At 41.7% G+C, this 144,179-nt stretch overlaps 3 protein-coding genes across 8 annotated transcripts; all 3 read left to right on the forward strand.

Annotated features, from left to right (window-relative positions):
* Positions 1-19,970: 19,970 nt before the first annotated feature.
* On the forward strand, positions 19,971-82,666 carry bahcc1a (BAH domain and coiled-coil containing 1a). 6 transcript variants are annotated; one of them, XM_079366050.1, is made up of 29 exons: positions 19,971-20,355; positions 23,463-23,789; positions 49,990-50,172; positions 56,235-56,360; positions 56,569-58,920; positions 59,359-59,473; positions 59,584-59,783; positions 60,477-60,638; positions 62,094-62,392; positions 62,687-63,032; positions 63,740-64,684; positions 66,035-66,204; positions 66,360-66,496; positions 66,694-66,807; positions 69,497-69,614; positions 69,931-70,165; positions 70,304-70,498; positions 71,668-71,841; positions 71,977-72,260; positions 72,408-72,488; positions 72,904-73,033; positions 73,691-73,805; positions 74,434-74,509; positions 77,261-77,369; positions 77,507-77,623; positions 77,729-77,893; positions 78,595-79,841; positions 80,015-80,251; positions 80,476-82,666. In XM_079366050.1, the coding sequence occupies exons 2-29, from the start codon at positions 23,618-23,620 to the stop codon at positions 80,683-80,685; spliced, it is 8,814 nt and encodes a 2,937-aa protein (XP_079222176.1). In that variant the 5' UTR covers positions 19,971-20,355; positions 23,463-23,617; the 3' UTR covers positions 80,686-82,666. The 6 variants fall into 6 exon arrangements, with proteins under 6 accessions (XP_079222176.1, XP_079222181.1, XP_079222179.1 ...); XM_079366055.1 differs by having other exon boundaries at positions 70,307-70,498; XM_079366053.1 differs by having other exon boundaries at positions 69,934-70,165.
* Positions 82,667-101,858: 19,192 nt separating this feature from the next.
* Positions 101,859-107,898, forward strand: fscn2a (fascin actin-bundling protein 2a, retinal). The gene is made up of 5 exons (XM_079365686.1): positions 101,859-102,898; positions 105,084-105,240; positions 105,326-105,447; positions 105,543-105,710; positions 105,838-107,898. Exons 1-5 carry the CDS (start codon positions 102,076-102,078, stop codon positions 106,041-106,043), a joined length of 1,476 nt encoding a protein of 491 aa, XP_079221812.1. The 5' UTR covers positions 101,859-102,075; the 3' UTR covers positions 106,044-107,898.
* Positions 107,899-116,133: 8,235 nt separating this feature from the next.
* LOC306838732 (transmembrane protein 235) lies at positions 116,134-124,595 on the forward strand. The gene is made up of 4 exons (XM_079367077.1): positions 116,134-116,587; positions 117,809-117,886; positions 118,142-118,279; positions 122,038-124,595. Exons 1-4 carry the CDS (start codon positions 116,416-116,418, stop codon positions 122,280-122,282), a joined length of 633 nt encoding a protein of 210 aa, XP_079223203.1. The 5' UTR covers positions 116,134-116,415; the 3' UTR covers positions 122,283-124,595.
* Positions 124,596-144,179: the final 19,584 nt, after the last annotated feature.

Raw genomic sequence — 144,179 nt, forward strand, 5'->3', positions numbered from 1 at the left:
TCCTCATCTGTGTGTGGCCACAGTTTACAGCCAACCTGCAGATGGGATACGCCATCTAAGAGTGTTTTTAGCTGCTAATGTCAATACAGCTACCTCTTTTTAGAGTTCTTACACTGCCTTATACTGCCTTTTTAAGGTGGTATATTTACACCCATGTAATAGATAGATAGGTAGATAGGTAGATTCACAGAACTATTTTCCTGCATTCAGCCAACCAACTAAATACTTTGGACAATTATACTGGAATGACAATTGGAAATCAAAATGCTTCTAATAGCCCAAATTGCCTACTTATTGTTAATTTACAAAGAATCACCAAAAAAGAGATCCCTTTCCATTCTATATTCTTACAATATCATCATAAATTACAATATATTGACTGACTACTTGATACTGATGCATTGAAAAGTCATAGCACCCTACTTTTGAGAATTCCGACTCACAATGCCTGACATTCGTAAAACAACACGTGTTATTGGTCAGTTTTCCCTCTTCAGCTGTCAACACTCGCTGGCTTTCAACCCAGAGAGTGCCAGAGAGAAGAAGTGCAATAGTTTAGAGAGAGAGTTGTGCTAAGTGGGACTGTTTAGGCTTGGCTGGGTAGAGCATGCACTCAGCGCACCACCATATAAACCGCTGTTGTCTAAATGGCTCTTATTAGCTGAATGGGAAAGGGCTGCACTCAAGTCTGTGTTGTTAGCTCAGGGAGAGCAGGCTGCATGGCTCACACAGCCTGGTGTCGTCTCCACACGGCTGACCTGCCACACAGGCATGTTTCATCTCTGCAGGACTGATATGGCGCCGCTCAGAGCCACCAAGGTGCAATTTGTTGCATTTGGACTATAACTGTCAGGAAGAGATATACCCTCACTTAAATAGCCGCCCATAATCTGCCCCTCTCCCTGTATTATCCTAATTGAACCCATGGGCGGCCAACGCCATCAATAGCTGAGCTCATCTGCAAATTAATAAAACATGGCCCTCACCAAATATATGCTTGTGATAGAGCTTGGAGCTACTTAGACACACTAAAGGACTGAGTGTTTGTGATTGTTATTTTCAACAGGAATGGGAGTACAATAAAATTGTTCTCATTTTCTTTTTCAGCACTGCCATTGATGGGTGTTGGTCCTTATTGCCCTCGCAGCCCACGCAGGGAATGTGTATTCCCAATGAGCTCTTCTTGCTCCTTCCTCTTCTTAATGGAAATGCTTATTAAAACCATCAAATGCTATTTACCTGAACATGCTTTGCAAACCACTTTGTAATGTGCCGATTTTAGATCAGCGGCCTGCAGGGCTCTGAGCCGCAGATTCACAATGATTCAACAGGTGATCGCCAAGCAGGATGGGTTTTTTTTTTCTCCTCACTGCTGACTATTGTAAAGCCTCTGACTCCTTGCTCTGAACTGAGACATGCTGGCACCTTCAACAAGTGCCACATCAGCACATAGAGAGGGGGGCTTTTGACTTTGTGTTTATTTTGACTGTCTGGACTGACGCCCAGCCCGATGTGGGAGACGTTGAAAGAGGTGGTCATCATAATAAGACCTGGATCTTATTAACAACAAATCCTAGAGGGCACTAAAAAAAGCAGCCAGAGGTTATTAAAGACATCTATCATGTCTGTTGGGCTTGGAGTCACCATCCCTCTCTCCTCCTCTCAACGCAGATGATCGCTCCTCTGTCGAACGTGAAACCAAGGCTGGGTTAAGAAAACCTCCTTTATTTTGCTTCTCCTTTTCTTTCGCACAAAGCTTTTTATCTTTTCTTTCACACACACACACACACACACACACACACACACACACACACACACACACACACACACAATACTACACTGGAAGGCAGACGCTTAAAAGTGGCATTATGGCCAAAGTGGCATCGCACTCTGATGAGGGCAGAACTTGTCCAGTGTCAAAACAACGTACCTGGCCTTGAACGCACCTCAAAGCTTTTGCTTGACTCCTGGGCTTATTTTACAGCTCAGTCAGACAGCACTGATGGAAACAAATGCCTCTTGGGACATAAAGAAAGGAATGTTGTAAAAGCTGGAAGGCCATGACAACTTGATGAGCCATCAAGTCTGACTGTGAACAGGCAGAAACATAGAGAGAGAAGGCTGACAACACACAGCTCGGGTATATGGAGTCATGGATATAAGGACAAAAAAAGAAAAAAAAAAACAAACAGACTCTCCAAAGCAAACACTGAGTAATCCTTGGACAGAGTATTGTTTGGGCATGCATATGATTGTTAAAACACATCGATGCCACAGTGAACGACGGTGCACACTTGTAAATGCTTAGCCTGTTAGAAAGTGGAGGGAGTAAAAACACAAGGAATCATCAAACCAGAAAGGAAACAAGTTCCCATGAACAGAATACACACAGAAAAGCATTTCCATCCACAAAGCCCTCATGTTTAAACCTTAATAACCCACAAAGAAAGATGTGAATTTCAAACATTGCAGTTGTTTGACAGGACTTTTATACTTTGCCTGTATGAGGCCCAACGATGATAAAGGCTTTGTAAAAAGTACAGAGCACACTTGGAACAAGTGAATTTATATTTAATGTTACATTTTTTATTTCTGAGCTTCTAAAGAATAACAACGACTGGACATTTGAGTTTTTCTAGCGACGTCCACACTTTGGATTAAGACGTTAGGATATTTAAGCCTATCCTATTCACCTTTATAATTAAAATATGTCTCCTATAAGCGTCCCATCATTTTATTGAAGTGGAATATTTAATAACTTTTGCTTTAAAGTAGTAGTTAGACACTTGGGAAATACTCTTTTAGTGTTTCCCAAATGTCTAACTATCAGCAGTGAAAGTTGGATTAGCAACTAATACCACTATCAAATCTGTCCTTTTAAAATTACAGCATGCAGTCACTAGTCATCTGCCTAACTTAGCATACAGAAAACAAGAGGAAACAGACTTACCCAACAGTTGAAAATCTTCCCCTGGGATGTTTAAAAGCCTTTAAAAAATCCCAACTCAACCTGTTATATCTTGGATGTCCACACTGTACAGCAGCTATTTTATGAAAACAGATATACAGACAGAAAGACAAACTATTCCCTAAAAGTGAAGATTAAAACCTTAAGATTTATACTTCCAGTCCTGCAGTAATTTCATTGACTTGTGTGGGCTTGTTTTGTGCTACAGATCTTCTCAGTCTTGGGTGCAGCTGTGAGACTGACACTCATTATTAATGTTCAGTGTTCAGCCCTGATCAGTATTTTGTGTTGATTGAGGTGACTGCAGAAAAACACTTTCACTGGGTGGATGTGGCAAAAGAAGTGAGTGTGGCTCACTTCATTACCGACCGTTTTACAGGTAACGCTGAGGGCGGGATACCACTAGTCAAATCTTCTTGTTGTTGTTTTAATAGTGACGTCTGGTGTTTAGATTCATTTTCAGCCTTACGTTTAGTTCTCTAAAAGACTTTGGCATGCTTTGCAGGCCAAGGAAGCATGACAGATCTCACTTTGGAAATCACTGTACATTGCTGAGCCTTACAGCTTCTGCCCATAGCTTCTTATTGAACAAATAGATATGGGATTGACAATGACTCATCTGAAATTTGATTGCAATTGTGCAACAGCGCCATGATGTAGGTCTGCGTCAGTTTTTTTCCCACTTTATTAGGATAGGAAAGCTGGAGAGTTACAGCAAATGAAGGAAGGAAGAGTGAGGGATGCCAACTGAGCTTAGTGTCGTGCTCCATGTCTTTGTACTTAAATACTGCAGCCGTGTAATAATGGTTTTCTCTAGTCTTATTTCACGTTAATGAATCACAAGTGCGACTCCACATACACGACGGTCTGCCGTGTACACACACAGCGCCGTTCTACAACATCTGCTCCATGCTGACTGTAGCGCCCCGCTTACCACATCTGATGCTGGCCCAGTGTTGGAACAATTTAGTCCCACCATTACACCTCTGTTTCAATCATAAATGTAAGTATTGTGCCTTGAACTGGAAATACGAAAAGGGCTTTGGTCTACACCAGCGAGTAAAGTCACTTAAGATGTGGATTTTTTTTCCATTCAGCTCACTAATTTAATCAAACAAACATGTAGTAACTGTGGTTAAAATAACTAGAAAAATATGATGCATTGTTTGAAGGGTGTGAATCGCTTTAAACGTCCATATTGAACTAAACGACCCTGAACGCGAACAATCCCAACAAAGAGTGCTGTCACTTGTAAGTGGCAGTTAACTCTGTAACCCAAATAAAACGTCTCGTGTCATGTTTACCTGCATTATCAGTGCGAGGTCTACGAATCAAGCCAAAAAGAAACCAAAGCCAAAAGAATCAAAAGAGTGTTTCATCGAGTGTGGTCATCCTCGCAGCACGGTTTCATGTATTGGGAATGTCCGCCTTCTTTGTAATGATTTACTCTCTCCAAACATCGGTGGAAACATAATGTTTTACATCCCTTTGAATGTCTTGGGCAGTGCAACAGAGCATGATGTCGGCTTTCATTACTGGAATGGCTTTTTTTTTTTTTTTTTTTTCAGAGTAAGCCTTGGAGTTTGCCCAGACAGCCTTCTTAAATTTTTCTATGTTGATTAACATTTTTTGTAAAAGAACTCACTCACTGTCATTGTAACCACTCCCCATAAAAAAGTGGAGCCCATAGGACATTAAGTGGGGGATTTATGACCCCCATATATTTGAGTGGAGGGCTGCTAAACCTTACGAAGTCTCTCTTGGCACTGTGAGGTTTTGCTTTCCTTGTCTCGCTCTGTTGGTTTTTTCCCTGTTGCTTCAGAGTGCCTACAATTTCCCTCTCTTTATTTTCATTGGCATTTTAAGAGCTCCGTGCTCTGTTGAACGCACTCATTCAATAGTGCACTTTTTCAACACACACACACACACACACACACAAACACATTAGAACACACACGAATGAACACACACAATGAAAGCAGCGGTGAACATGCAGAGAGTAGACCCTGACTCCCCTGTTCAATGCCACAGGATGCTAGAACCCAGCAAGTTTCAGACGTATACCAGGTCTGAAAGCATTTCTCAACGTCCATGCTTGTCATTGTTGGGGGGGAGGAGGGGGATATAATTGATTGGCTTAGTTTCTATTCCCTTTTGTGGAGTGGCTTTAGTCCTGGCTTTATGAAGGTTGCTGAAATCCATTCAGACCATTCTCTTTGCCTGGTGGAGCAGAGCACAGCGGTGGAGCAGCCGCTGTCTCCACCTTTATTGGCGGAAATCGCCCTTGCACATTTTAATCTACCATCTCCTGGGGTCTCATAACACTTTATGGCTTTATATGTCTCATCAGCTTTTATATTCTAGGATTACACAAAAAAAGACTTTTTTTTACTCTTTCAATCTTCCTTTTCACTTTCAGCCGCCATCTTAGTCCTTGAATATGTTCAGCCGATGAAACCTGTGTGCTTAGAGAACAGTCAAACAACTAAGACTCACATTAAATAGTGTATTAAGTGTAAGTATATATATATATATATATATATATATATATATATAGTTAGCATTCTAAGTTCCTCTAATGCAAGTGCTGCTTGTGTGTCATATTTTCGAACAGAGGCAGTCTTTGGGATATGATTGACCACACATGACATCAAAGTGTGTTTGTGCAGGAACATTTTATGATCTGCTTTTTAATGCAGAAATGTGACAAGATGCTGAAAGTGTATGAACTCCCTCCAAAGTCTGTTCCAGTAATTAAATGTGGGTTTTTTTTCCCCTCATAAAAGTGCCAACATTCTTCTTGAGGGTAGCAGAATCTAATCTGGACAGGGAGGTAAATGGAGAAGAAGGTGTCAGAATCTAATCATCAAAAATAGTGACATTACTCAATTTGACTCATGTGGGCTGCAGCTTTCAGTGCCTGCTTTCTTTAACTGCACGCACGCACACAAACACACACACACACACACACACACACACACACACTCTAACAACTCATGCAGATGGCCTTGCATCCACATCTGGTAACAGCTGGAGTAGTGAGCACATCTGTTCCGTCCAAGGTGGAAAACAGAGAGTGTTGCTGATGCTTGAACACTGACCTTCTCTTGAATATTTTCACTTTTTTTTCTGTGCGCTGCATAGTGCCACAGCAGCCAAAATCCAACACCAGCGGGGTTCTCTTGTGTTCCCCTGATTTTCAGACTGAATGGCCTATCAAGCTCACCCAAGGGGAACAAATGTCTGCCCAAATCACATCGTTTACACTCTCATACACATCGTTTCCCCCGCCTTCGTTGTGTTCTTGCGTCTGTGACTCCCCTGACATTCGTCCTTTGTTCTTGTACTTCTTTTTCTCCTCCTTTTACTGCTTTCCTTCTCATTATTACATGTTGTTAAGGTAGCTCATTGCTACTTTTAAGCCAGCTAAATAAATGTGGCATTTGAGTCAATGGAAAATTGATCGGCCAATGGGGATCATGAAGTGTAAATAGTGTGTTATAGTATCATATCTAATAGTATGGCGTCACATCATATCCTATTGTATTGGATGGTTTGGTACAATACAGTACATAGCATAGCATGTATTGTACCTTATTGCATCATATCGTATCCTATGGTGTGGTGTCATATCGTAATGTATCTTATCGTTGAACTTTTACTGTGTTCTCTGCATACGATGCCTCCTATGCAATTTTTGCAACATTAGAAGTTTGTTGCAAGCCGTACTGTGCAAAACAGATCTTATGTCCAGTGCATGCATAAGCACTGCCTGGCAAGTCAACACGTAGCGTCATTAACCTCATCAGTGTGCGTCATCCTAATTGAGCTGAGGCTGCCATGGCGGTCAGCTGAAAGCAGCTATTGTCGAAGAAGAGAAGAAATAGAAAAATGTGGACACGTTGTTGCTCAGGAAAAGATTCCAAAATAGGAATGTCAGTGTTGCAAAATGAGCTTGACTAAAGTTACGTTATTGTAAGCAAATGCTTTTGACAGCCCTGGTGCGTGTGTGGTTGCGCTGATTAGTGTGTCGTTTCATGCTGCATTTCTATTGGTTGGTAGTTGATGCTTAATGTCTGACAATGTCGCAGATATTTGTCTTGGGTCAGAAGACCAGGAGATCAGTCATCTTTTGAGCCTCTCTCATGATGTGTCTCAAGACCATCGTTTTGGAACCACAAGCACAGATTTTGCCACAAAAGATCAGCTTATTGTCTGGGAAAGCCCAAAATCGTTCAGTCTGTAACCTGGTATAAGAGAAAGCTAAGATTCAGCCTGTGCAGTCGAAAAACAAGTCAAGCCAGTTGTGATTTCCATAGCCCTTTGACACCGTCTTGCCTTCATAATCTTAGTTAAATACATCTGTAAGGCCTGTGCAGGTGAGGAAATCGATTTTTCATAATTGTTGAAAAAAATCTGAATTTGAAATTCAGCTCTGAGACACATGGCCTGTCTCTGGTTTAATTTCATTCTCCCATTCTTCTTCTATCTGGAGATCCATGAGACCTATTTCCTTTCTCCTCCATCACCTTCTACATCTCTACATCTTACTTTTTACTTGCCCCATTTTGCAATCAATCTGCTGTTCATCTTATCTAATGAGCTCATTAGGGTGTCTTAAGCAATGATGATTGATAATAATGGCTTAGAAACGTCCCATTGATTCACTTCTATATCAGGCTTGTAAAGTCAAAGCTCTCTGCATTAAAACCATTGGTCAACTCGCCATCTCCTTCACCTATATCAAATCCTTTTTGTTCAACTCAACTGCCCCTCCCCCGCCTCAATTCTCGATGAGTGAAACTGTTATTTCGTCAACACATCTGCTTGTTCTGGTAATAAAAGTTCTGTAAAGTGTCCTTATCAAATTAAGTGAAAATGTGTTACAGCTTAGACTTTTTATTTATGAAAGACTCCTTTGCGGGGATTTTTTTCCTTCAACAGGGTTCAATTCCACCATATTTTACATGTTTACAGAGACCTGTGATTGAAACCGAATGTTAACAGTAGACTTCATATTATTCCAGCCAATCAAAACAAAGGAGACGTGTTACAGTCGGTCAGTTTGCTGGAAGTCTTTAATTTTTATGGCTGGGCTTCTTAACAGCCATGACTGATGGAGCCATTTGCCTTTAAAGCTGTAAGAGCTACTGTGTGTAACACACCAGAGTGTTCTCGAGGCCAGTGGCAATACGTCTGAGGGTATACTACGGCTTTGTGTATGCCATTTGTGTGTTTGCATTTGCATGTGTGTGTGTACATGAAGGAAGGAGAGAAAGAGACGGAAAAGGAGAAGGGGGGGGGGGGGGGGGGGGGGGGGTTGGGGGGGTGCTAATGATGATTTGGGAGTGTGTGTGTGTGTGACAGAATTTGTGCCTACATGAATAGCGCACAGTCAGCATGCAGGCATCAAATCACTTCAATAGTTTCACATCAACCAATTTAATGGCACAATCCCGGCCAGTGAAGTTTTTATTCCAAATCCTGTCCATAATCTAATGGCCTTTGAAAGTCGGCCACTTCCCCCTGGCTGACAGGTTGTGCATTTGGATCTAATTGAATCCATTTACATCCTGCACAAATGGAAAGCACATGGAGGCCGACCCACCTGGTTCTGATCAGCTACTGAGTTGGGAGAAGCACACTCTTCGGCGGACGCCCAGCGCCAGCAGGGGATACACTTCACAGCGATGAGGGGAGAGAGAGGCAGAGAGGGGAGAGAGAAAACACCTTTTGATATTACACTTGGCTCTAATTGAATTCAGTTCGAGTTCAGTTACCCCTCCACATCTTGGTGTATTCCTATCTGTCTGGCAGACTGGGGTCTTCTACAGTTGTGTAAAATTTTACCACAAGGGGGAGTCCAGCAGCACACATTCAAGAAGTAACACTGTGGCTGCTAGTGTGAGCATTAAGCTGCAGCACAACAGAGAATAGGCGACTTTGGCTTCACATTTTAAAACAAGCGAAACACTTCAAGGTACAGTGGCGTATTAGGCAATGGCAAAATACTGTAACTATAAAACAACCAACTGAATGACTCTTGATTACATTAACATGACTCTACAATGGTGCTGATTAGCCTTCTTCTCAGGCTAATAAGCAGCTTGTTTGTGATTTTTTTTTTTTTACGTTTGAACATCACCACTTGAGTTAACAGAGTGATGCGAGGATAACTGACACTGAACACAAATTCAAAGAGGCCAAATCATCTGGACCACAAGTGCACAAACTGGATCATTAAAACGGACCAGAGAAGTAAAAACTACCAGCATGGACAAAATATGAATATCCACAATACATAAGCAGCGATGACTTTTATTTTATTTATTTTTCCAACTGATTTTCATAGTTCTAATTCAAAATAATTGAACACATTATACAGTATGTCTGTAAAGGAACAGGGAGAAGAGACATTATTTTCCCGGCTCTTACTGAAAAAACAAAAAACAAAAAAAAAACAAGTAAAAAATAGAAATGGATGATATGTCAGAATACAATACTTAACAACCAATATTACAACAACATGACGGAAAAAAAACAAAAATAAATGTAAAGTCTTTGGCTTCATTTCTCCATTCATTATAAAAAGCACACCTACCTGCCAATTTTATGCAGTCTATTAAGTTCTCTTTATACATTTCCTTGAACTGCCATTGATTCTTTCAGCCTTAAATGGTCCTCTACACAATTCCACAACTGACTCCCAACAACAGAAATACCCAGCTCCTTTAAAGTCGTCCCTGCGGATGCTTTAAATGAAATGTCCTCCTATGTTCTTTATCCTATAAGCTAAAAACGATTTTTGGCTAACGCTCTGCTTTTAATGACAGTGAGGACGAGTATGATGACAATTTTGCTGTTGTAATTTTTCAAAATGTCAATGTTTAAAGTTGTTTCTTCAGTTAATTGGATGTTTATATCCCTTTACATAAACACAACAGTTTGACTTAACGGTAAGAGCTCCTTCGCTTCCAATAAAAAAAAGATCAGTAACATCTATAAAAAAAAAAAAAATGAGACAATAGATGTGAAGCTTTAGCTCAAGTTGGCGAGTGGAAAGTTTGAAACCACAACCAAATCATCCTTTTCTGTATGAGATAAAGAGAGAAGATATAATGTTTGGTGAGCTTAAAGGTGCTGACAGGAAGATTTATTACCTTTCCACCCAGCTTGCTTGTTTCCACTGGTTTTGTGCTAAACTAAGCTAAGCTAATCCACTGTCCTCAAATTTGACATATGTACATTAGGAGGGTTTCAATCTTTTCACGTAAAATCCAGCAGTGTACAAACCAACAGAATTCTTATTTTGACTCTTTTAAATGTTATTGTTGTGTATGTTATTTGTGCTTTAGTTGCAGAGTAGTGCATGTCCAAAAAAATGGGTTTATTTTTTTCTGCTAATGACAAGTGACATTTTTGAGGATTTATTTAATTATGCACTAAAATGCAGTCCAGGCCTCACACATGACCTACATTCATGTGTCTGCAAATGGATTACAGCTAATGGGGGAAAACGGGTAACACTATGACCTTCATCAGGTCCCCCTCGTAGCCCCACCTCACACCACATCTGGTTTGACCATCCACACCCCAAACCCCTGCTAGCCAGCCCCGCCTGCACCTCATCAATCCTCAGTGTCATCATTGCCACACTTCTGGCTATAGCCAAAGTAAGCCATGACACCAAGACGTGAAAATGATGAATGAACTTTTCCGGACAGGAAACAGTCGACGGTTGAATAGACACCCCACCCTCGCTCATCTTTCCAATCTATTTTTCACTTTCTTTCCTCTGCCACGTCTCCTCTGTTGTCAAGCCTTCCTCTTGAGTCAATAGGAACCAAACGATCATATTCTACAAACATAGCCATCAAAAATATGTGGTCCCATTTTCTGAGAAAGTTGAGTCACCACAATGGCTAAAAATCACGAAGCTTAGCAAAGCTGAAGAAAATCAAAAGTTCCATTTCATTTTTTTTTCTTAAAGTACATTAAACTCACATGCATGTATTGTATCCATGTGTCCGACTCTTTCAGGTGGACAATCAAAAACATTGTAGTTTTCTCCGTGCTTATACAACTCGATCTGCGGCGACTTTAGTCCTCACATCCCAGACCACAAGAGTAACAGTGAACCTCTGTATGCTATCCATTGTTGTTTCTGCTTACACATAACATGTCCTTTCACTGCTGGACAATACTGTCCATTAACTATTATATGAATTGCTGTAGTTTTATTGGTTGCTGATGTGAATAGAAGCCCCACTGTGTTCCAGGAAAGACATCATCCTAGATCACCATAACTATCGGCTTGGACTTGTTTTGTTCCTGAATGCTATAGAGTTTCTCATGCCTGAGATATTCATCCTAAACTTTAGTCAGACGTGGTTATTACTGTGATAAATTGTAGTAATTTTCTCTGTCAAATGTCATATGATTTTAATGTTTGTGTCAGGGTGGATTTGAAAGCTTTAGGTACATGTTTTCCAACAGAGCCAGATCTTAAAAATCCTTCCTTCCATAGTCATCGCCTGCATTTTGCCTTTCTGAACTCTAGCTTCCAATATCAGACCAAAGAAACACTCCCTTGTTTCTGTGCTCCCTCGGGGCGTAGTGGCACTGGTAGATATTTAAGAGATTTAAGCCTCCTTTGTTTAGGAGACTGAAGCCACTCCTTCCCATATAGCCCGCCTAAAGCATAGTATAGCAGCAAGATCACTGAGCTTCATAACATCCTCATCATTCAAACATCTCATTTAAAAACGGCAAAAGAGTTTTATTTCCATCAAAGACGTAATGAATAAAACATCCACTGAAGTTAAATACAAGTTTTCTTGAGATCATTTGTTTTCCAGGCCTTCCAAAACATAATTCTCCATGGATTTGCACAGTTTGTTTGACATCAATTATTTTGAATATGACAAACTGCTCTCGTTAAAGCCGCTGTACACAGCAGGACAGATGTGAATATTCAATAAAAGGCATTAAACCGCAGGTTAAACACTCCCAAAAGTAGAAGTTTGGGCTATGTTAAATAAATATATAGCCATTTGTTCCTCAACAGTATTTTTAAGAGATTCTCTGAACCTGTAATTTGATTAGTGAGCCAGGATTACAGCCAGTCCTCCCTCATTTACTATTACTGAGGAGAAAACAATTAAGCTATACATGCTAGCTATCAAGGAGACAACGCACCCATGCTCAAGCACACCGATGGATAAAACATACACACTCTCACAAAAGAACACATGCACACAACTCTCATTTAATCCTTTATGATGCGCCTGGAATTTGTAATGATTTTAATTAGGAAAGGTGCAATAGGAGTCTACTCCGTGGCAATGCTGACACTCCAGGGTGCCCGGAGCCAATTAAAAATATGTGCTGATCAAACAGCCTGCCCTCGCCATGCTTCGACTATCCCCAGAGCCTGTGCTGCTGCTGAGGGACGTCCAAGCTCGGGGCCTCTAGCTCCCACCGAACAGGCTGGTAGAGCTACAGGCCCGGCACCCTCCACCCTGAGATCTGGTTCTGCTACTCCCATTAGCTGCAAACTACGCTGTGCGAATGACGGCAAAGCAGCCCCATAAGAGGAATTCATCAGTTCACAATCAAACGTCTGTGAGAAAATGTCACACACCCCATTTGATCCCCTACAGAGATCCTTTTTTTTCCACAAGGGAACGAGCTCAGCCCAATTTTCCCTCGCACTCGGAGTGAGAACACCACATTAAATTAGAATTATATGACGATTTAGAGTGACAATTAAGCCTGGTATTAATTACACTGTTCCGTTTTGTTTCCAGCAATCCCTGCGATGTTTCCAGTCCCAGGAGAGCCAAAAATAGATCCATTTAAATGAATCTAGAAAGCAACTTTTATTTTCCAAATGTTAATATTCTTGAGGAATCCTTTATCTCTGTCATATCCCCTCCCCTCCTTCCTCTACAAAGACCCTCCTCCCTCTATCATTAGGCATCTCTGTCCCCAGTGATTAATGATACTAATGAGCATGTGCAGCCATTCACTCTGCCACACATTATTCTATCCTCTGGCCGAGGCCATGTGTCACGTCCTCCTGAGAGCAGAGAACATGACTCCCTGGTCATATTCAGCCAAAACAATAATATTAACTTATATCTTCTGTAATATCTGTGTCAGAGGGGCAGCGTTGCGTTGGCACATGTGTACAGTGTGTGCACGGGCTTGTGCAGAAACATGAATACAGCTTCATTCTAAACAACTGCAAAGATATTACATTTCTGACAAAATAAAAAAAGACACAGGAAAGGATATTTATATGCACAGGAGACACAGACGAAAGCACTTGAATTGAATGTGACAACCCACTGCTACGTCTGACCTGCTAAAACATATTGTATTTATGGTTTACCATCAAAAAGATGAAACATCTTTGGCTGCAACTCAAGAATTTTTTTATTTGTTGTAGATATTTTGTGGGGCAAATCAGAAACCAGAATTACTTCCTGTAGAGGTGCATTTGGTGTTTTGGAGCACATGTATCGAAGTGACCGTTCAAGCAGCTGTTTCTTCTTCTCGCCGCTCTGGCATCGCAGTGATGGTGCATTGTCAAACTTTCATCTTCGCTAAGTGTTGCAGGTCTGTCAGGCAGGCAGAAAGATGCATGATAACTGCAAAATTCAAAGATCAATAAAAAGTCCCCCCCATATCTTTTGGAGTCACATCAGCCGGGACACTGAAATACAGCTCTCATCACTTTTATGTCCGAACCACAATCAGCTATTGGGATGTGAAATTAATATGACAGAGGGGCCATCTGCTATAGAGGGGTCACAATGGGAACCAATAATGCTGGTTTAGGCGTTGCAAAGGAAATTTTTAATTGGACGCTTGATGCATAAAAGCATATACATGTCATATAAAACTATTTGTTGGTATGATGTCCGCGCTGGATTTATAACTGCATGCAAAGAGACATAAAGAGAGAGAGATGATTAGAAGAAAACAATAGTAGTGAATGGAGGAAGAGAGCTGTACATTTCAGTTGTTACATCGCAATCAATGCACCAAACGACTTTGAGGGAATGCTCTCGTTTTGCTTTGATTGTTCAAAAGTTGCCCGTTATAATCAGGAGCTATTTGTTGTTGTTGTTTTTGGTACATAAGGCCTTTAACTACCTTTTGACTGAACCTTGAATTCTTAGTTAGAGCTGCAGTCTGCTGTGCGGCAAGGCCTGAACGACTCAACTGCTATTGATCATTTATCAGCAACTGGTGGCTCGGTCTGAGCACCTTCTTGATTTAGTTTACGGAACAGTTTACAGAGAGGTGGGTGATGGGAGGATGCTGCCACTGTTAGAGGTTTTTCCATTCTGAGCTGCACATTGGCACATTTTAGATTCCTGGGGAAAGCAACACAATAGTTTGATGAGTATAGTGTTGGCATGTTTTCAAGTTAGGTCTGCAGGATGTGAGATACATTTGCCATATGCAACTCCTCTGTCCAATAATAGCAATTCTGAAATGAAGCGAAATTAGTAAAAATGTACATGGTACCTGTACTTGCAATAAGCCCCTCCTGAAACCAAAACATTTTAAATAGCAGCACTCTTTCACCTACGAATGAATCAACATCAGTTCATCTGTGTCTGGTGGCTGTCTGCATAGAGCGTCATCTGATTGGCAAAATGATTTGCAAGCATAGCGAGAATATCCGGAGCTTAATCTTGGAGGTAACACTCATGCACACTGAGTGAGGAAACGTGCTTTGCATACATTATAATAATTTTTTGTATTTTTTAAAAATGTAAATCTTCAGTGGTGTGCCTGCTCATATCCAGATCATTCTAAGATTGTGATTTATTATGAAGCTTTAATTTAAACAAAGTTTTAGCGTTTCTTTTTCTTTTATTTGCAAGGATGTCCCGCTGTTATTCAGTCAGCTGTAATATTATGTATTATCTTTTTTACATTCTTCAGATCCAATATTCTGCCAAACCAGCATGATCACTTAAATGTCTGAACTTCAAGAAATTGACATTTCATGAAAATGTTTCCCTGAATCAGGCAGTCTTCTGCATGCAGAAGAATTTAGCAACCTGTTATGAGCCAACTTAAAGCGCACTCTGCTGCATGACTCACTAAACCTATTTTATGTCACTCTAAAACTAAATTAAAATAAAATGAAATAATAGACTTCATTTGCATGCATCATTTCCTTGTCACAACAAATCCTGAGTCATTTGTTGTCTCTATTGCAAGTAAAATCAGAGATTCCTAATAGATCCGCTCTCACGAGCTGAAAGAGTATAATCCCTGATTTGTGTAAAAATGAATGTAGGAGGTCTGTTGATGCAAGGATGCCCAAAGAACTGGACTAACTTACCGATGGAGAGATCGGGGTCTGGGAGGTGCCCAGCCTTCAACTGGGACCCTGAACTGGTCTACATTATCTCTGCCCAGTTCAGCCATGTGATGCTTATGTAATTGTCCTCCACCAACCTACAGCTGGGGGAGAAATCAATCCCACCACAAACCCCCTTTTCTTCTCTCAAACAAGAGCTTTTTAGTGACAACAGCCATCTTGGTCACCATGGGAGCATCATGCCCCCCAACCACCCATCCCCCCCTCTCCTAGCTCTCCCCCAGGACTCCACGCTGCAGATGTTGGGTACCAACATGGCTGATGAGTTTAACAACGGAGACACAATGTCACTGTTGCGTTGCAAAACCTTCAACAGCTGTGTTCGGCATTCACCATCACAAAACATGCAGTCTGAGGCGGTAATCTGAAGGCATTTTTGAATGAAACTAGTAATTCATCTTATATTATTCACATGTTCTATAACATAACATCACTATTCAAATGCTTAATCAAATAAATGCTGATGTCTCATTCTTTCATGGGTGAACCAAAAGGGTTAAATAAGATCCTTTTTTAATTTGACCCCTCACAATTGTATCACCCTGAGTCACAACACTGAGTTATGGGTTCAATGAAAAGCACATGGCCACAAAAACACAAAGTTCATCTTTGAAAACTTTCATTCATTTCTATTAGTGATACATTTTCCTAACACTGGCGATTAGCGAATGTTGTCATCTCTGTTCTGAGCCAACAGGGATGCAGAGGAAACCGTCCTGGTTTTCTGTGATTTTACAGTGAGGTATTGAAGGGGTTAAAAAGCGATGTTAGCCCCCATGGTTGTGTATGTGTGTACATACTAAGGTACCTGAGGAAGCTTCATAATTATATTTACATTGCCTAGACAAATATCCTGCAAAATCCAGAGCCAAAGTCTTTGAATGTCACGTTTAAATTAAAAAAATGTACATTTAATTTATTTTATTGATTTTTAGCAGTCAATTAATGTATTTTTGATTATTTATATACTTGTAGCAATTCTTTTTTTTAATGCATCTCCCAGTGTTCTTCATTCTTGTGTCCACCGTCTTCTGATTGGCATTTCAGATTTCTTCAATAATCATTTGTTTTCAGTCAGAGACGGTATGATGCAAATTAACAGGACCTGGTTTGGAACAGACTGTTGCTAAAACTGAAATGTGTTTGAGCTGCCCTTTAGCCAGAGTTACATCTCGGCGGGAATCATCTAAAAATAAAATGAAACCGTTTTTATTAGAGTAGTAAGATCAGGGTTCTCCCCTTGAAGTGAAGACAGATCCATGAAACAGAGCCAGCCTTCAGTAGGCTTCTGGTTATGCCATATGCCACTATAATTCAGGCTGTTCTTACAGAACACCCCCACCCCCCCTACACACACATACACACACGTTTTCACCTTGATTGCCAATCCATGCATTACACACACACAAAAAAAACATGTTTTTTTTTTTTCAGGAAAATGCAAAAAAAGCAAGGTGGTTTAATGTGCTTCCTGAATGCTATGTTTCTGATTTATGCATATGAATATACCTGTCAATACGTGATTCATTATGGTTTAATTAGTATATTGACAAATGTTCAATGAGATCATGCAAGCATGCATCAATGCACAAATACACACAAACACACAAGGACAAGGGTCAAAGGCCAACAGTTGTCAACTCAATTAAGCTGAAAGAGACTGCAGTTTCATGATTTGACTAAAATAAACATAAAAACCTAACACGACTGTATGAACTTATTTGTGAATATTTTGATTTAAATTATTTAAATATAATTGCAGTGGCATTTAAAGCATCCAACTGTCTAAATAATTAACGTCTTTGTATACTGCCTGATCTCGAATACAAAGCGTTTTTTGTTGTATTCCTAAAACAATGTTGTGATTTCTACATCACACTGAGATGTGTCAGGTGATCAGCCAGGCTTATGGTGTTCTTGAGTTTTTTACGTGTGGAAAAAAAAGCATAATACACAATGAGGTTGTGTATCCTTGCTATCCAAAGGCCTTTTCACCGTGTGTGGATGTGGGTGGGAGGTACAGACTGTCAATCATAGACGCTTCATTGATCAAGGACAATCCTCGTCGTAAAACTGGTCTTTTTCTTCTTTAAGAAATCACTCACTCCGCATTAATTATCACTCCAACTGTTTGGTGTGTCTGTGTGTGAGTGTGTAGGCCCTGTGTGTAGACAGCGCACGTATTAGTGTGCGTGCTCGTGTGTGCAAGCAGCTCTTTCACATTGCATGCGCTCACTCAAGAAGCCCATGATGAGATGAAATTCCAACACCCTCTGCTAAAATACACGTTAGTATTCAAGCAAAGCAACCGACCTTTAGTACGATCTCACACAGGAAGCTGCACAAAAAAAGCATCATTATGACCACAGTCTATATGGATGCAAAACAAATAAAATCCATTAAATTCAGTTATGCAAATACAGATAAGGCCATATTGTTGAGCTTAGTTCGGTTGATCTAAGATATCTGGCTGTTAGTTTGTGCCCCCCCCCCCAAAAAAAGGTAAAGGTAAATAGAAGAATATGCATAGCCTTTTAATTATTGCCATCTTGATCGCAATACAAAAAAACCCAAAAAACAATATATTGGTCAGGGGTTACTATGAACACAAAAAAATTAACTTTGATTATTTGTCGTCAATATCAATAAACTTCACGTGTTTTGTCTTTTCTTCAAACCTGGTAGTTAAAAAAACCAAGAGTACATGAGATTTTTATTTTAATTCACATTTTAGAAATAGGCTAAACAAATTAAAAGAAAAGTATTTTTTTAATTATTTAATTTAAAATAAATATTAACCAAAAATGTAGCCTTTTTTCATTCACTCCAAATTAAAGAGACCTTTAGTATAATGCTAACCTTTGTGGAAATAAATACTATAACAAACTATCTTAATAAGAGTTGCACTATATTTTTGATTATATCCATCCGCCCCAGAATTTAACAACGGGCCTATTTGAATTGACAAATAAATAAATGGAAGAGAAACAAAAACAGATCACAACTACACCAAACAGCATGCCACGCTTTTAAAGCAACATTTTACTTCCGATTACACTGTTTTTATTGATATATTCACAGCTCTAACTCCCACTACGACAAACCTCCTGCAGCCTGCAGCCACACTTTAAAATGGTGAAAGACTCCACGCAGATTTTCTCCATTAAACCGGACTTCGGCAGGACGATCCACCGCCGGAGCGGAGCATTTTGTGTGCCCCTCACGTGCAGCCTATAACATGAAATGTTTCGAGTTTCACTTGTTTTCATAACTTTTCATAATAATTAAGCATCCTTAGTCCGCATTATTCCGAAAACTAACCTCGATTATTCTGAATATCCAACATATAATTTCCCCCTGTCTGCAGTATTCCCTTTGATTCACGCTTGACTCATATGGCTTCAGGGCCAATGGGGGTCCGCCTTTGAGGCGCCTTGAAACCGTCTCTCTTATCCCCTTTCATCATCTAACCCGGGAAGCCTTGAAACCGCAGGGCCAGTTATTGCCTTTTTTTCAGACAGCCCATTGCGGACTGGCCAACAGCCAATCAGAGTCTTGTTTACATTCTGTGAGTGACAATGCTCTGGCGCTGTGCTGGCCAATCAAAACCCAGCACACAGGAGGGGATTCATTTGTAAACATTTAACATAATGTAATAACCAAAGTCCATTGTAATAACATGAGGGAAATGTAGGAATTACTGTCTTGTCTGCATCGTTCAGTGTAGAGTTTCAAGAAATTGGATTTGAAGCCATTTGTCAGAAAGCCGAGTGTGTCTCTTAAGCAGTAAAAAATATAGACACAAGCACAGTGAGTGTTTGATGTGCAGGCTAGTAAAAGTGTCCTGAATAGTTAGCCACATTCTTAAAAAAGAGAACTGTGCTGAAAGTTGAAAGATACATATTCAGCTTGATTTTTTTCCCACCCTGTAGACTTTAATCAGTCCATCTTTATTTGGGTTATAATTCCTTTTTTTTTTTTTTTTTTTTTATTATTATTCCTGGTATAAGAAAAAAATGTCATGGGTAGTTCTTTATACTTTATTTTTGGCAGGTTGACTCTCTGGGTCAAGTCAGAGAAAGAGATGTTGGCTATCCATTTTATCACACTTTTTAAAATGAAGCTTTATGAATGTAATTAAATCAGAGTTGTCATTGAATTTGATAACAAAAATGTTTTATTTTTCCTACGGTCCAATGTGATTTTAATTTTTTATGACACTGTATGTACCTAATTCTTTTTAATGTTTTATGTATTAAGGCTTTAAGCGCATGGTGAGTTTACTAAAGGCTAGTTAGATGAGATAGTCCTGAATCTCTTTCATCCACTCATTATTTCTATAGACCTATACATGGCTGGAGTTTACTGTAGCTTTGAAGTAGGCCTTTGCATAAATTCAATCACAATCTGGCAATGGAATTATTCCCTTTTTAATATGTAGATGACTATGACCTCCTCCTGTACTTTAACAACCTGCTCTGCATTCTAATGTGAGCTCAGGCTGTACTGAGCTTCATTGTGGTCGATTTGGACCATCCTGTGCTTTAAATCTGGCGCTTTTCACTCTGTTTAGCATTGCCAGTCACCACACCATTGGCCTCTCCTGACGGCCAATCAGAACCTCTCGGATCTTCGGGCGGGCGGCACGAGCTCATTAACATGCAGGTATCCGACCAATGGGAGGACGTGTTTACCCTGCCCCGAGACGCGAGGTACGCAGTTGCACCGGGAGAGAAACCGCTGCTCGGAGATCCGAGCCGCGATCCAGCCAGGCCGGAAGCCGTAGTCCCACAGCTTCTATAGACTGAAGCAGAAGGCTCATGCTCAGCCTCAGATGGAAATATTGTAGGATTTCACTCTAGCCACATGGTTTATTTCATATTTTGATTTTAAATGGGCGTCGCACTTGGCCTTACTCCTTCCCTCCCTGTGTTTTGTGATTTTATTATTTATTGTTATGCAAGGATTTAACATACCAGTAAGTAGTAATTTTATATACTTTATTTTCTATTGAATGAAACAATTTTAGGGCCTGTTAGTAGGTGTAAAAAGACAGAGTCTGAGATTTAGTACAAAATGTTATAGGCTATATGACATGCCTTTCATTATACACAGTATACTGCTATCATTTACAAATGAAAAATAAATGTAGGAAATAGAATATTCTATGTGGAATAAGTCGGAGTTTAAGCTCATGCATTGAACTGACAAAATATATATATTAGGCTCCGATATATGTATTTCTCTTATTTGTAATCAGCAGTAGCCGATTTATATTAGCTGGCTATGTAAGGCTTTTATTATTGATAAACATCATTCATTTGTAGGGAGAAAAGATAAGGTACGATTTTGACTTCTCGCGCCTTTCTGTGAGTAGATAAAATATTAAACTGTACATCGTTCACTTCATTTCTCCTGATTTTTTCTTTTCTAAAATTATCCGTCCTTACTTTTTCAAGAAAGTCCACATTAAGGCCTTTATTGAACAATTTTCTCAGATCAAGATGCATGTGATAAACTGTCCGAATTAATGTACATCGTTATTACATTGTGTTTAGGATGAAAAGTATGAATACAATCTGTTTGCACTAAAATTCAAGGGTAGAGTCAGCGTTTTTAGAGGGAGGGGAGAGATGTTGATTTTCGCCCCGGCCGAGGTGCACTCCCTGCCGGCCAGCTCAGTCACGTAGGACCGCCTGTAGTTGGATCCCGATCGGACCAACACAGCTTTATGTGAATTATCATCTGCGTTTCTGCTTTTGATTGGATCCTGCATATGAAATTGACGGCTGCTAAATGAATTGCACCATGGGCGTCGATTATTTGAAGGGTTTTAATAATTATAGCGTGTATTTGTTAAGGGGATCTGCACATTCTCGGCGTAAAGAAAACATCGATGGGTGTTTTACGCAGCTGCAATTTATTTCAAATTAATGAACATTTCGAACATTTACACGACAACGGTCTCTTCGGCCTCATGTAGCCTTTATGAGGATTTTTTAAATTATTATTCTGAGGATGAGTGGACGTAGAGTGAGCTGAATGCAACAGCATGGCGAGGGGGAAGGTAGGCTAATGGCTGCCTGCAAACCACTTTCTCAGTGTGGAGACAAAGGCAGTCCACCTCCTGACGGGCAGCCATTCACCTTGGATCCTCCACAGTCCCCAAATTGAAGGCTTTAGTTATAATGCCTGCTATAGCAAGGCTTCTTACACATTTCAACGTATTGAAGCCACATGCATGCACACACACTATATATTTTAAGAAGTCTGGGTTGAATTGATTTTGTTCCAGAGAGCTCCGTGGAAGGATTTTATTGTTGTGGATGAACTGAATTGGAGGCTATAGGCTGTTACAGGCTACATGTGGAGATAACTGAGCTGACAAAGAAGATAAATTGCCGGTGCATTCATCAACATTTATATAAAATATTGTTTTAATTTAATTTAATTTTTATGGAAATTATACTGTTATCCCCTTTTGAGAAAATCTTACCCCAAATAGAGAAGACATCATTCAAACTCGTACACATGGCCTGTAAGAAATTTCCATCATGCAGAATTTATTTATTTGGATCTATAAAAATTAAGCTGCCTTCTGTTTGCCTGCTGTATGTTTAATTACTCAGTCATCATCGACGCACAAGAATGGGCTGGCACGTTTAGATGACTGTTGTAAAGACAAAGGCATATTTTGTTTTACTGTGAAATTACGTTTTATTTTATTAATTGAAAAATAACTGTTGTATAGCAGGGGATGTAGCATATAATGTTTTTACTACTACATTTGATTACCTGACCTGAAATAGGTCAAGGTAGATGAAGACAGTGAGAGTGCAGTTATTCACGTGCACTCACACACTCAGAATAGTGTGCGCGCATGTGCGAGTACGCAAACACTATGACACTACACACATGCGCGCGTGCGTGCACAGACACACACATACACACACTCGGAAAAACGTAGAGGAGTCCATGTCTTTCTGGAGCTCATACATCCCTGTTTTAATTACATGATTATTTTAAACATCAAGCCTCCTGCTTTGTGGTTTAGTTAGTAACTTTAGAGATTAGAATTCCAGGTTAATTTTTCCCCAGGCTCCTCACATTGATGGATGCAAGGCGCATTTTCATTTATTTCGACATATTTATGGGATTTATAGGCTATTTTCGTGTCTGCAGTGGATGCAAAATAAAATATTTTAAGAATGTTTTGCTTACCCCCCCTGTATTAAGTCAATGAAGTGCAATTGGGGGAAAGAGTGAGGTGTTGCCTAATGAGAGCTGGATGAAGGTTGTGGAAGCAGAAACAACGCCTGTATCAATCGGAGACAATAGGACGAGCAGGAGAATGCAGGCAGCGTTGTTCACCTTGAGATGTAGGCTGAGCAGGCTTCCATCATGGCAACACACCCAAACAGGACAACACACTTGCTTCATGAACGGGAATTGTAGGATTTTTGCATGGTTGCAGCAATCACTATTTGATAAATATAGCCCTATTGATTGCATATTAATGTAATTACCGAGGTTTTGGGAGAGAGAAAGAGAATGACAGCTGGCAACTGCTGACGTGGTAGGCTACTTGAGTTAAATGTTTGGTTAAAATATGATACCAGTATTAAATAGAAATTGATATTTAGAGGGCTAAAATGTGCCATCTGCTGTTTGTGTAAGTGTGTGTGTGTGTGTGTGTGTGTGTGTGTGTGCAATATGAAGTGCTCCTCTCTATATGATGCATGCAGGCCTATATCCTAGGCTGATCAATAGAGCTGAATGTGAGCTGGGCTCAGTGGGCTTTCGGATGCCTCGCTGCCCGTACCTATACGGACTGACTTATTTTGCACCCTCAGTTTTGGCACAGGTAGGAAAATGAGATTTCAGCTCTGTGTAAATGACATTTTGGCATGACAAACGTGTCACAACAAAATATACTGGAGCTGCACTAATGATTTTTTTTTTTGATAGTCGACATATATATTCAGGCTACACCGCACTGTCAGTAATTTTGCTTCGTGTTATTTTTAATCGAGCTTTTTCATTTGTCTTGATAATGAACGTTGCTTTGGTTTTCTCCTCTGGCAGAAAAGATGATCGGGGGCTGCTACGTTTTTGGCTGGGGAAGCCTTCGACCGACTGAATGCAACACCTAGATCTGACGGAAAGGATTATTATATGGGTTGCATTTGATTTTCCTGACCTGCCCTATCCGGATTTCGGATTACTCAACATTCCTCGGAATGGAAGGACGGGATTTCGCTGCTCCGGCGCACCTCCTCTCAGAGCGGGGCGCCCTGGTGCACCGAGCCGCCTCTCGGATCGCTCCCTCGGGCCACAGCTCTGTGCAGCACGCCGGTCACTTCCCGCCGGGGAAATATTACCCCTCGCACATACCAATGGCTCCCCACTCAGGTTAGTCAAACATATACGAACGCTTTGTCACACAACAATGTAGAGCCAGCGATATGTTGTTTGTTCCAATAGCTACATACATTTATGTCAGTGCTGTCTGTTGTTTTAAACGCTCATGTCCTGATGTTGCGCCATAAAGCCTGTTCATTTATCAGCGTGAATTCACGCCTGCATTTCAAGTGAAGCACAAAGCTGATTATTTTTTTTGCACAAAAGGGAATTTACTTTGAATAAACGGTTGCTGAGCTCAGGTGTGGCTGTTGACATAGTTTCACTATTCAAATATCAGCTAATAAATCAGGTGAAATTTGATTTACACAACTCTTGCAGCAAGGAATTTTGATTAAGCTGAATCAACATAAAATATCTCAAAGGTAATAAAGGCTTCATAGTTAAACAAATAGCCAATTGATAAGTTAGGTAAATGCCATGGTATTTAAATATGGCATTTAAGATCTGTTTTAGTTTGCACATAGGGAGTTGGGCGCTGCATGGTTTCTTATTGGCTCATGGAGCTGAATCGGAAATAGGATCTCGTCACTCCACGTTAAATTGATAAGTGTCAAACTAGAGCCATTGCTTAACCAAAATCCTAGGGCCATTCAAAGCCATAAGCAAGAGAAGAAGGGAGCTGGATCAGCAGGTCTGAATGGTTTACATATGAACGTTGCACTACCAGCAATAGTAAATACTCCTTCTATATTGGGTTTTAAAGTGTCAGGGTGCAAATGTGTTCAGCACAGGCATCAGGTTTAGCAAGTGACTTGGGTGTCTTGTGTATCAAAATGTGCACATTTGAAAACATGAGAACACACATTTGTGCCAGTTACCTCATGGAGTACAGGGTCATCTTTGAACAGTTGAAATCTATGGAGTAAAATGTCACAAGACACCCTTGAAGAGTAGGAAACCATGGTGATGCGTTCAATGTTTGCAGACCCTTTGTCTAATTGTGTATTCATAGACGTTTTATACAAAATATTTGGTTTCTACTAATTGGTATTAAGGAAGATATATAAGAAAATATCCAGAACATTATAACAAACTGGATCATAACACACTGTTGTTGCTTCTTATTTTTGTCCACCCCTGTTAAACAAAAGAAATGTAAATAAGTCACAACAGAGGCGTATTGATTGCATCAAACAGTTACACTTCTGAGGCAGTTTGCTTTGAAAATATGGTAATGTTGCTTCTAAAAAACATGTTATGATGCAGCAGCGGTGGAATCTAGGGTCACTGCAAGGCAAGGAATATGTATGCCTTTAAAGTTATTTAACGTGACGCCTAAAAAAGAGCTCAAACTGAATTCTACTGTGGGCGCAGTGTAGGTGGTTGATGGAGGTTGTTAAATACAGTATCAAAGTTAAAATGTTTTTTTTTCCAATCAATTTGTTTATTTATTTATTTATATTTTTCTATATCAAATTAAGCCTTTTTACTTCAAGCTGTATTTTGGCTGTTTAATCAAATATTTCTTAATTTCTTTTGTTTATAACGATTCTGAATTCATTTGCAAAATCATGCTAAACATGAGGTATAATTAGCCATTCAGAAGAATTCATGGGCGCCGTTCACCATTCATCTCTCACCATTCATGTTTGCTTTTGGCAGTACTCACACACACACACACACACACACACACACACACACACACTCACACACTCACACAATGCCTGCGTCCACATGTTTTTTTTTTTTTCTTATAGATGTTTTGTAGAGAGCATGAAGGCTAATGCTGGCTACAGGGTACAGGTGCCCCCCCCCAACAGATTTGGTCTTTCTTTTGTAGTATTGTGCTGCACCAACAAGAAGACCTACCCTCCAAATGTCATCATCGTTCAATGTGCAGTACAGGTGGTGTATTGTTCTCCGTTGGCTTGTCAGTAACGTGTGTGTGTGCGGCTGGAGAGAAGTCGATCTAATATCCTCAAGATTTGGGAATTGACTTCATTCTTATGCATTTCAGGCATTTTATTAAATCAACACAGGAGAATAATTTCATATGAGTTTATGGTTTATCTAAATCCCCTCCAGGCACAGTTCAAATTATTTTGTTATTGTGTTCTGCTGATGTACAACCCTTGATTTATTATGTTAATAATATTTGAAAATGTCAAGCATGATATAATGCAAATAAATGGGCAAGATGTCAAGAAGAAGCCAACAATTATTCATGGTATACACACTGGAAGGTTTTTTTTATCAAAGCAGCACAATTTGAAAATGTATTTTCTATTTATAAAAAAAGAGAAGATTTTCTTCCTTTTAAAATACATAACCTGAATTTTCTGGAGCAAAAATAACTTTTTAATTTATGTATTTTTCTTCAGTAATTTTTGATGACAGGTAACTCTTAATGAATTCTTTCTCTTTATTCTCTTTTCAGTCAGTTCACCCGAATGAATACAGGCCAGTCACACCATGTAAGAACAGTCAAACGATTACGTCTTGTGTGACCAAACTGGTCCCAGACTGTTGTTCTCCCTGACAGGTCAGGTCATTAGTGTCCCCTCAAGTGTCCTCGTATGCTAGCAACATTAGCACAACTGAGAATGTTGTTTGCTGAGTGTGTTGGATCCCCTTCAGTTTCTCTGCGCTTTCCCCCTGGGGACTAACTTGCACACTGGTTCACATGAATACTTTACAAAGAGCATGAATATTTCAGGGTTGATGTAAAAATGCATTCAGAGGCAGGTTTCTGATGTGGCTCCTCTGACTTTGCAGAGGTATTTATTGGGAGTGCTCTCTTCACCCTCTTCTGCTTAAAAAAGGGTAACAGCGTTTGTGACACCCTCCCTTGGCATTGTTCCTCATCGGGGTTACAGAATTTCAGAGAACATTTCCTTTATTTTTCTTTCACATACTGGCGAGTTTGTTTCAATAAGGCAAGAACACACTCCTGCTTTCTTGCCCAGCGAACCATGTTAACATAGAACTGGTAGACATTCTGTCAGGGTGCATTTGCTGCTGTCCATCTTCACCTACTACAAGCAGTCATTTGTAATGCATGTCAGGTGGTCGATTTATAGTTTACACTGTGTTCAGGGAATGTGACATTGGGGCAACTTCTCTCTCTCTCTCTCTCTCTCTCTCTCTCTCTCTCTGTGCTTGCTGATACAGTGAGAAGCAGACCTGTTAACTCATCTAATGCAGCCTAATTCAGCCAATTCATTTACATGGTCTTTGAAATAGTAATTTTATGTTCTGCTGGCTCCGGCACAGTTGGGAGACAGACTCGACTTTGGCTGCGAGGCTGGGATTCAGATGTTGGATAGTGTCAAAGGAGGAGACGCTGTGGAGCTGTCTTTACTGCTGGCATTTATGGCTGGGGGCTCATCTTTCAGCCATATTGTTCTGATCAGTGTGCTTTTGCTGAGGTGTGGCTGTGTGAAAGCAGCAGGGGGCTTCAGAGGCTGTCCATGGCTGAGCTCTGCTCTAAACACCCCATGTAATCAAAGGTCATATTTGTGTCATCTCGCTCGCTCGCACTGCCTCCCCTTCCTTTACGTCTCCCTTTCCATTAGCTGTCCTCTCTCTCCTCCCCTCCGTTTCTCGGCCTCCTTTCTTTCCAGCAGGAAGACCCTTGTGTCTGGGAAGTGGTGGTCTTCCTGCCACCTCTGTTTTGGCTAACCCTCCCCTGCTCCGGGCCATTGTTGCAGACCCCAGCTTTGTGTGTTTTTTACGGCTGCTGTTAAAGATAAAAAACAGTCCCTTCCACCCCCTTTATTGTTTTCTGGTAGGATGTCCCTGTCATTCCCTTGGTTTTTATGTCCTTGCTGGATATCCGAGCAGCTTCCCCCTTCAAAGGTTAGCTCTGCTGTCTGCCTTCTCCCATTTTTTTCTCCAAAGGGGAATAAATAACTTTACTGAGACTTTTATTGAATGTCTCATTGCTGGAATATCCCATGGGTCTGTGGTTGTTAGGAAGACCCTTCAAAGACAAACACAGGTGTTCCGTGGATTTGGCAATGGGCTGCTTACAACCAGGGTCTTTAAAAGAATAAACCTCAGTGAGTGGATGGGGTTGTTTGTGGGAAGGGAGGCTTCTTCTTCTCCTCTGCCTTTTAACTCTCGTGTTGTGAGCACCCACTGTTTGTCCCCAGCTTCCCTTTGGCTTAACCTAACCCCCCCCCATCCTTGTTGACCCCAGACAAGAGCGGAGGCTGGAGTGTGTTGCGTGCTCAGTGTAATTATTTAGCAGAACAGCATCCAGCCATAACTGAAAGCCTGTGCCTGTCCTGTCTCTTTAAATTTGAACAAGTTTAGGGATTTGGTGAGAGAAATTCAAGACAGGAGCCTTGCCTGAGTGAAAAGAAAGCTGATATCTCAAATAACACATCTTAAATATTACATTAAAGGGCTGTTTGTATCCAGGAGCCACTGCTGTGGAAGTACAGTGACAGAATGTGGGTCTTAGGCCAAGTTGCATTTGGCTCGGGTCTTGTACACACTCTCCCTCTCTCTCTCTCTTTCTCTCTTTTGCTCCAGCTCTGCAAAACAGAGCAAGGACCTTGGTCTGCTGTCGGGCTCGTTTTGTGGACTGTTGTGAGATGACACGGTTCAGACCTGATGTCACAGGAGTTACCCTGAAGTGTGGAGGTGTCGCTTGGCATGGTACACCTGGCTGAAATAGCACCTTGCAGCATGCTGCCGCCATCTGTCACATGCCCCCCGACACTCCCACTGGAAACCAGAAAGACTTGCAAGGGCAGTAAACTGTCTCTAAAAGGATCAGTCCCCTGCATATTTTCAAACACCTTCCATACCTCTCGGTATGTTTCAAGTGGGTTCAGGCATCAGTATCATTAAAACTCTGGCAAACCCCAGACTTTCCCAGAAGGTTTCTTGTCACTGGTGGATCATCTTACAAGGTGTCCAATATCCAGACATAAAAAAAGACAAATAAAAAAAAACAACACTAAATAACAGCATCTGGAATTTTGTACTCTCAGGTAACTTTAGTGACAGTTCCTTTTTTATTTTTTCATTTTTTGCATTTCTTTATTCACCAGCAAAACTGTCCACATGAAGTGAAGGCTGAGAGTGAAAAAAAAAAGAGACAAAGAAAACAGGGTCTGACTACGCAAGAGGAATTCGACTATAGTTAGTGACCACGCTGCCTCAGAGACCGACTCTTCAAACAGACCGCCACCCACACTACAGTACTGTGTGGCATGGTGCCACAGAGCGCTTGCCTTGAGCATGGGGCGTGTACTCAGGACAAACACAAAAGAGACCCACGGGTGAGAGTGACGGCCAGGGTAATACCTTCCTGTATCGGATTTCAGGGCGCTGGATTTCAAAACCTCTTCATCTATTTTTACACCTAACTGTAGGAAGTGTGAAGTTGCATTACCAATCCAGCAATGCTATTAAAGTCTTTTGTTCACTTCCCATGACTGACTGACACACACACACACACACACACACACACACACACACACACACACACTGAAGCTAAACATACATAGTTGGACTGAAAATATATTGCTTTTAGATTGAATGGTCTGATACATTTGTCCAAAGTCAACTACTGCTGTTTTGTTTGTGATTTGTATCTTCTTCTTTTTTTGCTCTTTCTTTTTGTCTCTCTCTCTCTCCCCCTCGGTCTCCCTCCCTCTCCCAGTATCAGGCTGCCTCTCATCAGGCAGCCCCAGGCCCACCTAAGCGCATGGCAATATTGCATGTGACAGCTGTTAGACATTATTAACGGCTCAAGCAGAAAATCCAGATTACTTGTTTTTTAATTTAAATTTTATTATTGTAATCGGTCAGTGAAAAAGAACAAAAAAAGGGGCCGTTGCCCTATTGTTGTCAGCAGATTTGTGGTCAGTGACCATACTGCAGTGCACATGGGTGCGTATAAGAGTGCGGGGTTATGTTTGGGTGGGTGTTGGGGGTTTGCATGCATGTGTATGTGCGTGTGTGTGTGTGTGTGTGTGTGTGTGTGTGTGTGTGTGTGTGTGTGTGTGTGTGTGTGGTGATACTGGGCTTTTTTTTTTCCTCTCACCAGACACCCCCCTCTGGAGCCCAGGCACCCTGTGGTTGGCTGTGAGGCCTCGACAGGTGCACTGTTAACCCTCTAACGTCTGAGTCTGTCCCTGCTGAATCTGCGGAAAGTGATGAATTCATGCTGGTGATGCAGCTTGCCTCGCGGTGCCATTCCCCCCCCCCCTGCATTCTAACGCTTTGCTTATTCTAATGTTGTGCTTAAGTGCACATAAAACACAATTTTTCATCTGTCAGACCCGAGCTTTGCATTCTGGGTGAACGTCGGTTTCTTCAGAATTCTGCACAGAAGACTTTATAGGGTTAGTTAAAGCTCCAACATATTGTTAATGAATTATTTTTTTGTGTTATGTATCGTATATTGTGAGCTTCCCTTTTACAAATAGCTCACTATAATCCTGAGACATAGATATTAAAGAAAGGACTGAAACACATGAAAAAACACGGGCTGAGATTGAGTGACCGTCGGTTGAACACCGTCGGCATATACCAACAATAAGGTACTTTGCTTATTGTATGCAGAGATTTTCCATTAAATATGCATGCCTCTCAAAGATGTGTCAGCCTTTTTGTAAGGAAACAAAGATTAGCATCAGGAATTCCATTTTAATAAGTCTCTTGGGACCAACCAAACAGCTGCCTAGTCTTCAGTCCAAAGACTTGTTGCTCTCTCTCTCTCTCCCTTTCCCTTTTCTATCTCTCTCTCTATTTGCATGGATCTCTTGCGTTCCTTCTGACATTGATTACAACAAAATTCCTGCGTATTCCCTCCCCTCCTGGTTTTTGTCAAATCACTTGTTTTACACCATAAATTCTTCCGTGTCTTCACGTTCTCTCTTTGGTGATCCATGTCCATACTCTGATAGTTCCTCCCTTGCAGTCCCCTCTACTTTACATTTGCTGTCCCAGATGTGTCTTATTCTGCCCTTCGCCTACTTCTGCAGTTTCTGTGTCCCCTCTGCCTGCTGTGGCCACTAGGCTACACTGCATCCTCTCTCTCTCTCATACTGTATGTGTCCTGAGGATCTGGGGCAAATGACTGGCTCCTCAGCAACAGATGTGTGTTTGTCTGCTGGTGCTGCATGCATTAGCTTTCCCTGCTTGCCATGCACGGCCACTGACCTCCCCTCTGGTGAAGGGCAGGGGGGTAGGGAAGGGAGTGAGTTTGTGTGTAGCACCAGAGAGGGACAGCGATGGAGAGGAAGAAAAAGAGAGGAGAGCGACAGCGAGAGTAGATGCACACTGTCACATGCTGTCATACACTTACTGGTGCATTGCAAGCATGTGCACACAAAGGCACACACAGACACGTGCACACTAGCGCGCACGCTCGAGTCTTACGCACTCACACATCTCACTTCCCAGGAGGCCATGAGGCCAGTGGGACAGAGCAAGCTTGAGAGTCTGGTTCGTCTGTTTACATCTAATTATAGAAACAGGACTATTTCTGCAACCACTGCTCCAGCTTTTTTTATATTCGTACAAGAGGGGGAGAGGGAGGGAAGTGAGAGCGAGCAGAAAAACAAAGCTTTGACAGCCTTTTCTCACAATGGTGAGCGGTTATCTCATCCCCTCAGTGCAGCTACAGTCTGCAGGCACTCTGTACAGTACAACAGGAGACAGAGGGGGAGGGGGACGTGTCTTGTATCGTATAAGCCCTCTCATCCTCATCTAATGCATGAATGTGCAAATTTATGGGAAGCACGCAATAGCAAACATAACCCTGTACTTTCTCTGTAGCCTCACGGATACATTCAGTTGACAATCAACACGACAAACAGAGAATAATTTCTTCACCCCCGCCCTGTGGACCCTCACTTGGACCTGGCAGAAAAGGCTGTCCATCACAGCAGTCAAAACAAAAGAAAGAAAGAGTTCATATCGAGGATTAGTCTTGTTTAAAATGTATCTAGTAGCAAAGAGGCATGGCTAGTGCAGTAGTTAATCCTCAAGCTTGGTGGCTGATATCCAGCTGAGTGGCTGTCGTTAGCCAGGGGGGCCTGGAGGGGAGAAGCTGTCAGGGAGACGCAGTGCTGCCTGTCGGCTCGCCCGGGGTTGCCAGGTGAGAGCCAGATCAGGGCGGGGTTGGGCCTGTGGGTCTCGGCCAGACAGGTTGCAGCCTCTTGCAGGTGCTTTCATAAAGAGCCCCCAAGGCGGCTTGCATAGCCCGCTGGATGCAACCTGAGCCAGGTGTTCCCCATCCCCCAACCAAATACATAACCACTACATAATGGAAATGTGCGCTTGAATTCACCCCTACCGCCACCACCCACGCCACCTCTTTTATTCGGAGACATGGCAGGTAAATTAATTGGCTGTGAGTATGTAACTTATATGCCGAGATAAAGGTGCGCTGTCTGGCCAAGGCGTAGCGTAACGGCCGTAATGATAGCTCCATTGTGTTGATGTTGAGGGGGGTAGTTAGCGGCACAGTAAGCGGGGCCTTTGCTGGAGGGCTGGATAGTCTCTGATTAATAGTGGGGAATGCTTTGAAGTGACACCCAAGTGCACCGACTCATAGGCTAATAGCAGTACCATCAGTATAGAGTGCGCTCCCTCTCCCTCAGTCTTCATTAGCTAACGTTTCCCCAGCACTATCTTGCCATCATCCCCTTACACGCCCGCCTCATCTTCAGAGAGCTTTTAGGAGCTTTGTGTTTTTTTTTTTTTTTTGTGCTATTGTTTAATGATTTCACTGTCATTTCTTTCTGTCTTGGTCTGAAAAGAGGAGAATTCTTTTTTTTTTCTTGAAGGCAGCAGGAGAGGGAAGGCACAGAGTAGAGGCCTTTACTCTCGGAGCTCAGTCACATAGGTGAACTGTGGCACAGCCTAAAGACTCGTGGGATTGATGCTGCACAAGTGGGACATGGCTCGGGACTATTCCCAGGATCCATTTTGATTTCCCATACTGACAGACGAGCTACAGCTGTGAGTGTGTGTGTGTGTGTTGAGGAGGCAGAGAGGCAGGGTTGGGTCTGTCAGCTGTTGGAGTAAAGTAAACTATTAGCAGAGGGAGAAGGCTGTGTTTCCAGTTAAGAATTAGAACCACTTCTAATTGCAGTGAGGTTGGGCTATGATTACATGCTGGCTAATACACTGACAGACCTCTCACTTGGCTGGCTCTGAGAACGCTGCTGAAATGGCTGAATGCCTTTTGGTTATACAGCATAATGGGAGGGTGTGTGGACGCACGTGTGACTGTGTGTGTGTGTGTGTGTTTGCTATGTGTGGGCGGCTGCCTGTGTGTATCTGTGATTAATCCTGCTTTTCAGACTTTTTTTTTTCCCTCAGTGTTTGGCAAAAAAAAAAAATGTGAGTGATGCATTTTGCTTGCATCCTTGTGTGTGTTTTCTGTGTGATCTGCTTGTTTCTTCAGTGCCTGTCGTTGTTTGTAGTGGAAGCAACTTGTCTTTCCAAATCAAAACTCAGCTGGTGTAAGAAGTGTGTTTTTTGAGTTTTTGTGTGGGGAATACATGTGTTGTGTGTGTGTGTGTGTTTGTGTTTGTACACATGTGTTTTATTTGTGTGTGTGTGTGTGTGTGTGTGTGTGTGTGTGTGTGTGTGTTATGCCCACACAGAAGACCAATCAAAGGGGCTATGTGATGGAGAGATTGTATAAAAGGAGTGAGAGAGGAAACAGAGTGGCAGGCAGCTGAGAGGGCAGCATGTGGGGGTGGACGGGGGGCTGATGCAGGTGCCTAATTCTGCCTCAGCCCTGGGCGTTTTATATTCCATCCATCTCTCTCTCTCTCTGTACTCCACTTCTGCAAGGGGCTGTCGTGGTATGTAGTAAATCCACCTGCTTCAATTAAAACGCTGATCCGCCAATATATGTGATAGTTATCACAACTGTAACACACAGATGGATTTATACAGCATTATACTGTCAGTCTGTTACATCATTAATTGGTAGAGAATTTCAAGGAGCTGTGTACATTTTTCACCTCATCATTTTAATCACTTTTTTTTTTTGCAGAACAGCTTGTTCTCAGATTTGCAGGCGGCTACGTTTTCAAGAAGCTATGGTTTACTTTTTTTTTTTGCGAAAGTGCTGTTAATCACATTCCCAGCGAATCAGGTGACAGTTACGGGAGTGCATCTGTTGTTTCTCCATCAGGACCTCAGGCCGGTGTTATCTTGCTCTCTCTCTCTCTCTCTCTCTCTCTCTCTTTCTTTTTTTTTTTTTTTCCTTTTTTTTTTTTACTGGATAGAAACACTGCTGATAATATCTTTGGGGCTGTGTGTGTGTGTGTGGGGGGGGGGGGGGGGGGGGGGGTTGTGATGTCATGGAGAAATTCCAGCGCATTAACAGGAATACTGCTGTGTTCATCTCTGCTGATTAGTTAAGATGATTGTAATGGATCATATGTAAACTGGAATATTGACTGTTGAAACAATTACAACACACCTATATGAGGGATTTTTAGAGGTCAGTACAAGACTTAGGTTGCTGAGGGATCATAAATGGGCTTTGGGTGTGCACATGTGGATTCGTGGGCGGTTTATGCAGGAAATGTGCTCGATTTATTTAGTTCATGTGAACAATCTGTACTTCCCTTGCTTGATTGGGTGACTGACTGGTGAAGTATGTGGAGAGAACTGGTCATCTTCCTTATACGAGCGCTCCAGACCAGAGTCCTGTGTGGAAACTGGATGGATCAATACCACTGGCATGGCGGGGGTGGACTAAACTATGCAGCTGTGTGGGAAGGAGATGATGGTTTGTGTACTGGAACATGTGACGGTGTTGCAGATGTCTGTTATTTCAGTGGAAGAGTTGCGTTTAAGCTGTATGAGCTCTGCAATGTATGTAAATGTGTGTAACCCCGTTTGACAGATCTTCTTACAGTATGTGGAGCTGCTTTGAGGATCGATAGCGACACACTGTCTGCACAAGCACACACACGAACACATAACATACACACCCTTTTACGCTCACTGTCTCATCTGTCAGTTGACAGTCTTCTCCAGCTCTGTGGGCTCTCTTTCCAGCCAAGCAGATGGTGCACATTCAGAATGAAAGCAGATCCTAAGTCCTTTTGGATCTCCATCAATCCGACAGTCTCTGGGACCGTCCTGTGAGGGGCTCGAGTTTCTCAGCACTGACTGAGCCTTCCCAGCTCTTCAACCAGGGTGTAGTTGCCACCTTCCTGTCCAGTGCTTTTTAATCTCTCATTCAACAACAGTCTGCATTTACACAAACACACGCTGCAGCTGCAAAGGGGCTGCTGACAGTTGCTCCCATTGCTCACTCCCTTTGCTCCCTGGCAACTCAGCTGATACCTCCAGACTCAGACTCTCCCGGTCCTATACCTGCAGTGGCAGCTGTAACCCCCCCCCCCCCCCCCCCGCCCCCACTTCTACCCCTCCTCCCCCCGCCCCCCCCTTCTACCCCTCCTCCCCTAGCCCCTTCAGCCTGTGTGATTTTATGTGACAGAATGAGCAGGATTTATTTCAGCACGCATGTTTGGATCCTTTAACAGGGTTGGTTTGAAGGCTCCTAACTGTAAGTGATTTTATGAGACGTGTTTCTGTGCCAGTCAGCCAGGCCAACGTGCCACAACCAGATTTGTGGAGCGCAATGGGGATGCAATTTGAGCGCAAAGCATCTGGGAGCGGAGGAAGGGAGTAAGTTTAGGCTCTTGTGTATGTGACTCTGCACACATGTTTGCGTAGATGTTTTTTGTTGCGTGCATGTAAAGGAAGAGAGTTGGTTAGCTCTGGCTGTGAGTGGGGGGTGGGGGCGGGGGGGAAGAAAGTTTGGCTTCTCGAGGGAGGCCTCATACTGCCCCTGCCTGTGTCTACTGATTTATGAGCTTGTGAAGGAAATCTCTCATTTGTCACTTTTCATCTCTTTTCTCCACATCATCCTTTTTTCTCTCTCTCTCATGGAATTCAGCCTTTCCCTAAATCTTCCATTTCTCCCAGAGAAGAGAAACGTAGGGGTAATATGAGAAGAAAACAAAGACAGGGCATGTAGGGAACTGCTATATTTCTTTCTGGTTAAAGATTTGCCTGACAAATGGCTTGTCTTAGTGGTTCTGATTTAGTAAATATTCATAGGTGTTGACATGCTCGTGTAACGTCTTTTGTTTGTGGTTGCGATGCGTGACATTAGACAGTGTATACAGTCTACTTGTAAATAATTCAAAGCACTTGTTATAGTGCTGGTTCTGCTGCTCAGTGGTTTGAACATTATTGTTGGAAAAAAAGCCCAAAAACATTTGGTCTAAATATCCTGTTAACAATCTGTGTGTGTGTGTGTGTGTGTGTGTGTGTGTGTGTGTTTTAAGAGTGAGTGTGGAAAACATTTCTTGCCATGCAGACAAATACACACAAGTTTGTCACTAATATATGTCAGCCAGTGCATTACCACACTGGGGTCATTGTCAGGTCATCTGCAGACTGGAGTCTTCACATGTGTGTGTGTGTGTGTGTGTGTGTGTGTGTGTGTGTGTGTGTGTGTGTGTGTGTGTGTGTGTGTGTGTGTGTAAACACCAATGTGCACTCATCATGGGTTTATGTGCCTGTGGGCACCTTACTCACTCAGGTGCTACATAGAAATCCACCTCACCCTTTCCTGGCCCTCTGAGGACAAAACAAGGAGCGGCAGGGGCTTCACCCTTTTGCAAAACGTGGGAGGAGAGAGGAAAGGAAGGGAGAAGGTAAGGGGTTAGAGGGGAAGGGAGATAAATGAGGGAGGGGGCTTAATGAGAGCCCTGGCTCACATGATTACGGGACTGGCTGATAGAAATCAGGATCTTTTTCAAAGAAGTCAATTAACCCCCTTCCCCCTACTCTAATTATGCATGGACTGCTCCACTGGCTCTTAACTGATAGGGTTGCACAGTTCAGCTGAATATGCAGACTCACGCTGCCTGAGTCTACACAGGTCTGCGAGTACTGTGACACGCATTTGTGTCTGTTTGTAGTCTGTTTTAAACTCAGGGTTTTTCCAAAGCCATTAGTTATCTGCAGCCCCCCTCATCTTTCTTCCTGTATGACAGGTCGGGCCAGTACCTGGCAGATCCAGGAGGGGGCTCCACCCCAGGACGCCCTCTGGTCATTAGTGCATTAGAAGCTTGATGATGGCTGAACTCTGTGGTCAGAGTAAATAAGCAGTGTAGTAGAATGTCAACATGACCAGGCGGCTCCTTCACAGCACCCACTGTTGACATAACTGCTCTCTTATCTGAGAAGTGCGAAGCCAAGCCCCACAATAGAACGCTGTGCCAGAACAAATACAGTATGCAGATAGAAACCCCTCTATCCAACACACGCATTCACACACACACACACACACACACACTCTGTGAGGAAATGTGTGTGCATGGCACTCCGAGTGAAAGCTGCTCCAGCGGGGCATCAATATTGCACGGAACAATGCATAAATGAAGTTTTAGCCCTAGTGTGGCCTGCTTCTCAGAACCTGTAGTGTTTATGAGCTCATGAAAGTAATTGAAGGACTCTGCCTGCTGAGCTCCACACAGCAAAGACTGAAGGTCAGCATGACAATCACAAGACGAGTTCTGCCATCAGACTTAAGTGAGTGAGTGTTTTTTTTAGAAGATGCAGCTGCAGCAATTACCTCCCCCCCTCCCAGGAGTATGTCCAAGGAACAAGAGTGGGGTCTCAGAAAGAAATAAAAATGGTGTTTGCTTTTCAAACCCCTTGTTTAAGTACCTGTGTCACATTTGCTATTTTTCTGTGTCAAAACATTTCAATAAGCCCTCTTCCCCTCACTGCCTCACATCACCCTAATAACTCTACTTTATTCTTCTTCCCTGTCTCTCTCCGCCCCCCTCTGCCTCCTCCCTTCTATCCATTACGGCCTCTGCCAGGTCTACTCCAGACTGAGCTTGGCTCACACTGGCATTGTGATAACCTGCTGAAAGCTGTTGCCCCCCTGTGGATATGAGGACACCCAGCTGAGGTTTTTCTGTGCTACTTCTCGGGCTCTCCTCCTCTTAAACCATAAATGGCTGTCTTCCATTCACATATTCCCAAAATAATTCCCTGGCCAGGCCAGTCTTGAGGCTTTCTGGCCCAACGCATAGATGCTGACATGTTTTATGGCTAGCGGTGCTAAGCGTATATTACAGAAAAATAAGAAAAACCAATATGTGCCCTCATAGGCACACTGTTCAAAGCAGGTTTAATGGTTACTCTGGGATGTTGAGTTTTTATTTGAGACCCACAACAACTGCCAGCAGTTCTATTGAGCATGGCCAGTTGGAAAATATATGATCTTAATTTGCAGCCCGCTAACGTGTATGAAGGGGTGGTTTTGTGCGCATTCTCAGCCAGTGTGTATCCGCGTGTGTGGGATGTGTTTGAGGATGTGCAATGGCAAACAAAAAATGAGCAGCTGCAACACATCTGTTGACTTCGATCAGATACTGAAGGCCTCTAGTAACCCCTGAAGGCGTCCCTCCTCCTGTGTTGGATCTGAATACAACCTGCAGACAACGGCAGATTTAGAGGGGAATAAAACGTGACTGTCCTTCATGTCCACCTGAGCCGTGGACTCAAGATAGACGACACCAATGGTCGCTGAGCAGCCAACCAGCGAGACAGACAAGCCATGAGCGGCTGATGAAGATGATATCCCTCCCCCCCGTCTCCCTGCTTTGACCTTGGTTTGTGCCTTTTTCTACTCCTTGCTGTTAAAGCTTACATCAAGCTAACCAGCTGGAGAGGAAAGGCTTTTTATGGCTTGCCCTGCTCTATGTTACACTTCATTTGCTCATGTTCGGGTGAGGATGACCTTCTCTCCTCCGTACAGATTGCAGGAAATGCTCCTAATTTTGCTCATCTCTGCTCAAGTGTGTTCCTGCAGATGTTGTGCAGGCCCCCACAGCAGCATTCCATGGATGACCAGTGTCAGCAGTCAAGAGACATATCTCAACTTTAAAGCCTAGTTTGTCAGATGCATTTCATGAAAGAATTTACTGTGAGATTTGGCTGACCTTGTATGTATTTGAAAGTGCAGGCAGCTACAGAAGGGAAGAAAGTGTTTATCTGCATGTGCCAAGTGTTGTCCTCATGGCTAGGAAGCCTTGCAACAGCAAAAGTCGGGAAGCTGCACGCGTCTAACACAGTGTGTTCTTTTCAAGGTAATATTGTGTATCATTTGGCCTTGGCTGCAGGTTCCTGCCCTCTTCTTGCCTGTAGGTTATCAGAACAAAAAATACTTACATTTGTCTTGCACAACGCTACAAGAATTAAACATTTCTCCTTTGTTCCCCTTGTGAACCAGCGGCAAATTATATTCAGGGCTGCGGAAAGACCTTGGCTTGGCTCCGTTATCTGCACTGTTCTGTGTCTGAGCCCCTGACAGGCTACATCAGACGGAGAGAAGCCAGAGTAGGGAGCTGCCTTCTGTTTCTCTCACACACATCACTCCCAGACTTTATCATATTACAGGCCAATCCAAGAGAATTCAACCAGCGCTGCTCCCAATGACCTAAAGGAGGCGCTGGCCACAGGTGGAAGAGGGAGGGAAAGAGGAAGGGAGGACGTAGAGGACAGGAAATTCTGATTAGCCTTGGATGTTGGGATGCTGATTTATTTGTAATTTTGATAGAGGGAGGGGTGAACCTGTGTGTCCTGATACAACAAGTCATAATTTACCCTGTAAAAATGATGGACAAATAAGAGCAGAGCAACAGAGTGTAAGTGGGACAAGAGAGTAGGAGTGAAAGCAGTTAAAAACCCCCCAAAAATGAAGAAAAAGTGTTTCCATTTTAAGGCAGGCGGATGACTACAACCGAGGGAAGAGAGCGGGGCGATGAAGGAGGACAGAAATATGGAGCTGAGCAGCAGGGGGAAGGCGGCAGAGTGATGGAAGAATGATGGAGAGGGTGTGAGAACGGAAAGGGAAAACTGAGAAGGGAAATGAGTGATGGGGCTCGAAGGAGCAAAGGGAGAACAAGGGATGAAAGTGAAAAAAGGGAAGACAGCAGGCAGAATCCGCTCCGTGAATCGAGCTGCTTGCAGATTTATGTGGTGTTTTGGGTATCATTATACATCAACCAGAGGAGATGGAGAGACTCGAGCAATGTGATGCCTATGGGTTTGTGTGTGTGTTTATCTGTGTACCACACTTTTATTCTCCATCCTCACGCTGCTCATGTCTCCACCAAAGCAAACTGACTGCTGAAATTCGACAGAACACACTTGCCTGTGGTGAGGTAACATCCACCCACATCCACACTCCACTTTTCCAAAGCCTATCTATCCAGCACTGCTGTTTGAGAGAAGAGAGGTTTAGACCACCCAGGACTGGGTAGTCAAAGAGGTGCTTTGATGTGGCACAAGCATATGTGCAGCGCATGGGTACGATCTCTGCTAAAACACACTCGCAAAATACAGTTTTACTGCCTCCTGTGCGGCATCATTACTTCTCGTCACTGGTGTGCTGCGATGCTCAGAAGGAGAGAGAGTGAAAGAGAGGCAGCCTCCTCCTGTGCCAGGCAGTGCCAGGCTAAAACACTGGAGCCGGATGGTCACCCTGAGGGAGGGGAAACCTTCCCAGTCTAACCACCTCCCAATTAACCAATTACATTCAAAAGTTAACAGGGGACTGATGAAAGAGAATAGTGCTGAGTACTTGTTTTTAACTGCCCTTTTCCCTTTACCAAGCATGTTTGAGTCTGTGATCTGGTTGGCTGCGTCAACTGAAACATGGCACGCAAGCCGCCCTTAGTCATCCATCCCTCGGCCAGAAAACATGAAACCAGTGGATTCAGACTGATCAGTCATCCAGCTGTAAAACAAACCAGATCCAGAGCATTCCATGTCGCTGATTGCAGTGGAACAGGAGAAGCATGAAAATCCTGTATTTGAATCTGTTGATTGAGGCACCTGATTGAAAACGTTCACAATTGAAAGACACTTTGTTGTCGTTTGTCGCGTGGCTATTTCCTTTTCACCCCCTCGTATTTTCTTTGGTCCTGCAGATGGGTTTTAATGGATGCCAAATGGGAGGTTTAGTGCCTTGCCATTGGCTTGTTGGAGTGTCTTTTTAACACCATCATATTAAATGGCTTGTGTTTAGGACTCGGGGCTATGGCGTGCTCCACTCGTTTACAATATGCCTCAGGCGGACAATGTTTGTGACTTACCACTAAAAGTACAAATTTTATCCCTGTTTTCAAGAGGAGGAGGGGGGCTGCAACATTGGCTGCTGCCGCCAATAAAAGATACGTGGGTTCTGTGACACAATTGTAGTGGGGCTGCTTTGAGCCCTGGAGCCAAATGCAGTGTGTTTGGATTCAGTCTGACAGCTAGATAGAGAGAGAGAGAGGTGAGAAATCCCTCTTTGACTCTGCTCATTTTAAGCGGGGATATCTTTGTGCGCTGATTTTGCTGGTCTTATTTGAAGGCTGTGACTATTTAAAGCCCCGTTTCCACACAGCGGTCCGGTATGGATCATTACAGTTTGGTACAGTTTGGTTAAGTAAAGCCTGATCCTATTTGCATTCCCACAGACAACCGTGCCCTATTTGGTAGGCTGCGTGTAAGCCGGTATGGCGATAGCCGCGTCAGCTACGTAATAGTAGTATATGATAGAAGCTAATCACTAACAGCTAACCCGCTAACCTTTATGCTCATGTCTTTCTTTGCGTGTGTGAATGAGGACTAGCATAAAGGAAGTCTGTATGAAATTTGAGGGGTGAAGGACTCCCCGTTGTATGTGAGGCCCAGGAGGATTCCTCCCCCTTTCCTCTTTTCCTTCTCCTCCCTTCTTTAACCCCCTCCCCCCTTACAGTCATCTCTTCCTCTGTGAGATCTACAATGCTGGGAAGAAATGTGTCATTAACAGGGGAGACCAAAATAATGTTTATGGGCTCAAGCAGCACTGAAATCATTTTCCATATCAGTGCAACTGCATGGGCCCTGTGGGGGAGTAAATCTGATTTTCTCCTCCCTGTGCCAATGGGAAACATCATGGGAAAGAAAACAGATTGGATTGTTAGAGAGATGGCCTGACGCAGCTGTGGGCGGCTCTTTTTGTGTTCGGGTGTGTTGCTGTGTGTGTGTGTGTGTGCATGTCTGTGTCATGAGAGAGGAAGACAGAAACAACGAGAGAGGGGAAGAGAAAGAGAAAAATGAGAAATAAAATACGGATGTTTAGTGTGCATGTGCGGAGGAGAGAATGAGATTGATGATCCCCACTATGATAATCACAACTTTATGCCTCAGGAATGAAGAGCTAGAATGCAAAAACAGCACTAATATGCTCTCCTGTAACAATGGGTCAGTTAACAAGCACACAGTCACCAAAGTTTGGACAGATAATAAATGGTTCTCCTTGAAAAGCATGGAGATGCCCTGTATACCAAGAACAAAGTGCTTCTGGCTCTGTAAGCACTCAGCAAAATGTCAGGCCTTTATTGGCCATTCCATAAGAAACACTTGCATTTTATCTGAACCAAGAGACAAAAAGGCAGTCGCTTTAGTAGCAAGCATAAAGGAGGATTTAACAAAGTAAAATGCTGCTGGAGACAAGGTGGTTCTTGGAGAGGAAACCTATATTGGTGTGGTGTAATATGCACTGCCTGCACTGTGAATATTGAAGTTTTCAGAGAAAGAAAGCCTATAGTTAAGTGTTTTTTTGTTGTGACATCGCTTCCCTTGTGCTGTGTGCTATTAAATCTGTGTTGTGGGAGTTGGGAATGTGAGTGTTCATGTGTGGGTGGGTGTTAAAGGAAGGTAATGGGCCTTGAGCTCATTTGTCCTGGCTTGGTCCTGCTGCTGTTTCACATCTGTCCTCCCACCTCCAGTGTCCTGGTCTGGAATGTCTTCTTGTTCTCCACAGACGATGCCAGTGACTCTGTATATCACTTTCACATGGATCTCAGGAAGCTTACCCAAACAATGCTCCCGGTTGCTAGCCCAGACCTAATAGACTACCTTTATCTTGTGATTTTTTTTTTATTATTGTCCCGCAGACATCATTAATTCCTCAGCTTGTCTGTCTGTTGTGTTTTACTCACACACAAAGCTCTTGAAAGTTTCACCTCAACTTTACATGGACTTTTTTCAGACAGCCCTGTGGTAAAAGTTCCTCGTGAAGATGATGTGGAATCAGAGCTGTAATATTCAGGGTACGAACATTCACGTACATTTTATCGAATTAGCTGTGCGCTACCGATGCAATTGTCGGGCCACACATTAAAGCTGCTTCATACTCTTTTCGGCGTGCCAGTATATTCTTGTCCACTCCGTCTCTCTGTGCATATGTACAATAACTTGTAGCATTGCTATCAGGGCTACATGTTAGACTTAACTTGGATTGATGCGGCTCCTTTTTATCTTTTGTTTTGCCTCCTGTTATCCCCATCCAACAGGTAAAACCTCCTGTTGTGAGGGACGTGTGTGAATAACCCACTCAGGAAGACTTCAGGCTGTCCTGACATTTTCAAACCCTGCTCTTTGCTTTGGAACATCTTCACCTTTTTCCCCAGCTTCTCATTCCCTGTGGCCTTCGTCCACACTGCTAAACTCTTTAGCCAGCTCTTACTTTGCCAGTCAGAGGTCTTATTGTCTCTTAAACGACACACTTCCTGCACTTCCTGTCCTGCTCCTCTGCAAATAGCCGCTCTGGTGCTGTATGTCCAGCTCTTATTTACAGTGCCCATAAAACGCCTCTTCGACAGGAACCTTTCCAGACATTGCTATCTCTTCCTGTCTGCCAACCTCCTGCCCCCCCCCCCCCCCCCCCCCCCCCACCTGCCACCACAGTAGGTACAGGAGTAATGGGATGAGAGATGGACCCCCTTTTGAATATAATATCTCTGATAATAAAAGAAGGCTTTCTGAATGATTTATGCCTCAAGAAGAAAGGCCAGGTAGTGGTACAAGAAGGTGGGAAAGAGATGATTTCATCTGTCTATGTGTGAGGATGTGTGGATCCATTGTTGATTTTAAGGTGCCTGCCATGCCAGTTGGACTAATTTGTTTCAGATTGGAATCGCTTGTCCTTTTCGTATGATCGTTTGCATTGTATAAACAGTAGGGCAAAATGAGCAGGGCGCTTCAGTCAGAGTGTATTTGCATAGCAGTTTTGCAAAAAAAAAAAAAAATCCCACTCTTCCATTAACTTGAATCGCAAGCAAGTAGCTGACCACAAAGCCACTTTGCAAACACAGACTGTCAACTTCAGCGGGACGACCACCATATTCACACACACAGAGGCTCACATATGCTCGGGGGCTACACACTCCCACACACTCTCTGCTACTCTTTCGCCCTCAAAGTTTCTCACACCCTTATCTACACTTCAAGTTCAAACTCTCGCCCCTTACCCCTCCTCTGGATTTTTCTCTGTAGTACGGACAATCTTTCTCACTTTCTTCCTCCATCCATTCCTCCAACTGCTTCTCCCTCTCCCACCCCCGCACTGACCACATCCACTAAACTCACTCCACAGGCACGCAGTGTGGAGAGTGTCGGAGGCGTGCGCTGCTGGCACTTTCCCCCACCCCTGCACTGGGCCCAGCTCCAGGACTGGACCGCCTGTATGCTCTTCCCTCTCTCTCTCTCTCTCTCTCTCTCTCTCTCTCTCACACACACACACACACACACACACACACACACACACACACTTCAGTAGGCTTCTGATCACACAAGCCTCCCACTAGAGTCAGCCCCACCTTTCAACCACCCACTAACCTAAAAAGACAACGTCAGGAAAGGAGTATATGAAGCAGCTACAAAAACAACAACAACAACAACAAACAGCCTTGCAACAGTTTCGGAAATAAGAAGGAATTTGGCTACCAGTTGCACTAATGTTTTCAAGATGACTGACTGTTAGAAGGAAATCCCCCCTTCTTTAGAAGCCATTTGAAATTCTTGCTGTGTTTTATTGTGAGGAAGTAGGTGCTGGGTTAGTCAGCAGCCCTCCAGGGTTGCGTGTGTAGTCTGTCTCCGGCTGCTGGTGTGTACAGTTGCCCAATCCAATCCAGTTTCCCATATAACGAGAAGGGTCAGAAACGTTGCTGTGTGTAAATGAGGGAATACGTGTGTGGAAAGTCTGGCTGGCTTCTTTTTGGGCGTCTGGGAAGAACATGGAACTCCATCGGTAGGAAAGTCTGATGAAAGGACATTGCATTAGGAGTGATACTTCCACCGACAGACACCCTGCTTAACATGTTTTCACTTGGTAAGTTACCGTTGAACTGTCTGCATAGCTTCTGTATTCCTTTTTCGCTCGCTGCTTTTAAGTTTGTTCCATATGAGTCTGAGCCAAATGATTGACATTAACAGCTGAGGCCTTTCAAATTCAGATGTTTTATTGTAACCAGAAGAATAGACACATTTGATGTTATAAATGAATGTGCTGCTGTGTCAGAGTTAAAGCATAGCCAGAAACTTAAACATGCTGATAGATATTATGTAGCTATTTGAAAAAAGAAAAAAAAAAGCTGCTGCTTTCCTTATTGACAGCATAAGTAATGTTGATATTGATTTAATTCATCTGAAAAAATTATGTCAAATGTCAAGGCAGAAAAAGTGCATGTGAAATGTAATCCTTCAGGGTGTGTTGACCAGATACAAACCTGCCTGCCACATGGCACTGACTGCTGACTGCTCTCACAATCACTCACTTTCTGGGATAGGAGGCCTTATAAACGAGTCTTGTGGATGTGTTTTCCCTGCTACTTCTTCTTCTTCTTCTTCTTCTTCTGTCCCCCTCATCTTCTCTGGCGCTCCCCTGATCACTGAGCTGTGGAAACAGGTTGATGCAGTCACACCTGCAATTTTCTCTCTGTCTCGCTTCTTTTCTTGTCACCATCACTCTCATCAATGGCTGTCTGTCTGGTGTCCTTGTCTAGACGACGTGTCCGTCCGTCCCTTCAGGCTGCTGTCTGCAAATAAGACGGAGAGGAGCAGACTATCGTGGCTCATTTTTCAAGAGCAGACAGAGAAATATGATACACGAAGAAAATGTCATTTTGTCTTCTCTTATACAATGGACATAGTCGTAGATCTCAGCATGGGTGTATGTATTCCCTTGCATGCCAAAAGCATATAAGCGCTTGTGAAGAGGTGTAAATTTCTCAACAGGATATTTTGATCAGATTCCCAGCATTTAAAAGAACAACGTGTTGTGGGTGGGTGCTTGTTGTCTTCTCAGCTTTTTCTTTTTTTCCTTCTTCGTCACTGCTTTGCCAACTCTTAGATGAATCCCTTTGCATCCTATTAGATATAATTCCCTGTTAAGTCACCGAAATACCACTCAACAATGATTTGTATTAATGGCCAGGGATGCTCTGCGGATCAGATTAGCGGCCCAAACAGGACAAAGATTATGACACCTTCCTCCCTACAGCCTTACAATTGAAACCAGATTAGAGGACGGAGAAAGGTGTGCATATGTGTGTAAACAAGCTGAACAGGCTCTTGGGTGGGGTTTCAGGGTAGTTTAGGAGGGCTGCTGTTCCTGAGCAGCACAATGACCAACTGCATCTGGCCACGGCTGTAGTAATGGGCAGCATTCAGCCTCTCGCCTCGAGCACTGTTTCTCTATCGTTCCCATGACAACTGGGCCTTCATTCTCCCTGCTCCGCCTCCCCGCCTGCTGCTCACTCAGCGCCGTCCACAGGGGCCTCTGCCTGGGCCCACACATTACAGTGCGTGCATACATTTGTGCTTTTGTTGTTGTGCACAAGCTGGACTCCACACACCTACGCTGGAGTGTGGGTGGAGTAGCATTAGTTAACACCTCCACCTTCTGAGGATCTGGTTATAGTTGAGTTCTTTTTGTGTTAGAGGGTGTCAGGGTGGGTTGGGAGATGTCAGGAGAAGGTGGGGTTACTCCGTCCTAATGCTCCCCTCTCTTTCCCTTAATTCTCTAATAGGATTAATCTCCATCTCTTTTAAGGATCGGCAACGATTAGGATGAACAGGACCCTATTTTCTTGGGCAGCCAACACAAGCGCGCTGCTGGCACCACTTAAGAACTTGAGAAATAAATAAACAAGTTTTTTTTTTTTTTCCCGGAACGTAGGCAGAAAAACACTCAACTTTTGTAAGGATCTGGCCTGGCAGAGGCAGGCTCCTTTGGATCTTTGACACTATTTAATAAGCTGCTAAATAAACAGTGATGGTGAGTCCAGCATTGGTGTTGTCATGCCTCAGACTTTTTACGCAACTTGTTCTGCACTGCTTTGGTTACAGCCATGGCACACCAGCCCACTTCTATTACCTACGTGCTTTCTCACAGACGCCTCAGAGTCATTCGAGTTCACATGGATTTAAGGAGAGTTTCATATAAAACGAGTGTGTTACTTGTGTCCTTAAATGCAGCAGTGGATGCTCTGCTGTACCATGCATGCACAGTATAAGTCTCAGCAGGAGGCAGAGACCAGACACAACAGAGGGAGGGGTTGTTTTCTGAGTGACAGGCTGTGGAGTCAGCAGGATCCAATGTACAGTAACAGAGGTCAATGCACTTCAATAATTACTCTGCAGTAGTGTTCAGATTAGGCCTTCTCCGGTGCGGCCCTATGCCCAAACTAGATAAATCTGGTTGTGTCGAGGGACAGCTTTTCATGTTTAAGTTGTTTTGAGACCCTCCGAAGGTTTTTCTCAGCTTTAACTTCAAAGATCCCTTTGCCTGACATCGAGACTCACCCTTTGTATGTATTGTCCGGCTCCTCTCCTTGTCTTCCTGGCAGAGGCTCTCTCCTCACTTGGTGTGTGAAGAGGGGCTCCGCAGCCTCTCTCTGTCACTCTGTGTCTCTCTCACTCTCTCTCTCTGGGGCGAGGCTGTTAATAATGCAGGAGGATTAGCTGATTTATGTGAGCCGGAGGCACCGAGGAAAGCTGGGGTTCCTGGGGGCGACAGGCAGAAAGAGAGGGCCAAGGATTGTGCAATGTGGAGGGCGGTGCCATACAGGGGCCTTGGGTGTCTTGATGACGGTGGCTGGATGAGTGCCTACCAAGTGCGTGGGCCACAAATCCGCCCACTGCTGCCCCCAACACCCACCCTGCACTCCTCAGAGCTCTGCCAGGAGCACGGAAAGGGTCAGGGGTGATTTGAGGTGGCAGCATAGCAAAGAGAAGAAAGGCAAAGATAAGATACTGTAGGAGCCATCAGACTACCTCCAGCCAATGTAGTCTATGGTTGCTTTAGCGTGGCTTCCTCCTATGATCTATATGGTCCTTCCTCACTAATTGAGTTTCATTTTTGTCTGCTAATAAGGCCTATGGTTTTCTTTTTTGTTGTCTGTATTGGATCTGTTAGCGCTTTAAAAAAAGTTAAGTTCCACTTTAAATTAATATTCTGACTTTGACTATGAAATATTTACTCTCAATGAAAGGATTTTTTCTAACATCTGACAAGGCGTTTTAACCACAAACACCAAAAACAGCTGTTCATGAATCAACACTGAAACAAGGAACTTAACAGAAATTGCCTAATGTCTTTCCAGTGTCATGTATAAAGGGGATTAGTGTGTGTTAAAAGAACACATGTGCTTACTCAAAGGAGACTTTTGAGTTTCTGACTGACTACTAGTAAACACACACATACACACCCACACATACACACACATACAGCTGGTTTTAAGGTTGTTTTCGAGGAAGAGCTCTGCTAGGTTGAGGATTGTGGGGGATTTCCACCTGTCTGGCGCTCTGGTGTGAAGAGTGACAGAGCTGTGCCTGTATGTGTGCGAGAATGTGTGTTCAATGCCTATTTCAGTGTGGGAAGTACATTTGTGTGTGTGTGTGTGTGTGTGTGTGTGTGTGTGTGCACATTCTCCTGTGCTCTAGCCCATGAGCCATAGGCTTTCACGGTGCAGGGGCAAGCAGCAGACTGATGGGTTTATTCCTGCTGTCTGCCCAGAGGATGTGCTCACTCACTGCCTGGCTGATTAAGACTTCCACACAATTGTTCTCACACTCCCAGAAAAAAAAAAAAAAAAAAAAAGATCGATTCATGTTTGCACTGATTCACGTTTAAAGAAAATCAAATCACGCAGCGTTCCCTGTTATGTCAGCTCGTCACGAGGGGCTGTTAATGAATTTTTACCATATCGCTCCCCGTCTTTCGTTTTCGCAACTCGCGCACAATGTACGCTACCCCCAATGTGTGTGTGTGTGTGTGCATGTATGTGCAAGTGTGCTCTCTTCCAAGCATCCTCATACATATGCATGAGGCTTCACAGCGGTGTGACTTTGGGGAAATGAATGTGCAAAGAGCCGGGGACCCGGGCCCCTCACTCAAGTGCACTGGCGGGCGCGTAATGGGAATGTAATTTAAGCAGTGGTTAATCAGTGTGTTTTCTCCGACTTGCCCGGCAATGCATAATAGACAATCAGCCCCCAGTCACACGGGCGTTGCTACGAATGGTCAATTACTCATCATAGTCTTGTTAAACACACAGTTCAGCCAGCCAGGGACAGATTGCTCGGCTGGTGCCATCATTATGTTAAAGAACAAAGCAAAGCAAGGCTATGTGTCAGAGAGAAATAGAAGAGAGAGGAGCGACCGAGGGGAAAAGGATGGCATGTAGGGTATTTTTGCCCATCGAGATGGGATGGAGGGACAGAAGGGGCACTGTGACAAACGGAAAAAGAAGCCGAACATCAAAACGGAACCGCGGAAGAGCGTACGAGTGCACTGTCAGAGTCATAGAGCAGGAGGAAGAATGAAAGAAAGACAGAGAGGAGCTGAAATGGAGCAGAGCAATGAGAGAGATCGAGGGCATGAAAGTGAGAGATGGAGAGCATAGGATAATGGAGAGAGGGAGAGAAATTGAGAAAGGGACACTGGGGAGCAGGAGCAAAAAGTGTGTGAGAGCGAGAGGGAGAGAGCTTGAGAAAGTGTGTACTCAGCTGTGAGATGAGACCTCTGTCTGCCCATGGGGAGAGGCGGTGTGAGGGGAGCGAAACGAGGGGAGAGGACTCTGCTGTCAGTGAGGGGGAGGAGAGTCTCACACTCCTTCTCATCATGCACACACACACACACACACACACACACATACTGTACAGTCATTCACCCTCTCCCCACAGCAGTCATCAACCCTGCCTATCTTAATTCCACCTATAAGGCCGGCTGCATCCACCCTTTAAGATGTTTTTTTCCTGTTTTTGACCACGCACATTTTCGCCGTGTATCACTGTTATTCTAACCATGTTCTTTCTCCTTTACTTTGTCCCTGTGGGAATACAGGCAGTGGATTGATGGGCAATTCCTCCGCCTCCTTCATGGGGACTTTTCTGGCCAGTAGTCTGGGCACCCCTCCTTCCCACCCGTCTCACCCTTCCCGGCCGCCTTCCTCGCCCTCCTCACCCTCTTTCCGGGGTGGACCCCACTCCAGCGCCTCGCAAATCTGGTTCCCCCATTCGCATGAAGGTACCTCAAGTCACATATATACACACTTCGCACAGCCCCACACCCTCGTCTCACATTGTCTATGTGGCCATTTCATGTCTTGGCAGTATTGGGAACAGAGCTTTGCAGGGTGTATTGTTACTCAGATACTGTGTATTTTTAGGCTGTGTTAGGTTTCCAACAAAGCACAACTTGTAATCATCAAGCAAAAGACAGGCTCCCTCCCTTTTATTTATGCTCCAAAATAGGCCCAGGACCCACATGTCTAGGACTGAGCATGGTGCCATGGTTTCTGTATGGGGACACAGGGTCAAAAGTTCAGCCAAGGAATCTTGCGGTATTGGATTCATGTCAGCAGGAATGTCGCTCAGGATTCTGTGAAGCAACACACGCAAAACGCAAGCCTGTAAAAAGTTGCAGTGATTGCAGAGCTTTCAGCTGGTGTCTCCATCACAGTTTAATAGGCTGGTTCCCACCCAACGCCGAAGCATAAAACCAGCGCTATACACGCAGACACTCATGCACAGTCAGGAAAATGCAATGACACACTCGCATACAATTCAACACCTTACATTTCAGCTTAGATACAGCCAGGAAGTCAGACAAGGATCAAGAAGAGAGATTAGCCTGGTTGGGTATTTTGGGAATTCGAATGCTTAGGATGTCAGATAAACGTGAAACCTCCCACCCACTGATATATTAATTCAAGGTCTGCTATTTCTGTGACTTTACTTCCATCACATTTGGATTTAATGCTTTTAATCTTTGACTAATTACACAATGTGATGGCCATCTAATGCCAGAGTATATGAAGTTGACAAACTGCTGCCATTCTGTCTTCCTGTAATTGTTTATTTATTTTCTAAGAATAGCCCAGCTGTTGGGGGGTGGGGGGGTGGGGGGGGGATGCCAGTGGGGAGTATTTGTTATTTGTGGTCACTGATCAGCGGCGCCCCAGTTTCATGATTTGCAGCTGATTACGTGCAGAGCAGCTGACATGCTGTCTGTTTTGTTCAAATGTGTAAAAGCATTGGATGCCCCCCAGCTCCTTTCTCCCCTCTCCGCTCCCCACTTCGCTGTAATGTCCCGGCCACCAGGGGTTGTGTCAGGGACAGCTGTAACGGCGACGACAAAAGGTAAACCTCCAGACTTAGAAACTCCAAGATTTCCCCCCGGAAAAAAGTCTATTTTAGGCACCAGGTTTTCTTTTACCTTATACTATTAGGGTTTCATTGTCAAAGATTGTCCTCTTGTAGAAAAGTAGAATAATATTAATAAGAGTGATGATGATAATGCCAAGCCTAATAAAAGTAATGGAGGTGATTATGACTGGGATTATTACTCAGTTGGCAATGGAGGCCATTATCTCTATTGCAGTTTAATTGCATATAACGCACTAAGAGCATGATTGAATCCAGACTGTTCATCAACCACATTCAGCTGTTCCCTCCTCAAGATAATTGCATATTGTCTTTTTCCTGTTTTGCATAAAAAGCAAGTCATCAAAATGAGCGGCACAATTACCCAGACTCTCGCCTGCTCTCTCCGGGTGTCAGCAGAACCCCACCAGCAGCAGCAGCAGAGGCGGCGCTGAATTGTGCGTGTATGTGTCAGCGCATTAGTGTGTAACTTGTAACCGAAAAGATATTCTCTGGATATTTTCCCCCCTTTCTATTCCGGTAGCATTCTCAAAGAGGCTACATACAAATTGTGCATTCAAGGATCATTGTTTGATCCTCATGTCTCTGGCATATACCTGTCATGGTGCAGAAAGTCTTTGTCTCTGCTATTCTTCTGGCACATATTCCACAAAAGTTTAGCTTTTATCATTTAAGATATTATCTCCTCAGTCCTTTGTTATCATTTGGCCAATTCAATCTGTAACATGGATTTCAGAAACACCTAAACAGTAACATAAAAAGCGTTGTTTTTCAAATCTAAGGCAAATTTGGAGGCAGTTTGAAATACCAAACCTTTCGCAAGTGAACTCTGATATGAAGACACATTTGCACAATCCTCTCTGAATGTTTTCTGAAAATAATATTAAGGACAGAAGAATGTTTTATCCACACTTGGATCTTGATGAATACAAAATCAACATAGTGCAAAAACAAGCATTATTAGTTTAGCTGCATGTGGAATTTTATGTGGACAAAGCAACAAATATCCATTTCAGCATATTAAATTACATTTGTAGTTGGACCAAAAAACCAAAACAAAAATCAACCACAATTCACAAACCAACCAATCAAAATACAAAAAAGCATTCCAGGCTTCAATTGCTTGGGTTTGAAGGCCAGATTAGTGGGGGGGGAAGTGTTTTCAACTTAATCTGCAGTAGCAGACACTTATTTTGAAATGGTCCATTAAAGAGAGCCGGTCATGCAGACACTTATCTACTGGGAGCCTGTGTGACAAACCTTTAGCCAAGCGACTTGTTAAGCGAACCTATAAATGCCATTCCCACATAACAGGGGGGAGATTGTTCCTTTGGATCAAGATTACTTTGGGAGAGTACTTTTAGTCGATTAAATGTTGAGATTTCTTTGAAGACTGATTGTTTTCGGTAAAGATATTGTGCATTATTTTATCCCACAAAGGTCGTTACATTTGTGTAGAGCGATAGTGCCAAGAACCAAACCATTGGTGGCTAAGTTGATATCAGAGGAAAGCACAGATTCAAACTGCTTTTAAAGCTCTGGATTCTCTCATCTGGTTATTAACCAGATACAGATACATGGGATTGTCAGTGTATTCTTTGAGGGAAGCCCTGGACTTCCTTACAGAGTGTGTGTGTGTGTGTGTGTGTGGGGGGGGGGGCAGTTTATGACAGGAACTGATGCAGTGTTGTGACCGTTTGGATAAATGTAATATGAAATGTTTTCATAATACTTGGTGAAATGAATTAGGTGCTTTGAGCTTAGGAATGATTCATTTTCATGTTTGGAACCATTTGAATAAACCTCCCTGAATCAACTGAGTGGGAAAATTAAAGAAGAAAAATGGACCAGCTGGCCTCAGTCCAAATGACTTCTTATGTTACGGCAAAAACAATCAGACTCTCATATTTCTATCAACACGACATAGACACACATGCATGCACACACAGAACTGCCTGCACACACCTGTCTAATCCACTTCTGTTTGATACGCCTTTCCAAGCCTATCTTCAGTTGTCCATCTTTCCTTCTGTTAGCAGTTGCTGGCTTTTCCTTTGGTGGGATTTAAGCTGCACCCCCCCACCTCCCCCCCCCAGCTCTCCTCTCTTCCATACTCATGCCTCTTTCATTCTCTCTCTGCCTCTTATGCCAGCCTGCATCCCTTCCTTTCAATTAGTCAAACCTAAAGAGATCCAGCACAGTACTGCCCCTCCTCCGACAAACCCCACCTCCTCCTCTTCTGCGTCTTGATGGTTCTGTCACTTTTTCTCAATTAGTGGACCTGACAGGCAGCTAAGCCTGCTCCTCCTCTCCTCTTGGTCTTCCTCCGCCACGCTCTCTCTTTTTCCATCCATCTCGTCGGTGTCAGAGCAATTTTTTTCAGAGATATATGTTATTCTGCATTTTAGAAAACTTAAAGAAACCTCCATCAACAATTGTACATCGTGCTGGTATTTTTTATGGCAGGTTTTGGAGTCAATAGCACTGAAGGGCTCTCTTCTCATGCAAAATGAAACACTGTCATCTGCCTCTAATTCAGCAGGCTTAATTCTCCTCTGCCTCTAGGTGCTTTTCTATATCCAGACCCCTTCTTTGTCCTCCCTGTCGACTTGCTTCTTTTAACCTACCATGCTGTGAGAAATACCTCCAGAACTTCTAGAAATCCCTCCCTGGGATGCAGCTCTGTTTGTTCTGCCTCTCGCCCCTGCTCTGCCTGTGGAAAGGAGGGCATGCGCTGCGATCTCCCTTCTGCCATTCACTGCCAAAGCAGTCTTGTTTGTGTGTGTGTGTGTGTGTGTGTGTGTGTATATGTGTGTGAGTAGAAAGAGCAAAAGAGAGTGAGGCTGCTGTGCAGTCAGCAGACTGCACTAAGACCCTGCTCACGTCGCCTGCAGCAGGAGCAGCGGCAGCAGCTTCCTTGTCCTGGCCAGATTAATGGCTGAATGGGCTCTGCCGTGCCCAGCAGTCCCCCTCTTGCCGCACCAATGGAGGGCATGCTGAAACTGAGCAGGCTGGCATTATCGGGCACAGCCAGACCACGCTGTGAAAAGGGATTACGCCGTCAATCGTCACGCTCACAAACAACATGCTGCCGCAGAAAAAAAAGCCCCTCTACCAGCTTGGATAAAGACTGCCAAACAGCTCAGTGCTTTTTCTCACCCACAAAATCAGAGAAAAACGTCTTGCTTTAACAAAGAAACCCCCTCTTCCCACTGTCGATGAATTGGCATAAATAGGTGTGCTTATTAATCATGACAAAAAAGAAAGAGGTCGAAAAAAAAACTGGAGAGCGAAGAGAATAGAATTGGTTGAAAAATAGGTGAAACAAAGAAAAAGAGAAACGTGAGGGTATGTAATTATTACCCCATTGCCCTCAGAAAGCAGCACCTCCTGTGTTATTGCAGGGCTGTTTGCCCTTTCTGTGTATTTCATTAATTAAGATGGGAGCATGCGGAGGCCTCTTTGAGACGGGGTCGTTAATCCCACCACAACACTCCTACCTCCCCTGAACCGGCTCGCAGCACTAGCCCCATTGTTCCAACGGCAGAAAGTGAGATATTCGACACTCTGAGCTCCTGTTAAAAACCACGACGCTGTACGTGCAAAAACAATCCCCCCTCCGTACAGACACACACACACACACGGCCAAATGAATTGCATCTGCGCCTTTCCTGGATAAGGTCGCACACTTGCCAACACAAATACGTCTGTCTTTCATTTAGCTTGTAGGGCCATGTTTTCCTCTCTTTATCCCCCTCCTCCTTCCTTCACTCCGTCTGTGAGCTGCGTTTGAGGCTGGAGGGTGAGACAGGTGCAAAAGCAGAGAAAAGGAGACGTGAACCACCTGGACTCAGTTGATGACTTAGAGGTCACTGAAATGCTCGTATGTTGAGCGGTTGGACAGTAGACTTCCGTCTCTATTACACGTATTATAGAACCAAGTTGTTAACTATATGTTTATCTCTCCTCTTTATGTCTTTCTTTATTTCCTTTCGTCCCTGACTTTTGTTCATTCATGATTAAGGTGTCTGTATGTTAATTTTCTGTCATTAGTTTATTCACCTTGTATTGTCATTTAGTGTAGTTTGGAAGGTTTAATTTTGACTGTTAGATTAATTTTTTATCTTACTTTTGAGAATATAGTTAATATGGTCCTAGCATTTCATAATTTTAATTTTAATTTTCAGTGCTTTCACTTTATTATTAAATGTACGACAACAATGTCATACAACCATGCACAATTATGTATTGCACAGTTTAAGGGAGATTGTTTGGGCGTAACTTCTTGGATGTTACAACCCATATACAAGAAGTGGGTTGTCATCGTGATGCTATTTCGTGTCCTGATATTGCATTTGGTTTTCATCTCAATCCATGTTCTGTCTCCGCCCTCCGTCTTCAAAGTCCTTTGTTTTTTTTGTTGTTTTTTTTTATGTCCCCTCACAAAATGAGTTTTGTGTTTGGTTGTGGTGTAAATGATCTCCAGATGGGCCTGACTTAATAGGCCCAGGTGTATTGGCTTACAGGCACACCTTCAATATGACCTTTTTCCTTCGATGTAGGTCAGTCAAGGTCAGCTCTTTCTTCTCAGGGGTAAACAAGCTTCAGATCTATCCTTATCACCCCATTCAAAAGGGCAGAGGTGTTTCTGCCAATTGTGTGTGAGAGAGAAAGAACGAGCCATATGTTTCAAAGACAAATTTCATACATTAAAGCAATCCCCAGGCTTGTCTTGTATTGTGTGTATTCTTAACTCAGGCAGGAAAGGCAAACATGACAGGCACAGCCAGTACTTATTTGCGTATGAACACAACCAGCTGCACTGGACCTGAAGGATTATGCTGGGTTAGTCTGGATAACTGAATTTTGGTGATTATTGTCCTGTCTTATCAGTTATCTCCCTCTCTCTGCTTTCCATCTCAGCAGCTCCAGGGTATCCCAGATTCTCAGGGAGTTTGGCCCACACTTTCCTTCCCATGAGCCACTTGGATCACCATGCCAACAGTGGAGTTCTTTATGGACAGCACCGTTTCTATGACACCCAAAAAGGTAAGTCATGTGATGATTAAAATGGCATAGAGCAAGAATAAGAGATTTATACCCAGTATATGTAACTTAGTATAATTTAAATATGTTAAATTAATATAATTATACCCAGGAACACTATCAAATGAACTGAAAAATCAAAATCTGCCATAGCATTTATCTGTCTAGACTTATGTGTTTGTCTTTTTTTGCCTGTCTTTTTGTACATTAGAAAACTTCTATCTTCGAAGTCTGCCGTCCCAACCACCTCTCATCTCAGCTAATCACAGTCTGCCACCAATGTCCAGGGCAGGTTCAGGACACTCTCAGGGGTCCTGTAGCAGAGAAAGAGATCCAGGTGCAGGGACAGGACTTCATAAAGGTCTGAAAGAGGGATCTGTAGAGAGAGGAGTGGGACCTGTCAAGGACAAGGAGAGGTCCAGCAGCAAACAAGATACAAAGGAGAGACAGCAGCATCAACAGCACCACAGCCACCAGCCACCACAGCCCACACACCACCATCATCACCACCACCATTCTCACTCCCATCAACAGCATCAACATTATCCACAGCACACACTACCCTTGGAGGAGGTCAACAGTCGGGCAATGGAACGGCACAAGGCATCACTCCCAATGGAGTACAGCAAGGAACACCCTCAGACTATGGGCAAGCCCCTCAGTGCCTGCCTACACAATGGCAAGATGCAAAATGGAGATGCTGGAACTGGAGCAGGGAGCAAAGCTTCATTGTCCAGTTGTGGCGGGGAGGGCACAGCCCTTGGGGCTATGGGGGGTGGGGGGAGCAGCCAGGGCAGACATATGGCATCCAGTGGCAGTAGTAGATGCACCAAGGAGGGCGTTATTGGGGAGATGAGAATCAGTGAACAACCATCAGACTGTTTAGAAAGGGGTCAGGCACCACTTCACCATTCACTGTCCTACTCTGTACCGCCACCCTTACATATGGGTTCTGCTGCAGGAGGAGCACATCCCCATTCCCATTCTCACCCCCATACACATCCTCATCCGGGGAGCTTCCCTTGCCTTCAGCTCCACCCCAGTCACCCACATCACCCACATCATTCCCACCATACACACCACCACCCTGACTTCTTCTGCCCCCCTCCTCCTGCTCCTCTTGCCAACCCTGCCTCACATGACAGGGGGGCAGCCAATGTGGTGCAAGAGGGTAAAGTTACTGGAGCCACATTTGTGCCATCTGTGGCAGACCTTGGGGACAAATCTAGTGGGCCATTCCAGCTTGGTAACCCTGACTGCCAGGGTGTGGGAGGTGGAAATGCAAAGGATAAGGTAATAGAAAAGACTGGAGGTGGTGGGCACCATAGTAGTTGGCACAGAAAACAACAGCAGCAGCAGCAGCAGCAGCAACAGCAACAACAGCAGCAACAGCAACAGCAACAGCAGCACCCATACAGAAAGACTGAGAAGGCCCCAGATTGGATGCAGTCTCATCATCAACATCTTCAGTCTTCACAGCTTCCTCCACCTCCTCAACTACAACAGCCTCCACACCCACAACAGCAGCACCAAGTTGCAAGATCACGAAGTGCTGAGTGTATCAACAGTGGTGTAGATATGGATGTGTTTAGGTCCTCCCTGCCTCAGGGGCCAAAAGCTGGACACTCTGTTCCTCATTCTGTCAACACTTCACCTTACAGAGACTGTTCCCATCCAGGTCCTCCCCCAAACTCCTCCCCACTTGGAAGTAAAAGCATGGGTCAACATGGTGGGGCTGGAGCACCCCATGGACCTGGTCCTGGGGGCAGCTGCTCCTTACAGAGAGATGGCCAAAAGGTAGCCAGGATACGCCACCAGCAGCATGGACGACCTGGCCCAGATGCTCCTTCTCCGGCTGAATTGAATCAGGTGACAGGACAGGAGTTGAAAAGAAAGATAGACATGTCTCCATATAGTTTCAACAACAGTGGGCAACACCACCACCAGCAGCCTCCAGTGCCATCCTGGGCCATGAGGCCTCCACACCACATGTCACAAGCCGAAGAAGAGCAGAGGAAGTCTTACATGGAGTTGGGGAACACTGGAGGGCAACACTCTCAACAGCAACAACAGCAGCAGCAGCAGCAACAGCAGCAACAGAGAATGAGCCTGCCACCTCCCCAGCCTTCCCCTGTTCCACCACTCAATCAGCAACAGCAGCATCAACAACAGCAAACTGAGCCCCAGGGCCCAACTCAAGGTGAAAGCAGTGCCATGAAAAGCTTACTTAAGTATAGCAACCAGCAACAGCCACTGCTCCTCTCTCAGAAAAGCCCCTTTGGGGGGCTTGGGAGCCTCAAATCAGGTCCTGCTGGTGGGAGCTGTGCTTTGCAGGGCAACAAACAGACCCTACCTTCCAGAAAGGGCCCTACCAATGAAAACGAGCGGCCTGATTACAGTGGAAGAAGCAGGGATATTGGAGAAGCAGGACATGGAGAAATCGAGGTGCGTCAGCCACCAGTGGGAATTGCAGTGGCGGTGGCCAGACAACGGGAGCCACCTTGTCGTTCTGCAGACAGTCATTCCAACAACCGACAGGGAAGGGTTCATCCCTCAGTGAAAGGTAGGGCTCTAGGTCACTGTAAACTAAACAGAGTTGATGGGAACAGAATGAACAGAGACCAGTTTAAATTGCCTACTTTTTAATCTGAACAGAAATACAGAAAGAAAAGAGTCTAAAGCTGTTATAGTGTGTACTTTTCACTGGCCTTCACTCATAGTACATTTACATATGATTTGATATGATCTGCAACAGACAGAATCATTTCCTTCAAACATGACTACAGTACTTTACAGCATTAACATACATAAGTGTTTGGAATACATTTGTTTAACATTTGTTTTTTCCTGAGTCCCTGGAAGTTAAATCTGAGTCTCCTAATAAACTAGTCAGTCCCATGTGAATCAATGTAATGTTTAGCAAAATGGTGAGAGCCTTGGGAATCCTTGCCATTGAACACCAGAGTGAATGATAATTATTAAGCTAATCTTTGTCTCACAGGACTCCCCCGCTCCATCTATCCCTCAGACCCCACCACTGAAGAGGAGAGGAAGAGGATGAGTAGCGAACAGATGGGTCTGAATTGTTTGGACAGAGAGAGGGAAGTGTATATCAGGTAAGTGACTGAAAAGCCATTATGTAATACCCAGTGTAATTCTGTTTCTCTAATTAATGACCAATACCATGTTTTTGTTTTTCCTCATGTTTGTTGCTTTTTAATTCCAGGGATAATAAAGAAAGGGTCGAGTTTGCAAGAATCCATCCTTCCAACAGTTGTCATGGGGACCTCACCTCTCATCTTATGGTCCCAGGTGGGACTACCCTCCAGTCAGGCCAATTAGGAGATCCAACTGCACATTCAGCTCACCATCATTGGATGCCAAGAACTGGCAGCCCATCCCTCTGGATGACAGGACACTCCTACGGTGTGAAAACGCTCATATCTTTGGAAACTAAGAGGATGCATTTACTTGCCTACACAGACTGCCTTTATCAATTTCCATCCTATGAAAACACCTTTCACACATGCGCTGCGATCTAGAACATTTCCAGACAATGTATGGTTAAGGTCCATGTGTTCTTCCAATGGCTATCCATACGTTTCGATGCCAGCTCCCAAGTACATTTTCTCTGCTATGTCGGGTGAGCTTATGTGTGAACGCAGCAGGTAATAGTCAGGGAAATTACATTTTGTTCTTTAAACGGAGCATCTGACTGTTGCTATGATATTGTTTTCCACTGTTGCATTTGATTCGTGGAAATATCCTGAAACATGATGTAGTGATATAAACAAAGAAACAGTCTTCTCTATCGGAGCCACTGCCTCCTCTTTCACAAGCTACCCAGCCACCTCACCTAAACCAATCAGCATTTTAACTAGTGAGCGCATCCGACAAAGACAATCTCCTGTTGTGTGTGAAAGGCAGAGATTTCCAGGCATTTTTCTATATTGCTAAATTACGTGTATCATGAAGATTTAGCATGTTAATTTACTTCCTTGGAAAGTTCTTACTGAATAAATGAGTCAATGGCATTTGTCGTTGAAGTTTATTTTTGAGCAGTTTTTGAATAGAATGTGCCTGCTATATTTATCTTTAACTGAACTCTTTTCTCTATAGCAGGTATAGGTCATACAGCTTTGCACCAGAATCTACCGCCAGGTTTTTCTGCAGCCATGCCAGGCACTCTGCAGCCAGTTCTGCCTCTGCCCCAGGACCCCTCCACTCAGCTAGTGGTGCTGCCCACCGAGCCTTCCACCCATCCTGCAACTCATCACCTTGGTATGCCATGATCCTTCCTTTTCTTCTGTAAAACCAAGTGTATTTAGAAAGCACTTTTGAGAAATGAATTGGAAAAAAGACAAACTAACCACAGGTGTGTAAATTATGTAACATACACATTAGGCATTTAAGATCTTCCTTCTTATTCTTCCACACTTTCAATCCCAACACCTTAGAAATGCACAAAGGGTGCACTCTCACTCCTTCAGGAATTACTGGATCTAAGCTACCTCATATATGTAAGGTTGTGATACAACACATGCATGTCTTTACGTAGCCTTATTATGAAGTATGCTTAAATTACAAGACAGGCAGGCTCGAGGAAAAAAAAGAACAACAAAAGAAGATGTCTGTGATTGTTCAAACATAGGGCTATGAGTAAATTAAGTTCTGTAACAAATGTGTAGAGAATTTGCCTTTACTAGGCTCATTTACAGACCCACTTCCTCACGCACCACGATTCAAACTCATACCACCTGCAAGCTCCATCAAAAAAAGACAGAAGTATCAGAATCCAAAACTATACTGTATGTACAACTCCCCCTATACAGAGTTAAAGGTATGTACAGGAGTTAGGGGGTTACGGGAAAGATCACTCTGAGTAGAGACATTCACCGAAGAGGCTGTGACATTTAATTAGCTCACGATCTTCATCGGTACATTTCCTTCTGCGCTCCACAGGAGTTTCAGCTGAGAAAGGAAATGCATCCGCAAAATCTTTCCCACAGGAAACATTTTCGTATCCAAGTCTCCGTCTCTGAACAAGGACCTTTAATGTGTCTTTGAGAAAGGGGGTGGAAGGGCGAGTCAGGGGTGAGAGAATAGGTTACTTCTGTGTCGGCCCACTACTTCCCAAGTGAAACTTATCATTGCACCCACATGAAGTTGTAATACTCCTAAAAGGCACATATTGAGAAAGGTTGTTCACTCATAGGCATGAGAACTTAACCTCCTTGGTCCTGTTGCAGAGTTTTTTTTTCTCTGTGGTTTGGCTAAGCAGGTGGGAGTCCACATTGAGTGCATTTCCAGCCCAGTATTTTGACCTCTGATCAACCATCATCATCTGTTCACATTTCATCACTGTCATGATTTTTTTTCCAGCATTCCAGTAAACTCTCAAGGCAGTTCTTAAGAAACAGCTTTCTTTTTAGAAAGGGGGAGAGTGTGGGATTCTTGTGCCTGGGGAGATGTTGTTCAGTGAAGTCAAAAATATATATTTTTAAGAGATTTGTCTCTGTGTTTGCTGAAGAATGTAAATAGAAAGACTTTTAAATGATCCATAATTGTTTTATTATTTGAAATTGGTGTGTGGGAGGTAGATAATGAGAGATATGGATAATAAAATGCTGTGTTTTAGTGGGTTGTGCATGAATCCAAAGTGTGAACGCATATGCATGTCTGCACGTTTTCTAACATAGCCCCCTCCCTCACATTCCTCCTCCCTTTTCTCATTAGATGTGATGGAGCAGCCTGGGCTGTGGCCCCCTGTGTATGGCACCCGGGGCCCACCCTCCCATATGCAGCATCCTGCTGTGTACTCCCGCTCCCAGTTTCTACGGCAACAGGAGCTGTATGCTCTCCAGCAGCACCAACAACTTCAGCATCAGCATCAGCATCAACATCAGCACCAGAGCCACCAGTCACAAAAAACGCAACCACAGTCTCAAACCCAGCAGCAGCAGCAGCAGCAGCAGCAGCAGCACCGAGCTGCACATGACATGGAAATGCAGCATCATGCATCTCACAATTCCCAGGTAATTGTTGAGGCAACATATGCAAGGAAAGGGATTTGAGCTTAGTGTGAAGAGGGTTTGATCCAAGTAGATATCCACAGATCATGAGTCAGCATTAATCCTCACATTACCATTAAGTCTATTTTTAACTCTCCCACTTTTTTTCTTGGATATGCTGATTTTCTCACAGTGATGAAGTGCATCTCTGAATACAGACTGAGGAGCAAATAGCTTTTAGAATCAGTGACTAGTTTGAAAGGAATTTGTTATTTCATTGCTGATCTAATCAATATTTCTCTTTTTTTAATGCCACAGATGCAGAAGAGGCCAGATGAACCCTCGGTTGAACTAGAAGAACTCATTTCAGAACCAAGAACGCCGAAACCTGCCAAGCCTTACTCTTACAACCAACATCATAGGAACACTTCTCCCCCTGGGGCCTGCACTGCTCACCTGTCCCCTTGTTGCCAGTCACCCTCACTACGACCACATCCTAAAAGCACTCCCTCTACACCCTGCCCTGCCCCCAGCCCTGCGGCAGCAGCCCCCCACTCACCTGTCATCAGCCCATCCCCACCACAAATGCCCAAAGGGAATGAAGCCCAGGATAAGAGAGTAGAGGGACAGCCACCGCAGGATTACCCAGAGTCTCTGGAGCCAGGTAAGCATTACCCAAAAACAAAAATAGCATTCCATGCAAAACACTGCAAAAGAAAGACATTTCTTGGATATTGCACACGATTAAATATTATAATCAACGTTAATCACAATAGCCACTCTTATTAATTATCTTTTTTTTCTGCTGGTGTTGTGTTAATATGTGTGGGAGGCTTTTTTTGGCAAGCCTCTGATTCACTGAAAAAACTCAAAGCTGCAGGAAAAAATGGGTGTCGGTCGAGCTGGGTTTTTCTAGCGCTGTTACCTTGGTAATGACTGAGAAACACCTCAATAGCATCCCTTGCCTCTCCCCCACCCCCACAGGTCTCACACTCTCTTCATCATCGTTAATGTCTGGCTAACGGCCACTCTGCGCCAAAGAAATTGTGTCAGCTGCTCTGAGAAACCAAAGGCTTGGCCCACTTCAAATAACACTCTTCTAAAAGGTTGCATGTGGCCCCCTATTGCTCTGACTCCAGTTATATCTAGAAAAGAGCTTTTCCTTTTCCTTGTTCTTGCACTTTTGACCTCAAAGGTAATATAGTAAGGGAGTGTTCTCGAGAGTGAGCGTGATGAGTGAATATTTAGTGCTTAAATATCACCAGCAAATTAATGGCATGAGATAAGATTGAGATATTTTAAAGGAGGATCCATCAAAATTGTTTAGCCAATATTGAAAACTGATGATTCTGTATTTGTTTCTGTCTTTAGATCTGCCTCCTGGATATACTTACCCTGCTATGACCATGGGCTACAGGGGTGGACCCTCCCCCCAGGATGTTCGACTGGCTGAGCCAGCCGACCTGGAAGCTGTCCAAGCGGAGCCCGCTGAGCATGTTCCCCAGTCTCTCGCCAACCTGGGGGAGGGGCTAGAATGCCAAGCGGTGGTCAGGCCCCTCCCAGAGCCACACCCACCTAAGGAAGTGGAGCATGAAGAAGGGAAAATGATTCCCGAGAGAGTTCTGGAACAGAAGGAGGAGGTTGAGGCAGCAGCAGTGACAACAGCCAACTATGTGCCTGGAGAGAAGGAGGTGGAGGATCAGGGGCCCGCTGAGGAAGAGGTCCTGGTTTGCCCCCCTGCCGAGAGCCCAGTGTGTGAGGCTGCTTCTTGTCCAGTCTCCCTTTCAACGGAGGAGCTGGAAAGGCCACAGGCTGTCATCACCTTGGAAGAGGAAGAGGATGATGTGGCAGTGGGTGAGGAGAGCCAGGTGGAGCCTGCTCAAAAGGTCAACATGCCTGCAGAGAAGGAGCCAGAGCTGCCCACCATCATTGAGCTTGACCCTGCTTCTCCTGCAGGCCTGGAGCTGCCGTCTCCAGCCCAGGATGAAGCAAAGGACAGCGAGCAGCAGCCGGAGAATGAGACAAACCCCGAAGATGCCTCAGTGGATTTTGTTTGTCTGTCTCCTGCATCTGCCTCTAGTCCAAGTCAGGGAACAGTTGCCGTGCCCAACAAACCTTATGTGCCCTGTTACTGGAGTCTGGAGCTGCTGATCGCTGCTGCCTTCTGCACAGATGTACCCCCGTTTCCCTTATTCCCTTATAGTGCCCCATTAGTTTCCCCGTCACTACCTAACCCCCACCAGGGTATGGAGCTTCTAAGTGAGCTGGCGGATCTTGAGCTGCAACAGCAAAAGCGTACATGTGGGAAAAGCCAGGGTGAGTTCTTCCATTACTCATAGACATTAACAAGCATCTAGAAACATTAATATAGCAGAATGCACTTCTTTCTCGGAGCTTACATTCCTCTTCCGCTGCGTCCACCGAGAAAAACTCCCACTACACCCTCAGGCCTAGCCTCGTCGGTCTGTGTTCCCTCTAACATGCTCCTCTTTTCCTGCTGGTCTCAAAGGCCTCTGGTGGATTCTAACATGTCCCCAGAGAAGCTGTCTGCGAGCCTGCTTGCCGTTTTGCGTCTTTGGTGTGTTAAAGGCGCTTTTATTTTCTAAAAGGCTGTTCTAACGATGCAGAGGCCTCGGGAGAGGGAGAAGAAGCAGGAGGACCGGGCTGAACTACGAGAGAGGGGTGTGCACCTCCCTTCTTCACTCCCTCTCCTTCCCTTCCAGCTTTCCTTAGGGAGCTTTCTCTGTCTCTCCATCCTGCCACTGTTTGATCCAAATGTGTGCATAGATGCACACACACACACACACACACACACAGACAATTGAAAATACACTAATATTAAGGAAAAATGACACACACCAATTGACTTCCCTCGTTCCCACACACAACCCGTTACTGAAAGTTATGTGCGTGATCGCAAAAGCAGTCGATGTTTTCAGCACCCTGGAGCATTGCCTGGCTAATTAGACCCCATTGTTTTAAAGTGCCTTTAAAAGCTTCCTTGTTTTTCAAAGCGGCGTGTTTTGTTTTTTTTGTTTTTTGTTTTTTTTCATTTATGCAAAAGGAAGTTTTGTGTTTACCACAGCATCCTAATGCATTTATCTGCTCCCAACAGAGGTTTCTAGAAAAAAAAAAGGGTATCATCAACTGATTTCAGAGTCAGTGATGTTGTCTTTGTGATGTGATCCTGCTGACAGCCCTGGGAAGTGGCACATGTCAAGTCAAAACAAGCGCTAAACAAGGGAAAAGATCCGTCTTTTAGTCATACATAGAAAGAAGGCAGTGTTACTCCGTAAACAAAATTCATGTTTTTATTCATATTCGTCTCTGTGTCGACCCCTATATTCAGCCTTGAGGCCCATAGCTTCTGTCAATGCTGCAGACAAACTAGGATATTCACAAAAGTCTTGGTCCAGATGGTCCCTGACAAATCAGCATCTGTTGAGTTCACAATGATATGACCTTTAAAACGATATTCTGATCTTCCTGATGCATTGGTTTGCATGCTAAAGTTCCTTAAATTGCTGTCTTCTTTCCCAATTACTACACAAATAAGTGCAATTATAAGTTTTGACTATAAGTATGCACAACAGGTCCATGTCTTTCTCGTTGACACTTTTGAAATCAAGTATGCATAAACGTAATGTTTCTGTTGTTCTGTAACAGGAGACGAGTTGCTGATGTTTGACCTCCAGAGCCTTGCTACCCTCGCCACAGCGCGTGCCATGGAGATGAGTACCCAAGACAGCAGCAGTACGAGTCCAGGGCGACGTTACCCGGCCCGCAGGATTCTCAATTTACGCAGGAAATGCAGCTGGACTCCTCGAAATGAGCGAGTAAGTTTGCAAATACGTATGCCCCCCCTCCCTTTAAAAACAAATACTGTGGAGTTATAATCATTCATGTTAGGAAAGGGATGCGTGTGTTTTATCTTGAAACTTTAAAGTCTCATGCAATGATAAAAAATAACCACCAATAACGCATACCTCAGGTGTGCCCGGCCAAAGGTACCATGGAAACAATGGATGGTCCTGAGCTTGAAATGCGTGTCAAGTTGGCTGAGCTACAGCGTCGCTACAAAGAGAAGCAAAAGGAGCTTGCCAAACTTCAGAGGAAGCACGATCATCAGTGAGTACGACCTCAACATCCCCCCCCTTTAAGCTCGTGGCTACTTTTTGTAAGGAGTACACATTTGGACTCTTTTTTTCTCCCCCTCAGTTTTCTAGAGGGGTTTTGTTTTGTATTCTCTGCTGGTGAAGGCATTTGAAAGGTATGTGTGGTGTCTTTGTCTGCATGTGTGTGTTTACATCTGCTCGCGTATGCAGGAAGGAGGAAACACCTCGCAGCCCAGCACGACGAGGACCAGGGCGGCCAAGGAAGCGGAAACCCACCCTCACCACAGGTCCACTGTCCTCATCTGAGGGCCTAAGAAAAGTCAAGTGAGTATCACTCAGCTAATCTCCGCTGGCTGGCTAAAGTCCAGTCGTGCCTGATAAGCCCCTTTGTATCACTGGCATACAGGGACAGCCTCTCATTGGCATAAACAGGAAATGAGAGAACACAGCTGAACCATTCAAGAAATTCCACTTGAGCCCTCTTCTAATCTCATCAACACTGGCGTTAATTGTATAGCATAATCACTGTCAGTTTGTGTACGTCTGCTGGTACGGAGTGTTTATGTATATGTTTGATATATGGACCACTCATACCTTAAAACCACTCATACCCCTCATTAGGCTATAACTCAGCTAATCTTTAACCTTAGTGGCATTATGGTTGTGCATGTTTGGCTTAGTGTGTGCGTGTGTGTGTGTGGGGAGGGGGGCAATGACAGGCAGAGTATGTAATTAGAGTACTGTGAATTCTCGTGTAATCTGTCCCAGCAGCAGGAATGTGACACACCACAGCCCAACAAGGTCACAAGGGGTCTGAACGATAACATGGTGGTCAGACAGTCAGAGCGCTCAGATATGAGCTGACATTCAGAACTCAACGTTTGTGTGTGAAGGGAATACAGAGCAGTGCAGTACAAGTAGAATAAAGGAGGAGATGTAGATATTAAAAGTTATTCAATAAATAAGGTCTTGCATGTCTGTTTTATGGTGTAGGCCAGGGCGTAACTGGTAAAAAAAAAAAAAAAAAAAAAACGAGACGGAAGGAAAAGTCTTAGAACACAAAATGCAAACACAGAAATCTTTATCTCGCTCTTCATCTCCACAGCAGGAAAAGAAGGAAGAAGAGAGAATTCTTCCTTCTTTTCCTGCTGTGGTTCCTGGGCAGCGCTCCACATTGATCCCAGCTGCCCCTCTGTGATGTCACCTCCACTCTCTTTCCACACATGTACCCCTGACCCCTTGCCTGGCCAAGCCCCATCGGAAAAGGGATGCTAATGCTGGGTGACAATTACGCCCAAATGAAAGGGTAGCGACCAGTGCCCTACAGCAAAATGCAGGGGAGGAAGAGAAGAAGGGCAATATGGGGGTGGTAGGTTGTTATGCAGGCCTCGGTACAGTAAGCTGTTGTCTATCTCTCTATTGTATTGACATTTTTAGCAACAGCTTTAGTACACTTTTATTCGAGGCAACTTGGGTGAACAGCCTTTTGTTACTGCAGTATGTTTGTAAAGCAGCGCAGAATGACAAGAACAAGAAACAGGAAGACTTGGGACTGATTAGCCCCATGTTGCGTTACATGGCAGGGTTATGTAAAAGCATGTGCTGCACCTGCCACTCATGCCACTACAAGAAGCTGACGCTTGGGGACTATGATAGAGGGCAGTGGGTCAGTGGAGTAACAGCCTAGCCTTTTGGTTTTTCTTCCTTACCTTAAATTGCTTGAACCACAGGGAGTGTGTGTGGGGCAGTGTTCAAGTGTGCAATAAATCCAAGACTCCTTGCCTGAGCATTTTATGCATCTCTGCAATTAGGAATGGATGCAGCTGTGTGCTCATGAGCATTTCCAGTATGCAGACATTGTTTGTTTTTGTTGCATGCCTGATATTCCTGTGGGTAGAGCGCTGGAGTCCTTTGTGGTGCTGCTTTAAATGGGGGGAAGGATGGAGAGAACTGCCGCTCGCCAGAAAACCTACTAATCAATTCTGTTTAATTAGTCACTGTATGCTCAGCCCCAACATCCCCCCACAAAGGGGAGGGACTCTGTCATATTGTGTTTGTCAGCAGCGGAAGGCATGCTGTGGCGGGATGTGCCTCACAGGGACAACTCACACTCCGCTGCCACCTCTGTCACTCTGCTGTCAGTCAGTGGGCAGACAGTCCCACTGCCCGGCAATCACCTTCATTCTTCTCTTGTCTGTTGGAGATGCATGCTGACACACACTGATTAAAGAGGAAACACGCAACTGAGGCCTCCATACAAAAAGGGTTTTTGGAGTTTTGTCCCAATGCTGACTAAACAAAGACGCCAACGCACAGTCGATTCCAAACATTTAACATCCAAGAGTGCATGGTAAAATACGCAACAGAACATAAATAATGTTATTAGCTTTACATACTTTCCCCTTTAAACCCTGCTTACTGTGTAAATATGACTGGTTTCCGAGACGGTAAGCACACCATGAGAGGGTAAGTGAATGTTTGGTTGAATCATGGCCAGGCTCATGTCGGTGTGGTCTGTGGGCAGCTTTCCAAAGTGAAATTCAAGGGCATTTTGAGTGGTTTGCATGTGATGCTGTTCAGTGTTGGGGGAAATGTGTACCACCGGTATATGAAAACGCAACTGCAGAGCTATGAGATTCACTGAGAACAATAGAGCTGCATACAAATGCAATGCCTTCCAACCATCTACTGAATCGTTCAAAGCGATGCTGTGCTTCAAGGGCTGCACAGACACTCCCTAGATAGAGCGTTAAGGTTTCTTATGCCACACTGCCCTCAAACAATCCCAGGATCCTTGTTAGATCCCATTTTTTGCAAGTATGTGGTTCAGACAGTGGACTCTCCATGTCCTTTTTTTGTCATTTTGTTCATCAGACAGAGAAAGGAGAGTTATTAGATCCCACAGAGAGGTGACTCAAGTCTGTTTTCCCCTGTGATGTCCTACCCCCCTTTTTTCTTTTAAACTACTGCTATTCTTCTCTAATGAATGCCTCTCCCTTGTTTTGACTGGCAGGTCGATGGGGGCGGGGCTTGCTCTGTCGCCTGAGGACCTTGGAGGGGGCGGAGACAACCAGAGAAGGAAGAAGAGGCTGTCCAGTCGAGGCTTTGAGCGACTCGGCGGCAGCTCACAGGTCAGGGTCCCCTTGTCCTCCTCCCTTTTGTCCTCTGTGCAACTATACAGGGCCACTCTTTGTTTCTTTGCGTTTGATTTATTCTTTTGTTATAAACCATTTCTAATTAGGTGCTACCCTCAGGAGTCAAATCCTCTGCTCTCCATATTAATATCTCTTTTATTGGGGCTTCTACCATTCCTCTTTTTTCTCTGTGTGTTAGCAGAAGAGAGCCCCCCCTCTCTCTCTCTCTCTCTGACGTTTTGAAGCTTTTGCGGCTGCTGTGACCGGGAGTGTAACTGGCTCTCTCTGGCTCTCTCATCTTTCTCTGTTGCAGCAGATAAAAGCACAGGGCTGCAGAAAAAGCAGTCTTCACAGCATGCTCAGCTCCAAGCTGGCCAGTGATGTGACTCAGCTCAAACAGAAAGCCCATGGTAAAAAGAATCTCTCAGGGACAGGCTCCAGGGACAAGGAGCTTTCGCCCTGTAACTCCAACCCCAAGCACAGACACAGAAGCCAGGGCACAAGCAAAGCTGAGTCTAGGCTGGAGTCCGGGGGACAAAGTGACACAGGTAGAGACTGGCAATCATAATACAAATAGTGCTTCATGCAGTTTTGTGAATAAGCATATCACTGTTTTCAGTTCACAATTGTTAAATTAAATTCTTCTTAATAATTCCTAACATAGATTTTAAATGATTCATTCTTAGCAGCCAGTGGCGACAGTGGTACCCAAGAGAGCTGGACGGGACTGGTGCGCAGAGGACGTACAAAGGGATCCAACACCCTTTCACAGGGTTCCTCTCGTCTGAGTCAGTCCAGATCAAGAGTTCTCCATGGCCAGAGACAGGACACTATGGAGGAGGGAGAGAGCTCCCCTGCAGAGAGCGCCTCCTCTGATCAAGGTTAGTGAAAACTAAGACCCCCCCCTCCCCCCAACACCAGTTATTCTGGGCCCATAGATTATTGAAAGTATAACACCAAATCTTCCAACATACAAAGAAATAAAAGGCTACAGCAAACAATGAAGCACACATTACTTGTTTCAAGTTGAACGTAAAAAGCATACAGTATTAATGTCTGACCAGGATTACCGACACATTGAATCAGGTATCCTCCTCAGATACCAGTTTAAGTCCAGTGTGTCTTTTGTAAACTAGTCAATCAAGTTGAAAGTAATCAGAGGTAATTTAATACGTGTTGATGAATGTCAGGGGGTGTGCGTGGACATTCGACACCTCAGTGGCCGGCCTTGTTGGCTGGTCTCGGCTGAACCTGCAGCCACAGCTGTGGACACTTGCCTGTGAGCAGCTCTGACAGCACTGGAGACTCGCAGACTGGGTCAAAGAGCTGCTTGAGAGAGTGCAGTGACAACCCAAGCACATAAACTCACTCCTACACTCCATTCCACATTGATTCTGTAGCATGTGGGTTAACACCAGGAAATACCATCGAGGCAAGGCACTTCATATGTAATTTCAGATACTATTTACTTAAATGCTAATGAAGTGCCTGTACAATGATGGAGAGTAAGTAATACAACTTGTTAATATTGACTTACTTAAAGGCAAGGTAGGTTGTTTTCTCCAGATACACTTTTTAAGATTTTGGGAGAAATTGTCTTTAGACACTGACAGTAATTAATAATTCATGTGCTCTGAAAAAGTAACGAAAAAGCAGTTGTAAATGCGTAAAAACTTTGACCAATGTCAGCACTCTACACTTTTTATAAACCAATCAAACCTCTCTACCCCATGCATGCACGAGACCACACTCAAAGCATGAGCTGAGGTCCGTTTCTGGACCAATGGTGCTAGTGCGTGTAATTGAGGGGCGTGGCTTTTGAAGGAGCATGGGGGGGGGTGAATACGGAGAACGGAGAGGATTCTTCTTTCAAAATATGCTAGTTTTCCGCCTTTTACCAACCCTGCCTTTAAAGATTGATTAGATAAAATGTATGCAAATTCATGAACTTTCTAAATTTATGTTGTGGGACGAATACAGGAGTATTGTATCACATAAACCTTCCAAAAACAGCCCTTCAATGTATTTTTTTCTTTGCAATTTTCATTAGACGATGAAGACGAGGAAGGCAGTTATGATACAGATGAGGGTCAGGACTACAGAGCCCAACCTCCTAGAGATGTAACTTCTAGTTCCTCCATGACCGGTCCGAGTCCCTCATCTGTTGTAAAACTGGAAGCAAATCAGAAAGCCAGGAACAAGAAACAGAGGCAGGAACTTTATGGTAAGACTGTCCCCTGAAACTGATCTGTAGGACAACAAAACTGCCCCTCATGTTTCATGGGAAGCATCTGTTTTGTGTTTCTCTTCCTGGCTTGTTAGCTGTGTCTAAATCCGTTTCTTTAATTGAACTGCACAGGCTCCCAGAGTCTGTCTGGAACAGAAGGGGAGGTCAAAGTAAGAAAGAAGCCACCCTGTAGGCTAAGCCTGGCCACAACAGTCAAGAACCATCATGAAGATTACCGGCCAGAAGGGGTGAGAAGGCCATGTATGCCCAGGTCTAAGGAACCTCGATGGGGTAGCCTCGGGACCAGAGGCAACCGCTACCGGAGAAGCTTGGGATTGGCCACCTTCCCAACTACCAGCGAGAGGCTAAAGAGGGCAACACGCAAGAGCACTATGTTGAGAGGCGTAATCAATAAGGTTAGCAAAAAAAAGTTTTTTGGTGGAATGTTAAAATGCTGAACACCTAACAACGTGTGATTTCATTTTATTTTTTGTTGATGTAGTTTTTAAGATCAGTCACAGTCCAATCCCAAATCTTATTCATCTTCATGTCAATCTTAACAGAGGAGAAGTTGCTGGACCGTTGGTGGCCCATCCTCACAGAAGGAGGAGATTAGCAGGGGGCGAAGGAGCAACGACCAGCAGGTACCGTCACTCAGCCTAACCAGGCACATGCAACCGCTAAACAATCCAGTTCTTCACAAGCCGCCCTTCACACATTCTATGAACAATTCTGGTGATGTCGTTCCGTCCCAGATTTCTCACCCTAAGGAATGTTACTGTAGAACTATTCAAAGTACTTAGCACATAGCCCAGCCCCCTGCTGAGTAGTCTCAGGAGGGGGCAAGGATGGAAGAGGAGATGTGGGGATGGGAGCGAAGCTAACACCTTCTGCTGTGACAGAGTGAAGAAATGCTTAAAGTGAAAATCACTGCTATGATTGGAAATGTAACAGGCACTGTGATGTCCCCCCACTGTTAATTGCATCTTTGAAAAGCTTACCAAACAATGTATTGCATCCATTTATTCTTCTGACTGCCCTTACTGTTATATCGTGTAGCCAAAGGGACGAGCAGTGAGCCGGCTGCTCGAGAGCTTCGCTGCTGATGAGGGCTTTCAGATGGATGGAAGCAGCTTCTCAGAGGAGGAGGAGGACAACAAGCGTTCGTACAAGAGCAAGAGCCCTGAAGGTAAAGATTACTCTGTATATCTTTTAGCAGTGTGTAAATAAAAGTCTTCTCCACTGCTCTGCTTCAGTTTTCTCATACCAAAAAGTTGTGGATAGAACCTGGTTCTATTTTTAGCACCCTATTGGCAGAGGATCCCAGCAGGCTGATCTGATACTAATTGGTGACATGAAAACGACGCCATCTGGGGAGTGATGATGCATCAATCTGAATTTATCTCATCCATTCAGCGATCAAAAACCTACATTTTTTAATGTGAAAAATGTTTTAATATCATCTTTATGGAAGACCTTTGGTACTTTTAGATCGCTATGGCTCATCTATGCCATCATTTTTATTCCATTCTGCTTGTGGTCAAAGGGCATACAGTATTTTATTATATCCTTTTTGCACCCTCAAATTGAATTGATCACTACATTATAGCTAATTGATACGCAGCTAAAGTTCATTAAGTGCATTACTCTACGTAAAGTTCGTGCTCCTGACCACCGCAGAGCAAACACCGATGACACAATGCATTTTCACAATGTACTGAGTAATAACAGTTCAAAGTAGGTCAAGTCAATTAGAGCCCCAGCCTCCCCAAGTCACAGTAGGTCCACTGATAATGGACCCATAATGAACATTTATTCTGATTTCTTTTGGTCTTTTTTTATGCAGTTCCAAACTGTTTCTTGACCAAAGAGCTTCTAACTGACGACCTGAAGGTGCTGATCTCCAAGGAGGATGAGCTTCTGTACGCCGCCAGGGTCCACACTCTGGAGATACCAGACATGTAAGACCAGCAATTTTATTGATCAATCAGAGATAAACATATATGAACATTTATACTTTAAAAAGAGACTTTCATTTTCTTATCTTATTACAAACTAATCAATACTTTGTTTTTTTAAATTAGATTTTATGTTTACACCTGTTCTCTGTTTGTACAGCAATAGCTCTAAAAGGGGGTTAACGCTGCGCAGTTTGATATTTCCATGTAAAAGTCTTTGAATGCTAAAATTTCATGGAAAATCACTGAAAGATATGGGAGGCTAAAATATCCTTCCAGATATTAACCCACTGGAAAACAAATGATGCCAACCTGACGTACCTGTCTATGCAGCTTTACAATCATAAGGAGCTTTTTTATTTTAGTGCCCGAGACGTTATCACTTGTATCTAAAACAAGCCTCTTCTTTGATCTCCATTCATGTCCTCAGGTCTCTTTTTCTTACATTACCAATCCACATTATCCCATAGCAGGCTCTTAGTATCGATACAGCGTCTTTGGCTCAGGCATCATAAAGACAATAACTATGGCAGAGTGGGAGTAACACATGACATGGGAGTCAGGCAAACGTAATACAAGCTTCTGAAAATAGCCTCATCTTTCTCTGCCTCTGCTGTGCTTGTTCCTTTAGCTTTAGCATTGTTATTGATGGTGAAAGAGGAAACCGCCCAAGAATCTATTCGTTGGATCAACTGCTACAAGAAGCTGTAAGTTTACACTCATGTATGCAAATAATCCTTACAACAAGAAAATCCATGGCTTGATTATATTTCACTCAGCACATAAATTTTCTTTAAGCATCCTTTCCACCTTCTTGCATATACACATTTCGCTTGAGTTGTTTCATTTAGCTCTGAAAGTCTCTTTTGTTTCTCCCTTTCAACCTGCCAAAACTGTCACTCAGGGTCACTGAGGCCATCTAAACCTCTCATGTGAATATGAACATATGGGAGGCAGGACCTTTGGGTTTATGTGTATGAATGTCACAGAATGTTTAAACCCAGCTGTCTGTGTGTGTGTGTGTGTGTGTGTGTGTGTGTGTGTGTGTGTGTGTGTGTGTGTGTGTGTGTGTGTGTGTGTGTGTGTGTGTGTGTGTGTGTGTGTGTGTGTGTGTGTGTGTGTGTGTGTGTGTGTGTGTGTGTGTGTGTGAGTGAGTGAGTGGGATAATCCGACTAACACCTGCGTCCATCCTTTTTTCAAGTTTAAACAGGGAATGAGCTTGAATTTAAATCTGAACTGCTGCCATAGTAACAGGGTTGTTTACGGGCATGAGGGGCTAAGAAATGCTAGCTAATTAATCCAGTAATGATCCCAACGTGTTGGGCTATTAAGCTTTATTAGTCATAAATCGCAATAAAAATGTTTACTCATTTCATTTATTTTCAGTCGAGGTTGTGATGATTTCTTTAAACTCGATTTCCAGATTGTTTGGATGGATTGTAATCGTCTCTGATGTTTACATGATTACAGTCTACTTTAGTCATCCATGTAATAAGATATAATTATATGTTACAGAAACCACAGCAAATTATTGACTTCTTTGTATTCATTGTTGTTTAGTTTTCATATGATTCTTGTGCTTTGCAAGCAATCCTTCGCTTTACTGCTTACTGCAGCAGGTGACGTCTCTATCACCAGTTTTTACTGAGAGGATACTGTACTCTGTTGACCAATAAACCTGGGTCATCTACAGAGAAGCCCACATCTTCTTCAACTCTGGGGAAAAAAAAACAAAAACTTTTACCATTTGTACACAATGGGTAGTCCAGAGATTATGACCTTAAAAAGCAGAGTCTAAATGGCAAAAATGAACCACAGTATGGATTCAAGGAATGTGCTGTTGCTCGAATTAGAGGAAAATAGAGGCTGTCAAGAAAGAGGAAAACTGGGCTAGAACCATGGCTGAATTGATTTGAAATACACTGCTCAGAAAAATTAAAGGAACACTTAATCGTCACTGTCACACAAAGTCAGTTTCATTTCAGGGATAGCAATCTGTTTATTTTGCAAATCTAAGTGATTGTGAATCAATTTCAACCGCTGACTGTTGCACATGAAAGTGACAACAGATGCAATGGAGAGGCAAGACAACCCCCCAAAAAGGGAATGGTTCTGTGGTGGCCAATTTCTCTTTCCTTATCCTTCCTGACCAATTCTTCTCTAGTTTTGTGTTCTGCTAGTGTCCTTATCACTGCTCGTAGCGTGAGGCGCTATCTGCAGCCCAAATGAAGTTGCACATGTAGTCCAGCTCCTCCAGGATGGCACAAACATACGAGGTGTCCACATCCTGGAGTGATCACATAATATCTTAAACCCCCAGTACAGGTGGATGCTGGGGTGGTGGTGGGGCTGAACACAAAAGCACCACGCAGACGCAGGGCAGAGCTGGCAATGACAGAGAAGAGGGAGAGACCAGAAAGTTTGCAGCTTCAATAAACAGCCAACTGGGAGGATTTTTTTTGTCTGGTTGTTGTTAATAAAGAGAGATGTTGAGTGGGAAATCAGTGAAGCTCAAGTTGTCTGCCTGAACTAGCTTGGAGGCAACCCCTCTTAATTTCAAACCTCACATTTTTTCTGTTAAGTTTACAGAGAAACGCAACATTCAGTTACAATTCTTCACATTTTCTTTTAATGTATTTAAAGTATCTTTCTTTTTCTTTCTTTTATATTTGATTATAAATTATTGAACAACTTAGTGTACAATATTTTAGCTATCCCATTAGTTTACAATTATGCTTGGTCCCTTCCTTTATTATCCTTGCAAGCTTGTTCATACTGATCGATGGCTGATGAGTATGAGCCAGAAGGCTTAGAGGTTGAATGAGTTTCCACACTAAGCTTTCTCCCATCACAGTTTTTTTTTTATCTCTTGGCAGCTCTATACCAAGCCCCTCTGGCAACTTAAGTCTTATCTAAACATTTTTTAATACAGCAGCTGGTTCTATACTATGCCATCCCTCCTTCTCTTAAATTAGTCCAAGAGCCTTTTATTTGACTCAGATACCAATATCCCCGATTTCAAAGTGCTTCTTCTCCCTTCCCAATGCACACAAACACCCACATCCACACCTCATCAGTCAAAGGGTCCCTCGCCATGGCAACAGTAAATGAAAGCAACCTGAAAGAGCCCCCAGTGAGTGGCGGATGCTGGAGCTGCCTGCATTGTTGGAGGGAGGATCTGGCAACCTGCAATCACAAGCCCTCTATTCAGGCCCTCTTTAGTATTACTCAGCAAGTCAGGATTTACTGCATCATGGCTTCCGTTCTTTTCAGCCCTGACTGGCACATTGGCATGAGATAAGTGCCGCTTGGAAACGTGGCACAGTCGCTGCCCATGCACAATGCGCCATGGCCCTCGCTGTGTTTGTATGTACGTGCGCGCGTGTGTGTGTGGATGCATGCATGCCTCTGTGTGCAGCCTGTAATGAATCTTTATTATGTTTTGGTGTGGCCTTCAGGTCCTGGATATACGTCCAGAGTCAGAGAGTATGCTCAGTGAAGGGACTAGGGTGTGTGCTTACTGGAGTGAACGCTCACGCTGCTTATACCCAGGCTATGTTCGCAGAGGTGAGTCATCAACTATTTTTTTGTTTGTTTCTTGTGTATTCTTTGTGTCTGTATTTATTTAATTTTACCTTCAATCACATTTTTGTATTTGCTTATCTCTTTTCATTCCTGAGGCAATGCAATTACATCTTTTGCAGGCTGTTCATCTGATGAAGGGAAACAAGGAGGAGTGATGGTAGAGTTTGATGATGGAGACAGAGGAAAGATTTCGCTCCCAAACATCCGCCTCCTGCCTCCAGGATACCAGATTCGCTGTGGGTGTCTCCTCTCTGTTTAAATGGAAATGGTCTCCTTTCATCTTGCAGTGTATCGTCTACCTGTCGGTAAATGCTAATATACTTAAACACCTTGTGATTTAGGTGCAGAGACTTCTCCTGCCCTGTTGGCACCCAGCGGGACATCATCCAACAGATGTTCTAGTCTGGAGCAGGTTCCCTTAAGTGACAGACCCTCTGACAGACTGAGCACCATTAATGCTGTTATCAACAGCATCAACAGCCAAACTGTTCACAAACGAAGGCCAGGTAAGAATCAATATCCCTTTTTTCAACTAATTGGAAAATGCATATGTAGCACATATAACAAGTACATCAATTCAGGGGCGCTGGTGGCGCAGTGGCAGTGCGCTCGCATGTATCGGGGCTACAGTCCTCAAGCGGGCAGCCCGGGTTCACGTCCGGCCTGTGGCTCCTTTCCGTTCCCCACTCTCTCTCCCTGATTTCCGCTACTGTCCACTGTTCCTCTCTAATAAAGGCACAAAAAAATGCCAAAAACAAAAAAAAAGTACATAAATTCTTAGGGACATGCAACACACTGATAAAGGCTGAATTTCACTCATGCACAAACAGGATCCTATGGACATAAACTAACGGAGAGATGTCAGAGTGATTTGGGGGGAGGGGGATTCTGTGACTTGCTTAAAGGCACCCCAGCAGTGCTCTGGAAGTCGTCTCCAGCTACCAGACAAATTAACAGATTTGGTCTGCACTGGGACTTGAGCCAACAACCCTCCGGTTCCCAACCCAATTCCCTAAGGACTGAGTTCCTGCCACCCCAAATCTATCCTTTTAGCTGTCTTTGAGCTACAATAGGTTTCTAACTAGGATAAAAATACATCCAGTTATCCTATCCAAAACAATACGCTTGTAAAGTTTACCAGTTTCATTTTGGTCCCACATTCAATTTCACAGTGTTGCAACACCATAACTTATATTCTTCATTTTAGGGAGACCAAAGGGTTCTGGGAAAAAACAAAAACAGCAGCAGCAGCAACAACAGGCAGAAAGTGCCAATAGAAATCCTTCGCCTTTCCTTGGTTGGTCTTCATTGGCCAGCACTAGGAAGAGGACATCTGACAACTTATTTCAGCTCAATGGGACACCCAGGAAGGCCATGAGAGCAAAGGAGGGGGATCTGTTTTCCTTGCCTCAGACCCAGCCACAGGCCTCCACACCAGCCAAAGGAATTTTCAGCAGTAGCTCCTTTGAGGTGGACTCCTTCAGCAGCATTGCAAATGGTTACTCCTCTTTTTGTACTCAGTCTACTGGGCCAAGTCCAGGTTTATCTCTGGGCCCCAGAAGTGGCCTGTATGATCAGAGGCGCAGGCAGGATGAGTGTACAATGCCAAAGAGCAGGAAGTCTGGACAAGAGTTCCTGGTCAAGTTAGATCATGAAGGAGTGACATCCCCAAAGACAAAAAACAGCAAAGCTCTGCTGTTGCGAGGTGGGTCTTCCGGAGTGAGTTGTATACCAAGGGCAGAGGCATACTCTCACCCAGTCCTGCTGGTTAAAGATAACAAAAAGGGCGGTGCCTCCCGAGTAGAACTTCTCGTGAAAGGAACAGCACCTCAAAGAAAACCTTCAAATTCTCTTCGTCTGGGTGGATGTGGCGACTTGGGCTTCAGCTTCCGTAGAGAGTGTCACAGCTCATACTCTGATCTTGATGATGAAGAGGACGAGAGGAGCAGGGCTGCACTGGCTGCAGCTTCAGGAGGACTAAGGACGGCTGGCCGTTTCCTTTCTCGCCTCTCTGTCTCCTCCTCCTCTTCTGGTTCTTCAAGCTCTTCGTCTTCAGGCTCTCTCTCCAGTTCCAGCCTGTGTTCTTCTGACAATGATTCCTCCTACAGCTCAGAGGATGAAGACAGCTCTACGCTGATGCTTCAGAGTTGTATGACTCCCCACCGAGGGCTCCTGCAACCCTCTGAACCCTCTACGTCCTCAAGGCCACACCAGCACTCGTTTGTGGCCAAAGCTGTGGCTGTTTCTAATGCCAAAGGAGGAGTCCCAGAACAAGTATCCAACAGTAAGACCCTGAAGAGAAAAGAATGCATCAGCTCCACCTCTAAACCATCTAAGGATTTTGTAAAGAAACCAAGGATGCATCCTGATGACAGCTCATTCATTCCAAGGCCCAAGATGTCTGCATTTCTTGCGGGTCGACAAATGTGGAGGTGGTCAGGAAACCCTACACAGGTAAGAGTTATGCTTTCTGCTGTATACCATCAGCGTTGAGAAATTTGCCCTGTCTTTTTTCAAAACAAGTTTGCTTATACTATTTAAACAATCATAACCATTTAAGGTTAAGAGAGGTAATAATATTTTTTATAAATCAAAGGAGATTAATAAAAATGTGTGGTTTTCCACAGCGGCGAGGTCTTAAGGGAAAGGCCAGGAAGCTTTTTTATAAGGCCATTGTGCGAGGAAGAGACACGGTGAGAGTGGGAGATTGTGCTGTGTTCCTCTCAGCTGGACGCCCTAACCTTCCATACATAGGTCGAATTGAGAACTTATGGGAATCGTGGACCTCCAACATGGTAGTTAAAGTCAAGTGGTTTTACCACCCTGAAGAGACGAAGCTTGGAAAGAGGCATCGAGATGGAAAGGTGAGCTGTGAGGGAAGTTGCAATACCATAGAGATTTTGAGCCATGTGTGGAATGTAGAACTGCATCTATCAATCAATCTTTATTTGTATAGAGTCAATTCATAACAAGCGTTATCTCAAGACACTTTACAAAAAGCAGTTAGAGGACCATACTCTTAACTGTAAAACAGGTCTTTGTTAGTTCATAAAATGCTGCAACTAACCCATTTTTTTTCCCTTTCCAGCATGCCCTGTACCAGTCATGTCATGAGGATGAGAATGACGTCCAGACAATCTCTCATAAGTGTCAAGTGGTGAGCAGGGAGGAGTATGAGTGTCTGACTCACAATCAGAAGCCGAACAGTACTTCCCCAGATCTCTACTACCTGGCTGGGACATATGACCCAACCACTGGTCAGTTGGTTACTGCTGAAGGGGTTTCCATTTTGTGCTGAAACTCAATGATGACACTACTGAAGGACTCTCTTGGAGGAAGTTAATGTCCACAACGATAACTAGAAGATCCTCAGACACTGGAAGACAACAAGTTTCCTTGGGTTGCACCATGGATCCATGGACTAAATGTCAGCACCAAAGAAGGACTGTCTGAGGTCACACACTGGAGTCCACTGGTATCTAATCTTCATAGAAATGAGGTGATGTCCAAAACTGGTGGATCCTTTGAAGAAGAAAAGTTTTAAGTCTGGGTCTTCCTGGGCAAATTCAATAAGTGGCATTTTCGCTCGTCTTACTTTGTAATGGATCCATTTTGGACAATTTTAAGAAGACTCTTGTTTCCAGCTCTCTTTATACATAACCAAGGGAGAGCTGAGAGTGCATTTGACTGTGCAAAGTACCAGGTGGAGTAGTCTTTGCGGACCAATTTTTTAACAGGTAGCCTTACCTAAGGGAATGGAAACAAAAGTAAGGCATGGGGCTCTCCCCGGACCGCTTCATTCCAGGGAAGTAAATAAAAAACAACAAAAACATGTAAAGGATGTAAAGTTGATGTCTGTAAATAATTTAAAATTTCTTTTCCAATCAAGCCATACACTTCAGTACCTCTCACCTGTCCTAACAGATCAGGTGTACATTGTACAGTTCAATTATTGTAATGTTGTCTGTTGTCTATATGTACATAAAAACTATTTTATATAGGAGTTTATTGTATATATGAGATGTATCTTTCCATGTTTGCGATTGATTTATTTTTATATGGGTGTCAAATACATGACGTTGTTTTTCCTTTGCTTTGGGAAGTCAAGATTGGAGGTGTTAGTGTTGCACTGCATATGCCCTGCTGAGACCGACAGACACAGACGGAGCACAAAGACAGAAGGATTTAGTCTATAACAGGAAAAGGCTCACTTTCTGAGAGAAAGGGGTCAGCCTGTTTAAAAAAAAAAAAAATAGGTCAAGGGGCTTTTTGTAAGAGTGTCCTGTTACTTTGCATTTTTGTTATCCTTTTTTAAAAACACCTTTTTATTTATGTACCTCTAAGTTGGTCAATATCACACGGCAGATCCCACTGGACTGCAATCACGGGTCAAAAATGATTCAAGATTAATGACATGAGCAAACCATAATGATACAATATTTGTGTGTGATGAGTGTCCTGGCATCACAAAAATCATGTCCACACAAATCAATTAAGTAAAAGACGGGGACTTTTCATGAAATTGCGTTAAATGTGCGTTGCACTCATGAATGCTTAGTTCAGCACATTATGACCGACAAAATACCAAAGTGTCTTTAATGTCTTTATTTCCTTATTTAAATTTAACATATGTCAAGCACCTGTACTGAACTCAAATCAGAAATCACTGGTAACGTGTAGAATACTTGTCCTCCACTATGTGCATAAAGATTTATCTATATATTGGCTTTGCATTGTGACAATGGTTTCTTGCACATGTACCTGCAGTTTCGTTAAGTGCAAACACATGCAGCAAAAGGCCACCTAGAAGTGTGACTGTGAAGGTCGAGGTACTGACAAAGTAAGACATGAAGTGCTGACAATTTGTTGGAATTAGTCTATTTAAGTTTCATCAGCCATCTGTGTCTACTTTGTACAGTACACGCATATTCTAAATGCTAACTGTGAAGGACAATCAGATTCACAAAGCAATGGACATATAATAGGTTCACTCAATCTGAAAATGAATTAAGTTAATTTAATTTGTGCCAAGTACATTTTGTCTTTTTTTTTTGTCTTGTTTGATATGCAATCCTGAGTATTCTCTGTTCACAAAGTTTAATTTTGTCCGCCAACCTTTTATTTATTGTCATTGTTGCTGTTTTTTCATGCCAAGAGCGCTTTATGAGAATGTGACATTGTTTTTCTTGGTGTGATGTCGCATTTGCATTTCTTAAATAAAACTGGTCTTGTAGAGGCCATTTAGTAAAAAGAAATAAAGCAACACTGGATTCTTCTCATCCTCAAACTTCTGTGCATTGATTGTAGAATTCTTGCTGCATTTCTATCATCTTACTGTATCTGCCAGTTCCAATCAAGACATGTATTAGTAACCCCCTATTTGTACATTTACTGGTACTTATGTCATCGCTTAAAAATGGTATTATTGTATAAACAATATTTTTAAACCCAGAATAAGCTCAATCAAAGGAACAGTGAAAACATTATACTCAGCTACGGTGAGTGATGTGAATGTGCTGCTTCACTATAAAACACTGAAAAGCCGCTCCTTATTGTAGGTTACAACAAAAATCCGGCTGACACATTTCAGAGTGTCCCCTTGGATGTAGAATTGACAGCCAGAGAGGAGTTTTGTAATGTGACTAAGATGTTGCTTTTTAGAGAATAAAAAAAAAAGAAAAAAGAATGCTGTCGTCGAAATGGGACAGACAGACACCAAACCGTAGCCAAAGAGGATGTTTTTGAGCAGACTGACTCACTCCTGTTACATAGATACGTTATTGTACAAAAAGAAAAAGAGTACACTTTAACCAACTCAAGGAAGTAACTGCTGAAGCAGATCACTTACTTGGTCATGCATGTCATCAGCTGATAGTTATCTTTTTACCAGGAAGGTGAAATCAACAAGTCAGTTGGGAGTCTTGGTGACAAACTTACTCCCAATCTTCCCATTACCTATTTATGCTACCTTTGCTGCAACTAGTTCTACTGTTCCCATATCACACGGCTGATTTCTCCCTTAACCATCCCACAGCCTCCACCTGTTCTGGTTTCTTATTACTACACGTGCTAATGGCAGCCTTTTGCCTTGTCTTGCATTATGTATACAACATACTTCATATATATGTGCATGCCTCTCTTCTTTATACACCTTAGGGAGTTTTAATGTGCTCCCTTTAGAATTCTTTTATTCATTTGTAAAGCACACAACTCTTATTCTGCCAATTCTTTTATTTGCTGCGGTAAATCCTTTGATGTTAGTGTCTCTGGCTGAACTAAGTTGATGTGAGCTTTGGGTTCCTTAGTAAATAGAGACAAATCTGTCACAGCATCAGATAAAGCCTACTGGGTTTAGCTGCCAAGCTCTGTAAATATGATGTTGACTGATTCAGGGATAGATCTGAGTTTTTTTGTGATTTATGATAAAGTGTGTTTGCCTGTTTTCCCTCAAAACTAATTGGTTGTTGTATCTGTTGGACGGTGGGAAAAAAAGAAAGCAGAAAACAAAGGAAATGGGCGGTAAGCTATCATTTTGTAAAACAGTCAATAGATCGCTAGCAGTCAAAGAGTTAATGTTTTCTAGATTTCTAAATGTGAATTTTTGTGTATTTAGTTGCAACTTTTAAATTAAGTTTGTAGAACAGTATAAGGAGTTTCATGAATGGAAAATTTTGAACATTTTAGATTTTATTCAAATTAATTGGTTGTTTTCGATTTTTTTTTTTTTAAAAGGGACATGACATTTCTATCAGCTCTCAAATGGAAAATATATGTAAAGGATGATGCCCTCTAGTGGTAGAGAAAATATGCTACATCACATAGCATGAGCATAGGCCGTCAATTTTTTTAATGGACTCCAAGACAGCGTTGTTTGGGTTTGTTGTTTTTTGTTGGGGGGGGGGGGGGGGGGGGGGGGGGTTCGACAATAGTGCACAAAATGGAATGAGTGATATAATCCCTTCTCCATTTATTTTCATGTATATTCATCTATACCACCACACAAGACATAACCTGCAGCATCTGTACATTTGCATACACGCTCATTTGCTCTGACAAAGCCAATCTCTGTAACCTGTGTCAGTGATATAGCCACTAGCTAGGCCTGGAGGACACACAATATGGGTCAGTGACCTTTCTCAACAGGCCCATGGGGTCTTTTTGTCCTGCATGGAGACCAAGTGCCATCACCCCTCCCCCCCTAATGCCCAGACAGGGGCTAATGGGCACATCAGTCATCTCCAGCAGCGGGCCAGTGAACACAAACAGCTCTGTTTACCACCACAACCTTTAGTGTTGACTATGGCCACTGCCCCGTGTCAGAGCCATGGCCCTTCCTGCATCAGCAGCATGAGGGTAGGAGGGACTCTCCCCACCACTGGAGCTGGTGATGGGGTTAAGAGTGGGTGTGTGAGGGGGTTAGGTTGTTACCATGTTTTGAGAGGGATCTGCTTCATTACACTTCTGTGCTTAGAGAAAAAAGAGCAAATAAATGAGTCATACATAAGCTGAATATAATAATAGAACAAGGATTGTTCTGCACAAACTACACACTTTAGCATGAAGCTGCACAAACGTGCAATATCTGTGGCAACGATAAGGTCACAAAAATAGGTCAATGCACTGAAGAAATAAGAACCTGGATTCTATTGCGTCTCACTCGACAGACTGGTCCGCCTGCCTGGCTGTTCAGTGCCTGTCTGGTTCAGCTCGCTCAGCATCCAGACTGTGTTGCTCAGTGTCAACAGGAGGAATGCTTTCCTGCACAAATATCTACACCTCATAAATGTCTCGCCCTCTGCTTGACCCTGTCTGGCCTCTGACTGTGAGGGGGTTGAACGGGGGGACAGAGAGCCCAGTGTGTGTGTGGAGCAATGGGGTTGAGGTGAGGTCTTGGGTCTTAACATGGTGCTGGGAGAAAAGAGGAGGACAAACAGATCACTCAGATGTTGACTGTGTCTTCTTAAAGGGCACTAGAAGCGTGATCATTAGTGTTTGAGGATATCAATTATGGAGCAGATGTCGCCACTGTAGAAGAAAAAAAACAAACTGTATGCAGGAGTAACTCAGAAGCTTGCAAGTTATTCCTCTATGGAGTGAAGCAATAGTGCAGCAACGGCGTGAAAAAAAACCCATCTTGCATCTTTGATGTCTACATTTGGATACAAATATTAAAGAGTCAGACTTGCAGAGGAGAGAAATACAGCAGTGCAACTTTTATGAAAAGCTAGAATTTTAGAAAGGACGTTTCTGTTAAATTGGATGAATTTTAAATGTAATAATGAAGACCCAAAATGATTTGTTTAAAGACACTGTTAACCAACGTGCATGAAACCTGCACACAATTTAACAGCGTTTCACAGCAATATTTATACTTCCTCATTGGGATTTGCAGCACTATTGCATGCTCCTGTGTTGCACGGACACGTGCATCCCTCTAACCATGCTGTGTCTTGCATGCTGTTGCCCCACATCCAGCCATGCCACCCCTAATCCTTTTCTCTGCTGCTCATTGTAAGTGGCTTGTAAAGATTCTGTATCAGCTATGCTAAAAGAGCTTTCCTCAGCATTACATTGGATTAATGTTGCTCATCGCTACATATGTTGCTCACAAACTCTGACGAGATAACGCGACTCTGTATACGTGGCGCATGACTCATTACTGTACAAGAGTGTTTCCCTTCTACTACTGTGGTTTACATTCAGATAAATCTTCTTATCCATACAATATAACTAAGAGTAAATGGTAAAGACTCACTCTTTTTTAAAAGAATCTTAGGATCATGTACTATGATTTGGAGCTACACAAATAAAATTATGGTTGAATGATCAGAATTTGACAAATCGACTGTGGATCGTCCATAAACGAATGAAGTAGGACACTTTAAAAGAAAAGAGGATTGAGCACTTTAATTTAGGGAGATATTTTTTTTTGGGGGGGGGGGGGGGGGGGGGTGATCCACTCTAGGATAATTTCATCTGTAACTATAACGTCTTTCTAATTCCATGAGAGCTTAGAATAAGAGAGATTTTAATAGTAATATGGCCTCAAGCTATCTCAGGTATCTATCTGGCCTGAAATACACACTCATAATCTCATGGTACAACTTGACTCCTGTCGTAGAATTCTGCCTAGTGATGTACAGGGGGCAGATTGTAAATGGGTATATCCAAAAGTTCTAAATTTTATCAGGATGAAAAATGTGAACCTGGGCAGTTTAGCAATCTATGAAGCCACACTGCACACATAGAGGGCAGGTTGGGTTTAACTCGTTGCTGCCAAAATCGACCTCAACGCCTTCGTGAGTCTGGATTGGATCTATCATGTAAAGATGCCTTCACGTCTTCCACTTGTCACCTTACAATAGGAACCTGACTGAACACCTGCAATGTGTTCTTTTGCTAGAGTCCACAGCACACTCCTGACCCAACAATAACAGGAAAAGTTACAGCCTGCTAAAGAAGGGGTCAGGCGCCTGCTCATACTGTCCTATTTGTCAGAGCGGGACAGCTGGAAACACTTTAAAACAAGAGCAATAAAAACACTGAGATGTTTGGCCCACTACAAAGAGAGATTAATGAGCTCAATTGATATCTGCATCTAAAATCTAATCAATGAAGGCAATTGGTTTAAAATGAAGTGAGCTTGCAGGTACACTTCTTAAACACTTGTAATTATGCATACAATTAAAACAAGAGGTTTAGTTATGTATGGCAACCTTTTTATTATTCTTTATACTTGACTTTTTTTTAATTCTATTTTATATATTGGTAATTGCTTCTTATATTTATTGAAGTTTTTTAAGTACTATTTTAGCCTTGTTTTTTCTTTCACACCAACACACCAAAATAAATTCCACATACATGTAAATGTACTTGGCAAAAAAATGATTCTGATTCTGAGGCTGGGTGAAACATTGCAGCTTTTCCTTCACAATACCCCCTCCTCTCTTTCCACACCTTGCTGTGTAGTGGTGTTTGTGCATTCTTGTGTCGACAACCCCTCCGTCTAGTTCTCTTGGGTGTTTACCTCCTTTCACGGTAGCAGGGAAGCAGCTCCCGCCATCCCATCTCTGTTTACATTGCTCTTCTCCTCTATTTACTCTGTGCTCCAGCGCCCTGGTGCACCGCGCTCCAAACAGCTGTTCCATTATGGAGAGAGCAGGCGCTTCAACCGCACAGCGTTGCCACACAGCTCTCTCTCTCTCTTTCTCTCTGACAGCCCACCGTGGTCGCTAGCATGATGACTGCCTGGCTCCGCTGGCACGCCTGCCATTGTTGCCATAAAGCTCAGGCTCCTCCAATGCCAGAGTGGCTTCTGGGCATAGAGTCAGCCAGGGCAATTGTCAGAGATTGTCTTTAAACCGCAAGACAAATTTGCCAAGTTTAGCGTTTGATTAAGTGTCTCCGTATGGGATGCAGTTCTGCGGTGATTTAAACAAGCAAAAACCATATCCAGATGATCTAGAATAAACTGGCACAAACATCCTAACAATGAAACAGGGCTTTAAAAGTATGTCATTAGGAAACATATTGCATTTTCATCATTTAGGCACATTTCTGGAAGTACCCTATATATCTGGTAACTACATGACATCATCCATAGTGGCCATTATCCCACAGAGCATGATGATCCTTCCTTAGGAACGCTATTTCTCGGTAGCTGTCAGGTAAAAGAAAGACTATTGTCTAACTGACTGCCTGAGGGTCACAGCATGCCATGAATCTCCAGAGAATTATTTTTACCCTTTGAATTTTATTTTTCCGACCGGTGTGCACAGCTGGTGCTGAGTCAGGAGAAAGGAAACCTGGAGGAAGGCCACCAAGCATCCTCAGGCTCCCAGTGGACCGCTACAGGACCGTGTTGCTACATAGACAGGAGACACTCCATTTATCACAATACAATAGCTTCTGCTAGGGGCCAGTGGAAAATGGGCCTGGCGAGGTCTATACGTTCCTTCATCCGTATAAAAGTGCTCATATGTGAACTGCCATCAGTTTGTCTCTTGACGCAGTTTGGTTCGTTAAAGTAGGCTTCAGCTGTTTTTACACATGCAAAAAAAAAAAAAAACTCCTGAAAGATTAACATTTTTGGGGTGAGCTGTATGTGTGAACAGAAAAGGAAGATTTTTCACACTGTCTTTACCACTTTTACGACTTTTTCCTACCAGCCCCCTCGTAGAATGTCTGCATGAAGACGGGGTGAGCCGATGTTTGAATATAGAAAGTACTCAGGAAAATGAAACGTGTTTCTATCACGTGACCGCTGAGCAACTAGTTTGATTTTTGTTCATGTAAAAAAAATCAGCTTCATACTCTTCTGCTTTTCAGTATTGTATGTTCTTTCCACTCATTTGTTGATACTCTGTATGTCTAATTAAACGTAGCATTGGTATAAAGGCCAAATACTGATCTTAAAGTGTTGGACTCAACTCAACTCAACTTTATTTGATTTGTGCAGCAAGTCAGGACAATGACAGCAGACAGTAACAGGACAGCAAACAAGACAGTAAAAAGACAGAGGACAATGCAAGAGGCACCGTATACAATATTCTCAGAGGAACAACCAGTCAAGATCATTGACTGAGGCTCACGGCAGCTTGCATCAAAGTAAAAGTAAAGTGCAGAATCCACTCAATACAAGCAGCACACTGTTAAGTGTACATCAATGGAAAAAAATATCCAAAGGTACCTTACAACAAAGTAACTGCAGACAATGTTGACAAAGATCACCAGCAGATACTGACCAAGGAGACACAGCAGAGCAAAAGCAAATTGTCAAAGAGATTAATCCATTTTATTATACATCCAATTTGGTATTTTCTTATTGCAAATGATTTTTTTTTTGTATTGATCATTGAATTCTTGAGGTTCAATGTGTTCCTGGGAATAACAAAACTCCTCCTGACATATTTGGGGCCCATCCTGCATTATTATGCCACCACACCCCTATTCTGGGATGCAGGTGGTCAAAACAACTGATGCACTGTTGCTAATGCACCACAGGCCTCTCAGGGTGATGAAGAGACATACTCTTAAGTCGCCACACGATGCATACACACACACACATACACAGAGAACCTATTTTTCCTGTGGCATAGCTCTAGTAGCCTCGCCCACGATGAAATGGGATATCAGCGTGTGTAATGGCACAAGTGGTGAGTGAGCGTATTAAAGAGAGAGACATCCAGCGAGAGAGACAGAGCATGCACTCATGCATGCATGCCTGTGTGTGTGTATAAAAGTGCCAGTCATTGAAGGATATAAAAGAATTCTACCCAGCTGCCACGCCGCCAGCGCTAGTTGCTAGAGCCCTTAAACACGTCCATGTCCTTCACTGGATTGCTCAACTCTCCGCTCTTCTTGAATATATCTCGCACTTTAAAAATATACAATCTGCTTAGATACGATGCAGTCATAAGCTCCATGACTGGCACTTGGGCATCTTATCAACATGACTTGAAGCCCCTGGGCAACTAAGCCTGGCTTTGATCAGACATTTTGGAGACATCTCTCATTTTCTTCAAACAAATCCATTGGGGTTGGTGTGCTAAATTTGAATCAAACTCAAAGCACTTAATGTACCCTGTGATGCTGAAAAAAGGAGGCACCGCCATATACAGTCTTTTTAATAAAGAGGTGAAAGGCTGACTAACAATCTGCATGGTTGAGTGAGGAAGAGATATTAGAGAAAATGTCAAAGGGAAGAGAGGACAAAGAAGGTGAATAGATATTCTGCCGGAGAGGGAAGAGCCCAGCATGCACGGGCCGAGCTATGAGATCAACTGACAAACATCGCTGCAACCTTAGCAGAAGCAAATCAGCATCCATCCCCTGCTTGTCCTGTGACAGTTGTTATGTACAGAGACCCAATGTGACTTTATGTCTTCTTTTGAATTTCAGCCCTGCTACCTGTCAGTGGGGGAGAAACCAAAAGTGCGTGAATGAAAGAAAAAGATGAAAAAGTCAGGCTTGGTTCCTGCTGCCAAACAGTGGGGAAGAAAGTGAAAAAGAAGAGAAAGAAGAAAGATGTAGACAAGGAAGAAAATGAAACCTAAATGGACCAATTCAGTCGACGGAGCCACACAGAGCACTCACCTGAGGGCAGTCTCATGCCCTGTTTGTGTCTCCATGGAGACGGGCCTCCTGAGTGTGTGCTTCTGACAGTAGTACACCTAGCTCATCTTGCTATTGATTTTCACACAATACCTCAGACCAGATCAGCTGAAAACCTGTGGTCCACTCATGTTGAGGAAAATGCAAGAAGCTGCTGTGTAGTCTCATCAAAGTCAATGTTTAAAACTAGTATTTTAGTATTAAAAGAGGCATTTCACAAGTGCATGGTGCATGCCTTTACTCAGTGCTAATGTATAGCTCCAATGACATCAGAGAGAGCGCTTTCTCAGCTGTTACCAGGCATTTGCAGAGGAAATCTCCAGCTTTGAATATATTAAGTTTTAAAGACTTCAACCAACTGGGCTGAAGGCACGATAACATCTCATAGTCTGGTGCCTTAAGATATAAATACATCTACAGTACAGGGCATATCTGTTTTGTATCCTGCATGAATTCAGGCCCTGAGGCAAGGCTTTTCTGTCATCTCTTCCCACTCAGCTCCACTTCCCTCGCTATCCTGACCATAGGAACCAGATCAGAGGCTCGCGACAGCCTTTATCTGGGGTCTATTGGCCAGTGTCGGGTTACAGGGCCCACTCTGTACACACGGCACATTATGGAAGTTTTAATAGGTGATCAGAGCAGCTGTTGCCGGAACAGCGTTGATTTACTGTGGCTAAGAGAGGGCTTAATGACTATAGAAGCAGACAGCTTTTAACCCTTTGATGTGTGGTGGATAATGTAATAGGATCAGGTAGCCCCATGGGAAAGTTACACGTATATATGTGCACTCACATAAGCATAAACACTTTTAGAATACAGTGACACCGTCTAAAAGCTCCTCAATAAGAGTACTTACCGTTTACTGTTGTAGAAAAACAAGGTCCATGCATGAACATATAAACACAAACACACAACAACGCACAGTTGTGTTGCTTGCTGACAGGTGGTGCTTGCTCAAGGAAATACAAGCTTACCCAGCACAAACAGCCCCAGAAGGCTTAGCACTTCAACAGAACAAAATTGGTGTACTTATGCAGAAGTTATCACTATTCAGACCATGCAGCATCCATCTCAAGGGTCAAAGAGCATACTTTCTGTTTGCACCTTGAAAACACCAGTATCCTCTCTTTTACAGTTTGCCCCACATCACAGCTGGGCAAACAACAGGAAATGAGCTGGACAAACAGTCGGGAGATGGATTAAACATCTGATGACTTATAGCTTTGTCAAAGTACGATATGCTTGCTAGCGGCTGTGAAGCTAAATGCAAATGTCAGCATGCTAACGTGCAGTGACATAGAAAAAATGCTGAGGCAAGGCAGGTATTTTGTTTACCATGCTCACCATTTTAGTTTAGTGTGCAGCCCTGTCTCCATTCAACATTATACAGGCAACATTTTTTGTGTAAACTGTATTGAAGGATACATCCATTTATGTTTACATAATGAATACATATTGCAGGCAAGATGCAAAAATTAGAAAATGGCACTCGTCAGTTTAATGTTTACTGTTAAAGTATCCATTAGTTTTGTGATAGAGTTGGCATTTTTGCAAGACATTATACTGGCATAATTATGCAAAATTATGTTGTTGTTTTTTTTGTCAAAAAAATCGAAACAGATGATAACAATTTAAGAAATTAATTATTTCTAATTTGTTCCTTTTTGTACTAGGCTGTAAACATGGTTGTCTTTTTGAAAAATATTTGGGAATGGGGATTTCTTTGCCTTTGCAAGCGGACACTCAAGGAATTGTGCTTCATTTTTTCTTCACTGGAGGTTGCTGCATGGTTTGGACACAAACAGGGGACAGGCAACTTCTGGGCATTAGTTAAGTGTTGTTTTCCATTCTTTCTAAAAAGGTATCCAGGCAAAAAATAACTGTGATGACCTAAAAAATGATTACTTTTAAGGAATGCATTTCCTCCAAGATGCAGTGCTATTGTTAGCTTGTAAGCACTCATCAAAAGTACAACCACTGTGATTGAATTGTGATGACTTTTGCAAGCACTTGTAAAATATATCAAAGGAAAAATGCTATACTGATCTGATTATTGCAAAACAGGATAAGGACAGGGGTCATGAGGGGTCAAGACTGTGCTAACCAAATTTCATGCCAACCCATGCAGTTGTTAAAATTTCCCTCAAAGTTGAATGGGAACCTCTAACTTTTAACCCATATAAAAAAAGCCATACAGTAAATACAGTACACATATGTGCATGCCGCAGTTATCCTTGTTGCAACAACAACAAATCTCAGCCAATCTACTGATTTGAACCCCAACATAAACTTCCCGCAGAGGCTCCATTAACCCATCTAGCAATGATGGCTAAATTGTCCACTAGCACTCTGAGGCCAGCCAGGATGTAATCAAAAACAGACGGAATAATCAACAGAAATGCTTTCTATTCCGGTAAGAATGCCTCCCAATAGCACATGAATTACACCGAAGCAGGCACTGGGACTGTGAATGATGTTGGGCTACCCGCACCAGCCAAGTCACTGTCTCCCAATGCCAAGTGAGAGGATGCCAGGCACTTCCTGCTGTAAACAATCGACCCACAGACGGAGGAAGAGGGGAGGAAACCCCTGAATGAAAAAAAAACAACAGGAGACGGAGGGGAGACCCGGTTGCTCAATGAAAATTTCTCCAGTGAACAAATGTGCCCAATTTGTCAGACAAGCTACCGTAGACTGTTTGAAGGGAATGTGTGTGTTTGTGCGTGTGTGTTTGCGAGGACAAATAGCATCTCTCTGAGTGGATGAACACAGCAAGTGCTCAGGGCTTATGGAGACAGACGTTGGATATACAGCTTGGCTGAGTTCACACTACATAATAAGGGCTCCCTCTCTGCTCTTCATCGCTGTCTCTCCTCCTACACATTGTCCTTTCTATTCCAACTGTTGGCCTATATTGCTGCCCTTTAGCCAGTTTCATTAACTATGGGCACTAATACTGACCTCATATGTTTCTATTAATTCTGTCAGAGGCATGATTTCCATCCCTTGACTTACCCAACAAAACATTATTCATATACATATCACTGAAACTACCGACAGTTTTACACTTCACTGTTTGAATTATTCCTATTGTTTGGTCCACTCTTACAGTCCCACCAGCACATTTAGCATGAAAGCCACACAAACACAATCATCTGACCCTCTAAAAGGAACCTGGGGATAACTAAAGCTTTTCAATCAGTATGGGAGGGGTGTATTGCATAGACTGTAACACCAGCTCACACTATTTATGCACTTGTGTATAAATCCATCTCCTTTACAGTCTCTGCGTGTGGGAATGCAGTAAAAAAAAAAAAGTGAGGGAGGGTGAAATGCCTTGCGACGTATGTCTGGCTCCTCCAGAATGGCAGCACTTGTACATAAATGTCAGAGTGAACAAACCCAACATGTGGAGACGCTGAAACGGCATGTGTTTGCACATAAATTACCATGTATGAATGCACATGCACGCTCAGGCACAAACAAAAAAACCAAGCACACAAGGAGAGTTGAGTATTATCTCTGCATGCAAGCTCACATCTAACTAGACATTAGGCCACACACACAAACAAGCACATGTTCACAGACATACACACATACCTGTCATTTTAATTCACATGATCATTCTCTTTATATGAATGAGACAGGATATTGTCAGAACGGCAGTGGCTGAGGCCTCGTACTGGCCCCGCTGTCAGAGCCAGTGAGGAAAGGATGACATTAACATGGGCACTCCTGTCCCTTAAAGCTCACCCTGTCTGCATCCAAACAAGAGCCCAGTCTGAGCACGGCTGTATGCAGTGTCCACCAGCCTGCAGTTTAATCAATGTGAAACTGCTTTTAATGCTTACCTATTTACAGGCTGATTCCCCTCCCAGAGAGTGAGGCATCTTTGTCAATAATGTATTACACTGACAGCGCGGTAACCTCTAATTAAGTCATGCCACCTTCTCTCTCTGCATCACCAGTTCTGTCTTCACTCCTTTGAGGATGAGGAGGGGGGAGAGGGTGGTTTAACAAGTTTGGCTCACTCTAAAAACAAATGACAGGCAACAAAACAAATGTAGCATTACAGCTGAGAATTAAAAGGCTTGACATTTACCACGGCTCATTTATATGGCTGTCCATACTTAACTCATTGGCAACCCCCATTAAACTGGGTAGAATGGAGAAAAGAGGGCCGAGGAAAGGCTTGGTTGGGGTTGGGCAAACACAGTGGGGTGAGCCGTTAACGGCCGGTGGGAGGATCGTCCTGTAGATGAATGAACACCTGGATTAATGGGGTCAGTGGGCAGCGAGCTGCTGAGAAAGGAGTATCCTAGCCAAGGCAGCCATTTTACATTTTAACTTTAACTGCATGTCTCATGGTACGTTTTCCTCTGCTGGTTTTGGAAGGGGCAGCAGAAGGGTCCCACGGGGGCCAAAGGGTGCAAAGAAAGGACATTTTTGGATTTGTGTTCTGTATATGGGTCAATGGCTGTGGAGTGTGAGTAGTATAGTGATGATTATATGATCCTTTAGCCATTTCAAGGACACAAACCATGAGGGACACTAAAAAAGTCATTTACAGTTTATAAAGACAATACATAGCATTTTTCTGTAACTAAGCTCACTCGAATTGGTGAATGCACCTCTTAGATATGTTTTTTCCCCTCATACTGGATAATTCTCAAGTAACCTAATGTCAATTTTCAGATTTCTTTTAACTTTTACACCTTAATCTTTTGGGAATTTGAGCTCAATTTGCCACGAGACAACCTTGACTCCCCTCTGAAAGCGCTTTTACAGTTTAAGCCAAACAGGAAGGTAGCTGGCCCTTTAAATGGAGCTGTGAGTGCATGGCAGGCTAATAGATGCAGTCTAAAGGTGCTGCTGGATGGCAACCTGAAAAACGGTCTTATCTGAAAAGGTCCATGACAGTTATAAATGAAATAATCGCTCTGGCACATTAATCCATGTTCATGCCCGAAGGGGGAGAGACCTCAGCTCAACATTTGAACTGTGTGAGTGCATGTCTACAATATGTGTACGTGGCCATGCACAGGCTTTTGGGGCCTTGTATATGCAACTCACTAACCCCTTTAAACTCTTTTTTCTTCCCTGTCCTTCAATCACATTCTTTGAGAGTTTATAGTAATAAATGTTTGACTTGGATCTCCAGCAGGAGCAGAAAAGAAAACGAGAGACACACAGGAAGGCCACTAATAAAGACAGAAAGGGAGGGAGTTTTTTCAGAACAGCATTTTAGTCTCACTTGCAACTTGGCATCATGAGAGTTGAAATGGCTTACAGTTATTGCTCATATGACTCTTGGAAAGTCGGGCAACACAGGCTTGCTAGAGAAGGGGGTATCTAAAGGACAGGTTACAAAAACCTGTCCTAATTTATTGATTACCTACCTGTCTGGATCCAGGAAGCAGACAACTTCTGTATTTTTAAGAGCAGTAATTAAACTTTCCTGTTTTGATGAAGCTCATCGTTAAGGCTGATTTAGGTATGGAGCTAGTTAGGCTTAGACTGCTGGGGGACCTGGCACATTGAGCTGCTCTCTCTCTCTCTCTATGGATTCACATATTCCTGCATGTCACCATCTGTATTCATGTTATAGTTGTATATTTTCTTGAGAACTCTTGAGCTCCCTTTCCTCAGAGGTTCCTCTGGATCGTTGGTGTGGAAGGCCTGCTGTTTTGGCTGCTTTGTCAATATTTCTTAACAGGAAGTCTCACACTTCTTTTCTGTTTTGTTTGAAAGAACTTGCAGGAATTGATACAGAGCCATGTGGTTTATTGTTATGATTTACCTTGCAATTTGCATCTGTATGATCATACTTGGAACCCTGGCATCTGCAACACATGTGTTTTACTATGCCATACTGTGTTGTTGGTCAACATTCTTATTGTCCATGGTCTTTCTACCATTGCATTCACTGAAATGCAGTGTTGGAAGAGGGCTGCAGTCAATTCCAGCTGTCATTTAGCAAGGCAGGGTACACCCTGGACTGTTCCAATACAAACAATCACAGGGTCAACATACAGATAAAAAACAACCAGGACCTCTCACATGCATACCTAGAGTCTCAAATTAACTCAACAAGCATGTCTTTAGACTCTGGGAGAAGAATTAAATGTATAACAGGGATTCAAACCAACAACCTTCTTGCTTTGAGGCGAAACTGCTAATCGCTGCTCCACCATGCAGCCTTTATACTGTCCAGGAAGAGAAAATAAAAAAAAATCCTCTTCTCTTCACCCTTAGAAATCAATTTGCTGCACTGTATCACAAAATAATTTAGCTTTGCTTTGTGTTCAACCAGCCAAGCAACCTATTTCTATTAGGAAAAAAATAGAGATGGCATAACCCAGTGAACACACAAATCCAAATTTGTAAGTGAACATTGAATTGCATTTCACAGTCCACACTGCCATCTACTGGACATGAACCAATTCTACCCGTCAAAGAGCTACTGGTGCACATGCACATCTGAAACGCTCTTAGGGAGCTGGGCCATGTCCCAATATAGATGAACGGATGTTATATTTGGCTCCCAAATCCTAACCTATGTATCTGTACCAATGAGCAACAGTGTAGATTGTGATCTAACTGGTTCATTGTTTAGTAAATGATTTTGAAGGAAAATTAAGTGGTTCTCAAATCAAAATAAGAATTGGTGGGCCACAAAAGTAAGGAAAATAACAGACAGATTTGAGAGAGAATTAACAAATTCTTGATGCCAAGGCCTCAAATAAGATTATGCAAATGGTGTGACTTTATTTGTTTCTTAAAACCTTATTATTCAACTGTTTTGATAAAATGGTAAATATAATTGTTGTATAACTAATAATTGACTTTGACAATTAACATTGGTGCATTGTCCCTTTAAAAGATCAGCTTACATTTACTATTATTATACACAATATCATTAATCACACTTTCTCACCAAAGGAATTATCAAATTTGAATTAGTTTAAGGTTGTTGTTGGTTTTTTTTTTCAAACTACCATGACATGTATTCTTCAAGGTGCAATTAAATTAATTGAAAAAAAAAAACACTACATGAAATTAATTTAGACCATTATTAAGAATAATGCTTCACTTAGTCAGTTACCAATTTCTGTACACTGAATCAAGACAATGCTGCCATCCAGTGATCACAAAGTGAACATAATGTTCAATGACTATGAGAATGACGTTTGGCTTAAGGTTTAGATAAAAAGTTTTTGTTGGCATAATTTTGCATATAGCTTAGGTTAGAGAAAGATTACATTGAAGAATGAATCATTTTTGCCTTCTGACTAAATATACTTTTAAAAAACAGAGTTTCTAGTTAAATTATGTCTGTCTCTGTACTGGATGCTTTTAACATTAAATGCTGCTTGACTATATACAAAAGACACAAAAGAGTGGATACAAAAGTGATATATCAAAAACATTTCTATTTAATGTAGATTTTCAAAAGAGACATTTGGAGTTTCCTTAGTCATCATGCCCCCTTAAGAACTTAAATCTAAATAAGATTAGTTTAACCTTAAAGCTTAGATATATATTAACATATTAAATTGCCATTAAAGTTAAGGAATTAACTATTAACAAAGTGACATTTTTGATGAATTGTCTCCACCACTGCTCATTAGCATTCAAAGCTAGCATAACAGTTTGATAATGTCAGCAAAACGTGTGTGAGCTAGGAATTGCTTAAATGCTTAGGTTAACTGTTGTGATTGACTTGGTTGATTGGATACTTTAATGTATTAAAAATTAACAATTGGTTATGTTTAATTGTTGTTAGAATGTCACTCATAGCTTAGAATAAGTGGAGATTTAAAGTTAAAGTATACATACCAAACATGACTGGAAACACTGCAACCTGCAATGAAATAGGTCAAATATGATTATATAACTTTAACTCCACATGTGTATGAATGCCAATAGGTACATGTTGCTAAATTTCACCTATATCATAACATTCGGAAATTGCACTTCAACAAGAGGTTTAAGAACCAAAAGAGTGGGTCCTTTCTGCAGAATTGTCTTTCTTCCTCTCAGAAAAAAGTCCTGAAGGCTCTACAACTGGAGCACCCTTAAACTTAGTTCAGTTGTTATAACTTACATTTAAACTTAACATTTCTAGTGTTGGGGAAGTGTGACAGCTTGAAGGCACTATACCTCTATCTTGTAGATGTTTTTACTCTTCTGGGACTGATATCAGAGTAATCCTCCTCAGATGTGATCAGATGTGTGTCCCTAACAACGGTCTGTTCTTCATAGCAACAGGCTTTTTTTCATTGAAGTGTGGGCTATACAGAAAGGGCAGAGCGTTGATTTCCAAATACAGTATATGTGAAATTATTCTTTTAAAACAGCACTTTCGCTTCTCACCCTGAGCATGACGTCAGAGTGAATGACAGCCGTGTGAAAGTGCGACTGTGACAACACATCATAATCACATCACATTTTTGAGTAGCACTCAAGGAGTAAGTACTCTCTTATCGGCAAATCCATAGCATTTCCCTAAAACCACACTGAAAATGAAGTGAAATGTCATCAGTCATAGAAAGCGGGAATGACACAAGGGTGTAGAATTTGGCAGGGGCAGAAGACACATGTCCCTGCCAATGTCGAGTATACAACAGACTATTACTAACAATCATTTGTTGAAAATGATGTGCACTTTTCTCTTTGCACGTTCAACCTTTGTTGGATTCTTTCCCATTAGCAGCCATTGTGTCTCTTTTAACAAGCACTGCAGACTGCAGTGTAGTTTATGCACTTTAAAACAAAGAGTTTTATTGATAAGTGTCATTGTATTTGTTAATCTTTAGTTTTCTATTTTTCTCTCCTACCATCTCTCTCTCTCTCTCTCTCTCTAAAGTACAAAAATAACAATAAGCGCAATGTACAGTTTGTTTGAAGTACAACGGTTGAAAGAAATCCTAAACAGCCCTCGTGTAAGAGTGATAGAAGACTGGCCACAGCATCACGTTGCAAGAACTACAAAATATTTATTGATAAATTACAGTTAAAAAACAAGGTAAAACCTTTTTTACTGTTGCAAATACAGAAAGAGAAGCAGACAGCTATGGGTTAATGTACTACAGACAGGATTCCAATGGTCACAGAAACAGCTTAGCAAACTAAAAAAGTGTTTTCCAGGCTTCCAGGAGAAATGAATAGTTTGAAGAACTTAATGATGCTGGTGAAATCCTGGATTAGAAATGGTGTTTAGTCCAAATGGTTTAGGCTCATTTTGAGACTTGTGAGTTTGGTGAAACTGAGAAATACGTTTTTCGTGTTTAGTCTGACAACAAGCAGTGATGAAACAATAGTTACCTAACTGTATTTATTTGTTAGGTAATTCTTAATTCCTTTCTTTGGGGTTTCTCCTGAAGTTCTACAGAAAGTGAGTCGAAGTGAGTCATACAATCACCATCGGTCCATCATCTGAATTGTGTTATTCTGTTACACTGAACCACTATGTGCTAAAATTGCTATCATCTAAATTTATATTGTTTTGTTTTTTTTCAAGTAAAATTAATACATTTTGTTGTATTTTATATCAATAGACTTTTTTTCAGTTGGTGTCACAACAGTTGAGACTGCATGTTTTTCTGTGTTCCTTCCTTGTACTGTATGTGCGTGTGTGTTTGTGTTACGTAGGTGTGGTTCTCCCAAACCTGGCTGCTGATTCATTTCCAAACCAGTGTCCACTAATCTCATCACAATGCAGTATAAGAACCCTGGCTCTTCATCCAATCATTGCCGGATTGTTGTACCTTTTTCAGTGGCAGTCATTCCCTTAGCCACTCAGCGCTTTCCGTAATGCTGCCTCATTTAGATTTGTCTCCTGTACAAATTATTACTGTAAAATTACCATGTCCAGTACTTCCCACTCACTTCTTTAGCCTGCATAACCCACAGCCTGCAGGCCAGCCTTTTCCCTCTCCAGCCGACAATATCCGCCATTTAACTCTCAACCGAATTGACGACCAGCCCAAATGTTACTTCTCCAAAAAAAGTTGAAATAAATCACCATAGTCATCTATTTTCTGTCATTGAGGCTACTTTTTAGACCATGTCAAACTGTACACTCAACAACACATACCATAAAATAGTCCTCTCATTCTATACACCCATCAACTTTCAGCTAATGTTTGTGCTCCACAAGTGGCTTCTTTTTAGCTCTGTGACATCAACCAACCTTTGTCCTTAGATTAACATTACAGTGTTAACCCCCTGCGGTGGTCTGGAATCACTATGTTAATCGCTCTTAACTGTCAAAGCTAATTAATTAAAGCACTGGTCTTTAAAGACTATCAAGCAGACACAATACTCTAAGGGTTTTGCTTTGTCCTACAGTTTCAATCACAATTTTGAGGTTTTGTATGAATTGATGTATCTTCCTTTGTACGACCCTAAACTTCCCCAAGGAACCTAAGTTGAAGATAATGCTCTTAAAAAGGGTTGATCTTGGTGTGCACTGTAACAAAGGTCATGGGGCATGGAGTCGCGTCCTCTATTATTAGTTTACTGACAGAATAACAACGATAGGACAGGTAGATTTAAGTAAATAAGATGAAGAACCAATACAGGTGAAAACTGAGCAGAGGCAAATAGGTGATGCTTTTACATGCAAATGTATTAAAATGTTTTGTTGGCTAAGAACTATGCTATATAGCTCCTCTTAAAACTGCACGTGTCAAACCGAGGTAAAATCTTTGAGAAAGAAACCTTTGTACTGCTTTAGGGTGTTAAGTCTATTCTTCTGGACAAATCCATTTAGGAAAGGTTCTTTGTGAAAAATATTTTAATCTTTATATCAGCTGTTTAACAAGCAGGATACTTATTCAAGAATATGAAATCTTACCCAAAATAAATTATGCTTGTGTTTATTCAAACTGACCCATGAAAACTCAATCTTAGACAATGTCTGTTTGAAAAGTGTCTCAAAAGAAAGAGAAGCAGCAGGGTGCCACCAAAAGCACCTTTAATGTCTGGACATTTTCCAATTAGGCTGTGGCTCGCCAGCAGATCAAAGCTAGGATAATCCTTGGGCTGGATGGCGTGTGTGCAAGAGTTTTGATGCAAATAAAGGACTGACAACCAATAGGGTATCAGGTTGACAAATGAGTGTGCCACTGTGTGTTAGAGGGAGGAAAGACAAGGGTGTATAGGGAAAGAAAGAGATGAAGGAAAGGGGAAGATATGGAAGAGATACAGAGTTAACTGAGTGTGTACTGGAGAGAGAAAAGGAGGAGGGGAGGTTTATGGTTGGTGCACTGGTATGTGACGTCAGCGGCTTGTTGGATGAGGTGCTGTGTCCTGCTGATTTTAATCCTTACTCATTAAGGAACAGAGAGAGCAAGTGCCTGTGCACCTCTAGGGAAGGAGAGAAAGTGACAGGAGAGGGAAGGAACACAACGCAATCTACCAAAGGAGATCAGTGGTGCTACTTTACGAGGTGGGAAAAGGAAAAGGGGGAAAATCAAGCATTTCATTTTTGCTTTTCAGCTTTAAGTGTGCATTCCCTGATTACCCTTTCCCTTGCTTGTCGTCTTAGAGAGTGGCCTGTTCAAGCATGCCCACAAACGGAATTAACAAGGCCCTCAAGCTGCAGTTTGGTCTCATTAACTATGAGAACCGATACCTCACAGCTGAGGCCTTTGGCTTCAAGGTGAATGCCTCAGGCATTAGCATGAAGAAGAAACAGATCTGGACCTTAGAGCAGGACGAGCAAGATGGGCAGGTAGTGTTCCTCCGAAGCCATCTGGGACGCTATCTGGCCTCTGACAAAGATGGAAAGATGACCTGTGGGGCAGAGAAGCCTGACCCTGACTGCCGTTTCCTTATTGTGCCCCAATCTGATGGTCGCTGGGCTTTGCAATCAGAGCCTTACCTTCGTTACTTTGGAGGCTCGGCTGACTATCTGTCCTGCTTTGCCCAAGCTATTGGGGAACAAGAGTTATGGGCTGTCCATTTGGCCTTGCACCCTCAGGCCAGCCTTCTCAGTGTGGCACGTAAGCGTTATGCCCATCTATCTGCTTCAGATGGAGAGATCTCAGTGGACAGCAACATTCCCTGGGGAGTGGACTCCCTGGTTACCTTGGTATACCTGGATGGCAAGTACAGCCTGAAGACCTGTGATAGTCGTTTCCTCAGAAATGATGGCAAACTGGTGAAAGAGAACACCAATACAACTAGCTTCACACTGGAGCTGAAGTCTGGAAAGCTGGCCTTTAAGGACTGTGATGGGAAATATCTGAGCCCCTTGGGTCCCACTGGAACTCTGCGATCTGGCCGATGCTCCAAGCCTGGAAAAGATGAGCTTTTTGATCTGGAGGAGAGTCATCCCCAAGTTGTTTTTCAAGCTGCCAATAAAAGATTTGTCTCAGTCAAGCAAGGTAATTAAGATTTAAATGGAGTCCTTAGAGGGAAAAAAAAATCTTTCTTTAATCACATAACTTAGTAATGGAATGATAGGAAGCAATCGTTTATTGAATTGATGTGTTTTATGATGATCACAATCTAGTATTGAGGAACGATGAAACATTTCTGAAAATCAGACTGTAGCTTCTGAATGAGGATATTTGATTGCTTGGTTTAACGTCTAATTAAAGGTACTCAAGGTACAAGAGTAGTCATGGTAACAAATAGGCATGAAAACTATTTAAAGAACATGAGGGCTAAGTGAAGCGAGGACAACCTCCAGAGGTTCCATGCTGAGTTCCTGTGAACTCAGCATGTTTCAACAAGATAGTTGCAAATGTTTGATTTTGCTCTTTATGTTTTGCAAAAGCAAAGTGTAAGAATGTAGGGGTTTTACTATTTTCAGATCTTTTAGAGGCTGATTTCAATATATATTTGCAAATACAAACATTATTAGAAAACAGAACCAAGACGGCTCTGCAGATTGGTAAAATGTATTTGTTTGGGCAGCTAGCTTACCTTTTGTCCCTTACCTTCTAGACGTAGCCTACATTCATTACATGGAATATTAGGTTATATTATCATGAAATAAGAAAACAATTACTTGCTGACAGAGAATACGCTGCTTTTTCTGGCTACATATGGTTTCCATAATGGTTGACAGACATAATGTGGGTAATTGTGGTAATGGGTTTAGTCATTTCTACTGTGTGTCCATTTAAGATTAAGTGGAGTGCAAATGACTACTTTGCAGACCATTGCCATCTGAATACTTTAGGCCTGGCAGTTACTTGTTGTCCAATGTAATCTAGCTATTCACCAGATTTCTACCAATTTTGCAAATGATGTCCTAGTAGATGGATCAGTTATGAGGATTATTTTCAGTATGTATTAGATATTGTTTTCTCTATATCATTTTTCAAGTAAACGTTGTGAGATGGGAAGTGGGTTATAAGATTATTTTAAAACATTTATGAAGCTTAAAATCTGCCTTTGCCATACATTTTTACTGTAGTAGTTGAAAATAGCCATTCAAGGTGCATGTATTATATATATATAATACATGGATTAATTAGAAATCATGGTCTTAAAATCACTTAAGATTGCACTCAAGTTTATGCATTAATACAATTTCAAATAAATAAAGCTCACTATCGGGGCAACATTAGATCCTAGGACATACTGCAGGGATTCCATTTTCAATTGTTCTACTCTTCCTTGTGGCAGTTACACGTTTTTCAAGGAACAAGGTATTCAAAGCTGCTTAGTGAGCCCTGCAGTGCAGATTTGCATTTCACCACTCAGGGAATTACAGCAAGCGAATGAACAGGAAGGCTGGAGTGGTGGCTGTTGGGGATTAGGGTTGTAACAGGCTTAAGAGAAAGGTTGGAGGATATTTTTGTGGCATCTAATTTGAACAACAGCAGACACAGTTCAGCTGTGTCTGTGTATTCTCTGCCACCTTACACAAACTCTCAAGACAGAATGCATGTGGATTAAGTGTGACTTTGGATTGGCTGAAAGTAAGGCAATCAGGTTTAGAGAAAAGCGCAGCAACTTAATAACTGGAAACACACAGACAAAATGAAGGCAACATTTCAGTATTTCTCTATTGAATTTACCTTACTTATACAATTATAAGTAAAAAAAAAACAAACAAAAAAAACTTCCTAACTCCTAACCCTACATTTTTTTACAGTATTATTTTTATGGTATTTATGTGACTCAAAATCATTTATCATTTCAAATCATTTCAAAAACTTTTGATTTTATATTGCTTTATAACATGAAATTATAAAACCCAGCAAAGTCTGATTCAAACCAATCAATCACCCAAATAAGTCAGCAAATACATTTAATAATGAATAGACATTAGAACGTTTTCGGTGTAATAATTGTGATTATTATGTTCATAGCACCTTGACATTTTGTAAATAATATGCCACATGAATATACTGTGAAACCTCACAACAACTGAGTCATTGCAGGTAGAACACTGCATTATGTGTTGCAACTACAGAAATGGCAATATGCAATTAAAAATTGGGATTAGTATTATTCTCATAAATCACTTTGGCAATGCCTGAGAGAGGAAATGGCATTCAAGAGGAGGCATCATAGGCTAATAATCAAGGCTCTCTTTTCTTCTATTGTATACAGGAGTGAGTATTTCAGCCAATCAGGATGTTGAGACAGACATGGAGACTTTTCAGATGGAGATTCACAAGGACACAAAAAAGCCTATGTTCAGAACAAACGGCGGATCCTACTGGACTCTTGTGTCTCACGGAGAGATCCAGTCCACTGCCACTGAAGTGTAAGTAGCTTTCCCAGTTCTAAAAGACAAACTTTCTTTTATGTTGGCACATAATTCTTACCTGAATTGGCACATCTTTTCCCAGAGAGGTCAACACAATGTTTGACATTGAGTGGCGAGGAAAGAGGGTGGCCCTCAAAGCAAGTAATGGAAAATATGTTTGCACAAAGAAGAATGGGCAGCTCTCAGCTGTCAGCGATACAGTTGGTAAGTGCATACAGGCAACTTTGTTTTTTGCAGATACCCCCCACAGGTACACTTCCAATGCACATATTATATTCAGTATTTGTCCTTCATTGCAGGTGATGGGGAACTATTCCTGATGAAACTCATTAATCGTCCTATGCTGATCCTTCATGGAGAGAATGGCTTTGTGTGTCACCACAAGAGCTCCAACACTCTGGATGCAAATCGATCAGTCTATGACATTTTCTCATTGATCTTCAATGACGGCGCCTACTATGTAAAAAGTCAGTGTTGCATCCAATCACTGCCTAACAATTTATATATCCTGTCTGAGTTGATTTATTTGGCATAAATTGAAGCAAAATGGTTTATTGAAACAAATATCTAATATCCTCTGTTATCCATGTACAGGTGTGAATGGCATGTTCTGGTACGTCTCTAGCAGTGGCCTAGTGTGCTCAGATGGAGAAAAGCCTGAGGACTTTTTCCTTGAGTTCCTGGAACATGGATGCGTCGCTATCAAGGGCTCTAATGGCAAGTACCTTCGAGGAGATAAGGGAGGTACACTTATGGGAGATGCAACAGCTGTTGATGCATCTTCTCTTTGGGAGTACTGATCACTTTCAGTCAGGGTCTTCAAAGAACAAGCCAGAAGATGGGGTGCAGGACCTGCTTCTATCAACTCAAATGAAGTGAACTAACCAAGATACATTTTCCTGCCTGCTTTTATACTAGCTACCCAGTGCCCAATGACACATTTTGTTTTATTTCAAATTGGAAAGAGCTGAACGCATTAGGGAGATGTGTTGATTTTTTAAGTGTTGAATGTTTGTCTTTCCAATTACTGTACATTGCCAACATCAACCAGCACATATTGTGTGAAATCCTGTAATTTTACAAATACAGAATGAGACAGAGGATTTTTATTGTTATCAAAATAACTACATAACGTCCAAATATCTTTGAGGGCTACCATACTTATCAGTCCCTGAACGGAATGAAATTTAAATGAGTTGCTGCCTTGGACACATTTTCAGAGTGGTCTATTGGAAAAAGCTTGGCAATGAACGGTAACTAAAGGAATGTTAAGTCCTTCTTTTGCTACTAAATCCCTCTGTGTAAACAGACAAAATATTCCCAAAAGGTGAAACAGCCTTTGCAAATGTTTCTGTCAAAACAACACTCACACACTCCTACTATAAAATCATTGAAAACAGAACATAGACAATAAAAGGTCAGGGCAGCGGTGTCCCTTTCCCACCAAGATACTTTCATTTACTGTAAATTAAGCCGACTGATCATCTTACTCTTGCTTCTGTACCCCCATTCAAAGATCCAACAATTTTTGTTTACAATCTCTAACCTTTTAATACTTATCAGGTTCTATAAGAATGGTCATTAATGGGACCCAAATTATGAAGGTAATGCACCGATGTGTTCAAAGACAGCTAATGGCTTGTGCCAATGGTGTTTTCATTTCTCTTGATGAACCATTTACAGCGTCCATGAAAGCACTTAATGAAGCAAATGAAGTAGACTTAATCAAATCTTCAACTCTGCGCTACTGATCAATGTACGGTATATCCACAGATCCACCTTAGCAGCACTGAAAACACTGAGAAAATGTACAGCATTTATCATTACAGAGATAAGACATGTAAAGGAAAAAAAGAATACCAGTAGAAATGTAATATACCCATTACAGGGACAAGCAACAAAACCAGAGGGGGAGGACATTAAAGTTTTTGATAAACTACACATCATTCTTTAATGTACCAGGTATGAACGTGTTCATAAAGTGCTTCTCTGGTGTTCTGCCTAGGGGCCTTAAACCATACTGCACTCTGTATCCCTTAATGCCCTGTTCTCGTGTTCAGAGTTGGATGGTAAGATTAGAAAATATAAATTGAAAAAATATGATTAAAAAAACTCAATTCCTTTTTTTATTGCTATAATTACTTACTGGAATACATAAAAATGGAATATTAAAAGTTGTAAGGTCTTTACACCTGTTGTATCCTATGCAGAGATAGAAACACTGCTTGTGTGCTCAGTAGCCTCTAGTATAACTCGAGCAAGCTCGGCCCTTTTAAGGGGGAACATTTTTTTTTGTATCTTGATTCAATCTCTTATTAAATCAATGAGGGCCCAAGCTGCTCCTGTATAAACTGTAACCTTTAGATTGTTGTCAGTTATTTCCTGTGAAGGATTTAAATCTGCAATAATTCAAATGTAATGTCAAATTCAATGATTTTGAGATATATGCTAATTGCAATAGTGGAGAAACATTTTAGAAAGGCCTGAACTGCTTGGTCAGTCATGCATCCTGTACCGGCTCTGTAGACAGCCTCCAGTCATATTTTAGAATGTGTTATATATAAATATATATATAGAGAGAGAATGTACGTGTTCTACTATGTTTTCTTGTAAAATTTTTGAACATGTTGATGACAATAAAAACTTGACAATAACTTTTTTTCTCTGGTACTGACACTTTATGCAAAGCTATAAAAATATAAAAATGATTGAAGAGGAGCTTGTAGGGTTGGAGGGTTAGTGCTACAGTGCCAGGTAACTTGGCCTTACCACTTACTGTACATTGTAAAACTTGAACCAAGCCCAGAGTCACTGGACATGTAAGCAGGTCCAATATCAGGTTACCCAGGACCTTAGACCATGAGAAACTAAAACCCTTGCACTACACAGAGGTAATATGGTTTGTCCAGAAGTCAGTACTTTCCACCATGTCAAAATTGTATTTTAAGTGAAATCAGGAGTTATTATTTCCTTAACTGATATTTGCAGCTTAGTTGTCTCGACATGCAACAGCGTTCAAACCAAAGGATATATATATATATAGTGTTATTGGGGGACATAACAGAACTTCATTTCTGTAAAAAAAAAAAATCCATCTGTTAACAAGTTTGTTCCCATGTTACCAGGTATCATATTTCAGAAACTATTCAGTCCCAGGGAAAATTGTAATTACCCACTACAACAGTTAAGTCCACAATCCAACAGTATCCATAGAAAGTTAAAAATGGTGTCATGTTGTATCTGCACAAACAGTAGGTAAAATAGCCAGTGACACCTGTAGTTACATTTTTTGCTGCCTTGTTTATCACTGTGTGAAACTGTGATCGCATCAAGAAAATATATTGTAGTCTGCATATCTTTCTGATGACCACATTAAATAAATGATGAAGTTGTAAGTGTGCAGACCATATTACAGTTACAGTTTCTACATACATGGAATTTGACTGGCACTTGAACAGCGTCTTGCTGCACTGTCCTGGGTTAATGGCACCTGACTGGAGAATTAGTGGCACGAGGTGTTAGTCTCAATGTGCTTTATTTGCACAATAAGACAAAACGCATTGTTTTGTTAAGCCTTTATCCTGTTTCCTGGAAATAACAGGTATTTGTGCTGGTCTACAAGGTGACAGTAATTCACATAAGGACCTTGAAACTGAAGTGGCTAAAGCAAACTATAAGTAGGCTGTTATAGTATTATTTTAATCATTATTATTACATGGGCTTCTCCTACTGTACAATTTACAACACAGTAGGAAAGGTAATGCAACTACTAACTGATGACAATAGCTGCATTCAATAGGAGTAGTAGGGGCCCATTATAGACCATGTTGGCTTAAAGGGGGGCATAGTTAGATCTGATGGAACATTAATCAAATTAAACTTCTATGTAACAGGTAGCTGCTTGAGTCAATGTATATTGAAAAAGGTTAAGCAGCTCTGGATGAAGATAGTGCTGATTATATGACCAATAGTCAAGTCGGAATTGTACTCATTGGTTGATGAGATTTTTTAAGTTTTTTCCCTAATTGCTATTTGGCTGGTGAATTGTATTTTACCAACAAGAACAAAGCTTAACCTTATCAGTGTTCATCTTCAAATGCAATGTAGCTGACTCTAAACAATTCATCATTACTTAAAATATTTCCCCCTTTGCTACACTGGGTGGCACTGTGTACCTTTTTAAGTTCTGTGTGTATTACACTAATTCTTAGTGACAATGGCTGTGAAAGAAGCCTATTCTGTTGCAAGGATGTCATGTTCAAACACCTAGAAGTAATCCGCAAGCAGCAACTAACCTCCTGACAGTTCAGGCCTTCAATAACAGCAACCCCAAATTATAATAACCAGAAGTGACAGGTGTCACAAAATGCCATAAAGTAAACAAGAAGATTTCACAGCACATGAGGTCTCATCAAGTTTCATCAAGTCTTTATGGTGCCTCTAACTGTGCAACAACAATGTACAGCATATTTTCTTTTACAATATCTCACCCATTTCTCTTGACAATGAGAGGCACACACATGCAAACACTCAACTATCAAAAAGCTCTAAACCGATTTTATACTGATACATATTATTACCAGCCACTCTTGTTTTGAGTTCTGTAATTGCTCTGGCAAAGGTTTTCTTTGAGAATCACAGCCCACTAATCCATTGCTCACCAGCCCAGATAATTACACACTACTCACCGAAGTGGAGATGTTAACAGATTAACTTGCCTAGCCTGACATTGACTCTGCTGTTGGCGAGGCATTTCAACCATGGCGATGTCTATCATAAAAATGAGGCCAAGGGGAGATTTTAGTTTGCAAATCTAAGTTGGACTATAAAGCTTAAATGTTTTCCTCTTAAATTGAAACTTCTCTGACCCCAGTCTCTTCTTCTAGCTGGAGCTGTGTATCTGGGGAGTTCTTCTGAGAATGGATGCTGTTGGGTCGATATGAATTACAGGCCTTGTTTTGGTCCTCTGTGAACTTTTCTGCAAAACTGCTGGTAGCCAGAGTTGTTCTGTACAAATGAAACATACTAAGTTGTTGTTTTTCTAGGTTTTCAGACAACTTTTGGATCATAGAAAAGTGCTTCTTTTTATGGGTTGGACACTCCAATTTATATTTAGTTCAGCCAACTCCTTCAGTCAGCCACAACCTTTCCAGTAAAGCACACACAACAAAAATCACAAGGGTGAAAGGCTGACTTTGCTCTAACACAGCAGCATTGTTTGACAGAAGTAATGTCTTAACAACTCCATGCATTTCTTCCTTGTCTACACCTCGCACCATCATTACCCACATTTCAGCTATACCTGCTATGAGTTTCTGCAATACCGTAACAGCTAGCTTTACTAACAGCAGCTATTCTCGTGCACGGCCAGCTACAAAGGTGAAATCAACTCACTTATTTCCCACTCCACACCACCAGACTTTTCTTTTTCAGTTTCACACCACTCAAATGACCTCTCTTGACATGTTTTCAGTTTGATGCAGCTACCTTCAGAGAAACAAAAAAAGAGTCTTAAATGTTGGATATGCCAGAGAGAACAGAGAGATTACTAGTAGTTGTAATCCACTTAATATGTTTACTCAACACCATAAGACAATTTGAAGGTAGTTGTACTTAACTTCAGTATCCTTCTATCCTCCTATTAAAGCTCATGTGAGACAATTTTAGCTGGTTATAAAACAGACCAACATGAATAATGTTGTTTCTATGTGACCTACAAAAGCAAACAAGACCATCAGAGATGGTGTTCATTACTTCTACAGACAGACAGACAGACAGACAGACAGACAGACAGACAGACAGCCAGACAGACAGACAGACAGACAGACAGACAGACAGACAGACAGACAGACAGACAGCCAGCCAGCCAGCCAGACAGACAGACAGACAGACAGACAGACAGACAGACAGACAGACAGACAGACAGACAGACAGACAGACAGACAGACAGACAGACAGACAGATAGATAGATTCAAGTATACAGAATATATATTGCATACATGTGTCACTGCTGCCCTAGGGTGACAGGTGAATCCATGACTATTATCCCATCGTGATCCTAGCTGTCATTGGGCAAGAGGCACACTCAGGACTAGTCACCGGTCAATCACAAGGTCACAAAGAGAACATATAGAAACAAATTGCCAGTCACATTCACGCCTGCATGCAATGAAAAGCTTTTGTATTTGTTCTGACAGCACACATCAGTCTGCCCTCCTTTACGCGTCATGAGCCTTGGTTGTCTATGATCCTGTCCCTCGTTATAGATTGGGAACACCCCAAAAGAACTGCAGAGTTGAAGATGTTCTAAACCAGTCCACTTGCTATCACAATTTTCCCCTTACCAAAGTCTTTCACATCCTTACACTTGCCCATTTTTCCTGCTTCCAAGGCATCAACATCAAGAAGACAATGTTCATTTGCTGCATATATCCCACCCACTGAATGGTTCCATTGTTCAGTCTTACTAATTTCACCTGTAATGGCATTGCTTATTGGCTTAAGTGTGCATAATGGTTTAAACACTGAATGTGAATACACATTACTTAGAGACCACAGAAACACAACAGCCAATCAATGCCCAGAACAACCAATTCCCACTCGTAAATGTAATTACCACCAAAAAAGCAATAAAGTGGTACAAAAACCACAAAGCCAATGAATGTATCTCTCCCATCCTTAATTAGCTAAAGACTAAAGAAAAAAGAAGGGAAACCTGGTCATAAGACTGCACTGATAATTGATGAGAAAGAAGTGAGTTCCAACAACCATTGTGACACGTGTACACACTTCACAGACTTGAACACCAAAAGACAGTAGACCTCCAGCAAAAAGGTAAAGACGTGATCCTAAGTTCTCATGTGTAAAGGCAGGAAACTGAAACAGCATAAATAACTAACTCTGTTTCAGCCCTAAGAAGGTGTTAATTTCATGTAATTTTCCTACCTCCTCAAGCACGATTAATTCACACGTTTTCAAACAGTTTGAGAACAACAACACCTTAATTATTCTAATTCATTGTTTTTGAACAGTATTGATTTAGCTGTCTACAAAGTGCATCGGAGCGTGGCGTGTCCTGAGTTTTGCTTAGTGCAAAAAGCCAATATTACACAATGACTGGAAAAACAGAACAAATTCACAGACTATCAAGCCCATTTTTAAAGTAATGTGCCCAATAGTTCAACCGCATACTTAGAAAGGTCATGTGTGGCATCTTTGTTGTGATGATAGATGGTGTGGATTATAGAACTGTGGCAAGAAAATGTCAAAAGCTCTGAACTATTCAGAGCTATTTTGCAAACAGACTTGTATGTTACTTCATTCTATGTGCACAACAGCCTGAATTTATCTTAATGTCTTTCATTCTTTGACAATTGTAAATTATGTGACAGCATTATATTGATAGACCTCTGAAGATAGCCCTCCGTAGAAGGATACACAAGACTTCTTTTTTGCCAGGTACCGGAACACGGCGAATCAATTTACCACAGAAAAGATCGATCAAGATGGGAAGTCAAACACCAAAACATCTGGTTTACTTCCAGAAAACACTCCATTTTGACGGTTTAGAACAATGACAGTATGTGTGCTTGTTCAAGTGTTGGTTTTATACCACATACTGAACATCGTAATATCTTCAGACAAATACCACAGGAATTTCTTTGTCTCTGCATTCCAGCTGTCCGCCGCTGTGCTCAGGACGCAGCCTGTGGATGTTGACGGACGAATGTGCACAGGGACATATATCTGGTGGAAATCTGGGTATGTAAAGCACCTAAAAAAATGTCAGAGTGATCTCCAAAGCCTCCAAAGTAAGTAACTGTGAGTATTTAATTGCTGCCTAATATAATGGGTAAAAATACTCTAAAGCAATTTTAGGTTGATAATCTGAATTTCCTGAGCAGCAACAACTTGGACACATCAAGGTATAGAACACGCCAAAAGAAAGAAAATGATCTCTGGTGAAGGGAAACAAACAGCCTACATGTTATGGAATGTACTGTTTATTTGTATGGAAATGCAATGGCTACATTCAAATTATATTTTAAATTAGTGTCATGTTTTGTTTCTATAAATAACGTGCAGTATATTGCCTAAGCTTAGATAGTTTTTTATGTTGAGGATCTGAGATACTGTACTGTCTTTAATCACAAATCGAATACTGTTAAAATAAAGGAAAATTTACAAAACAAGCTCATCAGTGAATAAATGTCTCTCTCAAATGTGTTCACATTATTGGAAGATAATGAGTTCTATAAGAAAATATGTTTAACATTTTGATGACTTGAGATGGTCCACTGAACCATCATGATGGATGCCACAAGACATAACATACATGTCGGAGACGGATCTGATCAACATACATTTAAAATTATACTGGTTGTCTTCTGTATTTTAGACTACCCTACAGGTCTTATACAACGTTAACTAACTCTATTTCCATGCACAGTATGTATTCATTGAAAAGTTCCTTTATGATTCCATGAACTGAAGGGCATGTTCTTATTCAACCACAAAGAGGCTGTTTTGAAATTTGCAGGGTTTACAACAACATTATTTCACATCCCAAGCTTGACAAATACTCTTTCTCTCTCTGTGATGTCTGACGTCAAATGTATAGATACTTACATGTTTTGTCAATTCAATGTATAATGAAGAACAGCATGTCCTTACAGAGAAGTGCTTTGTGACACTACAGCCATTCGGCCTGCTAATGTGTGCCTATTGTACTAGGTTTATCGGCAGTATTACGGTAGGCCTATACCGTAGGTACACTGTACGCCATAATATGTACCGTAGGCCTATAGTATTTACAGTCTATGCCTATACCACAGCATTTATCAATCCAAACAGTATGACGTTTAATAATGGTGAAAATAAGAACAGTACTTTTTCTGTTAAACTGTTAAATTGAGGTGAGGTGTTGTAGTGTACAGCCCTGCTGGAAAGATAACCGGCCAACATCAGGGTGGAGGAGGGAGACACAAGGTCATAATCATGCATTTAACCTTATTGAGTGGTCTTTTGATTGAAAGAGTCCTATATTATTTAAATTTAAAGAGTGACCAGTGGAGTCGGACAGAGAGCTGGCAAACCCAGCGGGTCCATGCCTCTACTTGTCTTTACAACTTTCATTGCAGCTCAACTATCGTATTGCAGCTAGTAAATTCCCCGAAAGTGAAAACAAACAAGAGCAACAAAGCTGCACACAAGCTGCACGTTGACATTACTAAACACAATAAAAATCATCAGGCAGGAAGACCGTTTAAGCTTTATTTTCTCTCTGTGAAACACTGCAAACCAAGGTGCGTCTTGTACTGGTGCACACTGTATATTCCGGATTTCACGATCAATGAAACTCACCTGTCATTATTGTGATATGTAGACTGTAAAAACCTCTCTTTCAAAATTGCTAATGCATCAAAGTTATAGTGTAGCAGCACATACCTGAACCTCCTTTTCATTCGCAGGGGTTTGAAGAGAGGATCAGCTTTCATCTTGCTTCTGGCCTGTAAAGCATGAACGGAGCAGACACAAGATAGGCAAATGATGTGAGATCATTTGTGAACCCCTTCTGTTCCATAACAAGGGAGAAAGTGAGGCAATTAAGCTACATTACACAGTAGACAATAAAGTGGGGACACTTTTGCCAGTTGCCTTGCTACCGTAGCAAACTATGGTGAGAGAATAGTGACATCTAAATGTTGGCATCAAAAATAACATTTGGCTTTGAAAACAAACCTGAACGAGGCTAACAAAAAGAAAGAGTGACATTGAAACACTTATATTTTATTATTATATTTTATTTTGAGAGCTTTTGCATTCTTTTTGGTTATTCAGTGACAATCTTCAGATGATTTCTCCATGTCTTTCTTTTTTCAATGAAAGTTTTGAGGGGGCAATGAGAGCATATTCAATAATCTGCACATCCACGAGAACTGACCTTGAATCCGTCTTCTTTTCCACTTCATTGACACTACCTTGCATGTTTTCATTAAAAGACTATTTCAGCTTAGTAAAATGAGTAATAGGCTAATTTTAACACTTCTTTCAAAAGACAGAGGAAAATGCCAAAGGCTGCAGAAGATGTAATGGTCAAGCTACAACACCTTAAAAGTGTTTATGTTTAATTAAAGTGTAGATGTTACAATGACGACATTTCTTGCGTTTTATCAAGATAATAAGCTCAGATTTTTTTCGAATTTTATTTCATTTTTGTATACTTTCTAGGCCTGCTAAGACTGCTTTATCAAACATAAGGGAACATAAACAAGCACACAATGTTTGTCCTTAACCTACCAAGGTGAAGATTTTAAATGAGTAAATAGCCTATCTTTCAAGCAGCCTAAGTTTAAAAATCAAACGCAATGGCATATAACCAGAGCAAAGGCAACGAGATCCAAAACAATTATAACATTTAATTACAACATTAAGAGTTATTTTTTAAGTAACAAAAACAAAACAGATTCATTCATGAAACAGTTGGAGGGCTAATATTTCTTTGTGAATATAATATATTGACCCATAAGGCTAACTTTAAAATCTGGAATTTGTGTTTACTTTACTGCCCCTGGCTCCTTTGGTTGTGACATTAGTGAAGTTCGAAGACTTAAACTACATCCGGTCACAATAATAACCACTTCTGCAACTTCAATTAGGCAACAATGTGGTTACAGTATAGGAGTTACTCCGAAACAGATGATTAAACTGTGGCCGTATGTAGTTTATTTTGCATCAAAATTGGTTGAATTTTAAGCACGTTCGCAACAAGTTCCCAACTACTGGTTTTATTTTGGAGTTCAACACCGGATGCGGGTTGTTGTAGCCTACTCATGTATTTGAATAGCTGGATTACAGCAGAAGGAGCGCTACAGACAGTTTGGCATAAACCAGCCCCGAGAAAGGCGCATCACTCCTCTATTCTCTTTAAAGAAACTTGGAAAACCTCCCTTGATTTTTTGTTGTTGCTGTTGTTATTTTTCCAGTTCTCGTGAATTTCTTCACTTGGTCTCCATGGGGAACCTGTTCTTTACAGGGATGCATTCAGCTGGAGAGTTTTTACGCATCGCACCTCTTGGTAATTTGGCAAAGATTGCGGAATAGGAAAAAAAATACAAATTTAATAAGATTCAAAAGAAGCTGCGCTTTGCGTGTTTGTGTTTGTGTAAACAATGAGGTACGGACTGGCGGTCCTTGGTGCTGGATTCACAGCTTTGCTCAGCTTCACCCTCCTCGCTTTGGCTATTGGGACTGATTACTGGTACATCATCGATGTTAACAGAACTAACCACACAGGACCTGACGATCTGAGTTCACACTCTGGACTGTGGAGAATAATTGAAGGTATTTGAATTCTACCTAAGCGCATTGTTTACATATTGAAGGTATATTTGTATTCTACCTAAGTCCATTTTTTTAGAGATTGAGTTTGTATACGCTTTCACTGAGAGAACATGTGAAGTGAGCAGCAAAAAATCCCGACACATCCATATTTTTTTTCTAAATTAACTTTTACTCGTCTCATAGAATTGTCATTTTGAGGATATTTGATTTTGATATTTCTTTTGGCATCACTGTCACTTGTGTGCGTAAAACTCACGTGGATGCATTTAAACTGTTGTTTTTATGACTGACTATGTTATTTCGGAATGTTGTTGGATGTACAGATTAAAAAATAGCAGCCTACTGATAATTTCTTATGTTGACAAAAGAGGAAAATCAATGGAGCAAAGTAAGTGTTGATGGGATGCTGAGCCCTAACACGTCGTATGTTCATCGATCGCGGGTCTCGGTGCTGCGACACGTGGATTGTTGTCAGTTTTCACGGCTATACCACTGATTTATTTGGCCTCCATTCACTAAGAAGGTGGAGAAGAACTCAGGTGTATTAAAACTGTTTGCAGTGATCTCAGCTGTGTGACACTGATGCACAGCAAAGTACATTGAACTTGGACAAAATCGGCAAAGCGTCTATGAGCCATCAGCTTAGTAAAAAGAGCCATTAAATCCTCATTAAAATCAATGTTCAATCACTGAATGTAATGAGCCACGTGAATCTATGACATCATGATAATGGGTCCATCTAACAATCCACCATCAAAATCATCAATTCCTCTTTTCAATTATTAACTATGGCAACGTTAACCCCTGTACCAGCCAATAGCTGCAGGCTTCAGAAAGATTCTGAAGGATATTATTCTACACAGCTGCAACATAAGTTGCCAGTTGGTAGCATAGCTTGATACCACAAGTAGCCTTTTTGGAGCTGGTGGCACCACAGTTCACGCACAAAATGACAAATAATGAGCCCACATAGTCTTCAAAGCTCTTCATGCAGTGCTCACACCTGTGACATGTCGCCAATGTGCTACATGAAGTGACAGACGTTCTTTGTACAAAACTGTCATGCATGAGGACACATGCACCAGAAAGAGTGTTTCATTGGTTTCACATTTTGTGCACAACTTAAGGATGAAAAAACTCCACAATTGCTGTCCAGTTGCATTTCCACAGTTGTGTCCTTTTGTTCTGTCATGTGTAAATTGTTTTGCTTGACATTTTCAGGAACCAACAGGAGCTCGTTCATCCCTTCTTTCACAGCAAATCTGTCCAGCCTGTCAGAGGCAGAAAGGCATCTTCTTGGTGAGGGGTTTTATTTATTTACTCATATGGGAGTTGATAATGATGTAAAAATACAATAAAACATAATGCACTGTTAGAAGTAAGTCTTCTTAAATGAAGACCAATGGCTCCCTGGATGAAAGAAATCCATTTAAAATAAATTCTCAGCAGCAATCTAAACTCCAACTGATGGGATGTATAGAAACAATAACAAAAGCTCAAGGTAATCTATTAAAGTATGTAAGCACAATAACCGTAGTGGGCTTGCATTTGCAGGCTTGCATAAGGTGGTTGTCATCATGTTGCCCCTCAGCCTGGTCCTGCTGGTGTTCGGTTGGATCTTTGGACTTGTCAGTTCACTGGCCTGCAGCCCAAGCTTGCTGGCTGGAGCGGCATCATACTTTCTCTTCTGTAGTAAGTCCATACTGTGTTTTCATTCAATTGTGTATTTATTCCTTTTTAGCCTATAGCAATGACATGTATGTTACATGTGTATGTGTGCTTGGGTGTAGGATTGATTGAAGCATGTTGTTTGCTTGTCAGTTTTCAGAAAAAGTGTGTGGGTGGCACATTGTATGCAAATAGTGCCTGACAACTTAAGATAGAAACCGATATTCAACTTTACCTGCTCCCATGGACACTTGATTCACATCTAATTTGAGGCAGCATCTACACATTGTAACCCTTTTTTGAAGCATTTCCTGAACAGGCTGAAAGTCAATGAAATGTTGCAATTTGGTTGTTCAAATGTAATATCTTGCGAATGACTTGAAAAGGTAGAACACAGATATTATAAATAATTCGGGTGGATGCTCAAAATCCCATTCATACTATTTGAGCTGAAGTAGGTAAGAATCATTATGCTCCCTATGTGATTATATGGATGAAAATGGAGATTTAATAATGGAAAATGAGAAATACACTTGAATGTCTTTGCAAGACCTTCACATCTTTAGCCGAGGAATTTTTAGTTTATGTTATGGTTGTGAACATCCTGGTCTTGTCTCAGAATAAACTTGTCTCGGGTTGGTCTTGATTACAATGCTACAACAAATGTTTTTTTCTGAAGGGTATATTGACATAATTAACAGTATTGATCACTTCATGTGGACTGCTTGCTGATTATGATTGAGTGGCAGACAATCCCAGAAAAGCTGTTCTTAATTGAAAGATGCACACAGAATCACAAAAAGGATTTTTTTTATATATATGTATAAAATACCAGGTCATTATTGATTCCATGACATTCATCCAGGCAGGATGACAGCATTGTACAGCCTTTAATCCTGAACAAGCTGCGACACACACTATTGAATTTCACAAGGGGGGAAACAACCTTCAAAGGAATGAAATGGAAAATATCTTTTCCATCTATAATCTTCCAAAACTGTAAACAAGATTTGATCGGAGAAAAAATCTTGCAGGACTGTTAAGTTCTATTACAATTTTGGTGTGGCCCCATTTAGCATTTCTAGGTTGGCCAGTCCACTATCTTTACCACTTACACGTTATTGAAATCATAAGCATGATTGATTATTTTTATGTTTTCATTGTTAATGTTTGTTAAGACACCCACTGCCACTGTGGGTGTCTTACTATTTCCAGTATGCAGATTGACGTGTCTTTATCAAGATCTTCTGCAGAAATGATTACGAGTGAGTGATACTTTCAACTGTTAAAAGGCAGCAGGGTGATGCCAAAAGAAAACTGAAAATCTCCACATAATTAGATAATTAGACATGGTCATATAATTATACATAATTAGAGTAAGATGTCCCCTTTTGTCCATGGAGTTTATTAAGAGAGACACAAACCTACAATCATCACAGTAGCTTTAGAACCTGTGACCACTGCCCACAACCTCATTTTCACAGGGCTTATTACTATTGCTTGCTGCTAGTTGACCTCTGCTTCCTTTAGTATTGTCTGTTACAGATAGCTATTTATTGTTATAACTGATTAATTGATCCTCTGCCATTGTTGTTGACAAAGCTGATATTATAAGTCCCACTTCTTCTTGATTTTGATTCGTCGGTGAGGGAGAAGTGACACTGATGAGTGGCACGCTATTCTTAATGTTAAACTGTTTTTAAGCAAGAGCACTACAAGCAACGAGAAAAGAAACAGCTGACACTGTGGGTGGGTTTTACTTTTCGGACACTGAGTGCTGAAAATGCTGCATTTCATTGGTTTTGGGCGTTGTGAGCACATATAAAAAGGTATTAATGGACACAGTCACTTTAATAACTTAATCAATTTAAGGATGGATTTTCTTGAAATGTTGTGGCTTAGTGGTAGAATCAGTCGTCTCTCAACCAGAAGGTCGATGGTTGGATAACCAGCTCCTGCAGCCACATGTCGATGTGTCCCTGGGCAAGATACGTAACCGTAATTGCTGTCCCTGCTTCATCAGCGGCTTGTGAATGTCTATGAGAGGGATCCGTTAATACTGATGCACACTTTACATAGCAGTCTCTGCCACCAGTGTAATGATAGTTATTTTTAACAGAATATCAACCGAAGATAAAATCGATTGTAACCCTTTTTGACAGCCGAAGATGTTTGGTCCATAAAGTAAGCACTCCTCATGATATTCTTAAGATGGAAGTGCAGGTATATGCTTTCAACAGCAAAACAATACCAGATAGGTTTTTCTTCCCGTTACAGTGGTGAGTTCAGCTCTCTGCCAATCTTAAAAATATATATATTTTTCAGAGATGCCTTTGTATTGGCATGAATTCAAAGGCATTGGGGTAGAATCTCAATTAAGGCTTAGATTGAGGGGAAGGTATAAATCTGTCATTGCAGTGGAAGGTCTTATTATATACCTTGTCATCTTTGCTGACGGGGTCTGCCTCCGTTGATGCCTCCGAGAGAGCGCTCATTTCATGCTTTGAACCAAATGTCCTTTTCCCATCTCTATGTTGTGGCCTGCATTCACAGATCTTTGCCACTTGTAAAACAAACTGAAAAATGAATTCCTTTATTTATAATCAATTTCTAAGATTTGTTTTGGAGATTGTTTCTTCAAACATAAGTTTTATAGCTCTGTGGTGATACGTTTTTGAAATCACCTCTGAAAATGTAAATGTAATTCTGGTAAATCTTTCTCTACGGACTTCTGTGAATATTGGATCTGTAAAAAATCTGGAATTTCCATCATGGACAGTTTTACTTCTTACTTGGCTTTGAATCTGCAGCTCAAGGTAGATATAAAAAGCTACCCGCAATACATAAAAATGGCCGAATTGGTATCACTTTCATTCCAGTCAACAACTGTGTTTATGAATCCTTGTCCAATTCAGGGTAGATATTTTCACTTTTTCCCCCAGCAGGTTCCAGTTATTACTGGAGTGAAACTCTATGGGAAATTGATTGCCTGACTTGTGAGCCAAGTTTGTGTGCAAGTCCCGCTGTGTCTTCTGTAGCACTCTTCCTGCTAACCTTCTTCTTACTCTGGCTTCACTGCATGCAAATTAGACACACTGCTTGATAGACATGCTCGACTAGTCCACAGTCATCATTTTGAATGGTCAGTCATTTACAGAGGTTAATTGCTGAAGGCAAATTGCCAGTTTGGTAACGGTTCTGCCGCCCACGCGATCACACTAAAGGTCAGTCTGAGTTGTGCATGTAGTGGCAATGACAGTATTTAAGGTGTTTTGAGTTTGAGATACATTGATGTGTTTTCCTACCTCCGACGTAATTGCCATGCAAGATGTGTCATCTGTCTTAGTGGGAAGCACACAAAAAAACTAGATGGATGAGAAAAGCAACTTCCTTGCTTTTATTTCCTGTAGAGGAAATGATCATATTAAATCTAGAAACGAATGATGAAATAATTCAGACTTGAGTGTAAGTCTTTTGCTACAGACTTCTTGTAAAGTGCCTGTAATCTTTAATGGTTTAAGATTATTCTAATTGTGTCTCATTTTCAGGCTTATGGGTTTAGGTCTTTAGTAACATTTCACGTACGATAAATATGGGGAAGATAATCGCTTAAAAAAAAAAGGATGTTATTCAAATTAACGCATCATTACTTTGATGACCTAATTTTATGAAGCCATTTAAATAGATGTAGTTGATCAAAGGTCTTAAGGCCTAAGAGGTCTTTTCAATAGAACCATTTTCATGCTAATAGTAACATCTGGTTTGTTTGTGTGCTTTATCAGGTCTTTTTACTCTTACTGCGGTCAGCATCTACATCAAATACTCCAACCAGGCCATGGATGAGTTCCAGCGGATTGTTTCCCCAGAAAGCCTTGCTAACGTGGATGTCTCCTTTGGCTGGTCCTTCGCCTCAGCCTGGCTTTCCTACAGCCTTGAAGTAGCCACTGGTCTGCTGCTTATGCTAGCTGCCAGAATAATTCAGATGAAAGGACGCTATGACTCAGGCGTGGCCATTGCCATGTTATAGATTGGTATTAAGATGCCCAAGTGGCTCATATAGCTCTGTGATTTATTGTGGGGTTTTTTTATTTATTATTTTTATTTTTGTTTGATCATGCAGATCACATGCCCAGACAAAAAAAGATCCACGTTGCATAAGCTTACCTGCAACCATACATGTTCAAAAGGCAAAGCTGCTTGAGAACTGTTTTTTTTTTCTTTCTACTGGTCCATAATGACTGTTTCTACCTTTTGTCCTGCAGGTATTTTTCTCTCTCCATTACCCTTGTCCACGATGATAAATGAGGCTGCACAAATAGATACAAGTGGCAACTTACCCATACTGTATTTACTGCAGAGATGAGCCAGACTTTCAGTTTTTCTTTGAGTGTTTTCAAGAATTGTCCAGAAATGTCAGCCGTCTTGCTGTCCACATAAAAGGCCATTATGTATACAGATACAATTTTGTCAATCTGGTGTTCTGCTTCTCATGAAGCAATGGATTTTCTCTGAGCTCGGTTTTGAGAGATGTGTGCAATTTCAAGAGATTGGCTTCTTCTACGAACCAAATGCAATGAAAAGGGTCTAGTGAAGTTTTATGGTATCATTTACTTTTTTGACGGATGCTAAATGAGGATTTTTGTCCTGAGGATGACACCTCTTCTACACCGTATCTTAAGCCGTTTTTAAATATGGTCCACGTCAGGGGTATTTCATTCAACTGGAAAAATTACTGACTCTGCAGTAGAGAACCAAAATGGCCAACAAGATTCCAGCACACATCCAGAACTGGTATAGTGTGTGGTTAATAGCTGTTATAGAACGTTTGGACGTATTGGATACCAGAAGAAAATTGCATTCCACAGCTTTTTAAGGTACTTTGGTTGATGTAGAAGTTACAACACTCTTGGCTGCTGTGTACTTTGAGATACTTCTATGTTTGTTCATTCCTGATCCTGTCCTATTGGTAGATGCATAAATCTTGAAAACAGGGCTTAGGAAAAATGTACTCTTGGGGTTCCTGCAAGCTTTATCAGCAGTATAGAATATGTGCATGAGTTGCTGTCTAAATTGCTAAAGTAAAAGGCTATATAGAAGTGTCATATGTTGTCTTTGCTTTTTTGAGCAAGGCATTGCTGACAGTAAAAAGAAGACAGGAATTTTTACATTTTGTAAAGCTGTGAAATGTTTGTGTTGTTTCCTTTTCACCTTATAGAGCCTTCACAATGCTTTCATAACTGAACAACTTAAAGGTAGGGTTGGTCCTTTTCTCCAGGAAAACATATGAAGATTTTGGTTGAAATTGTCTTTTGGTCCTGACAGAAATGAATAATTCAGTTGCTTTGCGTATGTAGCAGCTGTAAGTCTGTAAAAAACTTTGACCAATGTCTACCAAAAGGTACCAATTTAAAGAACCAATCATGCCTCCCTGTCTCCCTGCTCATTCCCTAACCTTTACTGCACGAGCTCACACTCAAATGTGAAAGAGTTTATTCATCATTGGCCGCTGTGAGGGGTAAAAGAGTCACTATTTTTTTTAACACTTTTTAGGATAAAGCTTAGTGTTTACTTCATGTTGAATTAGACATTCGAAGACTTAATTTCAACACAACACAAGCAATGAGCTGAGCTCCTGGAGAAACGGTGCTCGTGCCTGGAAGTGAGGGACTTGGCTTTTAAAGGGAGCTCAGGGGGGGGGGTGGGTGTATACTACGGAGCACTGAGGGAATACCACTTTCAAAATCATGCTAGTTTTCGATAATGATCAACCCTGCCATTAACTTTTTGTTCTAAAAGATGACAGTGAAATGTAATTTAAACTGAATGCGTACATGTCTTAATTAACACTGTAACAAGAAGGAGACATTGTTCAAATGTTTCAGAATAATAATAATACACTCTGTAATTAGATTGCACAATGCCCAGAAAGTGTTTGTGTTGTAAGACAGTAAGCTCGTCTAAAACATGATGATAATGTATTTCAGTCTTGTACAGTTTCATGGATTGTATGCAAAACGCAACAGAGAGCTACTGCCTCAGGTGAAAATGGATACCTCTGTGCCTCTGAATATAAATGAAGCACACTATAGGAGTCCTACAGAGAGAAAGCCTCAGAAGATGTCAGAAATCTCTGACCAATATGTGGTGACACGGTTGTCTATACAAGATGCATTAAATTTAAATCATTATGTATTACTAAATGTAGCAAAAGAGGAAGATGATTCATGATCGTTTGTACCTTTTTTGTTGTGATATGTTGTGAATTGATGTGACAATAAAAACCTTGGAGAAGAGAATACAACAGAGCTCAGAAAAGCAGCTGTCAAATATAATGTAAGTGTTTTTGTTAGAAAAAAAAAAATTGGTCCAGGTAGCCTACAGATTAGTGTGTGCACCCCATGTACGGAGGCTGCCACCCTCCAAGCGGGCGGTCCATGTTGGAATCCAACCCGTGGCTCCATACCGGCAGGTCATTCCCTCTCCCTCCCATCTGTGTCCGTGATTTCAGACTTCTACTGTCCTGTCTCTGCAATAAAGGCATACAAAGCCCAGATATAAATCTTCATAAAAAAGAATGCATTTAGATGTGAAAATTGTAATAATTGCCATGGATATCACAGAACCATATGTTGATGTTTAGCTAATGAATAGTTGACTGTCCTGGAAACAGACACAGTTTATTGTCTGGAAAGGCAGAGTAAACTGAAAGTCTAAGGCACTCTGATGTATTATAATAGTCCTTTATTTAACAAGGATGTAATTAAAACGTTGTTAGACTACATCAGTTTCACTTCAGACTGCCTTACCAGGACATTTTTATAAAACTAACTTCTGTACCCTCTTCTTGAAGAGCACCTGATTCTTTGTAGATTTTTTAGATCCAGCGTAGCACTCCCTTCAAACTTTTTTAAAATATAATGTAGTTTTTGGAATAGGCAAAAGCATGTCAAATAATGCCACACAGTGCAGTATGTTTTTTATTCTAAAGCTTACTTTCAATGCTGGGTTCATTTACGATTTCAAACTCATTATATATATATATATATATATATAGAGATAGAGATAGAGATAGAGATAGAGATAGAGATAGAGATAGAGATAGAGATAGAGATAGAGATAGATAGATAGATAGATAGATAGATAGATAGATAGATAGATAGATAGATAGATGAACTCATAGTTGCAGCTGAATGATCTTCAGCATATGACATCAATGTTGCTGACAGTTTTGCAGAAATATAACCTTTACTATCGAGGAACTGAAGCAACCAGCTGTCCTGTGTGTCACTCAAAGGCAATAAAGCAGTGCATTAAATGTCAACGCAGTTGGTATCAGCAGGAGGCAAATTTTGTTGATGAAGAATAAACATTTGGCAAAACTACCAAAGCGCTAAAGAAATGTTTAACCGCTGAGTGGATACACAGAATAAGACAAGACACATTCATAATGCTAAATTAAGAAAACCTCAAGGATAAAATCATTGAGGTTTGGAGAAGAAATGTTGCAAAGTTACACAGATACACTTTTGACTAATGGGGTTATAATTGGAATTTCTAGACCATGAGACTTAGCCCTTCAATAAACAAGCTTTTAAAATACACTTCTGGGCACTGTAATGGGGAAAAGTGGAACAAAAATTAGTGCTAAGAGTGCTCATGTTGGAGATAAATGCTGCATCATTAAAACAGTGCTCCAGTCTGAATTGCTTAGTGATTTAAGACTGTGTGTGAATCAAAATCCAAACCATGAAACATTGTGTCCACTCAGCTATTTGCCTGGCAGCTTCCTGCCTAGTAATCCTGTCTCAGATGTTACAGAGAGCTATAAAAGACAGACCAAAGCACAGCGACTCAGTCCTGCACCCCTCCTTTTATATATGGAGGCCTGCTGAAATCCCATTCAACTTTTATGGAACGTAAAAATTCAATCCGCACTGGCGGGGGGACACAAAAGTTGTTGCTGTGTCATTTCTCTTTAGTTTGTGCACTGTGTCATTGACTGAGTGCAGTTACTATGACTTGGAGAAACCCTATAGGATCTCAGGTTTAGGAATATACATACATACATACATACATACATACATACATACATACATACATACATACATACATACATACATACATACATACATACATACATACATACATACATACACACACACACACACACACACACACACACACACACACACACACACACACACACACACACACATATACATACTGTACATGCATACATACATACACACATATATACATATGTAAACACATACATATACAGATACACATATATTTATACACACAAGTATATACACAGACACATACATACATACACAAATATACATATACACATATATACATATATAGACATACACACATACATACATACATATATACAGATACACACATATATACACATACACACATACATACCTGCATTTATACACATATACACATACCTATATACACATATACACGTACACACACATACACACACATACATACACACACACACACACACACACACACACACATACATACACATATATACACACATTCATATATACACACACCTACACACACAGATACACACATACATACAGAAAATAAACATATATACACACATGCATACATGCAGACATGCATACATACAAGTATACACATACATCTACACACATACAGTACATGCATACATACATAAACATATATACACACATACATATATAAACATACACACATACATATATACATACATACATACATACATAAACATATATACACACATACATATACATACACATATATTTACAGACATACATATACACATACATGCATATATACATACACACATACATACACATATATACACATACACACATGCATATATACACATACACACATGTAGACATGCATACATACACATATACACATACATACATATGTACACACACACCTACACACACATAAATACATAAACATATATATGCACATACATATATAAACATACACACATACATACATATATACACATACACACATGCATACATACACACTTACATATATACACATGTTTATACACACATACATATACACACACACACAGATGCACACATACATACATAAACATATATACACACACATCTACACACACTTACACACATACATGCATACATACATACACATATATACACACATATACACATACATACATATACATACACACATATATACACATACATACATACATACATACATATATACACACCTACACACACATACACACACACATACATAAACATATATACGCACATACATATATAGACATACACACACACACACATGCAGACATACATACATAAACATATATACGCACATACATATATACACACATACATATATACATACACACATACATATATACATACATACACACACATACATACACGTACACACATGCATATATACACATACACACATGCAGACATGCATACATACACATACATATATACATATACACACTTCCACACATACATATATACACACATACATATACACACACAGATATACACACACATACACACGTGTATACATACATACATACATAGACACACACACATACACACATGCATACACATAAACATATATACACATACACACATACATATACACACATATATACATACACACACACACACACACACACACACACTAACACACACACACACACACACTCACACACACACACAGGTGCTGTAGCTTCTACTCAGCTGCACAGCACTCGCTCTAGACATTAGTTGCCATCATGGGGGTAAACAATAATTTAATCACACCTCGTGCAGGAGCTCACAGGAAGCTGACCTCAAAGTGCTCATATTTCTAAAATGCATACATGCATACATACATAAATTTTTTTAAGGATATATTTTAAGGAAAAAAACATAACATAGCCTGTGGGAAAAGGTAAAACCATACTCTTTTCCAAAGCGATTATCTCAATGATGAAAATGCTGGTGTGAGCCGTAGAACATAAAACAAGCAGCCTCACATATTGATTTACTGCGTGAAACAAGGGTTTGGTACCTGCAGTCATTGCTTTCACGTCTTTGCCTTCACACAGCAGGTCTATCATAGTGATGAAATGCTGCAACAAAGACTGTTTATCACTATCTCAAGGGCAATTATCTTTCTTTCTGAACTCCACATTGCTTAGAAGGTTCTACCCCAGGCGGAAAACCATGATCGACTGTCACGTTTAAGAAGAACACAGTGAAAAAGGTTCAATTATGTATTTATTACAAATGAGTTTTCTCGATCCCTATGAGACGTAAGGTGCTAACATGTCTTCCTCCGGGGGAATCTGTAACAGCGATTACCAAATATTGTTAGAGGTGTTGAAGTCATATTAACACATTCCGTCTACACTTTGGGGCCCCCTACTGGTCTAAGAATACAAGCAGTTGCCTGTCTGTTGAAAAACAGTGTGTCTGCGTACATGGAAAACTTCATGTGTGATAAAAACACTCGCCAAGGTTCCAAGGACAGACTGACAATTTTCAGAAATTGTCATGACTGCATCTATAAAAACTGCCTTTGAGGCTTTCATTTCCACGACAAATTCTAGTCATGAAATGTTTTTTTCAGTGGCAGCTACTTCAATCTTTTGCCATCTTGATCACTTCCCCCCGACTCACATTACTTCATCATAGCTCTGGATGTGCAGTGAGTGCTGAGCTGTTGTTGTAGGATTGAGTGGTCTCATAAACTAGGGAGGTACTCAATCCAAGGAGGTGTGGATTAGATGTGTCTTCTCTTTGCTGGGGAACAGTGGAAATGTTAATTAGACCCATCCCTTGCTCTGCGAGCATCATCACTAATGGGATCATTCTGAAAAGTGAAGATTACACAGCTCCATTTTTTCACTGGTGCCTGGGTTGAAATTATAGGCTGTTCAGGTGAGTTATGAAACAGAAGGAAGAGCTCACACAAGGATAAACGCATAAATCAAGCAACACAGCCAATATTCCGAGTGGAAATGTGGAGAAAAGTACACAAGACAACAACTTGGACAACGATATGAGGATTTACATAAAATGATAAAAAAAAAACGTTTTTCTGTAAGATCCCAAATTATTACAAATGAACATAACGTCAGGCAGGCCTTTTATTTGTAGGTGTGCAGCAGAAAATCTGTAGTCTAAATATTTAAACATCAGACTTACAATTCAGTGACTGAATGAAATCGCTGAATTGACTAAAATTTTGAAATTGTTGTATATCCAGAAGTTTTGAGTACTTACCTAGCAGCAGCCCTTAGTACATGTACTCTGAGTAGTGCTGTTATAACCTACTTTATTGGAAAAAAAATTGTATTTGAATGGTGCTTGAATATGCTAGCCCTGCTTTGAAAGATGGTATAAATGGTCATATGTGTGATGTAATTTGGAAAGAAAAGAGAGCTGAAAAGAGAGCTACAGCAGACATTTCTATAACAGGGCATTCTTTGTCTTCTGAGTGGAAAGAGAACAGGCAAGCCTCCCTTTGGAAGTTTGTAAACAAAAACAGACAAGCCGATAAAGAACGAAGTGGAGAAAGAAGAAATAATGAATAGTAGGATGGATCACACAATTCCCTCTCCAAATAGACTAGCCCAATTCTGGTTGATTAAGTGGACAATACACCAGGACCCTGGAGAAAGGAGCAGGGGGTTCACCTCACAGAATGGTCTGATTTTCCTACACTTTTTACCATTTCTTTTCACTGTCTTTCTTGCCGGGCTTATTTCAGTGAACAATGACAAACTGTTCCTGTCCAAACCAAATGCATTCATATCTCCACAGTGCAGCTTCCTTCATAACTCTGTTTGCCAGCAACCACAGAGAAAGTGGACTTAATGAGGTTAAATGAAGCCAACAAAAAAGGCAATGAGAGCAGGAAGAAAATTGATGGTTAGAAACACTTTTCATGTCTCCTGCTGCCTGAAAATGTCATGCATGGTGGCTGCAGCTGCATCAGCGTGATGCCTTCAAGAGACTGAAGGCAAAAACGCATTTTACATCCCCTGAATCCTAGTACCATACTCCATTATAACCTTTATAAACCTACAAGGCCAAAACAGAGTGTTTTATTCCTTAAGCAGAAAAAAAATTCTGGGCTTGTGAATGAGGGTGGAATAACTAAAGCACAGGTGAGTTGAGAAGGTGTAGGCGTTAAATGACACTTGCTTACGAGGGAATGCAACAAAATCCCATCAACTGTTACAAGCAAACCACGTTATCTAATGGGAAATATATAAATGAATAACTATAATTACCATAAGATTATGCTAATTAAACTTTAGAGTAAAAACACTGACATCTCAATGTGAGGAAACACATGGAGCAAACATCTGCCTTCTTAATGCATGCAGCAGATCCAGGACAACATTAGCATTCATTTGGAGTTTCTGGCAACCCACCAAAATAAGTCCAATATTCACTCTCCTGTTGTTTTGCTCTCCAAAAGCTCCTAAGGGATTTTTTTTTTTTTTTACAAAGGATATGCTCAAATACAATTTCACCACATTCAGCTTATCAACAAACGCAGGCGCTTGCTTTGTAGAAAGTTCAAACAACAGTGGGGCTTAATAAAAGCAGTCATAGTGTGGGTCACTTAACCAAAAACAATTAGCTGGAAAAAGCTAAGAGGGTCAGAAAAGCTAAATGGTGCTGCAGAGCCACGGTGATAATTCTCTCTGAAATTGTATCAACATGTTTAAATAATAGGATTTCCACTCATTCATTCTTTATCTTCCATATATCTAGGGTCGAGTTTCCTTAAGCTAAGTAACCTCCCCAACAACATTTTCTAGTTCCTCCAGGGGATTCTAAGACACTCCCAGGCCAGAAGGGAAATATAACCCCTCCTGCGCTTTCTGGGTATACACCAAGTTCTCCTGCCAGTTGAGCTTGCCCAGAAGACCTCCTAACAGGAGGCATCGTAATCAATGCGAAAGAGCACCAGCTCTACTCCGAGCTCCCTCCGGATGTCTGAGCTCCTCGCCTTATCTGTAAGGCTGAGCCCAGTCACCTTTAGGAGGAAACTCATTTCAGCCCCTTGTATCCAATCTCATTCATAATCAGAATTAGAATCAGAATCGTTTTTCATTGTCAAGTACACAATAACATTTACACATTCAAGGAATTTGTCTTTGTGTATTGGTACCAAAAAAAAAGAAGGGAAATAAAATAGCAAGAATTTAAATAAAAAAACATAAATAGCAATAACCAATATATAAAATAAAATGTCAAATATTAAATTGAAAAAACACAAAATGTACAATTGGTTCAATGGAGTGCTTGTAAGAAAATAAATTTGAAGTCCAGTGAGCGTTAATGTAATGCATAAAAACAGTTTCAGCCTTCACATTACTGTCATGTTTTTTTCTGACAGTGGGGCTGATGAGTCTGTGTTATGTCGGGGGAGGGGAGAGGGCAGGAACGCTGTTCATGAGGCTGACAGCTGAGGGGAAGAAAGTGTTCTTGTGGCGAGAGGTTCTGGTCCTAATGGAGCGCAGACTCTTACCAGAGGAGAGCGTCTCAAACTGTCCATGTGCTGGGTGAGAGTGGTCGGCCACGATCTTACATGCAGGGTCCTGGAGGAGGTGTACAGGTCGATGGAGAGATGGTAGAATGCAGCCGATCACCTTCTCTGCAGAGTGAATGACACGCTGCAGCCTGCACTTGTCGTTTGCTGTGGCTGCAGTTTACCACACTGTGATGGAGGACACAGAGATTAAATGGTGTTTCGAAAGCTTCACATTTCTAAAAATATTTCCTTCATTAAGGATTGACAAAAGTAATTAATTAGGACCAAAACAAGAAAAGAAGTAGTAAATTGCAAGCAATATAGCCTGGTCTGGTGCATTCAGAAACACAGAGTGGAAAAGGGTAGAGAAACATAAATGTGCATTCAAATTAAATATTTACAACACCAAATATGAAAAAAAGAGGAGCAGTATGAAATCTGTGTTAAAGAATGAAGGCTGTGCACTTTTGAAGGATTTTACAGAAAATGAAAATTTACACTGTGAATATCCTCTGCATTAATGTCTGAAAGTCTTTCCACCTACTTGCACAGAGTAGACCATTTTTGTATTATTACTTATCTTAGCTGTATGTTGAAAATAAATAATAGAGGCTATGAAGAAAACATACCAATTAAAAAAGTCTTAGATTTGCCCTGAAAGTGTCTTTGACATAAGGAGCTAAGTCAAGCTTTATCACACACTCATTATGCATGCAGCATGCCCGTAGGCAAGTAATTAATCATCCAGATGGACAACACAAAGTAAACATCTGTCACATTGATCAGTCCTCATGGAATTACTATGGCTGGATGGTTTTGCATAATCCACTAGGTGTCAGCATTGGCTCACCCTCTTAGTTTATCCAATCATATACTTTAATAATGTGCTGTTAAACACTGGATGTATGTGCAAATAACCTTCGACTTATTACACTGATGCTTAAAAAAACAGGACAAAAGTTACAATTTCTTCTTTTTTCAGGGCTTTTTGTACATATCCTCTGAAAAAAGACCTCATACTCAGCATACTGCTCGTAAAAAATCACATTGATAGGTTTTTTACAATTCCACAGAAAAGGTTAAGTCCTACTCAAAAACCTGTTAACTTTTGTTAATGAGCTATTGTCTGTTTTTCATTTGTCTGAATGAGGTTACAAACAGATGTCATATAAGGAAATCAAAAGGGCATTGTTCCAGTAAGGGTGTGTGTCTTGGCATGCTTTCCTCCAATTCTATTATATTACAGTAAACCCTGCAGCATGTCCTGTTGGCTCCACTTAAATGACAGTTTCCTCCTGTAGAATCTATGCAAACACCTGTTATCTTTAAGTGAGGTCTGCACAATAACAATAACAGCTTTCTGAAGCGTTGCATGTGCCTGTGCAGCAAGAAAGCCAAATGGATGAGAGGATTTTGTGTTTGAGCTGAAACCAGCTCTCAATTGCAAACCTTTTTTTTGTTTACATTTCTAACTGTTTATTGGCACTCAAACAACTGTGTTGCAATTTTTTTCTCAGTATTTGGAAAAACTACCATAAAAATGGTTGCTCATGGTTGAAGCATCCATCGTATACAAGGTTAGGTTTGTGCCTAACGCCTTCTGCAGAGGCTAAAAGCAACAAAAAACGTTAAAGTTGACTGGGGACTTTAATGTTCATGCCACCCAAGTCCATGTCTCATCAGAGGAAAATTCCTTTGTTTAGTGTTTGGAATGCCTTTTCGACCCGTTTTTGATCTTTTCATGTGGATGCAGAACAAAGGCCCACATTATGGTCTTTTTGCCGTACTTGGTGGGCTGATGTCTCTCTCAAAGCTGCTCTGAGTCATACAGTTAAATGGTAAACAAACAAACAATCATGCACTGTTTCCAAGGATAGAACTAGTTTCCATTTACACTGTAACATCTGTTGGCTGCTATGATTGCTGGGTCCCACTTGTAGATCGAGCGCCATCAGACTGGCATGGCTGAGATGTGTGTGTTTGTGTGTGTTTGAGTATGTGTGTCCATTACTGTAGACATATGGCTGCTGCCATAGCAAACAGAGCTTCGGGATGGTCACTATGTGCCCTTTAATATCTAAATCCTCTCTGCCTATGCCCTCCATCAGCCATGCAAGGTCCATCCTATTGCAAATCAACAAAAGGGGCCTGAACCCTACACCGTAAAGCTCATAACATACTCCTGGGGGTAGAAGCTTATCAAGATTGAAAGAGCCAGCATTAGTTCATTGTTGCTGTTCCTGCCAACTCTCCTGACCTCTAAACACGCATTCCACATACCCTTGCCATTTCTTTCTTCCCCATCCCTTTAATCTTCCAATGAAAACACAGGAGCTGGGATTAAGGTTTCATGATGTGATTTTTTTAAACCAATTTTTTATAAGTTTACTTTGTGTTTCAGCCAGGTGTTGTGAGTAAAAAAACGTGGACAAATGGAACAAATGTTCTTTCTGCCCGTATTTCTCTGTTCTCTTCCCTTCTTGGAATCACATAAAGCCTGGACTGGAATTTACTACTTGTTCCTCTGTGTTGCAATTTTTCTTGGCACTGCAGGGAAACAGTACAACAACAAAAGGGGCAGTCAAGAATGAAGAAGAGAGAGTGTGGCCTTTCTGATGCACCTCCGAGAGTTAAGTGTAATGGGAAAAGGTGACCTGAGGCTGTTCACATATTGCTACCAATCATTCATTGTGTCTCACTTCCACCCAGCCAATGGCTTCTGCTACAAATTCAAACTCCCCAAGATCCCATTGTGTGCTCGTAGTTAATGATTGACTGTCTTATCATCTAGTTATTTCATCCTTTTCTGCTGAAATCAATGATCTAACAACAACCTGTTCCTGTCATATTACAAGAATAGAGGAAACAGTCTGACCAATCATTTTATATTGTAGCAATAACTAAATTACATGTTGTACAGAAAGATATTCAAATGGGATTAATAAGTAAGTTATGTAATTACCAGCAGGCAGAAGGTAACTGATCTTTAAATAAACAGAGGTGTGGTTGCCAAAATCTCCCTTTAAGGCCATTTTCACTGATGGAGTCGTTGAGACTGGAAGGTATTTTATTGAGAAGAGATCAGCCCATAATAGGCAACATCTTGTTTGAACAACAAGATTTTATTTAAACAGTGATCTAATTGATTTGTTTCTTTAACTTTAATCTCCTGTCCCAACTTGGTGCTCGCTCTCAATATCCCAATACTTTTTAAAGCCCACTATGAAAATCTCAATTATACATATCCACTATTAAGCTTTATAATGACAGAACTTGCGATTAGTTATTCATCAAAAGGGAATTGTGCTGAATAATTACCTGCACTACCAGATAAGAGGTAACAGTTTGTCCTCAGGTGTTACCAAATGAGACAAACCAAATGTTCCTAACAGTAGCGTTCATCCATCCATCCATCAATCAATAAATCAATCAATCAATCAATCAATCAATCAATCAATCACTCTTTACATGTATAGCACACATTTATAGCAAATGTTATCTCAAGACACTATGCAAAGAGTTGGTAAAATACCTTGCGTCATCCATTATTATCATAGCACGAAGAAGCATTTAGCAAATGTTACACTGACAAGACAAAATAGGAAATCTTGGGCTAACTGAGCTCTAATGAGCTGCCATATGCCATACTGCACCTGATTTGAAAAATGAGATAGGGGGAGATGATATGATTATGTATGCTAATAATGCAGCAATTCATAAATGTCTATTCTGTCTATGAAGTACTGTATTTTGCTTTCAATAAGTTTATTGCTCTGTCATTGACAGACTTTCTTGGAAGTGTTATACAAAGATGGAAAGGGACCAAATCAGAAGCAGCTATGACCTTCCATAAAACTTACAACCCTGAAACTGGGACTTCACTGTAAGCTGTCAAAAGCCAATTCTCTAGAAGACACATAACCTGACATACACACGCACGCACACACACACACACACACACACACACACACACACACACACACACACACACACACACACACACACATTTCCACTGTACTCTCCTCCCACATAATGTGGAAAATGTTTGCCCTTTGATCACCATTCAAAGTGAAGCAGTCAGACTTTGATCCCTGTTGCTGCACTTTTACCGTAATGTAACATCAACATGCCTGAAGAGTGTTCATGTCTGTCACGTGAACTATCAGATAAATGTGACCTGAGAACTCAAAAGGGCATCTTCTCATGTCTGTGCCTTGAGGAGGTTTGTGGAACAGGTAACTTTACACCCAGAAAAAAAAAACCTCTTGATATATACACTTTCCTGGATGTTGTTCTCTTTCAGACTTGTGGGGGAAAACCATATACTGTAGTTGTATTTTACTCTTTATTACTCATTGTATTTATTGAGTAGACATTTGAAGTAACAACTATGTGGACAAAACTCAAAAACTGCAAGAATCACTTCAAATCAACTTCATCTTAATATTATTGCTTTGGTTTTAATATTTATTGGCTAAGGTACAGAATCAACAGATCCATATTGGCCTGCTGGTGTTTGTGTTTTTTATTTTAAATTCCATGTTTCAGCTGTTTCTTGTTTTAATTCACTACACTCACCTCTCCTTTCGTTTCAGACACCTCTGCTTCCTGACCTCAAGTGTTTCCCGTCTTTGTTATCGTTCAGCCCTGCATGGCCCTGATCAGTTTCACCTGTTTTGCTTGTTTCACCTGTCCCTGATCATTGTACCTTTCCTGTTTATTACGCCCTTTTGTTTCTCATTGTTTGTTGCCAGTTTCTCTAACGTTCTCTATGTATCTCTATGTGTATCGCTTACCACCGTGTTTTCTCACTGTGGACCTATTTCTGCACCCTCTCACTTAGCCTAAGTCTAGTGTTTTAGATATTTTAGCTGTTTATTGTACTGATACCCTCTCTCGCGTGCATTTGAGTCCAACATCTGTTTTAACCAGGCTGAAAGAGAAGTGAACAAACTCCTCACACTGAACGAATATGCAGCATTTCACAGCAGAGGCAAATAAATGAAGTGCTGTAAAACATATTATTAACAGCAGATGATGTGTTGACCAACGTATTGCAGAAAGTCTTTTGCACTTGAAATCTGCAGGGAAATATCATGATGCAAGGGTGTCGGCCCTCAGAAAAAATATTTCCCTCAGTGTAGACCAGACACAAAGTTTATGAAACTCTTAATACAGTAAAATGATGGGGAAATGGAGACAAAGGGTTGTATGAAATGATGGCATGGCAAGGGAAGATAGAAATGAGTGAGGACAAATATTCAACTGGATTGGAACTTTTTTAGAATTGTAATTGAGAGGCAACATAGTTTGGCTCTCTTTCTGCGAGTAGGATGTGCGTGAGATGTTTTGTGGAATGGTTCGCCAGCACAACTTTTTTGAAATCTTCCAGCGTCTTAAATTCACTTGCACGCTGCAGTGAAGTAGTGTAGTGAGGGAGAGCTTGGATAAGTTGTAAACCAGGCAGAATGCTGCATAGATTAACTAGACCCAGCTAGATAGATAGATAGATATTGGACCAATGATGAATTCCATGTGACCTCTCGTTGCCAAAATTCGACTGAAATTGTTAAATGTGATGTGTAATCAAATGCAGTAGTATGGTAACTGAACTTTAGTTGCATAAGTTGAGCAAATACAGGCGTACGGGCTGCAATCAAGTTGCAGAAGTCCAGGCAAGAGCTGACCTTGACCTTTCAGACACAAATAGTTGACATCACTGAGACGATGTCCATTTTTAATGAAGTCATTGACCAATGTAGTCTCTAGTGTAAAGGATATAACCCCTTCATGACAGTGCATCTTCAGCTGTGTGTTTTCAAATGAAGCTGATCATTCGCAATTTCAACCAAGATCTTTGCAATCCAAGCCGAGGACACCAGAGTGTTCAACTTTGTTTGTGAGGTCATGCTTTTGATCTTACAAAAATGTCAAACAAGCACACCTGAAAAGTAGAGTTCTTGGCGCTTGACCAAAAAATATCCAAAGACAGAGAAAGACCAAGGCTGCTCACCAGAAGCTGCTAATCATCTAATGAGAACGAACATCACATGTAACATTCTGGGCCCTCAGCCTTTATCAGCTTTTCCCTTACAAAACAAAGACCTCCTATTTTCTCGAGTCTGAGTTGCAGTTCAGTCTTGCCTGAGTAGTCTTTAATGAGCAATGATAGATGAGGGTCAAGAAGGTTGTTCCGGTCAGTAAAGACACAAGTACTAGATAAAACTGTCTGTAATATCTTTGCACCAAAAAAATATATAATTGGTTTCTGGTGGACGGAATTCAATCCAGCTGCTGAACGAGTGAAGTGAAAGGTGTCCTAGAGGTACTCATAAGATGTTCAGGAACAATAGACTACAATGGAGATAAGGGCCAAGAGGTCAAGTGGTTACATGGATGACTGGGCGGTGGAACGTAACTATGGTTACCTTACTCGAACAGCAAAGAATATCATCCATGGTATTCTAGTCCTTTAAGTGTTGGACTTTGCACTTTTATAGAGTTTCTGATTATGTATTTGTAAGCTATTCTGCATAGATAAACAACATATCAAGACTTCTTTATGGCTGTTAAACGTGAACATTTTTAATACACTATCCATTGCCATTAAGCTGACATTTTCACAAAACAGTATTTTGATCCATGGACCCTGGACAGCGTCTGACTGGACTTATTCGCCGCTCCAGCAGAGGGAATAAAAACTATGAATCAACATGAAAGAGAGACATAGAGAGGTAGTGAGAATGTGTTTGTTGGCGAGGTGATTAAAAATGGAAGCGTCTCTCCCTGCTGACATCTGATCCACTCCTGCAGCGGTCTGCACAAACTCTGGCATTACCTCAGACCGGAGGAGCTTGGGTTTCTCACAGTGGACACCAGGCGGGATAAATGGAGTCTGGCTCATTCATCGTGCTACAGCAGCACTTTCTCCAACGCCTGCAGCAACCCCAGAAAAGACATGCTTCGTTTTGTCTCCCATTGAATGTAATATTAATGAACCCATAAATAAATGAAAACATTTCCAGGTATGTCTGTCATAACATACTAACCCATAACCCCAGGTTTTTTTTTTCTGGAATAAGAACATACAGTATACAGTAAATCCCCCAGGGGAATTTCACTTCTTTTCAACCTGCTATTGAGAAATGCACACAAAGGCCCACTTACAGACAGGTGCACAAACAGGACCTACAGACTGCACAGACTGCCGCTGCACACAGAGCTGAGCAGAGGAGGGTTCAGTGCCTTGCTCAAGGGAACCTTGGCATTGCCCATTAAGTAAACTGGCTCTTCTTTAGCAAGCAGCCCAATTTCAGACTTTATATTGCAAACGTATGCTGAAACCACCAATTTTCACATTTCTTTAGATTGCCAACATCAGCTATTTTTTGCAAAATGCACTCCTGAACATTTCTAGAACTTTCAGGCTCTTCCCCCTGATATCACAATAAGAACAATGTGTAAGTGGTGGACAAAGCTACAGTATCCAATGCTTTAATGAAAGTCTAGATGGTTGAGTGTCAATCAAATTGCATGAATGCTCCCAACTTAAAATTTCCTGTTCGTTGTCACTCACGTTGACTTTACAGAAAAAATCAATAGGTGGCTAACACAACAAATTCCGGGTAAAGTAGTAAAGTGTTATTTGTACCACACGTGCAGCTCACCAGACAATTTTAAGTTTTTTGGAGTTTTGTACAGGGGTGAAAGAACCAATAATAAAAAGTACATCTCTTGCCTTTTACTGTAAGCCTAAACCCAAAAAAGTACATTTTGCTCAGTTTTGGCAGACATTTTTGCACATTTGAGCCCTTGAAAATAAACCCTGAATGAGTTGATGATTTTACCATTCATTTACTGTCAACTGATCCAAACCATTTATTCCAACTGGATCTTTTCTCTTCTCTGTGCCAAACTTCTCTTGCCTGCCAGTTTTATATTTATGACTGCCTGTGCACATGTATTCATTTGACTTGACAACCTTTGTTTTTGCTTTACGAAACTCTATTTATCCCCTTAAATGGCTCAATAGGCAGTAGGGTGAACATGGCAGCTTGGCCGGCATCACAGCCAGTCTACTCTGGTCAAGGCCAGACACTGCAGCCAGGCTACATGGGCCTAAATACTCGTGCTTCATTCCATGTTACCTGGTTGCCATAGTAATAGTGCAGCCTGCCTTTTCCTGTCAGGAGTGGAATAACAGATCCATATTATGCATCTAAAACACCCCAAAGGGTTTAGCTGAACAGATTTTTTCCCCTTTTCAAGCTGAGACGTTGCTCTCTACACATGCTTGCGTTTAACTTTTTAATTTTTTTTTCTCTTTAGGTCACATAATATTTCTGTTTTTGTCTCTTTCTGTTCATTTTTCCATTGCCGCTTTGTTTGTATTTATTTTCAGCAAGCTGATTTCCATTAATGGCCCTCCTCTCGATGTCCTGACAGAACCTCGTTTGGCAACTTTTTCTGAGGTTTAATGAAAATCATGGCAAAAAAATCCACAACCTGACTTTTTGTGGCTTAACTGAAAAAGAGGGCAACCGAACTCCCTTATAGTAAAAATAAATAGGATACATATTGAAAAGCTTCAAAGTGATATTAAATCAGCTTTTTTTTTTTCTTTTCGGGACTTTTGGAGGCGACACTTCACTATACTGAGTAAGCCAGTGGAGAATTCCCTTATCAGATAATACACAGTCATCCTATTGTTGAACTTTATCAACCACATGTTAGATGAAATCGTGTTTCGTCAACTCCCACAAATGCACTTCAAAGGAACTGTTAACAGCAGATACTTCTTTGAAATAACAATCACCACCTGATAACAGAGAAAAGTGAAGTAAGCATAACTGACCGTAGTTCTATTCCACAGAAAAGGAGCTATTAGTTCAGAGTTACACCCTGTGCACATATGCATGCTTGTACAGATGTCTCACCGAATTGGGCGTACTGTAATCCTTAAGCTGCTTGAATCATTGTATTTGATGAAATCATGCCATTCAAACATATCTGCATTATAACGGATTTGCATGTGAAAGTTGCATAATATCCTGCAGATGCTTTAACACATGACGAAAACTCCTGGGGGGGGATGTATGTGTGAATGCAAACGAACAACTGTTTCAACCCAACTTTACCTTGACTTTTTCCTGCCAGCCCCCTCGTACATTTTCCGAATGACGTCGGGGTCAGCCAATAAAAGAAAGCAGCAGGAAATATTCTGGAAAAATGTTCCTAGAGCAAGCAGGAAGGGATGAAGGCGTTTCTGTGAGCGACACAGTCATGGGCAGTACTTATATTGTATGTTTGTGACTGGTGCGATGTTCATGCACCCAATCAAACTGCTTCTTTATGTTTTCTTCTCTGCGTTCTGTTCCTTCTGCACTCTTCTGTTGAGAATGATTTTGAACAACACGTTGTACTGATATACTTGGATGTATTGGCAAAGATTTTAACCATAGCTTCTGCTGTTTCGTCTCCCATTAATTCTTTGTTCTTTTAAAGTCATGTGCTGCCTCTTGAGACCCTCACACAGCTGTGTGAATTCAGAGTTTAAGGAAATTCTCATGATTTATTTGTGACCCTTCCCCACATGTACCTCAAATCATTGTTCAGGCAGTTTGTTACTATTACGTGGAAGCACTCTGCCTGAGTTATTTGTAACTTCTGCACATTTGGTCATATGTGTCATCCTGCATTCCCTAATTTTGCAAGACATTTGGAAAGTTTCACAATTTACTGTGTAGAGTGCTGACAAAAGAGGAAAAGGCACATTTGTGGGAAATAGTTGAGCTAATATCTAAATGTGAATCCATCATTTTTAGAGACAATCAAGAATATTTGAAGAGAATAGCAGAATATCCAGTTTGAAAGTAAGATATCCAAATGTGCAAAATTGCCTGCGAAAGTCTGCTGTTTTGCCCCTGAGTGCTTGTGAAAAACAGATTTCCAGATGTGTGGATTTTAGATGGAATGTTTTCAGGCAAATACTATAATTGGAGTTTGTATGACCCATAAATTCAACAATTCCCTTTTGTTTTCCCGACTTGCAGTCCATTTAACAAACAGATGCTCTGTCTGTCATTGAGGGGTGGGGTTTCTTGTATGTGACTTAATGTGGAGGCACAAGAAGTCCTACAGGAAAATAAAGTCAAAATTATTATTATTTCTCTCCATTTAAAAACAACCATGCTCCGGCACAGGAACAAATAAGTGTTGAATATGAATATGTATAAGAACTACAGACTACAGGAAGATATGCAATCAGGTGTAATCAGGCATTTCCTTCTGTCATGTCTGAATTACAGGAATACATGTTCATTTGAATGAGGCCTGTGTTATTTGGCTTACAAATGAGGCTCTCCATTTTATTTCCAGGAAGACCAGATGAGGTAATTTGAAACTATTCAAAGTACCTAAATCTTTAATTACTCTCATCCTCCACTACTCAGAGGGTTCTTAGTTCATTATGCAATACTTTAAACCTCCATTGTTTCTTTTCATCAGAGGTGCTTTTATGATTTTGTAACCCTGTAGTTTCTGGGAAGCTTATAATTCTGGTTACCTGTTGTGTTGAAAAAAGAAAAAAAAAACTTAAGTTTAGACTTTCCAGGAAGCAGGGAGAGATGGTCTCTGACATGAGGCTCACCTGCATCAGATTAGCATGAGAAACGAAGGCTCCACCTTTGAAGTGCTAAACCTCAAGTGTTTCACTCTCACTGTATGAGTTTATCTCTCTCCATCTTAAGCTTTCTCATCTCTTATGTTTCTGCTCTCTGCCTACCCTACCACACATACGTATGTGACACACACACACACACACATACGTATGTGACACACGCACACACGCACGCACACACACACACACACACACACACACACACACACACACACACACACACACACACACACACACACACACACACACACACACACACACACACACACACACACACACACACACACACACACACACACACACACACACACACACACACACACACACACACACACACACACACACACACACACACACACACACACACACACACACACACACACACACACACACACACACACACACACACACACACACACACACACACACACACACACACACACACACACACACACACACACACACACACACACACACACACACACACACACGCTGAATAGGGTGCATCTGCTTATTCTGGATTGACCAGATGCAGCACACACAGCTGCACACATTCTCTACTTAACAGGAGTAAATCTCCTTATTTTTAAACACACTCTGCTTAACATTAAAGTACCAAGACTTACCAGAAGGAAAAGTGGAAACAATACAGGCTTTGAAATGTAGTCAAGTAAAAGTTGGCCTCTGTATGACATGTCATTGTTTCCATGCTGAATATCTGCATCTCATGTCAAAATAGGTTTTTAAGACTGAAAATGTTGTGTATCAACTTTACTTTTATATGCCATCAGCCATCATATGTTGGGCGGACATGGGCGGTGGGAGGGAGCGTGGACCTGGATAAGAGAGTTTATCTCGCAGTTTGAGTGAGCAGCAGGGTTTTTTAATTTAATGCGAGTAGTGACTTATTTTTTTGCTTCATTTCAGCTGTGCCTGACACAGACAGAAAACTTGGGAAGATGTCCTGGGGTGGATGGTTAAACAGAAGCCATTTTTATTAAGTAATACCAGTGAGTGAACGTCCGTCGAGAAATAAGACTCCATAGTCATACGTTTAGTCATTGTCATACAAAGCAGTATAACACTGTTACAGGTGTGCAGAGCAGATGGCTTATTGCCCAATTTGAAGTTAATGTGATATTTTGTGTTTCCTCTTGTATTTTTAATTTATTGTCACATTTCTTATATTTATTTGAAATTTTCACGTTTTACATTTGAATATTTGTTTCCCATGTCATGCCTTTTAATGCTTACAATGTTTCAAATTCGTTGTCTTTATCTCAGTTAACCACTTTGATTTATGTTGTGTAATATGGTGCACTTTCAAGACACTTGCTTTTTTTGCCACCTGGTCTGACAAAAAAAAAAACGAAACTTTGGTGAGAAAGATTCCTTGTGAGGTCAATTTTCCCTTTAAAAAATGATGCCATCTGTAAAGAAAATTCTCAGTAAGTGTTTGTTGCTCTTTATTTAGGAATTTAGTCATTAGTGGAAAGTATGTTCAAAGCTCTTCTTAGACCACCACTCTGACAATCTGTAAATCTTACTGGAACTTTGAGTACTCATATCCACTTTGCCCACCCGACAACAAAGCGGTGGAATCATTCTGTCTGACTGGATTCATGTCTTCACCTCCATGTGACTAAACACGACACTCGTACATCTGTGGTGAAGACACGCCGT

Source organism: Symphodus melops (assembly GCF_947650265.1).
Source record: "Symphodus melops genome assembly, chromosome: 17".
Classification (NCBI taxonomy): domain Eukaryota; kingdom Metazoa; phylum Chordata; class Actinopteri; order Labriformes; family Labridae; genus Symphodus; species Symphodus melops.

Coding starts and splice junctions, on each gene's coding strand:
- bahcc1a (XM_079366050.1), top strand. CDS start 23,618: ATGGAAGGACGGGATTTCGCTGCTCCGGCGCACCTCCTCTCAGAGCGG. Junction 64,685..66,034: donor TACATGTGGGAAAAGCCAGG/GTGAGTTCTTCC, acceptor GTTCTGTAACAG/GAGACGAGTTGCTGATGTTT. Junction 77,370..77,506: donor CCCAGGCTATGTTCGCAGAG/GTGAGTCATCAA, acceptor CATCTTTTGCAG/GCTGTTCATCTGATGAAGGG.
- fscn2a (XM_079365686.1), top strand. CDS start 102,076: ATGCCCACAAACGGAATTAACAAGGCCCTCAAGCTGCAGTTTGGTCTC. Junction 102,899..105,083: donor ATTTGTCTCAGTCAAGCAAG/GTAATTAAGATT, acceptor TATTGTATACAG/GAGTGAGTATTTCAGCCAAT. Junction 105,241..105,325: donor CAGTCCACTGCCACTGAAGT/GTAAGTAGCTTT, acceptor ATCTTTTCCCAG/AGAGGTCAACACAATGTTTG.
- LOC306838732 (XM_079367077.1), top strand. CDS start 116,416: ATGAGGTACGGACTGGCGGTCCTTGGTGCTGGATTCACAGCTTTGCTC. Junction 117,887..118,141: donor GGCAGAAAGGCATCTTCTTG/GTGAGGGGTTTT, acceptor TTGCATTTGCAG/GCTTGCATAAGGTGGTTGTC. Junction 118,280..122,037: donor ATCATACTTTCTCTTCTGTA/GTAAGTCCATAC, acceptor GTGCTTTATCAG/GTCTTTTTACTCTTACTGCG.